Source organism: Pristiophorus japonicus, chromosome 15, assembly GCF_044704955.1.
Source record: "Pristiophorus japonicus isolate sPriJap1 chromosome 15, sPriJap1.hap1, whole genome shotgun sequence".
NCBI lineage: Eukaryota > Metazoa > Chordata > Chondrichthyes > Pristiophoridae > Pristiophorus > Pristiophorus japonicus.
This window is the reverse complement of record NC_091991.1, coordinates 64,589,322-64,711,217: the sequence shown is the minus strand read 5'-3', so window position 1 is coordinate 64,711,217 and position 121,896 is coordinate 64,589,322. Positions and strand designations below refer to the sequence as shown.

At 43.5% G+C, this 121,896-nt stretch overlaps 3 protein-coding genes across 7 annotated transcripts in view; 2 read left to right on the top strand and 1 right to left on the bottom strand.

Annotated features, from left to right (window-relative positions):
- The first annotated feature begins 973 nt into the window (after nt 1-973).
- yars2 (tyrosyl-tRNA synthetase 2, mitochondrial) lies at nt 974-10,017 on the top strand. Its single transcript, XM_070901667.1, has 5 exons — nt 974-1,744; nt 1,893-2,060; nt 3,146-3,301; nt 8,192-8,362; nt 9,044-10,017. The coding sequence occupies exons 1-5, from the start codon at nt 975-977 to the stop codon at nt 9,207-9,209; spliced, it is 1,431 nt and encodes a 476-aa protein (XP_070757768.1). The 5' UTR covers nt 974; the 3' UTR covers nt 9,210-10,017.
- Nucleotides 10,018-20,250: 10,233 nt separating this feature from the next.
- On the top strand, nt 20,251-89,227 carry LOC139280818 (dynamin-1-like protein). Of its 4 annotated transcripts, XM_070900541.1 has the most exons (20): nt 20,251-20,554; nt 32,093-32,240; nt 36,295-36,333; nt 46,985-47,031; nt 51,298-51,369; nt 53,541-53,627; nt 55,533-55,695; nt 58,912-59,032; nt 60,727-60,858; nt 61,403-61,609; nt 65,867-65,987; nt 66,424-66,579; nt 67,010-67,099; nt 75,190-75,282; nt 80,098-80,154; nt 80,843-80,917; nt 82,738-82,917; nt 83,504-83,613; nt 85,743-85,902; nt 86,351-89,227. In XM_070900541.1, exons 1-20 carry the CDS (start codon nt 20,453-20,455, stop codon nt 86,405-86,407), a joined length of 2,217 nt encoding a protein of 738 aa, XP_070756642.1. In that variant the 5' UTR covers nt 20,251-20,452; the 3' UTR covers nt 86,408-89,227. The 4 variants fall into 4 exon arrangements, with proteins under 4 accessions (XP_070756642.1, XP_070756639.1, XP_070756640.1 ...); XM_070900538.1 differs by lacking the exon at nt 36,295-36,333 and having other exon boundaries at nt 20,252-20,554; XM_070900539.1 differs by lacking the exons at nt 36,295-36,333; nt 80,843-80,917 and having other exon boundaries at nt 20,252-20,554.
- A 13,136-nt stretch (nt 89,228-102,363) lies between these two features.
- Nucleotides 102,364-121,896, bottom strand: part of pparab (peroxisome proliferator-activated receptor alpha b) — a 198,677-nt gene continuing 179,144 nt past the window's right edge. Inside the window, exon 8 of one of the 2 annotated variants that reach the window (XM_070900536.1) lies at nt 102,364-107,131. In XM_070900536.1, coding sequence (XP_070756637.1) covers nt 106,884-107,131 — 248 coding nt within the window. In that variant the 3' untranslated portion in view covers nt 102,364-106,883. The remainder of the gene's footprint in view (nt 107,132-121,896) is intronic. The other variant, XM_070900537.1, reaches the window with a different exon arrangement.

Genomic DNA, 121,896 nt, shown 5'->3' with positions numbered 1-121,896 from the left:
TGGATTATAGACACCAGCTTTATCCACAGGTTGTTGTTGGGCAGCAGGGGCTTGTGAAGGGTCAACCCTGAAAACCCATCTATTTGGAAAGCAACCAAAGGCTAGGTCAAATAGATGGGTTTTCAGGAGGTATTCAAATGTGGATGCTGGGCCATTTACGAGTGGCAGTGGGGACATGGAAATGTCAGAATTACTAATCCATGTGTGTGATTGTTTTCATCACTGAAGTCGGAAAAAAGGTCTGAGCTGAGAGAGGAGCATGAAGCAGAGAACAGACGAAAACCACAGCCGTGCTTTGCTACTGAATGAAATTTTATTGAAACTCTTGATGTCTTCATACATAGACACAATAAAAATTATAGCTGGATCCCTGGTTTACTTTTTAAGAAACATCCAGACTAGCGTCAACCCTGTTTGAAGTGATATAAAGTAAACTTTAGCACAGGAGCTAAATGAAGAAGTGTTCTGGTGAAGGGGGCCACTGGCCTGGCCAGTGGCTGCAGCAGCTCCTGTTTATTGTAACTAGGAGTTGAGCTTTTACCAGAACACTCTTTACAGGCCCCTACTGCCCAGCACTCATCATCATCATAGGCAATCCCTCGAAGTCGAGGATGACTTGCTTCCACTCTAACAGTGAGTTCTCAGGTGACTGAGCGGGAATTACAATCTCTGTCACAGGTGGGACAGACAGTGGTTGAAGGAAAGAGTGGTCGGGGAGCCTGGGTTGACGCACACTCCTTCTGCTGTCTACGCTTGATTTCTACATGCTCTCGGCGATGGGACTCGGGGTGCTCTTCCTCTATTTTGGGCGATCATGGGCGAGGGATTCCCAGGAGTCGGTGGGGTTTTTGCACTTTATCAAGGAGGCTTTGAGGGTGTCCTTGAAACGTTTCCTCTGCCCACTGAGGGCCAGCAGCATCCGGGTCTCCGCCACAGCGTCACCGATTCCCACAATGCCCCTGGAGGCTGCCAAGATGGCGGCGCCCATGGTGCGGAGATGCCCCGTGCCGCTCCTGTGTGCATTGCGGAGGCCAGGCTCGTTTCTTTCGGCCCTGGCCCGAGTCCGGAGCCGGTGCAAGAGCGGCGGGAACGTGCTGCAGCTTCACCAGCGAGGCATCTTCAAGGACATCTTCCCGGAAGCCGGCCCTCTGCAGCGGCTGCTCGAGTCCGGTGCCCAGACCCTGTACTGCGGTTTCGACCCCACCGCCGACAGCCTGCACGTCGGCAACCTGCTGGCCCTCGTCGGGCTGCTGCACTTCCAGCGGGCCGGCCACCGCGTCCTGGCGCTGCTGGGGGGAGCCACGGCTCGCCTAGGCGACCCAAGCGGCCGGAGCACCGAGCGGGAGGCGCTGAGCGCGGCCACGGTGCAGGACAACGCTCGGGCCATCCGCGAGGGGATCCTCGCCGTCTCCCGCAACCACCGTCTCTGCTTCTGCAGCGACGCCGAGGCCGCCAGTTTGGGGCCGCTCAGCGTCGTCAACAACTCGTCCTGGTACGAGGGGAAGGAGGTGGTGGGTTTCATGGACACGGTGGGGAGGCATTTTCGCATGGGCACCATGCTGAGCAGGCACAGTGTGCAGTCCCGGCTCAAGAGCCCCGAGGGCATGAGCTTGACCGAGTTCACTTACCAGATGTTTCAAGCGTACGATTTCTATTATTTAAATCAACATCACGACTGCAGGATCCAACTGGGAGGGACAGATCAACTGGGTAACATGATGTCTGGATACGAATTTATTCACAAGTAAAGCAAATCTTCCCCTTGAGTGTATTATTTGCAAGCATCTAAATTTATTGTATTTTTGAATTTGTGCATCTTTGTTTTCTATATATATCGAGGTTATTTTGAGTGATGTACTTTTCTTTATCAAACAAAACGAATAAACTTGTAGGATGACTGGGCAAGACGTCTATGGCATCATGGTACCACTTGTAACCAGTGCTTCAGGAGATAAACTGGGAAAAACTGCAGGAAATGCGGTATGGTTGAACAGGAGCAGGACTTCACCCTTTGAACTGTACCAGTATTTTGTCAGGCAACCGGACTCCAATATAGAAAGGCAAGCTCTTTCTACATACTTTTCAGACTGTTTTTAATTTCTGTGTTTGCATGATCTGCTATAACACACCAGTTTATTAACCCACACTGTTAGAGATCTTTATAGATGTCTGTTTTTTTGCTTCTTCCGGGAGGTTAGGAGGCGGGCAATGGTTTGCACAATTGCACCATACCCTTTTCCACTTTCTTTTTCATATATTTCCCACTTTTTTTAAAGTGACAGTTATATTGTTCATACTTACGTATCACTCCTAAAACACAAACATCAACTTTAATACCCAATAATTCAAAACAACTCTGCTCATTAAAGAGAGGATCCAGTGTTGTCGAAATATTTTGTGGTCTGACGCGAACGTTGTCTGGGAGTTGGCACAGTTTCTGCTCCCAGACTTCCATCGTCACTCATTAAGAGCCACCGTAGTGTGCATTTTGAAAGAGACGTTTCTCGAGCCAGAAATGATTTCAATTAAATGCTGGCATTTTGAGTCCAAACATTGCAACAATAATGAACTTGAGGCTTGGTGGACTCACTTTCCACCTGCACTGCTGTGCTCCAATTAGTCCTTAGTGACATGTCCTTGCCTTGTTTCATGATTTTTGTATGATGTAATCGTTATTTAAAACATAAAATTGCAACAAATGTTATTCCCGCTTTGAATGACCATCGACAGATGAGAAACTGTCCACATTTGCTGATTTTCTTTGGCTGCGTTTGAATTTTTTTGGAGGGCGGGTGGCCGACAGTCTGCGTGATCTAGACACACTATATATACACTTTTTCCCCCTTTTGTAGTTGACCCTGTGCATGTGAGTTTAGCTTTGGGGAAAAGAGTCCATTAATTTTTTTCCTCCTCACCACTGGGGGAGATATATGACCTACAATCTGTGCCCCTTCGTAGCAATGTAGAGAACTTGAAAGTTTGGTATCAGACGCCCCTTGCTTTGGAGCGCTAATGTAACAGCTCCTTCCAGTTACAGCAATATTTGTTCCAAATGTCGAGGTTTAATTTTATTTTACTTTTATGAAGTATTCACACTGTTAAATTATTTCTGCCTTTAACCAAACAGCAACTTTGATTTCTTTAGGTATCTGAAACTTTTTACCTTCATCCCACTTCCCGAGATTGAAAACATTATGATCAACCACAGAAACGATCCAGGAAAGCGCATTGCCCAAAAACGACTAGCAGCAGAAGTCACAAAATTGGTTCATGGCAAAGAAGGACTGGAGTCTGCCAAAAGGTGAGTATTGAGTATTGTGTATCAAACCCCTCGGAACAGAGATTTAGTTCCATCAGGCTTTGTCCCTACCCCCTTGAAGTATACATAGAAACATAGAAAATAGGTGCAGGAGTAGGCCATTCGGCCCTTCGAGCCTGCACCGCCATTCAATGAGTTCATGCTGAACATTGCAACTTCAGTACCCCATTCCTGCTTTCTCGCCATACCCCTTGATCCCCCTAGTAATAAGGACTACATCTAACTCCTTTTTGAATATATTTAGTGAATTGGCCTCAACAACTTTCTGTGGTAGAGAATTCCACAGGTTCACCACTCTCTGGGTGAAGAAGTTTCTCCGCATCTCGGTCCTAAATGGCTTACCCCTTATCCTTAGACTGTGACCCCTGCGAACATTCTTCCTGCATCTAACCTGTCTAAACCCATCAGAATTGTAAACGTTTCTATGAGATCCCCTCTCATTCTTCTGAACTCCAGTGAATACAAGCCCAGTTGATCCAGTCTTTCTTGATATGTCAGTCCCGCCATCCCGGGAATCAGTCTGATGAACCTTCGCTGCACTCCCTCAATAGCAAGAATGTCCTTCCTCAAGTTAGGAGACCAAAACTGTACACAATACTCCAGATGTGGCCTCACCAAGGCCCTGTACAACTGTAGTAACACCTCCCTGCTCCTGTACTCAAATCCCCTTGCTATGAAGGCCAACATGCCATTTGCTTTCTTAACCGCCTGCTGTACCATGACACCCAGGTCTCGTTGCACCTCCCCTTTTCCTAATCTGTCACCATTCAGATAATAGTCTGTCTCTCTGTTTTTACCACCAAAGTGGATAACCTCACATTTACTTCATCTGCCATGCATTTGCCCACTCACCTAACCTATCCAAGTCACTCTGCAGCCTCATAGCATCCTCCTCGCAGCTCACACTGCCACCCAACTTAGTGTCATCTGCAAATTTGGAGATACTACATTTAATCCCCTCGTCTAAATCATTAATGTACAATGTAAACAGCTGGGGCCCCAGCACAGAACCTTGTGGTACCCCACTAGTCACTGCCTGCCATTCTGAAAAGTACCCATTTACTCCTACTCTTTGCTTCCTGTCTGCCAACCAGTTCTCAATCCATGTCAGCACACTACCCCCAATCCCATGTGCTTTAACTTTGCACATTAATCTCTACTGTTGGACCTTGTCGAAAGCCTTCTGAAAGTCCAAATACACCACATCAACTGGTTCTCCCTTGTCCACAGTACTGGAAACATCCTCAAAAAATTCCAGAAGATTTGTCAAGCATGATTTTCCTTTCACAAATCCATGCTGACTTGAACCTATCATGTCACCTCTTTCCAAATGCACTGCTAATGACATCCTTAATAATTGATTCCATCATTTTACCCACTACCGATGTCAGGCTGACCGGTCTATAATTCCCTGTTTTCTCTCTCCCTCCTTTTTTAAAAAGTGGGGTTACATTGGCCACCCTCCACTCGATAGGAACTGATCCAGAGTTTATGGAATGTTGGAAAATGACTGTTAATGCATCTGCTATTTCCAAGGCCACCTCCTCAAGTACTCTGGGATGCAATCCATCAGGCCCTGGGGATTTATCGGCCTTCAATCCCATCAATTTCCCCAACACAATTTCCCAACTAATAAGGATTTCCCTCAGTTCCTCCTTCTTACCAGACCCTCTGACCCCTTTTCTATCCAGAAGGTTGTTTGTGTCCTCCTTAGTGAATACCGAACCAAAGTACTTGTTCAGTTGGGCTGCCATTTCTTTGTTCCCCGTTATGACTTCCCCTGATTCTGACTGCAGAAGACCTACGGTTGTCTTTACTAACCTTTTTCTCTTTACATATCTATAGAAGCTTTTGCAGTCCGTCTTAATGTTTCCTGCAAGCTTCCTCTCGTACTCTATTTTCCCTGCCTTAATCAAACCCTTTGTCCTCCTCTGCTGAGTACTAAATTTCTCCCAGTCCCCGGGTTCACTGCTATTTCTGGCCAATTTGTATGCCACTTCTTTGGCTTTAATACTATCCCTGATTTCCCTTGATAGCCACGGTTGAGCCACCTTCCCTTTTTTATTTTTACACCAGACAGGGATGTACAATTGTATAGACCCCTATGGCTGCAAGGAAGCAATAATATGTGGGGTCCTAACACCACTTAGCTCCTAGAAGCAGAAAAATAAATGACTGTCTGCCCTACAGCAGCTGATCTGTCCAAAATCCATGGAATATTCCTTCCAGAAGACGACTGAGTTTAATAAAAGCAGAAAGCAAGTGGGATGAGTTAGATATGTGACAGTGGCTCACCTCACTTCGCCACAGCATTTATGCTTAACCCCAGCAGTAACTCTGAATAATCGCAGTATGACCCTATCATTCCCCAATAACGTTTATCTCATTTATGTGTGTTTTAATGTTAAAACAAGACCAAAGGTAACGGGTACATTTTCAGCTGCTTATTTCCTGGCAGGGAGAATTTCATGGACCTTTTATAGTGTTTAGTAGTTATGTGATATTAGGAGGCGTGGCCAAAAGTTTGATGAGAGACGGGTTTTAAGGAGGATCTTTAAGGTGGCGAGGCAGAGGGATTTGGTAGGACAAAAAGTTCCTTTTAAACTGTGGCCACGCAGCGCACTTGATCCGGCTTTTAAATTGAAAAAAATCATGAATATACAGAATTTTGAATGGGCGGTGCAGTTCAAAGAAAAATTACAGGGAACGTTGTTAGTAGGACAAACAGAGTGGGGCACCTGGATGAAGGAATACCCCATGATCAACTTCAGTGAGAACCTCAATACCCTACTGTGCCTCTACAAATTTGCAGTTCTTTGTATTTTCCATAGTGACTGTTATGGTCCTGAGTTTGTGGTCTTGGTGATCCTTCATAAGTTAGCAAAGGGATTCAACTGTCTTAGTTCATAACACAAACTTAACACAATCACAATCACGAAGGAGGTGGTACTTAGTAAGATAATGGGATTAAAGGCAGATAAATCCCCTGGACCTGATGGCTTGCACTCTAGGGGCTTAAGAGAAGTAGCGGCAGGGATTGTGGATGCATTGGTTGTAATTTACCAAAACTCCCTGGATTCTGGGGTGGTCCCAGCAGATTGGAAAACTGCAAATGTAATGCCTCCATTTAAAAAAGGAGGCAGACAAAAAGTATCTGTGGTTGGGAAAATGTTGGAGTCCATTATTAAAGAAGCAGTAGTAGGACATTTGGAAAAGCGACATTTGGAAAAGCAACATTTGGTCAAGCAGAATTGGCATGGATTTATGAAAGAAGTCATGTTTGACAAATTTGCTGGAATTCTTTGAGGATGTAACGAACAGGGTGGATAAAGGGAAACCAGTGAATGTGGTGTATTTGGACTTCCAGAATGCATTTGAAAAGGTTACTGCACAAGATAAAAGTTCACAGGGTTGGGGGTAATATATTAGCATGGATAGAGGATTGGCTAACGAACAGAGAGTCGGGATAAATGGTTCATTCTTTGGTTGGCAATCAGTAACTAGTGGCGTGCCGTAGGGATCAGTGCTGGGACCCCAACTATTTACAATCTATATTAATGACTTGGATCTATATTAATAAGTGTAACATAGCCAAGTTTGCTGACGATACAAAGATGGGAGGAAAAGCAATGTGTGAGGAAATCTGCAAAAGAACATAGACAAGGTAAGTGAGTGGGCAGAAATTTGGCAGATGGGAGTATAATGTTGGAAAGTGTGAGGCCATGCACTTTGGCAGAAAAAAATCAAAGAACAAGTTATTATTTAAATGAAGAAAGATTGCAAAGTACTGCAGTATAGCGGGACCTGGGGGTACTTGTACATGAAACACAAAAGGATAGAATGCAGGTAAAGCAAGTGATCAGGATGTCCAATGGAATCTTGGCCTTTATTGCAAAGGGGATAGAGTATAAAAGCAGGGAAGTCTTGCTACAGTTATATAAAGGTATTGTTGAGGCCACACCTGGAATACTGCATGCAGTTTTGGTTTCCATATTTATGAAAGGATATACTTGCCTTGGAAGCAGTTCAGAGAAGATTCACTAGGTTGATTCTGGAGATGAGGGGGTTGACTTATGAGGAAAGGTTGAGGAGGTTGGGCCTCTACTCATTGGAATTCAGAAGAATGAGAGGTGATCTTATCGAAACGTATCAGATTATGAGGGGGCTTGACAAGGTGGATGCAGAGAGGATGTTTCCACTGATAGGGGAGACTCGAACTAGAGGGGCCGCCCATTTAAAACTGAGATGAGGAGAAATTTCTTCTCTGTGGGTTGTAAATCTGTGGCATTTGCTGCCTCAGAGAGCTGTGGAAGCTGGGACATTGAATAAATTTAAGACAGAAAGAGACAGCTTCTTAGGGGATAAGAGGTTATGCAGAGCGGGCAGGGAAGTGGACCTGAGTCCATGATCGGATCAGCCATGATCGTATTAAATGGCAGAGCAGGCTCGAGGGGCCGTATGGTCAATCCTGCTCCTATTTCTTATATTCTTATAAGCCACTGAATTCAATCTCCACTGGCAGTAATCACTCAACTTGCCCTATCTTGTATATATGGCCCAGTGATGCATCACTCTGTTTTCTTTTTAAAAGTGTCAGCTTGACTCTTGGTAGCAACCTCACCTTGGAATCAGAGTTGTGTTCAAATCCCACTCCAGGACTTGAGTTGTTGATGTGAGGACATGGGCTTTATCTCTGAGTAAGGGGTAGCCTGATGATGATTCAGCAGGACAGGAAAAAATTCCTTTATTGAGCTATGGGGCTACCAACCCTTCAAAAGTTAGTGTCTTCACTGCACCATCCAGCCCCATAACCAAATGCTAGACTATGTTTTACTGCTGCTGCTGCTCAATTTTTTTTCATCTCCTCTTCAGGTGTACAAGTGCACTCTATCATAGCAGTGTCGATGCCCTGGAGACCATGTCAGATGAAGAGCTACAAGAATTGTTTAAAGAAGCACCGTTCTCTGAGAATCTGCTTGAGCCAGGCACAACGGTGCTGGATCTTTGTCGTAAATCCAATGCTATCCCAGATGGACCCAGAGGGTATGTCTCTTGCGCAGAACTTTACCTCTCATCAATTGGCAAATACCTGTGGTCAGGAATGGATGGGGCAAAGAATCTCATCAAAGGCATCAATATACCAATCCTTTGTGATTTACTTCATCATTTATTCTTTGCAACCTTGATGGTGCTGTGCACAGTGGGCCTTAGCACTTGCATGGAATTTTACAGCACAGAAACAGGCTGTTTAGGATTCACCATTTAAAATATAAGTATACAGAGGAGTGCTGTATTTCTCTCTCAGCAAAACAGTATCCCCAACTGTGTGGGTGTGAATGTTTTACACTTCTATTTTCAAGGCCAATTATTGCTGTGACCCGCACTCACTAGAAACCTTACAACCAGCAAAGGGTTTGAGCTGGATTTAGACCTAGGTCCCAGATATGTCATTCAAACCCCTCTAGCTGATATTCTGATTTGAGTGCCATAAATTCTCACTATAGTATTATCTAATTGAGTAAGAATGGTTAGCATGTCACTGCCCATCTTTCTCTGTTGTTCGAACTGGGCATCAGTCAGCCATGGTTTTGATACAGCTGCCATTCTGTTGACAACTCTTTTGTTAGCGGTAATTTGAAATGGGAGTGGATTGGTTGCTGAAGGAGTGCTTCTCAAGAATATCCAAACTACATTAAAGTAACTTGTTTTCTTCTCCCACTCCAGGTACCAGATGATCACAGATGGTGGAATTTGGATTAATCACATACGAGTGACAAAACCAGAACAAGTGCTGGTTTTGCAGCAGCATATTTTGACAAATGGGCTATCGTTGCTTAGAGTTGGAAAGAAAAATTACCACATTGTGAAATGGCTCAGTATGGTAGTTTAGTCACTGAAGTTCATGGATGCTATTTTGTCGTTGTTGTGACATAGTATGGTCACGGCTTTCACTTTTAAAAACATTTTTGAGAAAGTCATGTGGAGAAATCTGAAGTCACATGGAGTTCTAAACATGCTATTGCCAAGGTTTAACTGGGAGAACATTTGTCCAGTAGCTGTAGAGATAACCACTAGAACCCAAATTGGAATCTTTTCCAAATTGTAATTTTGATACATTTACCCAAAACTACATAATATGAGTAAGAGGTTTTTGTCACTTTCCATCAGCAACATGCCTTTTCTTGGAAAGGGGCCACTATGCACTTTTCCTCTTGGTCAAACAATTACATTGGTGGGAGAAATATAAAGAAATTAGATGCTTCGATCGCATCATTATCCTCTCTGAAATGGAAGTGGGTGAACAACAGAGACCTCAATATGCACACTTGGTCCCAATTAAAGGATAGCTTTGTTAGTAAATTAGAATGTGCAGTGGATAGTAATCGAGATCTTTAACCAAATTGTAACATAACAGACAAAATTGCATTCATGAATGGATGGTGAGCTTTGAATTAGAATTTGCTGGTGTACCTTTCTGAACTTCAGGATTTCTGGAATCGGCTTTCAAGATCACTTGTGGCCATCTGTTTTATACGGCCACTGTACTATGTATAGACTTATGCTCACTGAGTGAGAGAGGCCATGAAGATGGCTACTGTGATCAGGGGACTAATGACTACACAAGGCTTTTTTTAAATAAATCTGCACATAATGTACAGCAATAAAATATGAAATGAATTAAAAGATGTGAATTTTAATTTGTACATCTGGATTTCTTTCAAGTGGATTTTTTTTAATGTGCTGCAATGACTGATATTTGGAGAGGGAAATGTACAATGGCCCATGGTAGCTGTTTAATTTGGATTGACCCCACCAAAAGGAGGTGGGAGCTATAGCTGAGTGCCAAAACATCACAATTCAAAGTCCTGCTTCAGAAAGGCCATGCAGATGACCTCTGTAATCAAGTGGCTAATTACTTTTTTTTTTTATTCGTTCACGGGCTGTGGGTGTCGCTGGCAAGGTCAACATTTATTGCTCATCCCTAATTGCCCTCGAGAATATGGTGGTGAGCCTTCTTTATAGCAAAGAGTATTCCTTGTAGCGGTTTGGTACACCTGAATGACTTGCTGGACCATTTTAAAGAACAGTTAAGAGTCAACCACATTGCTGTGGGTCTGGAGTCACAGGCCAGACCAGGTAAGGACAGCAGATTTCCTTCCCAAAAAGGATATTAGTGAACCAGATGGGTTTTTATGATAATCCGGTACTTTTATGGTCTCCACTACTGACACTAGCTTTTTATTCCAGATTTATTTAATTAACTGAATTTAAATTCCCCAGCTGCTGTGGTGGGATTTAAATTTATATCTCCGGATTTTTAGTCCAGGCCCCTGGATTACTAGTCCAGTAACATAACCACTATCCTACTGTTCCCTGATGCTACATAGAAAATAGGTGCAGGAGTAGGCCATTCGGCCATTCGAGCCTGCACCGCCATTCAATGAGTTAATGGCTGAACATGCAACTTCAGTACCCCATACCTGCTTTCTCACCATACCCTTTGATTCCCCCTAAGTAGTAAGGTGATAGGAAGGGACAATATGTATGAATATAAAGGGGCTGCAGGAGGGGTCAAAAATAAAAATCATGGTTTAAAAACTAGTATTAAAACACTCTACCTAAACGCACGCAGCATTCGAAATAAAGTAAATGAGTTGACGGCACAAATCATTACAAATGGGTATGATTTGGTGGCCATTACAGAAACGTGGTTGCAGGGTGGCCAAGACTGGGAATTAAACATACAGGGGTATCTGACAATTTGGAAAGATAGACAAGAAGGGAAAGGAGGTGGGGTAGCTCTGTTAATAAAGGATGATATCAGGGCAGTTGTGAGAGACGATATTGGCTCTAATGAACAAAATGTTGAATCATTGTGGGTGGAGATTAGAGATAGTAAGAGGAAAAAGTCACTGATGGGCGTAGTTTATAGGCCCCCAAATAATAATTTCACGGTGGGGCGGACAATAATCAAGGGAATAATGGAGGCATGTGAAAAAGGAACGGCAGTAATCATGGGGGATTTTAACCTACATATCGATTGATCAAATCGCACGGGGTAGCCTTGAGGAATTCATAGAATGCATATGAGATTGTTTCTTAGAACAGTATGTTACAGAATCTACAAGGGAGCAAGCTATCTTAGATCTGGTCCTGTGTAATGAGACAGGAATAATAAACGATCTTGTGGTAAAAGATCCTCTCGGAATGAGTGATCACAGTATGGTTGAATTTGTAATACAGATTGAGGGTGAGGAAGTAGTGTCTCAAATGAGCGTACTATACTTAAAGAGGACTACAGTGGGATGAGGGCAGAGTTGGCTAAAGTAGATTGGGAACACAGACTAAACGGTGACACAAATGAGGAACAGTGGAGGACTTTTAAGGAGCTCTTCATAGTGCTCAACAAAAATATATTGCAGTGAAAAAGAAGGGCGGTAAGAGAAGGGATAACCAGCCGTGGATAACCAAGGAAATAAAGGAGAGTATCAAATTAAAAACCAATGTGTATAAGGTGGCCAAGGTTAGTGGGAAACTAGAAGATTGGGAAAATGTTAAACGACAGCAAAGAATGACTAAGAAAGCAATAAAGATGGGGAAGATAGATTACGAATGTAAACTTGCGCAAAACATAAAAACAGATAGTAAAAACTTTTACCGATATATAAAACGGAAAAGAGTGACTAAAGTAAATGTTGGTCCCTTAGAAGATGAGAAAGGGGATTTAATAATGGGAAATGTGGAAATGGCTGAGACCTTAAACAATTATTTTGCTTCGGTCTTCACAGTGGAAGACACAAAAACCATGCCAAAAATTGCTGGTCACGGGAATGTGGGAAGGAAAGACCTTGAGACGATCACTATCACTAGGGGGGTAGTGCTGGACGGGCTAATGGGACTCAAGGTAGACAAGTCCCCTGGTCCTGATGAAATGCATCCCAGGGTATTAAAAGAGATGGCGGAAGTTATAGCAGATGCATTCGTTATAATCTACCAAAATTCTCTGGACTCTGGGGAGATGCCATTGGATTGGAAAGCAGCTAATGTAACGCCTCTGTTTAAAAAAGGGGGCAGACAAAAGGCAGGTAACTATAGGCCGGTTAGTTTAACAATTCCGTAGTGGGGAAAGTGCTTGAAGCTATCATTAAGGAAGAAATAGCGGGACATCTAGATAGGAATAGTGCAATCAAGCAGACGCAACATGGATTCATGAAGGGGAAATCATGTTGAACTAATTTACTGGAATTCTTTGAGGATATAACGCGCATGGTGGATAGAGGTGTACCGATGGATGTGGTGTATTTAGATTTCCAAAAGGCATTCGATAAGGTGCCACATAAAAGGTTACTGCAGAAGATAAAGGTATGCGGAGTCAGAGGAAATGTATTAGCATGGATCGAGAATTGGCTGGCTAACAGAAAGCAGAGAATCGGGGTAAATGGGTCCTTTTCGGGTTGGAAATCGGTGGTTAGTAGTGTGCCATAGGAATCGGTGCTGGGACCACAACTGTTTACAATATACATAGATGACCTGGAAGAGGGGACAGAGTGTAGTGTAACAAAATTTGCAGATGACACAAAGATTAGTGGGAAAGCGAGTTGTGTAGAGGACACAGAGAGGCTGCAAAGAGATTTAGATAGGTTAAGCGAATGGGCTAAGGTTTGGCAGATGGAATACAATGTCGGAAAATGTGAGGTCATCCACCTTGGGAAAAACAGTAAAAGGGAATATTATTTGAATGGGGAGAAATTACAACATGCTGCAGTGCAGAGGGACCTGGAGGTCCTTGTGCATGAAACTCTTTTTGGACATGAATCCCAAAAAGTTAGTTTGCAGGTGCAACAGGTAATCAGGAAGGCGAATGGAATGTTGACCTTCATTGCGAGAGGAGTACAAAAGCAGGGAGGTCCTGCTGCAACTGTACAGGGTATTGGTGAGGCCGCACCTGGAATACTGCGTGCAGTTTTGGTCACCTTACTTAAGGAAGGATATACTATCTTTGGAAGGGGTACAGAGACCATTCACTAGGCTGATTCCCGAGATGAGGGGGTTACCTTATGATGATAGATTGAGTAGACTGGGTCTTTACTCGTTGAAGTTCAGAAGGATGAGGGGTGATGCTATAGAAACATTTAAAATAATGAAGGGGATAGACAGGATAGAGGCAGAGAGGTTGTTTCCACTGGTCGGGGAGACTAGAACTAGGGGGCACAGCCTCAAAATACGGGGGAGCCAATTTAAAACCGAGTTGAGAAGGAATTTCTTCTCCCAGAGGGTTGTGAATCTGTGGAATTCTCTGCCCAAGAAAGCAGTTGAGGCTAGCACATTGAATATATTCAAATCACAGATAGATAGATTTTTAAGCAATAAGGGAATTAAGGGTTATGGGGAGCGGGAGGGTAAGTGGAGCTGAGTTCACGGCCAGATCAGCCGTGATCTTGTTGGGTGGCGGAGCAGGCTCGAGGGGCTAGATGGCCTACTCCTATTCCTAATTCTTATGTTCTTATTAATGTTGGGGAAGTCCAGAACCAGGGGTCACAGTCTAAGAATAAGGGGTAAGCCATTTAGGACCGAGATGAGGAGAAACTTCTTCACCCAGAGAGTGGTGAACCTGTGGAATTCTCTCCCACAGAAAGTTGTTGAGGCCAATTCACTAAATATATTCAAAAAGGAGTTAGATGTAGTCCTTACTACTAGGGGGATCAAGGGGTATGACGAGAAAGCAGGAATGGGGTACTGAAGTTGCATGTTCAGCCATGAGTTCATTGAATGGCGGTGCAGGCTCAAAGGGCCGAATGGCCTACTCCTGCACCTATTTTCTATGTTTCTATGACTACATCTAACTCCTTTCTGAATATATTTAGTGAATTGGCCTAATCAACTTTCTGTGGTAGAGAATTCCACAGGTTCACGACTCTCTTGAGTGAAGTTCTCCTCATCTCGGTCCTAAATGGCTTACCCCTTATCCTTAGACTGTGACCCCTGGTTCTGGACTTCCCCAACATTGGGAACATTCTTCCTGCATCTAACCTGTCTAAACCCGTCAGAATTTTAAATGTTTCTATGAGATCCCCTCTCATTCTTCTGAACTCCAGTGAATACAAGCCCAGTTGATCCAGTCCTTCTTGATATGTCAGTCCCGCCATCCCGGGAATCAGTCTGGTGAATCTTCGCTGCACTCCCTCAATAGCAAGAATGTCATTCCTCAAGTTAAAAGACCAAAACTGTACACAATACTCCAGGTGTGGCCTCACCAAGGCCCTGTACAACTGTAGCAACACCTCCCTGCCCCTGTACTCAAATCCCCTCGCTATGAAGGCCAACATGCCATTTGCTTTCTTAACCGCCTGCTGTACCTGCATGCCAACCTTCAATGACTGATGTATCATGACATTCAGGTGTCATTGCATCTCCCCTTTACCTAATCTGTCACCATTCAGATAATTGTCTGGCTCTCTGTTTTTACAACCAAAGTGGATAACCTCACATTTATCCACATTATACTTCATCTGCCATGCATTTGCCTACTCACCTAACCTATCCAAGTCACTCTGCAGCCTCATAGCATCCTCCTCGCAGCTCACACTGCCACCCAACTTAGTGTCATCCGCATACATACAAGGTATTTAAAAAAATAATAATTTGGAATAGGAGTTGCCTGAATACTTGAAGATGAGTTCAGACAAATGAGCTTCTCTCAGATTATCATCTAGAGGAAAACAATATTCTGGATAACTTAGAATAAAACTGCTCAATCCCAAAAAATTGGATGTATCCATATGCCTTGGTGGAGATATTTGTAAATGAAAACATAGACTCAAGAAATTTGCTGTGTATTTTTCCAACTGGAAAGAATCTGTTGAAGGTTGTCGGGGCAATTCCATCTTTATACAGCAGTTACTCAGCTCTGCACAGATTGGCAACTCAAAAAGGCCAGTGCTTGCTGGAGTTCAGAGACCGAATTTTTGAGTGACCCTTTGAAAGCACAGATTGGTATATAGGATAGGTTCTCAATCAGCAGCATGTTGGGAGATGGACTCCAGCAATCTCATCTAAGCACATCTGTGCTTTGATACTGATGAAATTTTATTGAAAACCTTGATGTATTCATGTCATAAAACATAAACTCACAGAATGTAATGGAATTGTCAATTAACAGATTAGTTGCTCAATTATTTCTTCTGGCTGTTGCTGCAATTCTATGCGTTGTGAGTGTTTTTACATACTAAATAGGGAAGCACTATTTTGCTAACAAAGGCTTGTGTACAAACCAGTTGCTTCTAGACATGGGTGTCCTAGCAGACAGGGACCAAAGACAATGGCTTCGGTTTTCCCAATATTTAATTGAAAATTTCTGCTCATCCAATACTGGATGTCGGACAAGCAGTCTGATAATTTAAAGACAGTGGAGCGGTCGAGTGAAGTGATAGTGAGGTAGAACTGGGTGACAGTGTACATGTGAAAACGGACACCATTTTTGCATGATGTTGCCGAGGGGCAGCATGCAGATAAGTAGGAGGGGGCCAAGAATAGATTCTTGGGGGACACCAGAGGTAACAGCATGGGAACAGGAAAAGAAGCCCTTGCAGGTGAATCTCTGGCTACGATTGGATAGATAAGAATGGAGCCAGACGAGTGCAGTTTCAACCAACTGGGCGATGTGAAGAGGTGTTGGAGGAGGAAGGTATGATCAACCATGTCAAAGGCTGCAGACAGGTCAAGAAGAACAAGGAGGAATAGTTTACCATTGTCACAGTCACTTAGGATGTCATTTGTGACTTTGATAACAGCCGTTACGGTACGGTCGTCACTGAAATCTGGCAACTGTTGCAGCCACAACTGCAACCTCAGAGCACGGCAAGAACTGTATTGCCAGTGGCTGCGAAGGTAGCCATGGCTATTAACTTTTGTGCGTCTGGCTCCTAGGCTGGTGCTGGACACATTGGGCCTGAAATTCCAGCCTCACCGGGTCCGTGCGGAGTATGTACGGACCTGGGTAGGCATTGTAAAAGAGCACCGAAAACCGGCTTTTCTGATCGGTGAAGTTCTAACTTGATCATGGCAGCAAGGACATTTGCATGGGCAAGATTGCGCTATTTGCCCATCTCTTGCCCAGTGAATGTCTTTAAAACTCTTGCGTCTGGTAAAAACAGGCGCATGGCCTACTTTATAAAAGAATAAAAAAAATTTTTTTTTTTTTTTTTTTAAATCGGTATATTTTTTCTAACTAACTTTAATTGAAATTAATTATGTAAGGTTTTTTATTTTTATTTTTTTCTTATTAATAGCAATGAGAACTTGTAGATACGAGTTCTCATTGGTGACTGCGTCCGAACATCAAAGACGGGAGCACGCTCCGATGCGTGGTTAAAGAAGGCCTCCCCACCGGAATCGCAGGCGCCTCAGATACCACCAGATAAATTTGTTAAAAATTCTCAGGTCGGAGGCGTTCGTCCGAAAGACTCTGACCAGAATTTCAGGCCCATTAGCAACATCTTGTAGTTTGCAGTGCACTGAGGTCACTGAGGCTCAATATTTAAAGGGATAATTTTATTTTATTCCTTTATACCAGGGAGAAGCAGGTGGAGCAAGCATGAGGGTTTGCAAGGATTGCCAGCTTCTTCATGTTGTAGGGTGCCATTGACTGCATGCATGTTGCTTTGCCTGCACCTCATGTCAACTCTGCCATGTACCTGAACCAAAAGGGATTCCAGTCCCTCAGCAGGCAGTTGGTGTGTGATCACAGGCAGCGCATCATGTTGATTAATGCTTAGTATCCTGGCAGCAGTCATTCTGTGACAATCCTCTGTGCCTGCGGTCTTTCAACCACCATGGTAAATCAAAGGGTGGCTAGTGGACAACATGGCTCATGACTCTGGTTCATAATCCACGCGCACGTGCACAGCAGGCATACAATGAGAGCTATGCTGCCACAAGGCATCTGATAGAGCAGGCCATTGGCATCCTGAAGCAACGATTCCACTGCCTGCAGTACTCAACTGAGTGGGTCTCAAGATTTGTTGTGGTATGTTGCACAACCTGGCCATTATGAGGGAACAACCCTTGCCACCAGCTGTCAGCTGAGAAGGAGAAGCACTAGGAGGAAGTGGTGCTGGAAGAGGAAGGGAGGTTGAAACCTCGACAGACCCAGACACAGGTCTATGTGTGAACAACTAATTCAACAGTGATACTTGTAATCTCAATCCCATTTCCCCATTCACCAACAGTCCCACACTCCTTATCTTCCCTCTGTCACTGACAAACCCATCGTCCTCTTGGCCACAGTACAAAAATAAGCGCCACCAGAAAATATATATTCAAAGGCAAATTTATAAATGAAATGCCATATTGCCTACAAATGTAAACTAATCACCTTTGTGCATTCCCTGAGTGCCTGTCTTCTGTGTGCTTTTGCCTGCCCCAGTGCTCCTACAAAGTGCTACCCCAGTGTCTGCAGCATGGCTGGTGGAAGGCTGCTTGTGCTGCAATGGAAGCTGAGACATCGGCCATCAGACGCTGCACCATGGTTGGCCCCACAAGTGTGTTGACGGAGCTGGCCATCCGCTCCGTGCTGGAAAGGATGGGCTCCAAGCTCTGCGCAAAGCCCTGTGCCAAGTTGGTGCCAGACTCCTCCATGCTCCTTGACATTGTAGGCAAGCTTTCTGGCAGGCCTCCCAATGCACCAAACAGTTTGGTGTGAATACCCATCAGCCTTTTTCTGTAGCCTGGCCCATCAAAATCCTCATCTGAGTTCTCTGCAGCAGAACTAGCGTGTGACCTCGCTCTCCGGCAATCTGGAATCTACACTCTCCTTTCCCCCTGCCCTGGCTGCAGCACACTTGTGCCCGGTATCATAACATGTGCAGATCCTGCCCCTATGCTATCGTCTAAATTATGTGCAGTGTCAGTGCTAGTGGCTGCAAATGTGAAATAGAGTGACGGTGTGTCTTCATCATTACTGTCTTCTTGCTGTGTCACCACTGCCTGGGCAGGTTGCAGTTCTTGGGTATCTGAAATGAAAAAAGGGATAAAGGTTGGGGAGAGGAGAAAGTAAGAAGTGTGTGCTTACACATTCTGCAGCTTGTAAGTCAGAAAGATTTAGGGATGAGGGTGAAGTGTTGTATGAGGAGGAGTATTAGGTATGAGGGCACCGTCATCTTCAATGGCTTCAGCCCTGCCGATGGCCACAGCCTCAGCAATGACACTTCCCACAATGGCCAGCAAATCTCCTCCATGGGAATTAGAGCATGCAAGCGCGCCTCTCCCCCTCCAGTTAGTTCCTTCTGTCTCCGGTTGGGGGATACCTTTTCCTGCAAAAGAGGGAAGTGTGTCAGTGAGTGTTTTGCAATCTATTTAGATAACGTGGCTATTATGATTGAAAAGCTGGCAGTTTTTGCAAGCTGCGGGTGTGAGGCTAACAACAATGCTATTTGTGAGAGGGTGAGGTGAAGCATACAATGTTAGGTATGAGATTGTTGATAGGTGAGTGATAGGGGTGTGGTGAATTGAGCAGTGGCTGAGGCTCGTAGTGCAGTTGTAGGATATGGCATTTGGAGATGGATTCACTTACCTTAAGAACTCGTGTGAGGTCATTACATTTCTTTTGGCATTGCATCCAGGCCCTTGGGGCTGCACTCCAGGCATTAACCTCTGTTGCATCTATCAGTTCCCACTGCCTTCTCATCGTATGTCTGGAGGGCCCCCTGCCCCCTGAGGATACAGGACATCTCTCCTCCTTTCCACCTCTTCCACCAAGACCTTCAGTGCAGTGTCCGAAAATCTGGGGGCTCGCTCTGTCCCAGGTGGGATTCAGTTGCAGAATGACTCCCAGCACCTGCTGCAGCCACAATGTACCTCCCCTTGAAGAGGTGCAGGCTAGCTTTAAGTAGTGCAAATTACTAACCATATCGGTTCCCCTGCTGATGTGTGCAGTCAATGAACAGCGCATGGAGGCTGGCTGCACGCAGAAATAGTTAGAATTAGCGGGCAGCACAATGTTGGCGTGCTGCCTTAATTCCATTCAATGGGCGTAGGTTAATCGCGCATCCCGATCCCCGCAGCTGTTTTCGGGAGCTAACCAATTTATAGCCCATAGTTTTGCGAACATTTTCTTGTGATGTGGGGTGAGTTTGTTAGTGGAGAGGCGGTTTGTTGATATTTCGGATGGAAACTCCTCCTCCTCCTCAGAATGTACTCTCTCAATAATTTGATCTTTGGAATGGGCAGCATAGAAACAGTAGTGGGCCATTCAATCCCTGTTGCCTGTTCAGCCATTCAATTAGATCATGGCTAATCTATATCTTGATTCCAGGTAAAACTTCAAAAAAGACGAAAATGAAACATCTGACAGCTACTCATAGTTCATTGAGTGAAATGATAAGACATGAAGGTGGCACTAAAAAATAAACACTCAGTTTTGATTGATTACATACCAGACAATATTGCCGTGATTCGGTAACCAACCCACGCCGAAACTGATTCAGCTGAAATGAAAGTGAAAACGATCCATATTCTGGATACTTTAAATTGGTTAGAAACAACGAAACGTGGCAATTTTCTATAATACTTTAAATGCAATGTATTTAATCGTTTCGTAGATCCACTGTAATCATTTTCCATTTTGAGCATAAAACTCATTTTAGTATTGAAAAAGTCTTTTAGTTTCAAGTGAGTTTTTTTTTAGAAAACATTGTCACATTACAGAAACCGTGATGTGAATTGAGGTGGGAATTTTCTTTATGCTGCGTGACATACAGACAATAGAGGTTATATTTAGCTATAAAAAAAACTCCGACTGTCGCTGGAGAGGAGCAAAACTTCACACAGGTCAAAACATCACAGGTCCTTTCAATTCGAACACAGCTTACGAAGGGGGTGATGGGAGTTGTGGTTTAAACTTTGACTTTCACCGGACCAGGAAACAAACTACAATTCCTGGCGTGCGCGTGCGCAGTGTCGGCGCTGGCCCGGGCCCCGGACAGCGGCCTGTTTCTCCTGTGGCTGGATCGAGCGGGACTGCGGCCGGCAATGGCGACAGTTTGAAGCACGATAAACGGTCGCTCAGCGAGAGACAGTTGGGCCTCACCCAGACACAAAGAAGTCGATCGTTGGTTTTATTAGCAGCGAGCAGCGATGGAGGCGCTGATTCCTGTCATCAACAAGCTGCAGGAAGTGTTTAACACGGTCGGGGCCGATATCATCCAACTGCCGCAGATCGTGGTGGTGGGGACACAGGTAACCAGCCCGGGGGGGAGAGGGCCGCAGCTCTCACTCCGATATCAGCCCAGGGGCTTTGCCCAAATTCTTCATTTCCTCTTTAACCTGCCATGTATTTCCAGCATTTCTTTTACATTTCGGATTTTCAGCATCGGTAGTGTTTTGACTTCTATTTCAATTCGCGTTCACGGCGTCCTCAGCAACAACTTTTCTGTTCATGTACAAAAAATCCCAAGGCCCTTTGCAGAGGAGAACAAAAAGCTAAAGGGGGGCGGATGCCGAGACCATGCCAGAGAGTTCAGGAGAGGTGACTGAAGGTTGAGTTGAACGGTTGGATTTTGAGAAGCTTTCTAAAGGAAGTCGGAGGGGTGGGGAGGTTCTGCCATCGCTGGTGAGGCGAAAGAATATAAGAACATAAGAAATAGTAGCCTTTTGGCCGCTCGAGCCATTTAATAAGATCATGGCTGATCTGATCCTGGACTCCGCTCCACTTCCCTGCCCACTCCCCATAACCCTTTATTCCCTTATCGCTCAAAAATCTGTCTATGTCCACCTAGGGGAGGTCAGAGTTGGAAGACAGAAGGTTGAAGGAAGGGAAGGGCATTCGGTTGCAGAAGTACAGAGGAGTGAAGCTTTGGAAGTATCTCTTTAGGGGATCAGAAGCCAGTGTAGGTTAGTGAGGATAGGATGATTGATGGGACAGACAACTGGCAGCTGAGTTTTTGACAAGTTGGAATTTATGGAATGTGGACAATGGAAGGCAGGAAGAACATTGGAGCAATCAAATTCAATGTGACAGAGGTGTGGATAAGGGAGTAGGGGGCGGAGGTGTGCAATGTTGCACAAGTGGAAGTAATTTTGGTGACTTAGAGGATGCGTTCTTTAAAGCTCCGTTCAAAATCAAACACGTATACAAGGTTTTATCCAGCTGGAGTGATTGACTCGAGAGGGATTTGAATCAATGGGAAGTGAGCAGAGTTTATGGCAGGAGCCAAAACTTTGACTTTGATCGTTCCAAAGTTCAGTTGAAAGAAGTTTCAATTCATTTAAGACTACATTTCAGACAGACAGAGAAGTGGTTGTGGGATTGAGAGACGTGGTGGAGAGGGAGAACCAGGTGTCATCACTCCACAGATGGAAGATGGTTCCTTATCTGTAGATTGTGTCACCAAGGAGTAGCACATAGATGAGTAAGAGGAGGTCTTGAAGAATAGATCTTTTGGGAACTTGAAGTGGCAAGAGAGAAGGATTCTTTCTTCTGTGGATGTGGGTGATGTTGCCAAGGCAGCATTTATTGCCTATCCCTAGGTACCCTGCTGCTGTATCCTAACTCGCACCTGGTCCCATTACCCTTATGCTCGCTGACCTACATTGGCTCCTAGTTAAACAACACCTCAATTTTAAAATTCTCATCCTTGTTTCAAATCCCTCCATCGCCTCGCCCCTCCCTATCTCAATAACCTCCTCCATCCCTACAACTCTCCGAGATCTCCGCACTCCTCCAATTCTGGCCTCTTGCTCATCCCTGATTTTAATCACTTCATCATTGGCGGCTGCCAAGGTCCGAAGCTCTGGAATTCCCTCCCTAAACCTTTCTGCCTCTCTACCCCTCTTTCCTCCTTTAAGATGCTCCTTAAAACCTAACTCTGACCAAGTCTGCCCTAGTATTTCCTTATGTGGCTCGGTGTCAAATTTTGTTTTATAATACTCCTGTGAAGCGCCTTATGACATTTTACTACGTTAAAGGTGCTATATAAATATAAATTGTCAGTGTTGGTCTGAGAAGGTCTTTTTTTTAAACTGCTGCAATCCCTAAGGTGATGGTGCTGCCAGAATGGTGTTAATTAGGTGGTTCCAGGATATTGACCCAGAGGTGTAAAGATAATGAAGGAATATGCCTGTTAGGATGCAGTGTGACTTAGAGAGGAACTTGGAGATGATGATGTTCCTACAACAATGCTTTAATTGTTTTTCTGGCTGGTAGAATTTGCGGGGGAGGGGTCTTCTGTTGAAGTAACCTTGCTAAGTTGCTACAGTGCATTCTGTAAATCATATACACGGCAGCCATAGTACACATGACAGATGGATATTGTGTCCAGTGGGAGGCGGTCACTGATCATGTAGACTGCTTTGTCCTGGATGGCATTGAATTCCTTAAGTGTTGTTGTGGCTGCACGCTCCAGGCAAATGGTGAGCATTCTATCAATTGTGATTTGAGCCTTGTAGGTGACAAGAGGCTTCGAGGGCTCAGGAGGTGAGCCACTTATTACAGAGTACCCAGCCTCTGCCTGGCTCCTATAGCAATGGTGTTGATATATCTGATTGTTAAGCTTCTGGTTGATGATGAGACACAAGATGTGGGAAGGTGAGGGACTTGGCAATGGTGCTATTGAAGGCCAGGGGGAGATGGATGGGCTTTCTCTTGTTTGAGATGGTAATTTCCTGGTAGTTATGTGTTGGGAATGTACCTGCCGTTTGTCAGCCCAAGCTAGGATGTCAGCGTCCTGCTGTAGGCTAGCACAGGCTACTGCATTTTTGGAGGAAATGATAATAGAGCTAAACATTGTGCAATATTTAGCAAACAGCCCCAGTCCTTACCTTGGGTGGGAAAGTCATTGATGAAGTAACTGGCTGAGGACGCTTCCCTGAGGAGCTCCTCCAGTGATGTCTTGGGGTGTGATGATTGGCCTCCGTTAACCTAATCACCTTCCATTCTGTCAAATATGACACCAGCCACTGAAGGGGTTTCCCTTTGGGTCCCACTGACTTTATTTTTGGTAGGGCTCCTTGGTTTAGTCATGGGCAGCTATTCTCCCTACTCTTCTGGCAGTCACCTTGTGTCCATGTCTGGATTAAGGCTGTGGTGAGAACTGGAGCTGACTGGTTCTGTGGGAACCGAAACTGAGCATTGGTAAGCATGTTGTTCGTTGATACATGTAGCATGTTGGCACTATTGATGACTCCTTCAGTCACTTTACTGATAATTAGCAAGAGGCTCATGGGGTGGTAATTGGCTGGGCTGTTTTTTGTAGATATGAGGGCAGTCTTCCACATTGTCAGGTAGATGCCAGGGTCATAGCTGTACTGGAACAGCTTGACCTCGGAAAACAGCTAGCTGTGGTGCGCAGGTCTTCAACGCTGCAGGTGGGATGTTGTCAGGGCCCAGTGCGCTAAGCTACTCAGCACTTTTAGCTGAATACACTTGTAAGCACTTGAGCCTTGTTCCTTGCACTCATGTGCCTGCAATAGGTAGGCTGGTAAGGTTGAGGTCAAGGTTGTTGCTGGAGATGCACCGGCTTCATACAGATAGTTAGGAATGCAACCACCTAAGGGTAGTCCCATATGGCTGGACAATGGAGGAGAGGTGGTTGAGAAGAATTGACTAGTTGATCATATCAGACACTGTAGTGAAGTCTAGGGGGACTTTAATGTACATATGGATTGGGCTAACCAAACTGGTAGCAATACGGTGGAGGAGGATTTCCTGGAATGTATTAGGGATGGTTGTCTAGACCAATATGTTGAGGAACCAACTCGAGGGCTGGCCATCCTAGACTGGGTGATGTGTAATGAGAAAGGACTAATTAGCAATCTTGTTGTGCGAGGCCCCTTGGGGAAGAGTGACCATAATATGGTAGAATTCTTTATTAAGATGGAGAGTGACACAGTTAATTCAGAGACGAGGGTCCTGAACTTAAGGAAAGGTAACTTCGATGGTATGAGATGTGAATTGTCTAGAATAGACTGGCGAATGATACTTAAAGGGTTGACGAACATTTAAAGATCACATGGATGAATTATACATCCCTGTCTGGAGTAAAAATAAAACTGGTAAGTTGGCTCAACCGTGGCTAACAAGAGAAATTAGGGATAGTGTTAAATCCAAGGCATATAAATTGGCCAGTAAAAGCAGGAAACCTGAGGACTGGGAGAAATTTAGAATTCAGCAGAGGAGGACAAAGGGTTTAATTAGGAGGGAGAAAATAGAGTATGAGAGGAAGCTTGCTGGGAACATAAAAACTGACTGCAAAAGCTTCTATAGATATGTGAAGAGAAAAAGATTAGTGAAGACAAACGTAGGTCCCTTGCAGTCAGAATCAGGTGAATTTATAATGGGGAACAAAGAAATGGCAGACCAATTGAACAAATACTTTGGTTCTGTCTTCACGAAGGAGGACACAAATAACCCTCTGGAAATACTAGGGAACCGAGGGTCTAGCGAGAAGGAGGAACTGAAGGAAATCCTTATTAGTCAGGAAATTGTGTTAGGGAAATTGATGGGATTGAAGGCCGATAAATCCCCAGGGCCTGATAGTCTGCATCCCAGAGTACTTAAGGAAGTGGCCCTAGAAATAGTGGATGCATTGGTGATCATTTTCCAACAGTCTATCGACTCTGGATCAGTTCCCATGGACTGGAGGGTAGCTAATGTAACACCACTTTTTAAAAAAGGAGGGAGAGAGAAAACAGGTAATTATAGACCGGTTAGCCTGACTTCAGTAGTGGGGAAAATGTTGGAATCAAATTATTAAAGTTGAAATAGCAGTGCATTTGGAAAGCAGAGACAGGATCGGTCCAAGTCAGCATGGATTTATGAAAGGGAAATCATGCTTTACAAATCTTCTAGAATTTTTTGAGGATGTAACTAGTAGAGTGGACAAGGGAGAACCGGTGGATGTGGTGTTTGGACTTTCAAAAGGCTTTTGACAAGGTCCCACACAAGAGATTGGTGTGCAAAATTAAAGTACATGGTATTGGGGGTAATGTATTGCCGTGGATAGAGAACTGGTTGGCAGACAGGAAGCAGAGAGTCGGAATAAACGAGTCCTTTTCAGAATGGCAGGCATTGACTAGTGGGGTGCCGCAGGGCTCAGTGCTGGGACCCCAGCTATTTACAATATATATCAATGATTTAGATGAAGGAATTGAGTGTAATATCTCCAAGTTTGCAGATGACACCAATCTGGGTGGCGGTGTGAGCTGTGAGGGGAATGCTAAGAGGCTGCAAGGTGACTTGGACAGGTTAGGTGAGTGGGCAAATGTGGATAAATGTGAGGTTATCCACTTTGGTGGCAAAAACATGAAGGCAGAATATTATCTGAATGGCGGCAGATTAGTAAAAGGTGAGGCGCAACGAGACCTGGGTGTTATGGTACATCAGTCATTGAAAGTTGGCATGCGGGCACAGCAGACGGTGAAGAAGGCAAATGGCATGTTGGCCTTCATAGAAACATAGAAAATAGGTGCAGGAGTAGGCCATTCGGCCCTTCGAGCCTGCATCACCATTCAGTAAGATCATGGCTGATCATTCCTTCAGTACCCCTTTCCTGCTTTCTCGCCATACCCCTTGATCCCTTTAGCCGTAAGGGCCATATCTAATTCCCTCTTGAATATATCCAATGAACTGGCATCAACAACTCTCTGCGGCAGGGAATTCCACAGGTTAACAACTCTGAGTGAAGAAGTTTCTCCTCATCTCAGTCCTAAATGGCCTGCCCCTTATCCTTAGACTTTGTCCCCTGGTTCTGAACTTCCCCAACATCGGGAACATTCTACCTGCATCTAACCTGTCCAGTCCCGTCAGAATTTTATACGTTTCTATGAGATCCCCTTTCACCCTTCTAAACTCCAGTGAATACAGGCCCAGTCGATCCAGTCTCTCCTCACGTGTCAGTCCAGCCATCCCGGGAATCAGTCAGGTGAACCTGATTCTATAGTATTTAGCCGTTGATATATGACATAAGCGTCCCTTTTTTTCTTAATCCTCCCCTGTAAGTCCCTAGACATCCAAGGGGCTCCAGAATTATTTTTCCCAGCCTTTTTCTTTAAGGGAACATGTTTGGCCTGAGCCTTCTGGATCTCCTCCTTAACTGCCTCCCACTGTTCTGACACTGATTTACCCACAAGTAGCTGTTTCCAGTCCACCATGACCAAATCACTCCTTAACTTAGCAAAATTAGCTTTTCTCCAATTTGGAACTTTTGTTCCAGGCCTATTCTTGTCCTTATCCATAACCAACTTGAATCTGACTGAATTATGGTCATTGGCACCCAATTGCTCTCCCACTAATACCCCTTCAACCTGCCCAGCTTCATTCCCCAAAACGAAATCCAAGACTGTCCCCTCTTGCTTGCTACATACTGACTAAAAAGTTCTCTTGAATGCATTTCAAGAATTCTGCATCCTCTATACCCTTCACACTAAATTTGCCCCAATCAATATTTGGATAGTTAAAATCCCCTACTATTACTACCCTACGGTTTTTGGACTTCACAGCAATTTGTCTACATATTTGGTCCTCTATCTCCCTCCCACTGTTTGGGGTCTATAATACACGCCCAGCAGTGTGATCACCCCTTTTTTATTTTTCAATTCGACTCATATGGCCTCATTTGATGATCCCTCTAACATATCATCCCTCCTCACCGTTATAATAGTTTCTTTAATCAGTACCGCAACCCCCCCCCTCCACCCCCCCCCCCCCCACACCTTTTTACCACCCTCTCTATCTTGTCTAAAAATCCTGTAGCCAGGAATATTGATCTTCCCCTCTTTCAGCCATGTTTCTGTAATGGCTATAATGTTATATTCCCAAGTGTGTACCCGTGCTCTAAGCTCATCCGCCTTATTCGCTATACTACTTGCATTAAAGTATATACCATTCAGCACAGGAAGACCTCCTTGCTTACTACATACTAAACCCTGTTTCCTCTGTCTTGCAGATTTGCTTTCTAGATTCTTGCTATCCAATTTCAGCTTTACTCTTCCCTTTTGAATTTGTTCTCAGGTTCCCATCCCCCTCCTGAAGATAAATCCATAAAGTCTCCCCTGTGCTGTCTCTGTTCCTAAGACTAACCTTGCTCCAGGGTTCATAAGGGTCACCTTGTACTGACCTTGCTTTGATGTGTTTTGGGCAGGCAAGGAGTCCCTGTCCCGCTGTGCTCCTGGTGATTTAGGGAGAGGTAATCCCATTGCTGTTCTGTGCACTAGTTTTGGGGATCCTTGTGACAACCTTTCCAGGCAGACCCTATCTGCTAGGATAGTAAAAAAAAAGATGCACCAAAATAAGAAAAGAAAGTGAAACTTGGATTTATATAGCGCCTTTCACGACCACCGGATGTCTCAAAGCGCTTTCCAGCCAATGAAGTAATTTTGGAGTGTAGTCACTGAAGAGGGAAATAGTTGTTTGTAATGACAGTATCTCATCATGCCACTCCCTTAGGTAATTTAAATGCTTTTGAGAGGCGTTTTCTACAAGTTACAGACTGTGATCATTTCTTTTTCACACAATTAGTAGAAGAAATCTGGAACTCTTTTGTCAAAAAGGCTGTGGCTGCTAGGACAGTTGGAGCATTCAAAATTGAGAGAGACTTTTGTTAGGTAAGGGTATCGAGGGATATGGAACAAAGGTGGGTAAATGAAGTTGAGGTACTGATCAGCTATAATCAGATTGAATGGCGGAGCAGGCTCGAGGTGTTTCTTTGTGATCAGAAGTACTCCAATCACTTTTTCTTCTTAGGCTGTCCCCCGGAGTCGAGGATGAGTTGCTTCTACACTAAAATGAGTTCTAAGGTGACTGATGAGACCAATGCGGGATCTACATCTCTGTCACAAGTGGGGCAGACGGTGGGTGGGGTGCTTGCTTTGTCATGTGCTCCTACTGCTTTTTGTGCTTGGCTTCCACGTCCTCCCGGCGAAGAGACTCGAAGTGTTCGGTGCCTTGTCCGATGCTCCTCCTCCACTTTTGAGCGATCTTGGGCCAGGGATTCCCAAGTGTCGGTGGGGATGTTGCATTTTTTCAAGGAGGTTTTGAGGGTGATTTTGAAGTATTTTCTCTGCCCTCCTGGGGCTCGTCTGCTGTGACATAGCTCAGAGTAGAGTGCTTGTTTCGGGAGTCTAGCATCGGGCATGCAGACAATATGGCCCACCCCCCGGAGCTGGTTGAGCGTGGTCAATGCCTTGATGCTGGGGATGTTGGCCTGAGAGAGAACGCTGATGTTAGTATGTCTATCCTGCCAATGAATTTGCAGGATTTTGCACACAACAGCAATGAGATTTCCCCTCCCTAAATCACTAGGAGCACAGCAGGACAGGGACAGGCCCAAACACATCGAAGCAAGGTCAGTACAAGGTGACCCTTATGAACTCCAATCTGAGGTGCTCCAGATCCTCATTCTCTGCCTTGGTGTCAGGGTCACTAAATTGATAAGGCATTTCTCTTTATGTTGATTCTGTCAGGATGATTAATCAGAAAAGAAGCCTTGTGTTTTTTTAAATGTCTATATACTTACCACAATAACAGGGCAGTTTTGTTATTGTCTTCATAGTCGCACCTGATCCTGTATTCATTTCATAATTACCATTACTCGAGGAAGGTTGTGGAATTTAAATAGTATTTCTAAAAGTTTTCGAATGTGATTTCAGTAAATTATCCAGTGTAAGAGATCCCAGTTTTCAATCTCACTCCTTAACACTTGCCCAGGTTGTTGTATTAGTGAGATGATTTTTCTTGTCTGTGGTCCTGTAAATCTGCAAGCCTACCATGTTATAATGCTGCTGTGTCAGTTGCATTACTGGATATTGCTATAATGGGGATGTCATAATAACAAGATATCCCCATTATAGCAATATCCATTATAGTTAATTGTTGCTGCTGCCTCTTGCTGACATACAGCAACATTGAGTTAAGGATCATATTACAGTGAAGAAGGAGGCCATTGGCCCATTGTGCCTGCTCCAGCTCTCCATATTATTTTTAACTCTTTTTAAAGTTATGTATCCACTTCCTTTTTATGGATTCTGCGTCTAGCAATATTTCTGGTGTGGCATTCAAACCCTCTGCTTAAAAACATCTCCTAACTTCTCCCTTCATTCCTTTAACACATTTATGCCCCCCTAGTTATTAGTTCAGTGGCCAATGGAAATAAGTTTTCCCTATTTAACTCTTCATAACACTTTCATCAGACCTCCTCTTTGTTCTATTTGTTCTATTGAATAGAGGCCTAATTTTTCCAGACTTGGTTTATATTCCTATTATAATCTTAGTAAATCTCTCCATTGTGCCCAAAACAGGCCACAATATTCTAACCGTGACCTAACCAAATCTAAAATAAATGATTAAATTGAAATTACAGAGCTGTTGAAGGTGTTGAAACTATATTATGAAGTAATCTGATTATATAATGGGTAGATCAGAAATAAGCATGTTGTTCAGATCTGTCTGTGCAGCTAATGAACCACAACATCGTTATGAAGTTTAGCAGCATCCTGTAAGTATGTTTGTAATTTATTGAGTTGTTTATTCATGCGATGCCCTCTATGTTTGCATCCTACACCATCACCACTTTTATTACTTTCTCACTTACATTATAATGCTTTCACTGTGTTAGATGTATCCACCACACAACAATAAGAACAGTTGAAAACAACATAGGCCCGGATTTTGTGTTGAGGCTATCAATGCTCACCATTATTATGGAGTTAATCGGACAGCAACTTCCGGAGTCCGGACATGCGCAGTTAAATGTGGAAATCCGGAAGTTCCTGTCTGATTTGCACTACACCACAAGCTGCGCTACACCGGTACCTCACCGATAGATTCGGCATTGAAATCCATATAAAGGTGTGAATTTGTGGTACTGGCCTACTAGTTACCCACTAAACACGCTAGAAAAAGTTAGGGCTGATGCATTCAGGTATCAGTGAATTTTTAATGGTGTGATAAGTCTTAATTAGAGCCAAACAATCTCTGGCATGGAAAATTTAATTTTGCAAGTGTGGAGTCTCATTCCTTCAAAATTTAATTATTGTTGGAGATGTAAAAAAACATTTTTTGTTTCTTTTTCTTTCTGCCTCTTTTATCTCTTGCTTAATCCTATCTTTCTTTCCCTCGCTTTATTTCACTTTCTGTACATCACTTTACATATTCTACTTTATACTTCTTTGATCAGACTCGGCATATCTGAGGATTCTTTAATCTGATTGGTTGAGTAGACACATTGCTGTTTTTACTGCTCACATATGCCACAGATCCCCTATAGAGGGCGCTGCGCTGGAAATGATCTCTAGGAATTGTAAGTTGCTGCTCAAAAGCCCACGGAAAGTCCGTGGGCAGCTATAAGCATAATAAATGGCATGCACCATTCCTTCGCCACTGACTGCTAAATCCGGACCATAGTATTAACGACATTACACAGTTTCCACGAACACAATTAAATCTTACAAAACACAGAAACCATGGTCTATGCAGAAAATTCAAAGCTGTCAAACACGGTCCCACTCTGACATAATACAGCAAAAACTAGCATTTATATAGCGTCTTTAACATAGTAAAACATCCTAAGGCGGTCACAGGAATGTTATCAGATAAAATGTTGACACCGAACCACATATAGAGCTATTAGGGCAGGTAACCAAAAGCTTGGTCAGAGGGGTAGCTTTTAATGGAGGGGGAGAAGGAGAGGGAGAGGGAGAGGGGGAGAGGGGAGAGGGGGGGAGGGAGGGAAGGAAGTAAGTACAGTGCTTGGGGCCTGGGCAGCTGACGGCATGTTTCCAATGGTGGAGCAATGAAAATCAGAAATGCTTAAGAGGCCAGAATGGAGGAGTGCAAAGATCGGCGAGGATTGTAGGCAATGTTCCCTGTAATTTTGTTGGACAAGGGGCTGCGCGGACTATTCAAAATACCGCGGATATGCGTTTTTTCTCATTGAAAAGCCAACTGCACAGGGGTCCCCGGAGCACTGCACAGCCGCACAGGGAACATTGGTTGTAGGGCTAGAGAAGGTTACAGAGATGGGTAGGCGCGCGGCCATGAAGGGATTTGAACACTAGGATAAGAAATTTAAAATCGAGTGTTAGAGGACCAGGAGCCAAGGTAGGTCAGTGAGTACAGGAGTGATGGGTGAACGAGATGGTGCGAGTTAGTAATATGGCAGCAGAATTTTGGATGAGCTCAAATTTATGGAAGGTCAGCCAGCAGAGCATTGGAATAGTCGAGTCCAGAAGTAACAAAGGCACGGAAGAGGATTTCAGCAGCAGATGAGCTGAGGCAGGGGCAGAGACGTGTGATATTACGAAGGTGCAAATAGGTGGTGATGGAGAGGATATGGGGTTGGAAGCTCAGCTCAAAAGAAAAAAATCTAAATGCGATTACTGTCGGAGATCGGATAACTATATGCTTCACAGAAGCAACATTTATCTAGATTTCCTTAAATTATTAGAATTTTTAAATGTAACTTTAAAAAATTTTTTTTTTCACTTTTTCCAGTGTTTATTTGTTTTCCTCAATTCTGCCATTTTGCAGTTGTGTTGATACTCATGAGTCAAGATCATCCCTTTCTCCTGCTGAATTGAACCAATTGAAAGGGATATTAATTCTGTAACTGGAATTAGCCTCAAGTTAACTGAAGTATCTGATGATGCAATATGTCCTGCTTCTCCAGAATATGTTTATTATAAAGCCCAGTGATGGCAATTGAAGCAAACCCTGTACACCACCAACTTGTATCTTGTACTTTTTGTTGAACAAACTGTTTCTGTTCTCTTAACCCTTGACAGAGCAGTGGAAAAAGCTCAGTGCTGGAGAGTCTGGTAGGAAGGGACTTGCTCCCCAGAGGTACTGGCATTGTCACTCGAAGGCCATTGGTTCTGCAGCTAGTGAATGTTTCTCCTGAGGAACAGAAGAAAGCATCAGGAGATGATGAGGGTATGATTATTTTTTTTCTTATTTATGTTATATTAATTTATGTAAAGTTTGTTGTGCTGACTTTGAGGACAGAGATGTGACAATAATGATGCTGACTTTGTATGATTGTATCCTATGCTGAACTCCAAACTCCCCAAAATTCAAAACCTTGTCTGGTAACTCTTACTCCAGTTTTCTTTTCATGTATGATTGAGTGTGGAAACTGAACACGAGGCTCCGAAATGTGTCCCAGCACTGCTATTGAGCTGCAGAGTTTATTCTCTTGCTTGTTTTTAAAAAAAAATCTTTTATCTTTTCTTCAATTTCTAACTCTTCATACTCTAAATTTATACTTTGAGCATTAAGACAGGGCAGCATAGTATAGGTATAGTTAACAGCAACTCTGATTGAAGTACGCTATTGCCTACACTCAAGCTCCTAATGTTTCACTTTTGTTTACTGAAATCGTTTTTTTCTTTCATTGTTTCCTGCAGGCATTCAAATCCTGCTAGGTAATGGTTTCAGTGGCGTCAGTTGCCCTCTGATTCCTCGGCCAAATGGCCATTCTTCAGTGAGGCTAAACAATTTAAAAAAAAACTTGGATTTATATCGCACCTTTCACGACCACCGGACGTCTCAAAGCTCTTTACAGCCAATGAAGTACAATATTGGCAGGCTGTTGAACTGCAGAGCATGACTACTGATGCAGTCTTCACCTGGTGTCCACACACGTGGCTCTTCCAGCAGGGTCACTGGATAGGGATAGAAGTTGGAACCAATGTTCCCTCTAATTTTTTTTTCATTCGCAGTCCCAATAAATTTGCTGCGCGGTATCACTTCCAGCTTATGAGCAACCTGCACGGGACCCAAAATGACATCTGAAGTGAACTGTGAAAAAGCCTTATAACATAGTGCATCTAGACTTCTAAAAAGCTTTTGGCAAAGTTCTGCACAAAAGGCTGCTATAAGTGTAAAGCGATGAGCATTCAGGTAAAATCTGGATCAAAAAACAAATTGCCTGAAGGAAAGGAAGCAGCGGATAAGGTATTACATGGCATCATCCCAGGCTTGTATATACAGAAACTAATTAAGACTGTCCTGGTGGAGATTGGTTATATTGTGATGTATGAACTCAATAATTCAACCTCTTGGGAAATTATTTTGTTTTTCGGTACAACACACGTCATCTGGTACTGTGTTTATATTGTGGAACCACTTGCACTGGGATATAATGCGGTTGGCTACATTCCAAGTTTGCTTACATTTCAAGCAGGATTCGGAGATCGGGGCACCACCAGAACAGCTGTGAATGCACAATATTTGCACGTATGCTGGCCATCTAAAACTGAATGTACTTAGCACAATCTGTTTCCTAAAGGCAAAGTTCCAATCAAAATTATTCTTTGAAAGGAGGATCGAAGCATGAAAACTATAATTTCCTGGTTGATCAATGACGCATGTATAATGGAAATTTCCAGAACTCCATAACAGATTGGTAACCGTGGTATTTTATATACTAGTTGATCTGTTATGCAGCATAAGGAATGAAATGCAGCTTGAATGTACTTGAAGCAAAATAGTAATATAGTTATGTTTTGCTTAATAAATTTGTAATGGCATCAAATACCATTATTAAAGATTTTAGTTACAAGATCAGCCCCTGCCAAAAGACTGGTACAGACTTGATATTTTTATCCAGAGCAGTACTCTTGACAAATGAAGGTGCTCCACGTGATGTCAAGAAACGGCTGAGGGCACTGGATACAGCAAAGGCTATGGGACCTGACAACATCCCAGCTGTCATGCTGAAGACTTGTGCTCCAGAACTAGCCAAGCTGTTCCAGTACAGCTAGATCACTGGCATCTACCCAACAATGTGGAAAACTGCCCAGCCCCAGCCCCAGGACATAGCTGCAGGAGTTCCTCAGGGCAGTGTCCTAGGCCCAACCATCTGCAGCTGCTTCACCAATGACCTTCCCTCCATCATAAGGTCAGAAGTGGGGATGTTTGCTGATGATTGCACAGTGTTCAGTTCCATTCACAACTCCTCAGAAAATGAAGCAGTCCGTGCCCGCATGCAGAAAGACCTGGACGACATTCAGGTTTGAGCTGATAAGTGGCAAGTAACATTCATACCACACATGTGCCAGGCAATGACTATCTCCAACAAGCAAGAGTCTAACCACGTCCCCTTGATATTCAGTGGTATTACCATCACTGAATCCCCAACCATCAACATCCTGGGGGTCACCATTGACCAGAAACTTAACTGAACCAGCCACGTAAAGACCGTGACAAGAAGAGCGGGTCAGAAGCTGGGTATTGTGCGGCGAGTGTCTCACCTCCTGACTCCCACCATCTACAAGCTTTTCCACCATCTACAAGCCACAAGTCAGGAGTGTGATGGAATACTCTCCACTTGTCCAGATGGGTGCAGCTCCAACAACACTCAAGAAGCTTGACGCCATCCAGGACAAAGCAGCCCGCTTGATTGGCACCCCATCCACCACCTTCAGCACTTTGGCTGCAGTGTGTACCATCTACAAGATGCACTGCAGCAACTCGTCAAGGCTTCTTCGGCAGCACTGCCCAAACCTGCAACCTCTACCACCTAGAAGGACAAAGGGCAGCAGGTGCATGGGAACACCACCACCTGCAAGTTCAACTCCAAGACACAGCATCCTGACTTGGAAATATGTCACCTTCATCGTCGCTGGGTCAAAATCTTGGAACGCCCTCCCTAACAGCAATGTGGGAGTACCTTCACCACAAGGACTGCAGTGGTTCAAGAAGGTGGCTCACCACAATCTTCTCAAGGGCAATTAGGGATGGGCAATAAATGCTGGCCTTGCCAGCGACACCCACATCACGTCCAGTATGAAACAATCACAAAACACCTTATTTAATGTTTTCAGTTAACTTTTAGAATATCACAAGCCTGGGATTAGTGAACCAATTGGGTTTTTATGACAATTTGGTAGTTTCATGGTCAGTATTACAGTTACACGTACTAGCTTTTTATTCCAGATTTATTTAATTAACTGAATTTAAATTCCCCCACTGCCATTGTGGGATTTGAACTCATGTCTCCTGATCATTAGTCCAGGCTTCTGGATTACTGGTACAGTAACATAACCACTATGCTGCTGTACCATGTTGCCTTCAAAGTAGGTGAACGAGATAATAGATCAGGAAGGAATATTGGAGGGGTTTCTAATTTCATGGAAGGGGTAAGTCATTAATGAGCTCCTGGACTTAGATGGCCCTGATTTTTTTCGCAAGATAAGATATATTAAAGCTCTCCCTGCACACCATGATTTGAACCCATTATTTTATAATGTAGTTTTCTTTTCGGGACTTTATTCAAACTATACACCATTCATTATATTGAAGAACTTGAGTTCATGACTAAGGTCAGATACTCATCCATTACCTTCTGGGACTCCAGTAATTCTTCTCACTTCCTTCAGTTACAACCATGGCCATCATTCATCATTTCCTGCTTATGACCTCCCTCTATCTAGAGTTTTGGTTGTTAGACATAGGTGAGTAGGGATGGCTGATGGTAGACAACTAGTCTGCTATATGTGCAGGGTTTAGTTACTGTCACTGAATACATTTTTAACCATTTAAAGTTGTTGGGATGCTAAATATGTTGTTGAATGTTGAATTCCCACCCTAAACCACTCTGCCTCTCTACCCCATCTCCTTTAAGATGCTCCTTCCTACCTCTTTCTGCCATAATATCTCTTTATGTGGCTTGGTGTCGAGTTCTGTTTGATAACGCTCCTGTGAAGCGGCGTAAGACATTTTACTACATTAAAGGCACTATATAAATGCAAGTTGTTACCAATATTTTTGATAACTTTTCTATCACTGCCTTAAATGACAAAAATAATGTATTTCAAATGAAACCTGGGGTGCATAAACCTTGTTTTTCCTCCTGCAGATAATCTGTGTACAGTATCTGTTGTATCTGTCTTTCATTCTGCATGAGGGGGAAAGTATTTCATGAGCTAAGCATCTTGTAAGCTGACACCCACTTAACCTTTCTCTGCTGTTTCTCTAACTACAGACACAGCCCTGTGGAAAAATTATGGCCAGCCTTACAAAGGTTCCACTTCCTCTTGTTTTCCTGTTTCTGTGTGTCATGCCTGTTCTCTGCATGGCTTTGGATCATTCTCTAGTTATACACCACTAAAGGATAACAATTTGGCATTGCATAGAAACGTGTCTGAAGTTTATTGTGGTTGATGAGAATATTTTAAAAGGGGGCATTGTCAGGTTAGTGTATCGTGCAGCAGAGTAGCAGGATGCAGGTACTAGCCTTTAGTTTCCACATAACAATTTCCCCATCTCAGCTATTCTGTGTAGTCGAAGAGGTCCACAATGGCTACTGGAAGCCATATCACAGGGCAAGTAAATGTTGCCAGCTCTGGTGTTACTCCTAGCAGAGCAGCATTTGTGGAAGCCTGGGAGTAAATTATTTGTTCCCTGTCTATATACAGGTGTAGCCCTAAATACAATAATTTAAATATAAGTAATGGTCATAACATTTTATGCACATGAACAGAGGAACATCATTTTTCAGGACTTGGAATACATTAGTGACTATCCAGGTCTGCTGTAATATTTACAGTAGCAATGTTTTTCAGAAGCACTGGAGAAAGTGCAAAAAAGATTTACACAGATAATACCTGAACTGAGAGGGTACAACTACAGGTTGAATCTCCCTTATCCAGAACTCCCTTATCCAGAGCCACCCCTCGTCCACAACCATTCCCGACCACTGGGTGGTGCAGGCGCAGAACTCCGACATGAACAAATTGAAGTCCTTCCTCGCTGCCGACTCCCGTAATCGCTGGCCTGACCCCGCGATCCACCGCCGCCCCCCCCCCCCCCCCCCCCCCAAGATCTCTCTGCCACGCTTCCAGCCCCAAGCCAGCCAGCCCCGATATCCCCTTGCTCAGTACCTGTACCATCCAATTTAACGTGACCACCCCTCATCCGGAAAAATCCATTATCCAGAACAGGCCAGGTCCCGAGGGTTCCGGATAAGGGAGGTTCAACCTGTATCAGTAAAGACTTACCAGACTGGTGGTCTTTTGTCTAGAAAATAAAACACAAAGAGGTGACCTGATATAGGTCTTTTAAAATGATGAAGTGGTTCACATCAGAGTATGTAGTCCTTACTACTAGGGGGATCAAGGGGTATGGTGAGAAAGCAGGAATGGGGTACTGAGGTTGCATGTTCAGCCATGAACTCATTGAATGGCGGTGCAGCCTCGAAGGGCAGAATGGCCTACTCCTGCACCTATTTTTTATGTTTCTATTTTTCCACTGTGGGGGGTCCAAAACCAGGGGCCATAAATATAAGATAAGCAATTCAGGAGAAATTTATTTCCCGAGAGAGTGGTGAGAATGTGGAACTTGCTACCACATGAAATGATTGAGATGAATAGCATAGATGCATTTAATGGGAAGCTAGATAAGTACATGAGGGAGAACGGAATAGCAGGATATATTGATAGGGTTAGATGCAGTAAGGTGGGAGGAGGCTTGTGTGAAGAATAAACACTGACATAGACTAGTTGGGCCAAATGGCCTGTTTATGTGCTGTAAAACCCTATGTAATTCTAGGTAACTCATTTAATTTGAATCTTTTTAAAAATAAATTGTTGTAATGACAGTTAAGACGAATTCACATGATTGCTGAAATTTTCCATACTTCCGGTTTGCATGCAAGACTTTACTGGAGATACTCAAAATGTCAATGCCCATTTTAAAGTATGCAAAATCTTTGTAAAATAAGAAAAGAAAACAAATCATAAATTGTGATCCATTGCAGGTGTACTGCAGAGTAGAACATTGTAATTGGTGGTTTATTATGGAGGTGGTCCCTTTGTGCAGTTATTTTGTACTATTTTGAATATTTTTGCTCTGATTTTCCTTTTGTATCAATCATTGTTCCATGCTCAGACCAATCAAAATAAACACAAGTGTCTTTGCTCGAAGTTTAAAACACTTGTATATTTGTGTCATCATTAAATATAAAGGTTTGAGAGCACTTCCTGTTACTGAGAGGCTTTGTCTTTAATACAACAAAATGGTTGATTAATCCTATATCTAATTGTGTGATATATATCCTGGTGTTCTATTAAGAATTTAGTACCCTGTAGTATTTTCCGAGGTGTTCAGGGTATGAGAACAGGACAGGCAGATTATAGGTATCTGCCATATGTTTGTAATCCATGATCATCAAAGCAATAACTTTCAGTGTGGGGATCCAATGTGGGACATTGACCACATCACCCCATCAATCAGTCTCAAAATATCTCATTTAGTAAAATTACTCAAATATTGTCATTGTTTCTATGCTTTTCTGGCGTGTTTTCAGTTTTCTGACCAAACAGGAGAAAATCTGCCCAGAGGAAGACAATGAGCAATCCATAAGGGAAATTCTGATTATAGTCTGCCATCACTAACTTCTTGTCGGACTTATGGGATCCACACTTGCTCAAATAGTCAGTTTCAAGCCATTGGATTTAGGGTTATGCAGTGAACTGTAAGTACTGTGCTATCTGCCTCGAGGGAGCTTTTAAAATCTACACTGCTCACTGGTCCCTCTTGTGGCTGGGCTGATGCATGACTCAGTGAGTCACTCAAAAGTTTTTAAAGTAAATTACACAAGTGTCCAGAATCAGAAATTACAGCATGGACGGAGACAATTTGGCCTATTGTGCCAGTGCTAGCTTTCAACTGGAGCTATCTTCTCGAATCCAATTTCCCTGCTCTAAATACGTGGCCAGTTTTTTGGCCATACAGTTTTAAGTGATATATTCTCAGTAGTCCCTTCTGTTAAAGCATTCAATGTTAGAACCACCTGTGTAGGAAAAGTCTCATCTAAGTTCCTCCTTTGTTCATTTAATGATTACCCTCATTCTGTGTTCTCTTGTTACTGATTCGCCAACCAGTGGAAACCACCTTTCACTGTTTACCCATAATTTTGAAACCCTCTATTAGATTCCCCCTATAACAATTTGGACGACTGGAGACCAAGCTCTACTGCATGGACCTAATTACCTACGGTAGGGTGTGAGCCGTCAGCTCGGCGCTGAGCAGCACCTTTCGGAGAGATGGTGAGAGATCCGAGGTGTGGAGAGTGGGGGTGAGAGATTTGAGGTAATGCTTCCCTCTCCCAGATATTAGCTCCTGGATGGCCAGAGATCCACTTCGTGGGAGCAGGAGAGGTCAGAGTCTTCAGAGTGGCCGCCGCCATTGCACGCACCACATGCTTGATAGGGGCTCCGCAGTTGTGTGGGATCAGCGGCTGGAGGGAGCCAGAAGATCGCGGGAGGGAGGCCAGAACGCGAAGGCGGAGAGAAAAGGTAGGGCCAAAACCTGTGGTCGGAGGCTCACCGGACACCGTCTGACATCGCCACTGGGCCAAGACCTCGCTCTGCTAAACCCGTGTGGTAGCTGGTGTGCAATGGCTACCCCACGGTAAAAGAACTCAGCACAGGCATCTTCCACCCTTCAAAATGAAGTTCGGGACCTGGAACGTCAGGATTCTCATGGAAAACCCCAACAGCGACAGGGCGGAATGCCGCAGTGCTATCGTCCAGGAGCTCAGACGCTTCGACGTCAATATCGTCGCCCTAAGCGAGACCCATTGGGCAGGGGAAGGCCAGCTCAAAGAGCAAGATGGTGGTTACACCTTCTTCTCGAAAGGAAAATCAGAAGAACGCCGCCTCCACGGAGTGGGCTTCGCCATCAAGAATGAGCTGGTGGGCCGTCTCGAACATCCATGACTCTTCGACTCACTGTAGCCCGGAACCAGTGTGCTACAGTTATCAGCGTGTACGCCCCAACACAGATGAGACTAAAGAGGAATTCTACTCCAGCCTCGAACAATCCCTGTCCCGAGTTTCAACGGACGACAAGCTGATCCTTCTTGGCGATTTCAATGGCAGAGTCGAAAAGGACACAGACCTCTGGGGAGGTGTGATCGGCAGAGAGGGGGTAGGGAAAACCAACTCCAGTGGTACCCTGCTCCTGACTAAATGCTTTGAACCTTGTCACCTTGTTTTGCCAGAGGGACAAGTACAAGACATCATGGCAGCACCCTCGCTCCAAGCACTGGCATCTGCTCGACTATGCATTGTTTGAGCGAGGGACTGCAAGGACGTGTGCATCACCCGCGCCATGGCAGGAGCCGACGACTGCTGACAGACCACCGCCTAATCCGCTCCATCATTGTAGCCCCGAAACAGCGACACCAACAAAAACAGTGCCGCAGGAAAATCAATGCAGAGGTACTCCAAGACCCTGTTGAGAAAGCCCTTTTCACTCAGCATCTCACTGCCAATCGGCGACCCTTGATAACCCAGAGATGCAGAGTGCCCACAGCGCCTGGTCTGCCCTCAAGGCCTCCATAATCAGCACCTGCGAAGAGATGCCCAATCACTCGACCAGGAAACACCAAGACTTGTTCGACGAGAACAACCAGGGGATCCAGGCGATAATTAGCCGCAAGCGCAAGGCATTTCTGAACTGGAAACAGCAACGCAACATGAGAGCAAGAAAGCAGCTCTGCAGAGGGCTGAAGGCCGAGGTCCAACAAAAAACCCACAACCTAAAAAACAGATGGGTGCAAAACGCACAGGAGATCCAGCAGTTAGCTGACAACCACGACGTGCGTGGATTCTTCAGTGCAGTCAAGACCACCTATGGCCCAAGCACCCAAGGCCCTACCTCACTGCTGACCAAGAACGGTGAGGTAATCAAGGACAGAGAGACAGTCAGTGCCCATTTGAAGGAGCATTTCGAAGATCTCCTTAACCGAGACTCTGTTTTCGACGTAAGTGTCCGAGACTATATTCCGCAGCATGCTACCCGCCTCCATCTCCGCACAACCCCAGCCTGGCATGAGGTAGAAAAGGCCATCCGTCAGCTGAAGAATAACAAGGCAACAGGAGCAGATGGAATTCCTGCAGAAGCACTAAACCAGGCGGAGAAGCACTTTTTGGCCTGATCCTGTCCTATCTGGAAGGAGAGCATGCCAGGAGATCTCTGGGACGGCGTAATTGTGACCATCTTCAAAAAAGGGGACAAGTCCGACTGCGGAAACAGAGGAATCTCCCTGCTGTCGGCCACTGGGAAAATCATTGCAAGAATCCTCCTCAGTCGCCTTCTCCCTGTGGCTGAAGAACTCCTCTGAGAGTCGCAATATGGATTCCATCCACTGAGGGGTACAACTGGGTATGATCTTCACCGCGCGACAACTACAAGAGAAATGCAGGGAACAGCACCAGCCCTTGTACATGGCCGCCTTTGACCTCACAAAGGCCTTTGACATTGCCAACCATGAGGAATTATGGAGCGTCCTCCTTTGTTTCGGCTGCCCTCGAGTTTGTCACCATCCTCCGTCTGCTCCACGATGATATGCAAGCTGTGATCCTGACTAATGGATCCACCACAGACCCAATTCACGTCCGGACCGGGATCAAGCAGGGCTGCATCATCACACCAACACTCTTTTCGATCTTCCTTGCTGCAATGCTACACCTCACCCGTAGCAAGCTCTGGTGCGGAGTGGAGCTAAATTATAGAACAGATGGGCATCTGTTCAACGTCCGCCGCCTCCAGGCCAGATCCAAGGTCGTCTCGTCCTCTGTCATTGAACTACAGTACGCAGACGACGCTTAAGTCTGCGCACACTCGGAGGCCAATCTCCAAGCCATCGTCAACACCTTCACCATGGCGTATGAGAGCATGGGCCTTAACGCTAAACGTCCGTAAGTCAAAGGTCCTCGATCAATCTGATCCCGCCACACAGCACTGCCCCCCCCGATTATCAAAACCCATGATGAGGCCTTGGACAACGTGGACCGTTTTCCATACCGCGGGAGCCTACTGTCAGCAAAGTGGAGGAAGAGCATCCAGGAGGGCGCTGAATATCTCGAGTCCCATCGGCAAGAACAAGCAGAAAATAAGCGCAAACAGTGGAAGGAACATGCATCAACCCAGGCTCCCCATCCATCCTTTCCTTCAATCACTGTTTACCCCACCTGTGACAGAGACTGTAGGTCCCGCATTGGATTCCTCAGTCACCTGAGAACTCACTTTTACAGTGGAAGCAAGTAATTCTCGACTCCGATGATGATGATGATAATTTACATTTCTATAACATTTGCTTTGTACGAAGTGACATTTAAGAGCCATCAATTGTGTGGTGGATAGGAAGTGGGCACAGAGCTGGGGCTGGGGGAAAATGAAGGTCAAAAATTAGGGTCTTTATAGAAGTTTTTGAAGGCATAGAGTAAGGTGGCAAGATGGAAATCCTGAGGGTGAAGTTCCGGATGGCGGGGGCAAGATGGCTGAAACAGCAAACACTAATGAAGCACAGAGACTGGGGGACAAGAAGTCAGACTGCGTTAGAGGACTGGTGGCTTTGCACAGGGACATGGGGCTAGAGGGGGAGATCAGAGAGTTAGGGGTTTGAGGATGAATTTGTGACCCAGGAAACCAGTGGAACTTGAGTGATGGACATACAGGTCTTAGTGCTGCAGCATTCTGGATAGTTTGTACTTGATGGATAGTTGTAGGGAGGCCAGCCACAGAAAGCATTTGGAGAAGTCCAGTTGCATGGTGATAAAAACATGTATTAGAGTTGGCAGTGGAGGGGCAGAAGTAGAGTCAGAGGTAGATGTTGCAGAAGTGATTAAAAAGATAGTTTAGATATGAGGTAGAAAGCTGACTTTGGTGCTACACAATATAACTCGTTTCTGTACCTTTGGGCTAAGGCTGAGCTGACGGCCAACGAGTTGGAAAGCGTGATGTCAGAAGGGTTGCCGGTATTTCAGGGCCAAACGGGATGGCTTTGTTTTGCTGGCACTAAACTTGAAGTCTTGGATCATCTAGGTCTTAATGTGGATAGGCAATTTGCGATGTTGGTAACAGCCGTGGGCTCAATGGTGGAGGCAGCAAGGTGGAGCTGGGTGTCATCAACATGCATGTGAAAGCCGGCCCCACATTTCTAGATAATGTTACCTAGGTGTCGCATGCGAATGATCAAGAGGCTGGAATCCTGGGGTACGCCATAGGAGACTGTGCAAATGCAGGAGGAAACAGAGTTTGAGGTCCAATAACAGGTTGAAATGGAACCAGGAGAGGACATTGCTATAGAGATGGATTCTGGAGGAGACATTCGAGGAAGATGGAGGGGTTCAGCGTTGAAAGCAGTGGAGAGGTCAAAGAGGGTGAAGAGAGGAGAGGTCATGGTAGTTGAGGACGAACTATGACCTGGAGTTTTAATTGCATAAAACCTGAAGTGCAATTGGGAGTTGGTCTGAGAATGGCTATTGGCTCTTTGTCACAGCATAGTTGGGATCCTCAGGAAGTAATTTATTCTGGAGTATAACTTATGTGGGTTTGAGTGAAAGGTAAATTCTTTCTCCATCGAGTGTAGGGTCCACAAGATAGCAGCCATGCTCAGGACATTGCATTGCTTTTGGGTTGCTTAGGCTGTTTGTCTAGGTGCCTTATGTATTGGCCGCCAGTCTCATTGAAGGTGGACGGCATTGTTTAGATCTCCATCCATGATCGCTATATCTTCTTTATATGGGACGAGTGTGAGGAATGCTGATGTGGGGTAATCCTCATTTGGGATATATAAGCTGAGCATTGCTTTGCGTCCTGCTATTCAACCTGTTATTTGGATGGCGAGGCTGTCCTCTCCAGTGATCATTGGCTCCAAAACGAAGGCAAGGTTTATTTTTGATTAAAACACAAAATGCTGGAAATCTCAGTGGGTCAAGCAGCATCCCTCCCGCCCCCCTGTCTGTCCCTCCCCCCTGTCTCTCCCTTATTTTTGATTACTATGGCAGCTCCTGTTTTTGGTTAAGTAGGATGCTAGCATCATTTGTCTCACCTAGTCTCTCAAGTTTGGTGTGTTTTGAGGCAGTGAAGTTGGTTTCTTGTAGGACTCCTATGTATGGCCGTTCTATCTGTAGCTTGTTCACATTTGTTTTCTGTTTAACTGGTTCAGTCCCCCTTAAGTTTATTGATTTAATTTTGAGATAGGCCATATTGGGAGATAGATTATTATAAGCATGCTGAATTTTTTGGCCCAACAAATGTGGAACTTGTCTGTCTTCCAAAAAATACCACGTCTAAGCTTCAGCTTATGGGGCTCAATTTTCCCCAGTGATTTGCACCGTTTTTTTTTTTAGCAGACTGCTTTTTTTGGCCTAAGTTTAAAAAAAAAACTGATCAAGTTACGATTTTTTTAGGTAAGTTTTTTTTTCAGTCAAAGGGGGCGTAACCTGCTACCAGTGTCAATTCTGGCCATTTAGGGAAGTTTGGTCAGCTGAGAGTTACTCCAGTTTTTCTTGGGCCAGCGTATGTGGCCTCTGCAGAAAAACCTTCTGGTGAGTTAGGGAAATTGGTGCAGGTCAGGAAATCGACGCAGGTAAGTGCAGCAGATGCAAGGACAGCAGCAGCAGGAGAGATAAGAGAGAGGGGGAGAGAGGGTGGGGGAAGCCTTTCGGGTATAGTTAGGTGCAGGGACGAGGAGGGAGGAGGCCATTTGGCCTGGGATAGGGGCGGGGAAGTGGACCGGGAGGCCACTCGACCAGGGCTAGGGGCGGGGGACCGGAACCGGCAAGCCACTTGGGACTAGGGGGGTGTGCAGGACCGGCAAGGCACTTGGGGTTAGGGGCATGGGAGCGGACCAGGAGGCTACTCGGGGCGGGGGAGCGGGACCAGCAAGGCGCTAGGGGCGGGCGGGTGAGCGGACCGGGAGGCCCATCGGCCAGGGCGGGGGGGTGGGGGAGCGGACTGGCAAGCCACTCGGGGCTAGGACCGGGCAGAGGAGTGGACCGGGAGGCCCTTCGGCCTGGGATAGGGGTGGGGATCAGCACCAGCATCGGGAGGTGGGTTGGGGGAAGATGGTGGGGGGAACACTTTAATAATTGGAGGTAAGTTGCTGCAATGTATTTTAATGTGTTGCAAGCTGGCTGTATGTTTCACTTTGCAGCCTCAGCCCGCATTATGGCCCTGATTATCATGGCAACCCGATCTTTTTGGCGCAGATCAAGGCTCCATCCACAAAACTAACGGACAGGTTAGGCTGCGCCAAAATGAAGAAATCAAACAGAGAAACTTAGAACATTGTTTTTTGGCGTACTTGTAGCCCCCCCAAAAAAGGCATAACTCTTCAACTACGCCAACAAAAAGCTTTGGGGAAAATTGAGCCATGATGTTTTTCAAGGTCACTATTTGAAGTTTTTGTCTAGAAAAAGACTAGCTGTTTACAAAGCCAAGGCTGACTTCTCCATTAGTTTGCTGGAAGCCATGAAGTTCATTGTAAGAAGTTGAGATCTTGTATCTCAGAGCAACATTAGGAACTGTTTTTGCCATGTGGTTATGGTCAGTGAAGAAGAGGAGAATTTGCTGACGCTCAAAGAAATCGAAGCTGACACTGTGCTGCAGAACGTTTGGGAGCAACTTCAGCAAGTAGAATTGATCCCTGCTAATGTTTCTCAGTTTGACTATATCACAGTTGATGACCCTTTGATCACCTGAAACTCCATCGAAGCTTTCAGCCGACTGAGCCAGAATTAAATATTAATGAGGATAGTGAGAATTTTGAAGATGATATTGCTCCTGATCGTACTCAAGCAGCCTCTATTAAGATGCTCTCTGACATTCAATATTATATTAGATGGCTTATCTAGTGACTTCTTTGACTCAACAGTGTTGGTTAGTCTGGCTCTACAGTCTGGCTTGAAGAAGCAATCATCGTGATTCAACTTCAAAGATATTAACAGTCCAAAATAATCGATTTTGTTAAAAATAATTCTTATTACAGTGAAATTAACATAAAATAGTGGATTTATTACATGTCATTTGAAATTGTAAATGCCGTCAAAACAGTCTGGAAATGTTTGCAAGTGTTTATAAGGAAAGTTCCCATACTGTATGTACAATGTTATAATTTTGTCCGGTGCAATATTTGAGTATAACGTGCAAATACACATTTGTACATTCTTTGGTTTATATAGCCTATAGAAGCTGTTAATTTTTGAACAAACAGGTGGTGACAATGCTGCGGAGGCAGCTGTATGCCACCATATTAGTTTCGTGAATATGATAGTTTTTCTAATTGTATCAGAATGAGAGAGTTCAACAGACTTTATAACTAAATTTGTATTACATTATTCTTGCGACAAGACATAAAGGGCCAGTGAAATGATTTTGTGCAATACCAGAAGATAACACAGTCGCTGCTTATTATAATGTGGTTCAAATAACTAAATATTAGAATCAACTCTTCAAATTATTCAACTAAGTCCTTTCAACTCTTCAGTTGGTGTTATGTGATGGTGAAGGACCTGTGTGGGAAATGGATTGGATTTTGGCAGTGATACAAATGACAACTGAATCTTTCATCTCATATAATGTGTAGAATAGAATCTAATATGACAGCTTCTGTAAATTAAGGCATTTTCAGAGTAGGGTTGCACCTCATTTGCCATTAGGGCTAATTTTCCATTCATTCATAGTCAACGCATAGAAAACTATCCCTGTGTCACAATAACCTTGGTTAGCTTTCTTTTAGCTCTATTTTATCATTTTACTGTGGTTGTGTTTCCCATTATAATTTGCTCCTTTTTTATTTTAATTTAAGCTTTTCTTGTTGACTTAAAGCTTGCATGTTCAGCTAATGTTTACATTTTAAATTCTTTTAACTTTGTTTAAAGGAATTGATGCAGACGAATGGGGAAAATTTCTTCACACTAAACATAAGGTATGCTCATGTTAACTTTTTCAATATTATATAAGCTTGGGGCATATGAACATAAAGGATACACCCAAAATCTGAAACTGGGGAATACAGGTGCAACGTCCTGAATCGGGAACTCTGAAAACGGACGTGTCCAAAAACCGGACATTTTTTGAGGAAACCCTAAATCCAACACGGATTTGGTCGAGGATTCCAGATTTCAGGCAAGAAAATCAAGTCTGAAATCTGGAATCCTTGACCGAATCTGTGCCGGATTTCATGTTTTGCCAGATTTTGGACATCACTGCCTTAAAGAAGGCTAACTTTGAAGGTATGAGGCGTGAATTGGCTGGGATGGATTGGCGAATGATACTTAAGGGGTTGACTGTGGATGGGCAATGGCAGACATTTAGAGACCGCATGGATGAACTACAACAATTGTACATTCCTGTCTGGCATAAAAATAAAAAAGGGAAGGTGGCTCAACCGTGGCTATCAAGGGAAATCAGGGATAGTATTAAAGCCAAGGAAGTGGCATACAAATTGGCCAGAAATAGCAGCGAACCTGGGGACTGGGAGAAATTTAGAACTCAGCAGAGGAGGACAAAGGGTTTGATTAGGGCAGGGAAAATGGAATATGAGAAGAAGCTTGCAGGGAACATTAAGACGGATTGCAAAACTTTCTATAGATATGTAAAGAGAAAAAGGTTAGTAAAGACAAACGTAGGTCCCCTGCAGTCAGAATCAGGGGAAGTCATAACGGGGAACAAAGAAATGGCGGACCAATTGAACAAGTACTTTGGTTCGGTATTCACGAAGGAGGACACGAACAACCTTCCGGTTATAAAAGGGGTCGGGGGGTCTAGTAAGGAGGAGGAACTGAGGGAAATCCTTATTAGCCGGGAAATTGTGTTGGGGAAATTGATGGGATTGAAGGCCGATAAATCCCCAAGGCCTGATGGACTGCATTCCAGAGTACTTAAGGAGGTGGCCTTGGAAATAGTGGATGCATTGACAGTCATTTTCCAACATTCCATTGATTCTGGATCAGTTCCTATCGAGTGGAGGGTAGCCAATGTAACCCCACTTTTTAAAAAAGGAGGGAGAGAGAAAACAGGGAATTATAGACCGGTCAGCCTGACATCGGTAGTGAGTAAAATGATGGAATCAATTATTAAGGATGTCATAGCAGTGCATTTGGAAAGAGGTGACATGATAGGTCCAAGTCAGCATGGATTTGTGAAAGGGAAATCATGCTTGACAAATCTTCTGGAATTTTTTGAGGATGTTTCCAGTAGAGTGGACGAGGGAGAACCAGTTGATGTGGTATATTTGGACTTTCAGAAGGCGTTCGACAAGGTCCCACACAAGAGATTGATGTGCAAAGTTAAAGCACATGGGATTGGGGGTAGTGCGCTGACGTGGATTGAGAACTGTTTGTCAGACAGGAAGCAAAGAGTAGGAGTAAATGGGTACTTTTCAGAATGGCAGGCAGTGACTAGTGGGGTACCCGCAAGGTTCTGTGCTGGGGCCCCAGCTGTTTACACTGTACATTAATGATTTAGATGAGGGGATTAAATGTAGTATCTCCAAATTTGCGGATGACACTAAGTTGGGTGGCAGTGTGAGCTGCGAGGAGGATGCTGTGAGGCTGCAGAGTGACTTGGATAGGTTAGGTGAGTGGGCAAATGCATGGCAGATGAAGTATAATGTGGATAAATGTGAGGTTATCCACTTTGGTGGTAAAAACAGAGAGACAGACTATTATCTGAATGGTGACAGATTAGGAAAAGGGGAGGTGCAAAGAGACCTGGGTGTTATGGTACATCAGTCATTGAAGGTTGGCATGCAGGCGGTTAAGAAAGCAAATGGCATGTTGGCCTTCATAGCAAGGGGATTTGAGTACAGGGGCAGGGAGGTGTTGCTACAGTTGTACAGGGCATTTGTGAGGCCACACCTGGAGTATTGTGTACAGTTTTGGTCTCCTAACCTGAGGAAGGACATTCTTGCTATTGAGGGAGTGCAGCGAAGGTTCACCAGACTGATTCCCGGGATGGCGGGACTGACCTATCAAGAAAGACTGGATCAACTGGGCTTGTATTCACTGGAGTTCAGAAGAATGAGAGGGGACCTCATAGAAACATTTAAAATTCTGACGGGGTTAGACAGGTTAGATGCAGGAAGAATGTTCCCAATGTTGGGGAAGTCCAGAACCAGAGGTCACAGTCTAAGGATAAGGGGTAAGCCATTTAGGACCGAGATGTGGAGGAACTTCTTCACCCAGAGAGTGGTGAACCTGTGGAATTCTCTACCACAGAAAGTTGTTGAGGCCAATTCACTAAATATATTCAAAAAGGAGTTAGATGAGGTCCTTACTACTAGGGGGATCAAGGGGTATGGCGAGAAAGCAGGAATGGGGTACTGAAGTTGAATGTTCAGCCATGAACTCATTGAATGGCGGTGCAGGCTAGAAGGGCCGAATGGCCTACTCCTGCACCTATTTTCTATGTTTCTAAAATCCGGCAAGGATTCGATCGAGGATTCTGGATTTCAAACTATTGATTTTCTTGTCTGAAATCCAGAAAAAACAGAACGGAATCAATCCCAAGGATTCCGGATTTCGGATATTGTACCTGTATATCAAATGGGAGTTATAAATAGTCAGTGGAGCTCCCCATGCCACCACTATAATTGCAACAGAGCCAGATTGAATCATCGATTGAAATGTACACTTTGACTCTTGTTGACCAGCAGCACATTTTTCTACTTTTTCCCACATTTTCCTCCGCTTTCTCACTTTACTGAAGGTTTGATTTGCCCAGGTAGCCCTTGTTCATCTATGAGCCTAAAAAATGAATGACAGCAAGCTATTCAACAATTTGTGGGAGTTGGGGAGGTGAGGGGGGGAGACATTACACCGAAGCCTGATCCTGTTCTCTGCTGATGTTTACACATACATGTTTTCAGCAGGAATCACTGAATAGTGATCAGAAGCAGCAACCCTGGCTGAGTTCTTTCTCCACTTCTACTCCTGGACCAACAACACTGATGTCCACAAATGCACACTCTCAGCCGAGAATGCTGGATATTGATGAAAAGAAAGAGCTCTGGCTGGTAGTGCCTCACACTAGTCCAGGGGCACTGAGGCCAATTGTAGTGGCCCCTGGCAGCATAGGTTGCTGATCAAACATGGGACTCACTGATCTGGATGGCTTAGTACCACATAACATGTTGGGCCCAAATTTCCCCAGGAGTTGCTCTGGTTTTTTTTGAGTAACTAGATTTCTTTGGAGTAATTTAAAAATTGCAATTCTCCCCATTTAAGTTGCTCCAGTGTAAGTGAGTTAGTTAGGTTTTTTTTTAGTTCTGTTTTTTTTCACTTACGCCTGTTTTGGCCATTTAAGCAAGTTTAGCCAGCTAAAACTTACTCCAAACTAAGTTAGGCCAGAATAAGTGGCCATTTTAGTATGTTCTGAAAAACCCTACGGTGAGTTAAGAGATCAGCGCAGATAGCCTCTGAATGACAGTGTTATGATAGGAATGCTAGTTTAAAAAAAAAAAATCCCAAGCAGCGAGACTGGGCAGGGTGTAGGTGCTATCAGCCTGATTAAACTGAGTATATATTATTAAAGATAGCTAGATATTAAAGTACTGGAAAATTTTTGAAGATTCTTTTCTTCCCCCCCCCCCCCCCCCCCCATCAAAACTCTTTTCCCCCCTGAAAAAAAACTCTTCCTCCCCCCAACAACCTGTCTCTTGTAGCCCTCAGCACGGGAAGTCAGCGGCCGGCCTGTGCGGCACGCCACTCGGCCTGGGATAGGGGCGACGAACATCGTGTCGTTCCTTCGGCCAGGGATAGGGTTGCACAGAGCCAGGACGCGCTGCGAGGGCCAGGAGCTACTGCGCACGTGCGCAGCTTCTGGCACTCTTTTTGGCATAGGGCTGTAGCTCCGCCCATCAAGTGTTCCGATGTACTGCACCACAGGCCACAGGCCTGGAACCAATGGAGAGAATATGGAGGTAAGACATTGCCGTCCTTTCTATTCTACAAAATCGCCGCACCTTGGGCCCGTTGATCAGTTGTGGAAATCTCATTTACTTTTTCATGTGAAAGATACTGAATTATGATGCACTTTTCCCCACCCAGTATAATTATTGAACTGAGGAAACCTTGCACTGTATAGGCATTTTTATGTTGGCTCATATGTTGCTCATTTGGGGATGGTATGGTAAAGAACCAAATACTTTGCCAATGACTTCACTATTTCAATGGCTATTTCTTCTTTTCAGGTCTACACAGACTTTGATGAAATTAGACAAGAAATAGAAAATGAGACAGAAAGAGTTTCTGGTGCTAATAAGGTAAGGATACAAGCCAATGGGTAGAGACACAAGCTCCGTAAACCTAATAATGTAAAAAAGATGAACAGTTGATGCTATTTACATCTGTGAAAAAATGTTTGATTTGTGATGTCCACATGGGCCTCTGGTTTTTGTTGTTATTTGAGTATTAAAAGGGGAAGGTTGCTGAAGGAAAATGGGAAAATACTTTGTGAAGCATACAATACATTTCATATCTTACTGACACATGATCTTACTCTTTAAAAACTTATTGGTAGAGCTTTGTTGATGGGCATTTTGTGGACACTTTAGGGAAAGAGGTGTTGGCAGTCCTATTGAGCGAGTTATTTAGCTTTGTATACAAAGAAACATAGAAAATAGATGCAGGAGTAGGCCATTCGGCCCTTCGAGCCTGCACCACCATTCAATAAAATCATGGCTGATCATTCACCTCAGTACCCCTTTCTTGCTTTCTCTCCATACCCCTTGATCCCTTTAGCCGTAAGGGCCATATCCAACTCCCACTTGAATATATCCAACAAACTGGCCTCAACAACTCTCTGCAGTAGAGAATTCCACAGGTTAACAACTTTCTGAGTGAAGAAGTTTCTCCTCATCTCAGTCCTAAATGGCTAACCCTTATCCTCAGACTGTGTCCCCTGGTTCTGGACTTCCCCAACATCGGGAACATTCTTTCTGCATCTAACCTGTCCAGTCCTGTCAGAATTTTATATGTTTCTATGAGATCCCCTTCCATCCTTCTAAACTGCAGTGAATACAGGCCCAGTCAATCGAGTCTCTCCTCGTATGTCAGTCCTGCCATCCTGGGAATCAGTCTGGTGAACCTTTGCTGCACTCCCTCAATAGCAAGAACGTCCTTCCTCAGATTAGAAGACAATATTCCAGGTGAGACCTCACCACTGCAGTAAGACCTCCCTGCTCCTATACTCAAATCCCCTAGCTATGAAAGCCAACATAACATTTGCCGCCTTCACCACCTGCTGTACCTGCATGCCAACTTTCACTGACTGATGTACCATGACACCCAGGTCTCGTTGCACCTCCCCTTTTCCTAATCTGCCGCCATTCAGTTAATATTCTGCCTTCGTATTTTTGCCCCCAAAGTGGATAACCTCACATTTATCCACATTATACTGCATCTGCCATGCATTTATCCATTCACCTAACCTGTCCAAGTCACCCTGCAGCCTCTTAGCATCCTCCTCACAGCTCACACTGCCACCCAGCTTAGTGTCATCTGCAAACTTGGAGATATTATACTCAATTCCTTCATCCAAATCATTAATGTATATTGTAAATAGCTGGGGTCCCAGCACTGAGCCCTGCGGCACCCCACTAGTCACTGCCTGCCATTCTGAAAAGGACCCGTTTATCCCGACTCTCCTCTTCCTATCTCTCCATGTCAATACATTACCCCCAATACCATGTGCTTTATTTTGCACACCAATCTCTTGTGTGGGACCCTGTCAAAAGCCTTTTGAAAGTCCAAATACACCACATCCATTGGTTCTTCCTTGTCCACTCTACTAGTTACATCCTCAAAAAATTCTAGAAGATTTGTCAAGCATGATTTCTAACAATGTAGACTACTGAATTGGTTGGCAAACATCAGAATGTTTCGCAGGAATTCCTTTCACAACAACTGGTTCTGTTAGCTTCCATGACATGTTGGTCAAATGATCCTTACCAAAGAATCATTTAGGGGCTTAGGGTGCAGGTTACTCTGCAGTGAACAGGAATGGCTTTGAAGCTCTCACTGAAGTCCATAAAGGGGAGATTGCTTTCATGTTGAAAAGTACTTTCTCTTTGATAAAGTGGACTGATGGAGATTAGCCAAGGACAGATGAGCTGATCTGTTGAAGCTCTGGGGAAACCTTTGGGCCCTTAGAGGCCATTTATAGATTCACAGTACTATCCTAAATGAATTTTGATCATCCACAGTTTACAAAGAAAGGATATTTTATGTGGTTGGAAGCATAACTGAAAATGCCATTAGAACCAAACATTCTGGTCCAGAGAAGCATAATGAGATTAAACCATTGTGTGAGGGACAAAAATATCCTCCAAAGCATGTATTTTGTTCTTAAAACTTAGGATGAAGTAATGGTTTTCAAAGCCAATATCAAATATAATACATTCCTATTTCATTTATACCATTTTTCTTGTTACAGGGAATTAGTCCTGAACCAATTCACCTCAGGATCTTCTCGCCACATGTTGTTAACCTGACACTTGTCGACCTTCCTGGGATGACAAAGGTGTAGTATAATCAGGATGTCTCAATCCTTTCATGGTCATCCAGAGCTGTTACCATTTGTTGATAATACTTAATTAACATTCATCTTGCACAACTGATCCAATAATCTCGGTGAATGTTAACATGAACGACATCCAAATCCTCCTTAACTGTTTATCCTCTTTCATTTTGCTCTTTTTTTCTTCTTTGCTGTTTTCTTTCTTCTTCCTGTCCTGAAAGCACCAACACATACAAGCTTTATAGTACTATGGATGCTAGCAGCAATTTTGCATCTTGCCCAAGTGACCATTCTTCATGTGTGAGGTTAGATATTGAGTCTTGGCAGGCTATTTGACTGAGGCAGGTGGGGTGCCTCATAGCAGAGCCCAATCCTGCTTCTTGTTTGACGTCCACAGATGTGCATTTTTCCAGCAGGAGTCATCTGAACAGTCATCAGGAGTGGAACGCAGACTGATTTCCTCTTTCCCCCTGCCCCCCCCTCCGCCCCAGGAACATTAAGGCCAACAAAGACCACCTCTGGCACTATTTTGTTTGCGATCAGTTAACTCAGCACAGATCATGAATAAGAACCTGATTTTCTGCTCAGTATGAGACACTGGCAAACTGATGTGTTTACTTACTGCGCCACATGAAGGAGCTACGGTATCACAAAAAGGTTGTCGTAGGTGTAAAAACAGTACATTACTGAAACATTCTGAAAAAGAAAGTGGTATAATAACCAGCTTATTTTCAGCACAACAACAAACCATGCTCCGTTGTCATGTTCATTGTCCTTAAATACAAAACATCTGTTGTTCCCACATAGTGGTTGTAATTCTGTGTAAGCTAATCACAGAGCATCAGCGTTTGAAGTGCAGATTTAAAAAAATTAGTTTATTCCTTTGAGCACTGAGATAAGGTTTTCTTGCCTGATTATAGGCAGCCACTGGCAAACTTTTGTGTTTGGCAACACTTTTTTCCTGGTTCAAGATATATTACATCAAAGATTGACCTGGTCACATCTTTATACAACCAGGACAATCTTCCAAGCCTAGAATTTAGATTAATTGAAAACAAATGGTGCTTACTATTACCACTGTTTCCAAAGTATAGTGTTAAACATTTCAAAAGTTTAAAAAAAAACATTTTCCAATTTTTTAATTTCTGTTGTCCGTTCCCATATATCACGCATCACTTCCTCTGCTGAGAGAGAGCAGAGAGGTGATTTGCTGCCAAGCCTTGTTCATGTTGACCGGGACCCAGCACTACACAAATGTGGTCTGGGGATCGGATGATTCATTTTTACTTGGATTTTTCTCTCTCCTTTTGGAGAGACACTAACCCTGCACTCTTGTTTCACCATTGATACCCTGGGAAAGACTGGGAACTTAAATCTGTGGAGAATCCCAGTTACAAAACCGAGAATTGCATCCTTACATGAAGTTATAGTACATTTCATTGCTTTGTGCACAGCTTTGCCACATGTTGTTTCTAGCTCAATGATTTTTGAACCAGAACAATACTGCTGTGACAAATAGAAGGTTACTTCAGGTTGGCTTTATTTTCTAAAACAATGTGGCTTCTAATTCAGAATTTAGTTTTCAAAATGTTGGTGTGAATGAAATAGTTGCTGGAAAGCCAATATAATGTTGATTAAGCACATTCAGTTATTGTTTCAGATTTCTGTACTCCTGGATTCTATTAATTATTATGGGTTTCACTGTTTGAATTTACCAAACATAGTTTTAAAAACTTAAATGTGCTGTAAAAAAAAAATCTTCAAAATTGTATTTCAAAGATAATTTAAACTACACAAGTCCTTTAACTGGAACTCAATCCTTTGACAGATGCTGTTTTGTTGAAAAGGAATCAGTAACTAGTTTTTATAGTAGTGTTTTTAAAACTCACCATTACACTATCTCTTTAGGTGCCAGTGGGTGACCAACCTCGAGACATTGAACTGCAGATAAAAGATCTGATACTGCGATACATCAGCAACCCAAACTCAATAATTTTATCTGTCACTGCTGCCAATACTGACATGGCAACATCGGAGTCACTTAAAATTGCCAGAGAGGCTGATCCAGAAGGTAAGATGATAGAGGAGATTGCCCAGCAGCTGCAACTCTAGAACACTAGACTTCCAGTTACAACATCTGAGTTTAAGTTTCAGTCAGTCATAGGCAGTCCCTCGGAATCGAGGAAGACTTGCTTCCACTCCTAAAGTGAGTTCTTTGGTGGCTGAACAGTCCAACACGAGAGCCACAGACTAAAGGAAATCCTTATTAATCAGGAAATTGATGGGATTGAAGGCCGATAAATCCCCAGGGCCTGATAGTCTGCATCCCAGAGTACTTAAGGAAGTGGCCCTAGAAATAGTGGATGCATTTGGTGGTCATTTTCCAACATTCTATATACTCTGGAACAGTTCCTATGGATTGGAGGGTAGCTAATTAACCCCACTTTTTAAAAAAGGAGGGAGAGAGTAAACGGGGAATTATAGACCAGTTAGCCTGACATCGGTAGTGGGGAAGATGTTGGAATCAATTATTAAAGATGTAATAGCAGCGCATTTGGAAAGCAGTGACAGGATCAGTCCAAGTCAGCATGGATTTATGAAAGGGAAATCATGCTTGACAAATCTTCTAGAATTTTTTGAGGATATAACTAGTAGAGTGGACAAAGGAGAACCAGTGGATGTGGTGTATTTGGACTTTCAAAGGCTTTTGACAAGGTCCCGCACAAGAGATTAGTGTGCAAAATTAAAGCACATGGTATTGGGGGTAATGTATTGACGTGGATAGAGAACTGGTTGGCAGACAGGAAGCAAAGAGTAGGAATAAACGGATTCTTTTCAGAATGGCAGCCAGTGACTAGTGGAGTACCGCAGGGTTCAGTGCTGGGACCCCAGCTATTTACAATATACAGTAATTATTTGGATGACGGAATTGAATGTTATATCTAAAAGTTTGCAGATGACACTAAGCTGGGTGGCAGTGTGAGCTGTGAGGAGGAAGCTATGAGGTTGCAGGGTGACTTGGACAGGTTAGGTGAGTGGGCAAATGCATGGCAGATGCAGTATAATGTGGATAATGTGAGGTTATCCACTTTGGTGGTAAAAACAGGAAGGCAGAATATTATCTGAATGGTGACAGATTAGGAAAAGGGGAGGTGCAACGAGACCTGGGTGTCATGGTACATCAGCCATTGAAAATTGACATGCAGGTACAGCAGGCGGTGATGAAGGCAAATGGCATGTTGGCCTTCATAGCGAGAGGATTTGAATATAGGAGCAGGGATGTCTCACTGCAGTTGTATAGGGCCTTGGTGAGGCCGCACCTTGAATATTGTGTACAGTTTTGGTCTCTTAATCTGAGGAAGGACATTCTTGCTATTGAGGGAGTGCAGCAAAAGTTCACCAGACTGATTCCTGGGATGGCAGGACTTACATATGAAGAAAGACTGGATTGACTAGGCTTATATTCACTGGAATTTAGAAGAATGAGAGGGGACCTCATAGAAACATATAAAATTCTGACGGGATTGGGCAGATTAGATGCAGGAAGAATGTTCCCGATGTTGGGGAAGTCCAGAACCAGGGGTCACAGTCTAAGGATAAGGGGTAAGCCATTTAGGACCGAGGTGAGGAGAAACCTCTTCACCCAGAGAATTGTGAACCTGTGGAGTTCTCTGCCGCAGAAAGTTGTTGAGGCCAGTTTGTTAGATATATTCAAAAGGGAGTTAAATGTGGCCCTTATGGCTAAAGGGATATGGAGAGAAAGCAGGAATGGGGTACTGAAGTTGCATGATCAGCCATGATCATATTGAATGGTGGTGCAGGCTTGAAGGGTCGAATGGCCTACTCCTGCACCTATTTTCTATGTTACAGGTGGGACAGATATTCGTCGGGTGAAGGGGGGGGGTGGCACTGATTTACCGGGATGGCGGGACTGACCTATCAAGAAAGATTGGATCAATTGGGCTTGTATTCACTGGAGTTCAGAAGAATGAGAGGGGACCTCATAGAAACGTTTAAAATTCTGACGGGTTTAGACAGGTTAGATGCAGAAAGAATGTTCCCAATGTTGGGGAGGTCCAGAACCAGGGGTCACAGTCTGAGGATAAGGGGTAAGCCATTTAGGACCGAGATGAGGAGAAACTTCTTCACCCAGAGAGTGGTGAACCTGTGGAATTCTCTACCACAGAAAGTAGTTGAGGCCAATTCACTAAATATATTCAAAAGGGAGTTAGATGAAGTCCTTACTACTCGGGGGATCAAGGGTTATGGCGAGAAAGCAGGAAGGGGGTACTGAAGTTTCATGTTCAGCCATGAACTCATTGAATGGCGGTGCAGGCTAGAAGGGCTGAATGGCCTGCTCCTGCACCTATTTTCTATGTTTCTATGTTTCTATGTTTCACACGCTCCTTCCGCTGTCTGCGCCTGACCTCTTCACGCTCGCAGCATTGAGATTCGAAGAGCTCAATGCCCTCCTGGATGCACTTTCTCCACCTAGGGCGGTCTTCAGCCAGGGTCTCCCAGGCGTCAGTGGTGATGTCGCACTTCACCAGGGAGGCTTTGAGGGTGTCCGTGTAACGTTTCCGCTGCCCACCTTTGGCTCGTTTGCCATGAAGGAGTTCCGCATAGAGCAGTTGCTTAGGGAGTCTCGTGTCTGGCATGCGAACTAAGTGGCCTACCCAGTGAAGCTGATCGAGTGTGGTTAGTGCTTCAATGCTGGGAATGTTAGCCTGGGCGAGGACACTGATGTTGGTGCGTCTGTCCTCCCAGGGGATTTGCAAGATCTTGTGGAGACATTGTTGGTGATATATCTCCAGTGACTTGATGTGTCTTCTGTAAGTCGTCCATGCCTCTGAGCCATACAGAAGGGCGGGTATTACTACAGCCCTGTTTAAGTTTACATTTCCACTGACGATCACTCTTAGGCTTCCCTTTACAGAATAATAGTCAAAAATCTCCGAGCTTGAGTAATATAGATAGAGGTATTGAAGTAAGTCACCTCTCAATCAGAGGGGCCACTTTCACCAGTCCTAGCTGGGCTGCTTGGATAAAGAGATTCTATTCTTACTCTATAACATCTCCTAACATGTCTCTTAAGGAATGTCCTGGAAAGCATAGTGCAGGCTTTACTACTCCAGTGACTACATGAGGAAGAAAACATGGGAGGGAGCAACTTGGGAAAAATAAATTTTTTATTTGTGTGTGTGTTATACTCTGCATTGAAATTCTCCTTGAGTTGCTTTGTCTCAAGTAACCCATCTGAATAAGTAATTGTGTGTTTAATCTACAGGGCGGCGAACACTTGCTGTTATCACAAAGTTAGATCTTATGGATGCTGGTACTGATGCTATGGATGTGCTTATGGGAAGAGTTATTCCAGTCAAATTGGGTATCATTGGAATTGTCAGCAGGTATGTAGAAAGTTGCAGTTAGAAGTGAATTGTAAATTCCATGTGACCACCTCCCCCTTGTTAAAGCATTAACAGTAACATAAATAGCCACTATCGGTTAAGCTTACTGTATTTTTCATTGTAACTTAACAAAATAATATTCCACTTGCAGAGTGCTAAAAATCTATGTGTAGTGTATTGACAAAATAGCAACCCACTTATTCCATTGTAATTTTACAGTCAGTTCTAGCCAGAGGACGTCACTCTAGCTAGCTACACATGCACATTTTGTCACTGAGCCAATTACTCAATGAACACTATAAGCTTCAGAATGACGGAGGAATATACAGTTACATTTTTCTGTTCTCTTATTTGGAGATTCATGGCATAATACTGAAGAGTATTATAGAGGCAGGGGCAAAAGAAGAAGAAAGAATTGTTTTTACAATGAGAAATTTTTAGGGAGGAGCCCAGCATAGACTGATTTCTCCAACAGGGTGCAAAGGAGAATTCTGAGACTAGCCACTCCAGCCAATAGTCAAAAATCTCTGAGCCACCATGTTGAGTAATATAGATAGAGGCAGGTCAGCTGCTTGACCTTTCGATCAGAAAAAGTCTTTATGGTAATTGGGTGAGGAGAGAAAGTTATTTTAAGTGGGGAGGGGGGGAGAGAGAGAGAGAGAATTACCCTATTTAGCACATTGGAGCCTGGTGTGCCATGGAGTAATAAGATTCAGTTTTATTCTTGCAACCCTTAGTATGTTGAGCTCCTTCTCATCTTAGTCATGTCTCTGCATTTCCACAAGGAGGGAACAACAAGGGAATCATTCTGGGTCACTTCATAGTGACTGCTTTAACTGGGCAAAGCCTGGGAGCAGATTATCTATCCATTCTCCCAGCTGGAAAGGTGTTTTTCTCCCTTCCATTGCTTTGCTGAAAACATTTCCTTTCTACCTTTAGTGAAACAATCATTCAGTGTTTCTTCCCCACATCTCTAAAATGTAGAACTCAAAAGTGTTGGAGCTGGGGAGAGATGGAGAGCTGTGGCTCAGTGGGTAGCACTCTCGCCTCTGAGTCAGAAGATTGTGGATTCAAGTCCCACTCCAGCACACACAAAATCTAGGCTAACACAGTGCTCAAGGAGCACTGCACTGTTGGAGGTGGTGTCTTTCGGATAAATGTTAAACTGGGACCCCGTCTTCCCTCTCAGGTGGATGTAAAAGATCCCATGGCACTATTTCAAAGAAGAACAGGGGAATTATCCCCGGTGTCCTGGCCAATATTTATCCCTCAATCAACATAACAAAAAAACAGATGAGCTGGCCATTATCACATTGCTGTTTGTGGGAGCTTGCTTGTGGGCAAAATTGGTTGCTGCATTTTCTACATTACAATAATGACTACACTTCAAAAAGTACTTCATTGGCTGTAAAGCGCTTTGAGATCTCCAGTGGTCATGAAAGGCGCTATATAAATTCAAGTCTTTTTAAATGTGAACCGTGTTATTTTGTGATACTGAAACTGCTGCGTCACCACACTGCTCAGATGTGTTGCATTTTAACAGGAATATGTGTTGATATTAATGAAAAATACACTTTTGTGTTTACTGTCCTTAGCTGCATCTGGAACAAGTTGATGCAAATAGAAATTGTAAAGAATTGTTTCTGGTGCACTAATTACTCTATATTTAAAACATGTTTGTGTGTATTCTTCAGGAGTCAGCTAGACATCAACAATAAGAAAATTGTGGCAGATGCTTTAAAGGATGAACATGCTTTTCTACAGAAGAAATACCCCTCTCTTGCTAACAGAAATGGAACCAAGTATTTAGCCAAAACTTTGAATAGGTAATGTTTTGTTAAACTCATTTAACTAACAAAAGGAACCAGCACGCAAAGTTTGTTTCTGTGAATCCCATGTTCCAGAGATTGCTCCTCCACCTATACAGTGGGCACCTAGGAAAATCTGCAAGGAGCCATCAATGGAGTTTATTAAATTATCCAGTGTTGATGCCTCTATCATCATCTGGGGAGAAAGAACATGCATAAAGTTTCTTTTTCCCCCAGTGTTTGCATCAGATTACTATCACAGGCCATGGTTCAGCTAATTTTCCTAAAAATATTGTAGGTGGACTTTATACACCTCGTTTTCTGAAAGTATTTAGAGTTGCCTGTACCAGCTACTCATGCAGGTAAACCTCCAAACTGCACTGCTCAAGATATTGCAATGAGGTGTTCTGCCTGCAAAGTCAAGCGCAATACAGGTGTTGAGTACTGTAATTAGTAGAACTAAGTGTTATAGACGTTACAATATGGAAACATGTTATTCTGTTTTCTCTAAATTCTTTGGTCTGAGAGAGTTGTATTAATATGTTTAATTTTATTTTTGTAGATTGCTGATGCATCATATCCGAGATTGCTTGCCAGAGCTTAAGACCAGAATAAATGTCCTGGCCGCTCAGTATCAGTCTCTACTGAACAGCTATGGCGAACCAGTGGAGGACAAGAGCGCTACTCTGCTGCAGCTCATCACCAAGTTTGCAGCAGAATATTGCCACACAATTGAGGGAACAGCAAAATACATTGAAACTTCAGAACTGTAAGCATGCTGCTATTTTATTATCCTGTACGTTCAGTATAATTGGTAGTGCTTTAATGCCTTCTGTGAGGTATCCAAAACACGGCTCAATAACATTTAGCTTTGATGCAATGTAATTTACATACCTACTTAAAATAATGACCCAGAAAATGACTCCGACCTGAAAAATTTCTACGAATTTACCTGGTGGTCCTGGAGGTTCGGAGACTTGTGGTCCTGGGTCTCTATGCATAGGTCTGTGTAGAGGCCCACGTATTCCTTTATACAAGGCCTTTAAATATAGACTCGTGGATATCCTGTGATGTTGCTCTTGGTGCCTTGGAGAACATTCTCTTTTTCAATGGGGGTCTTATGCCATGTAACACACAATGCATCATCAGATCACTGATTTACAACCCAAGAAGCTGGCAACCAATACCAAGGCTAGAGGCCAGTCAACAGGGCTGGGACAGTATATTAATGTAGAGTGGACAATCAAACAAAACAAGCCAGAGTGGACAGACAAGGCTGGGGTGTGGAAGTGGGAGAGCAGAGCATACCTTTAGTGAAAGGCATTGGAGAGGTCTCGTCAAATATAGTGAAGCAAGTATTTTTTGATGGGTCCTTGGGAGGATGTGGGAGGGACACTTTTCTTAATCACAGGATATCCACTAGTCTGTATTAAAAAGCCTTGTATAAAGTACACTTCCTGTAACATGTATTTCTTGTAATATGCTGTCAGTCTACTTCCATTCTGCCCAGCTGTAACACGGCTGTGTCACAAACTTGTTATTTTTGAGTCTATTTATTATACTTGCCTCAGACGATCATTCAAGACACATTGGGGCCAAAATTCACTCTGTTTTTCCCTCCCCAAGCCATATTTAGCTCAGGGGTGGGGGGGGGGGGGTGGTGATTTGAGCGATGCGCACTTCCGCCAGAAACGGCGGAGTGAAGTCGCGCTTAAGGAAGGTTTGCAGCGGTGACCTCAGCAGCGTGCGGGCTACTGAAAAGCGGCCAGGACAGCGAAATTCAGAGATAAAAATTTTATATTTTTCCTGGCCGTGCCCCCTACGAGGTTTTCCAGTCGGTGCACGACCGCGACAGTGCTGGAGTTATGCCGCAATCGGGTCTGTTTGGTAGGGAAATAGTTTTATTATATATTAGTGTTTTTATTTCAGATTCCAGCATCCGCAGTATTTTGCTTTTGAAATAGTTTTATTAATTATTAGTGTTTTTATTTCAGGTTCCAGCATCCGCAGTATTTAGCTTTTGAAATAGTTCTATTAATTGTTTTGGCTCAATTAAACCTGCTGAGTGTTGCTCAGAGGTTTTCACAGACTTTTGCACAACTTTCAGGTCTGACTCTTTCGTGGAGGCCTGTGGGCTGCAGAGACCTGCTTGACAGGGTTCACCCTGAGGATGGGAGGAGTGTTGTGAGGGCGATACCTGGTCAGAAACAGGATGGCACGCAGGAGAAGGTGTTGTCGTCAGCACCATGCAGAGAGGCAGCGGGCAAGGGAGGCAGCAGCCATGATTAGTTAATTCTGCGCCAGACCAGTGTGCCTGCCGTTTTAACCGGCCCGAATCAGGATTGTGGTTGGCTGCTTGGGGACAAGGGATATCCCCTGTCCACTTGACTGCTCACTCCACTGCGGAACCCCAGGACAGTGCCAGAGCATGCATACAATGACGCTCATTGTGCCACCAGGTACATCATCGAGCTGTGCATAGGCATCCTTAAGCAGAGGTTCCGTGTCTGCACCACTCTGGTGGCACCTTGTACAGTACTCTCCTCAACGGGTCTCCATAATCGTCATGGTCTGCTGCATGCTGCACAACCTGGTTATCATGAGGGGACAGCCGCTGGAGGTAGAGCCAGCAGTACTACCTGAGGAGGAGGAGGAGGAAGCGCAGGAGGAGGAGGAGGATCTTCGTCGCCCCAGAGATAGGAGGCGTCAACCCATCACAACCCTGGGAGGGAGATGTAGCTGCGACTCAGCTGCTCGTTTCAGATAATCTCATCCACACATGACCATTCAGCTTCCACTTTCAATGGCCATCGTATTGAGTGCCTTAATGCAGAATTGCCCACTCCCAAATGAAACACCTGGCCAGATATAAATGCCAAAAATAAAGATTTATCAAATTATCCAAATCACTGCAAAAACATAACGATGAAATAATACTGTAATAATGTTTTACCCCTGTGCATCTCACTATAACACCTGTTACGCATGACTACCCTAACACTATGTCTAACTGTCATCCCTGTGGCTGCATCATGGGTCCGGGAAGTCTGCTGTGGTTGTTGTCAGGGACCTGCAGCTGTCCTTCTAGGATGCCCTGGAACACCTCTGGGCCTGGAAGGGCTGGGTGCAGACTGGCCAGCTCCCTCCTGGGAGGGTATGTCCTCACATATATGGAGGTTCCTGACACCTCCCCTGCAATCTCCCTCCATGCATTACTGGCGGTCTGCCAGGTTTCCCCACATCAACAGACAGTATTCTTCTTCTGTCCTCCACACCATCCATCAGTGTCTCCAGTTCCATATCAGTAAACCTGTTGGCTCTCCTTGCACCTCTTACACCAGCCATCCTTCCCCCCCCTCAGGGCCTTGCTGCAAACCCTGGCTTTTAAAAAGGCCAGGGAGCAGCTGGCTCGTTTGAAAGCCGTATCTGCATGCTGAATTTCTTAGTGGTGATGACTCTCAAATTAAGACAGCTACACCGTTGTAAAATCCACTTTGAAAGGGTTCATTAAAGCTGGAACCCATTTGTTCACTTTTGGAGCTGATTATGGGGTGGCTCAGCCACGGAAAAATTCCGGCACTAATGGCCCAAAAAGATAGGGGGAGCACCAGCTTTCCAGCAGTACTGAATTTCGGGCCCATTATCCTCACACTCCGAGTGGTTCTCCAAATTGCATCTCCCAATTCTGACAAATACCACGGTTACTTAAATAAAGCTGTTTATATGAACAATTGTTGTTTTCCTCAAGCCTCTGAAGCACCTTGGGACATGCTTTGAATTCAAAGGCACTATTACATAGAATATACAGCACAGAAACCGGCCATTTGGCTCAACGAGTCTGTGCTGGTGTTTATACTCCACACGAGTCTCCTCCCATTCCATCTACCCCACATCAGCCTTTCAGAATATCTTTCTATTCCCTTTTCCCTCGTGTTTAGTTTCCTTTTGAAAGCATCTAAGCTATTTGCCTCAACCACTTCCTGTGGTAGCGAGTTCCACATTCTAACCACTCTGAGTAAATACATTTCTCCTTATTTCCATATTGGATTTATTAGTAACTATCTTGTATTTATGGCCCCTAGTTTTGGATTCTCTCTCAACTGGAAACATTCTCTCCACATATACCCTGTCCAACCCATTCATAATTGTAAAGACCTCTATCAAATGCAAGTTGTTTTGACTTAGACACAGATTAAAACAGCTGCTGGAATTGTGTGGAATACCTGATAAAATGTACTGTCTTTCTGTCTCTTTCTAAAAATGAGCCCTTAAAATAGTTTCGCTATGAAAACTTATCTCAAAAAAAATTCCAGAATTCATGCTTTACCTTGTTTTCAAGTCTTAGTAAAAACAAACCCATAGTAACTGTTCTCGCCTCTGTGCCCCCATACTTACTGCAAGATTAGCTGCAATCGTACTGATGCATGATAGGAATTTTCTCCACTGTACACACATTCTCTCTGTGGCATGCTGGGAGTTGCAGTTGTTGTTTCTTCATCTGCCAATGATGGTTTTCGGAAAAATATGTACTCAAAGCTTATCCTGAGAGAAGCACATACCTCTGACAGAACATGTTTTTAGACACACAAAAAATTTGATTTTTTACGTAAGTTTAATCATTCTCTGTGTCACCTAGTATGTTGCAAATCTTATTTTCAGAAGCAGTTGACTTTGTGGAAAATCCAGGATACAATTTTTTTTTTAAATTGCTGGTTGGTATTTTTCATTTCTGTTGTGTTGATTGGCACATTCCATTTGGTTCAGTTGTGATTTTTTTTGCTTTTTTTTAGTGAATATACAATTTGAGCCAATTAAATGCCAGTGTGACATGAATGGATTTCCATGATCACAAATGTGAGACCTGAGGAACAGTGCATACGGACTGTTTTTTTCATTAAAACAACTATTTCTACATATATATAAAATCAATTGAACACAATTTTCTACGTACAGGTAGTCTGATTTCCAAAAGATTTTTCGGTGGTGGTAGAACTGCCGTATTACCAACATTTCTTTTTCTTTCTAGTTGTGGTGGAGCGAGAATTTGCTACATTTTTCATGAAACATTCGGACGTACTTTGGAATCAGTCGATGCGTTGGGTGGACTCAATACTATTGACATTCTCACTGCAATTAGAAATGCCACTGTGAGTAATCAGGACTCGGTACTTAGAGTTATCATTCAGCATCAACAAGGAAAACTTTCCCTTGTCATTCCCTTATAATTGTTTTTACTGGCCCAGGTTTGGAATGTATGTTTCGCTTTTCTTCATTCTTTCATATTTATATGCTCGATATGTTTGTCTGCTTTTGTGCTCTTGACATTTGCTCTATTCATTGACAAGAATACAGTGCCTCATACTTCATCTAAATTGCATAAAATCTCCTTCTACATTACGTAATTGTATATTGATACCTCTTCTGATCCTGTCAGCTTCCTTCTGTATAAAACATTTGTCACGGCAGGGAGATTTGAGGCATAATTTTTAATGTTCTGTTTAGAACTTAAGCTTTATAAAATTTATATCTGTGGGGGTGGAGGGGGGGGGCGATGAAATGTTTAACTAGATTTTCTTTATTTAGGGTCCACGTCCAGCACTTTTTGTTCCTGAAATCTCTTTTGAGCTGTTGGTGAAACGACAGATCAAACGTCTGGAAGAGCCCAGCTTACGATGTGTCGAACTGGTCCATGAAGAAATGCAAAGGATTATACAGCATTGCAGCACATACAGTACACAGGTACACAGGCCACTCAATTGTTCTCTTGTGCCACAACTGTTATTTATATAGTGTTTATTGAAGATATTCTTGGGAGGAACTGACTTGAGTGTTCCTTTTGGTGTCATTTACTGATTACCTGAATGTCACTTCAGGGGACTTTGTTGTGAAATGGTATATTTTATTAAAAAAAACAATGTAGCAAAATTATCAACACTAAATATACCCATCCATTTGTTGCGACTCCGGCATGATGTGTTTTTCATCACCTTAGAACTGAAAAACTTCATTGGATATGAGTGGTTTTGGATATTTGTACTGTCCCAGACCCAGTTGATCTGTACAGCAGAACTGATATTTGGGCATTATTTTATGTGAATGATGAATGCTCCTGTATTCAAACTGAATGAATATTGGACTTGTGATGCTATATTTTGTGTTCCTTCTTTAGGAATTGCTCCGTTTTCCAAAACTCCATGATGCCATAGTAGAGGTTGTGACGTCACTGTTGCGTAAGAGATTACCTGTTACTAATGATATGGTAAGCTGCTACAACATGCATCATGACATCTGCATACAGATTTGTACTAGAGGAAGGCTCAATGTAAATGATTGAACATGAGTTCTCGCTCCTTCATGATGATGATCAATCTTTTCATTGTATTAAAGATGTTCTCATCACTTTTGCTCATTGTTAACATTGTTAATTTTTTCTTCTTCATTTAATCTGTAATATCACAGTACTTGTATCTAGTTGAAAATCTTCCAGTATGCCTTGAATATCAAAGGGAAATTCATTGTAGGGAGTATGAGTCATCTAAGGATCTGCAGAAATTGTCCAGCCCTAGGGAGGTGGGAGGTGGGAGGTGGGAGCAGCATGGTGGTTCAGTAAGGAGGTAGGTTTGCCCACAATAAAAGTTACTGATCTTGGACAATCCATCATGAGGAAATGTTATGTCACGGCCAGGCGCTTTCTTACAGGAAAGGAGGGGAAAATCATAGAATGTAATTTTACATGCTTTTATGGATCTATCTCATTGTGTGGGCGAAGTTAGAGTTGGCTTCCCAAAAGGAATCTGGCACATTGTAGTGGCAATGAAGGACAAAAAAAACCTCCGAGAAAGAGGAATTAGCTGCGAAAGTTGTTAATTGGACAGTGTAAAATAATTTTTCAGTATTTCAAATATGTTTTGAAAAGAAATTGCACAGACTTTCTTAGCAAAGCTGTTGTGAATTTTTGACTTTTAGAAAACTTAGTACTGTTATGAATGTAGTAGGGAATTTGCCATCGTTGAAAAAGCCTTAAACAGGAATAAAACTATTACAAGCGAAATAATCTATAGATGCTCAAATAAGAATGACTGTTTGTGTTCTACTAAGTTTCCTATTTATCATTGTTCCCCAGGGATCGGTACTAGGACCACTGCTTTTCTTGTTGTATATTAATGACTTGGACTTGGGTGTACAGGGCACAATTTCAAAATTTGCAGATGATACAAAACTTGGAAGTATACTGATAGACTTCAAGAAGATATAGACAGGCTGGTGGAATGGGCAGACATGTGGCAGATTAAATTTGATGCAGAAAAGTGTGAAGTGATACAATTTTGGTAAGAAGAATGAGAAGAGGCAATATAAACTTAAGGGTACAATTGTAAAGGGGATGCATGAACCGAGAGACCTGGGGGTATATGTGCACAAATCGTTGAAGGTGGCAAGGCAGGTTGAGAAAGCGGTTAAAAGCACATATGGGATCCTGGGCTTCATAAATAGAAGCATAGAGTACAAAAGCTAGGAAGTTATGATGAACCCTTAGAAAACACTGGTTTGGCCTCAACTGGAGTTTAGTGTCCAATTCTGGGCACTGCACTTTAGGAAGAATATGAAGGCCTTAGAGAGGGTGCAGAAAAGATTCCAGGGATGAGGGACTCCAGTTACTTGGATAGACTGGAGAAGCTGGGCTTGTTCTCCTTAGAGCAGAGATGTTTGAGAGGAGATTGGATAGAGGTGTTCAAAATCATGAGAGGTCTAGACAGAGTAGATGGAGAGAAACTGTTCCCAGTGGTGGAAGGGTCGAGAACCAGAGCACACAGATTTAAGGTCATTGGTAGAAGAACCAAAGGCGACATGGAGAAAAACTTTTTTAAGCAGCGAGTGGTTAGGATCTGGAATGCACTGCGTGAGAGGGTTATGGAGGCAGATTCAATCGCGGCTTTCAAATTGGATAAGTAACAGTGGAAATAAAATTGCAGGTATACGGAGAAAGGGCAGGGGGAGTGGAACTAGCTGAAGTGCTCTTGCAGAAAGTCGGCACGGACTCGACAGACCGAATGGCTTCCTTCTGTTCTGTAACCATTCCATGATTCTATGATTCATTCTATGATTCATAATAAGCACTATAAATTATATTAACATTTATTTAAGACCGAGATAAAACATTTTCTTAACTGATAAGGGAATAAGGGGTTATGGGGAGCGGGCAGGGAAGTGAACCTGAGTCCACGATCGGATCAGCCATGATCGTATTAAATGGCGGAGCAGGCTCAAGTGGCCGTATGGCCTACTCCCGCTCCTATTTCTTATCTTCTAAATTACATTAACATTTTTAGTACCAATCAAGGCTTGTAAGGGGGAAGTTTTCAGTATTCGAGTGGTTTTGTACTGTGGACCCACGTTGATGAGCAATTGAACTGTGACAGAGCCTTTGAGTTTGCTGGGCAAGTAAGGGAAAACTTTAGAATCCGAATGAAACATGATGAACATCCAAAGCCAGGGATGAAAAGTTATAGAAAACTTTACATGAATAATCAAGGACAGTCAGCACGGAATTGTTGAAGACAATTTATGTTTGACAAATTTGAGAGGTTTTTTTTTTGAAGAACTGGCTAATTTAGATAGGTAAAGGGAAAGCAGTAGATGTGTATATGGAACTTTAGAAGGCAATTGATGAGGTGTATCAGAGGAGGTTTGTTACAAAAATTCAGGCTTGTGTTATAAGAGGAAGTGTAGCAGGATGGATAGAAAGTTGGTGAACGGACAAGAAACCAAGGGTTAAGATTCATGGGTGTTTAGATTGAAGAAGAATTGGAAATGGTGTACCCCAGAGATCATTGCTGGATCCACTTTTGTTTTTGATATGTATAGATGTTTTGGTTCTGGGCATAGAGAGCACAATATCCAACTTTGCTGACAAGTAGGTGGTTTGGCAAACATCGGGGAGCTTTGTAAAAGACTTCAGGAGGGTACAGGCAGGTTAGCGGATATAGATCAGGTGCCAGATATAATTTAATGTACACTAGGTTTTTTAAATGGGAGCATAGAATACAAGTGCAAAGAGGAAATTATAAATTTGCACAGGGCAGATTAGGGCAGTTAGATTTACTGCATGCAGTTTTTTGGCACTCCGTTATCGAAAGTATATTAAAGTTACAGAGATCATATAGTGGAAATCTACTAGGATGATATTAGGAATGAAAACTATAGTTATGAAATACTGGGCTCAATTTTCCACAATGCCATTTTTTGGCGTATTGCAAGAGTTACACCCGTTTTCTTTGGCCCCGACTACTCCAAAAAAATAACTTGCAAGTTTCCCCATTTTATTTTTATAAATTGGTGCCACGCAGCCTGTCCGTTAGCTTCGGGGAGTGGAGTCTAATGTCTGCACCGAGAAAACGATGCCCCCCGCCCCCTGCGCATGCGCTAAAAAAAAAGTGACTTTTTTTTACGTGACTGCTCTGGACGCACGTGCCCAGTACAGCTTCTGGTCTGCATTTGGCCATTTTTAAAGAGCTAGTTGTGTGCGAGAACTTTAATTCTGAGTTGAAAAATCAGAGCTGCAGTACAATATGCAACGCAGCTCAAGGACCAAGAATTTCTCACAGGATGAAGTGGAGGCACTGGTTACTGTAATTGAGGCCAGATGGCACGAGATGGACACCAGCAGAGGTCACACAAAAGTTTCACCAAAAGAAATAAAGAAAAGCTGGAACTTGCAGGAGATTACTGTGCAATGGTGACCACCCCGAGGCCAGTGCAAAGAGAAGTGGCAGGACTTTGGTCAAGTAGTTAGTGTAAGTAATATTTTCATTTATTCATTGGAATTGCAATTGTAAATGTGACCTACTGTATATGTCCCACCCAGCAGAAAGACACCCTCTCTAAAAAGTTATATTTTCATCTTTGCAGAGGAAGGTGGCACACAACAAAAGGGAAAGAACTTGAACAGGAGGAGGCCCGGCAAATCTGCACCCACTGACACCCATGGAAGAGAGGGTCGCTGCTTTGATGGATCCTGTCTGGAGAAAAGCAACCACCACTGCAAAAGCTGGGCCCACACTCGATGGAGAGGGCAAGTCCTGCAAATTCCACAGTCTGGCTTTGCTAAATGTTAAGTACTGCGTGGGCTAGCCAAGCTTCGGTTCATGGGGATGTCTCCATCACCTACGCATCGGTTGATTCAATGTGCTATCATTCATCGTGGTCCTTCAAATGAACCTGCTGCCTGCGCTGTGTGTGCCAACCGATGCCACCCTGCCCCCTCCTCTGCTGCTCTGTCTGTTCCGGTATATTTTGCAGAACTTGAGGCCAATCCTGACTAGCCTGAAGCCGATGCAGCAGTAGATTCAGACGCGGACGAGCCTGAAGAGGAGAACATCTTCCAATCTAGGAGCATGAGGATGAGGGGCACGGGGAGGGGATGGATGAAGCCCCCACTCTTGTACTCACTTTGGAGGAGGTGCAGGTGGCACCCATTAAGGTGCCATGCCCTTTCCTGAGTGGTACGTGTGTTGTGACGTTCCATGGTTTCTCACAGCCCGAGGCTGGGGATTCCAGTGGGGTGCAGCGAGCCACACCCAGGTTGAGGAGGGGAAAGGAGAGCTCGACAGCTAACAGATGTGGTTCAGATGATGGCAATGAACGTGGAGAGCATTGACCTTACACGATCACTCCTGGACACCTTTAGTGGGGTGGGTGATGAGGTATCGGGACTGTCGGGAGAAGTAACAACATTCTCACGAGAAATGGGAACACTGGGCACATGAGGGAGGGAATGTCGCAGGTAGCTAATATACTGTCGGCGAACGTGAAGGAGGGAATGTTGCAGGTATTTGAGACACTGTTAGGGCACATGAGGGAGGGAATGTCGGAGTTAGCTGCTGCAATAAGGGAACACGCCCAGACCCCGTGGCCATTGACAGAATCAACTGCCACTCCCACTCCAATCCCCAGACCAGCCTCTGAAAAGGGTCAAGCCGGGCTTTCCACATTACCGCCTGTCCACGCCCCCCCCCCCATCAAGAAGTGCGCATTACCCGAGATGCTCGAAAGAATAAGCTTGGTACTAACCCGAGAAACGCTGTGCCACCACCTGTGGGCAGGGGTCGAGTCAACAAGACCAAGCGCAACGGGCGGTCTTAGAATAAGGTGAAGGAGAGCTGGGTGCAGCCTTTCTTTGCTGTTGTTGTTATTGTTGTTACTGTTGTAACTGTTCTCAAATTAAAAGTTTTTTGTAAATTATGTCAATTTACAAGTTTAAAAGTTTGTAAGTGATCTTAAAGTTTGTAAGTGACCTTAACTGAAAACTTTAAAGTTTGATGCAAGAATATTTTTATTTACGTTAAGTACAAACAAGTGTTAAACTTTTGAAGAAAATATATATTAAATTATAACTGAATCATTTCCATTATTTGTTCCATTATTAACACAATTTTTTGAAGTAAAGAAGAATCATTTCCACTACTTGTTCCATTAACACAACACAGCATTACGAAACAGGTTCAAACAGTAAACATGGTCCATTTGGAATAGTTGCCACTGAGCCTTCAGGCAGAAAAGCGTTCACGGATGAGCTGCTGGCGCAAGGCTCGAGCAATTGTTAAAGGGGCATGACCGCCCGCCCTCCTCCACCGTCATGCTCCGGATTCAGGTGGTTGCATGGCTTCCTTGTCCTCCTCCTTGTCGTCATCTGCATCTTCCTCCTCATCATCAGCCACTCTGACCTCAGGTGGGTCTTCTACTACCAGCTGCTGCTGCCACATGATGGCTACGTCATGCAGCACACAACAGTGAACTGACCGACAATCTCGGGAGTTATTGCAAGTAGCCTCCGGAATGGTCCAAGCATCGGAATCGCTATTTTAAGATGCCAATGGTTCTCTCTGTTATGCTGCACGTCACAATGTACGACATGTTGTATTCGCGGTCTGATTCCGTCCGGATTATGCGTAGGGGCATCATGAGCCACGTAGCGAGGCCATACCCTTTGTCTCCCAGCGAACAGCTCTGCCCTTCTGGCTACATGGCAGATGTAGCGCTCTCGCGTAGGATGAAAGCATCATGGGTGCTCCCAGGCTGACATGATGCGATGCATGTCGTCACACACGAACTGCACATTCATGGCGTGGAAGCCTTTTCTGTTCCTGTACATCTCGGAATCCTCCAAAGGTGCTCGCAAGGCGATGGGGGTACAGTCAATGCAGCCCTGTACCTTTGGGAAGCCAGCAATCCTGGAGAAGCCCACAGCCCTGCAATGCATTGCCTGGGCGGTCATGGAGAACTTTATGTAGTCATTCCTCTGGTCATATAGTGCAGCAGTCACCTGCCGAATGCAGGTATGTGTTACATGTTGAGAAATGGTGCACACATCCCCAGTTGTGGCCTGGAATGATCCAGATGCATAAAATGAATGTGCAGTTGTAACCTTCACTTCAACTGACAAAGCAGTCCTCCTGACGCTTCTAGGTTACAGGTCTGCTTTTACTAACTCACAGATCTCAGTTACAACTTCTTTGCAGAAACGCAGCCTTCTCACACAGTCTGCATCACTCAGGTGCAAGTATGAATGCCTGTCTCGATATACCCAATGTGGGTAAGGCCTCCTGCCCATCATCCTACGTGCTCTGAGGTTCCTCATGCGATGATGTTGAATCAATAGTCTCCACCGCAGCACCATCATGCAGAAGGCTTGCACGAGGTATGGCATTGTCAATATTGCCCCCATAATTAAATTGTAGCTTTGCAAGAAGCCCAAAACAGCAGGAGAAGGAGTCAAAGCTTCTCTCCTCTCTCTCTCCTGAAGTTCGACACACTAGTATGGACTACACCCTGGTCTGCGCATGCGCAATAGGCTTGCTTAGAACGGGAAGTTAGGCATTCAATGAGGACTTTTGGGGCAATGAAGTCTAATGCAATTCTTCAATTTTAGATTTTTTTCAAAGTTCCACCCCACCACCGACTAGGCTCGAGGGTCGGCCGGCAGAATCACTCCCTCGCCCGGACACGGGCTCGGCAAACATCCCCCCCTCCCTCCCCGGGCTTCTTTTGAAGCTGCTGTACAGTGTAAGCGTTCTCATCCCTTCAGTTCGGCTTGCAACCCCCCACCTCCCCCGGGCTTCTTTTGAAGCCGAGCCTCTGTGTCCGGGCGAGGGAGCAATTCTGCCGGCCGATGCTCCGACACTCGAGCCTGGTGAGGAGACATTCGGTGATGGCGTGGTACTTTGAAAAAAATCAAAAATTAAAGAATTGCATTAGACTTCCATTTTCTCCATTTTGAGTTTAAAAAAATTAAGCTTCATGATACATATTCTTTGTCTTGACTCCCTCTAAAACTTCACATAAAAACAATGGTGTCTTTCTACGCCGATTTTTTTAATGTGTGCTGGTTTTTCTTGTGCCCAGAAGGATTTTTGGGAGTGGTCACCTACGCCGTCCTAGGAAAAATGTAAGTTGGCCAAACTTGCTTAAATGTGAAAAACTGGCGCAGACATCAGATTTATGCCCCCATGACGCCAAAAAATCCTAACCTAAAAAAATCGTAACTAGCTGAGTTAAGCTGGCGCAGAAACTTTGGGGAAACTTGAAGATTTTAACTTACGCCAAAAAACGCAGCGCCGCCAAAGAAACGGCGCAGATAAAGGGGAAAATTGAGGCCCAAACAAATATTTCCATTGGAGCAGAGAGGATATCAAGGTTTTAAAATTATAAATGATTTTGATTTATTGCCCATTCCTAGTTGCCTTGATAAGGTGGCAATGGGCTCCCTCCTTGAACCGCTGCAGTCCCTATGCTGATGGTGCTCCCACAGCGATATTAGCTATAGGGAGCAATTGCAACAGAGATCATTGCATCTTTTAAGGAAAAATTGGATAAATGGGATTAGTTTTGGACTGCTCTAGCAAAGAGCCAACATCGACACGATTAGCTGAATGACCTCTTTTGTGTGTTGTAAACTTCTGTGATTCTGTATTACCATATTGGAGCTTTAAAGTTTAGTATAGATGCCAACATTAGTTTATTGGCTTGTACCTTGTGCATATGTGTGTGTATTTATATTGGGTACTAACTGTTGCTAGCAAGTATGCTATCCAACTATATATCACATTGCTTGTGTGACTGAGGATTTCCTTTTTGTAAATCTTTAAAATTTTGATATAAATGATGTTTTTGATATAATTGGGTAAGTGGAGATGTTGAAGCCTATGGGAGAATATGAATGGCGTTAAAGATTATTTAGCTCCAAATATACATGCAAACAGTAGAATTAACCTGGGCTTGGTTTGACTGATGCCATCTGGCTTATTCATCTGAACCATTGCTATTTAAAGGTTTTTTTTAATTAATCACTTCTAGGTCCACAATTTGGTCGCTATTGAGCTTGCATACATCAATACAAAGCACCCTGACTTTGCAGATGCCTGTGGTGTGTTGAACAGTAACATAGAGGTAAGATTTATGTATCAAGTTTGTAAAAGTCTGATTATTGAATGTGCTTTCTCACTTTTCAATCCTGAATGTATAATTTGTCAGTGTTGACAAAAATGATGTGCTGTTTTATATTCTGTTAATATTAGCAGTATTTTGTAGGGAAATACCCAAAATATACAGTTCTACAGAAATATTTTTAATTAACAGTTCGTTAAAGCCAAGGGATATGAATGAGTGGTCCACAGGCACTGATTCTTTGTAATGTGTTGCTGTCCAAGCATTTCCATCGATAGTGGTAAGCTCTAGGGCATCATTCAGCCTAGCATAGAAGGGATGTGAACCGGCTATCTAATTTATTCATTGCAGTGTATAAGTATACTAAGCAAATGCCACTCATTAGGGCAAACACTTATGTTTGTTTAAAAATGTAATCTATTTTGATATCAGTCACTCCAAAAAAAAGAAAAACTTGCAAAAATAAGAATAATCAATAGTTGGGAATAAGTTCGAAGACTGGAGCAAAAGTTTAAATCTTAAACTATGAAAACTCAGACAGCAGAGTACAGTCTTGAACTCCTAATTTTACATAATTTTAAAAATTAGAAATAATAATTTTCCAGCATGAATTATTTCCCCTCTTAGATATTCCTGAGTAACTTGCCTATTGGCCCTGAAATCCTGGTCCTCTGCTTCCCACGGGCGCTCGCCAGAAAATGGCTAAAAAGATCCGCACCTACCTTTTCCTGCTGCGCCCACCAGAGATCCCGGTCCTCCGGCCTCCTCCTCTTGAGCAACGGCGCGTTCATGTTGGGATATTCGCAGGAGTCACATGGGCCTGGACACCCAATCATGGTAAAGTATTTTCTCATTCCTAGTAGTAGGAGTTTCGTAAGTCCGAAATTCCTATTACTATGAATGAGCAACACCCCCAAACACCGAAACACTACATAAAAAAAAATACCACACATAAATACATTATAGAAATTAAAGTTGATAGAAATGTTTTTTGAAAAAAAATATTTGCTGATTTTTTAAAAAAGTTTTAATTATGGTTTAAAATAAACTTGCCTTAGTGGACAGGGTTTTTAACATTAAAATGTGTTTTTAAAATTTTATTTTTATATGTTTTTGTATGTTTTAAAACTCTTATGCTGGTAAAAGTAGGCTATGCGCCTGCTTTTACCAGGCGCAACAGTTTTAAGGACATTCGCAGGGCAAGAGATGGGCAAATAGCCCAATCTCTGCCGTGGGAATGTCCTTCTCCCGAGATGTGTGCGATCTGTCAAGCCAGAAACTTGACAGATCGGAAAAGCCGGTTTTCGGCGCATGCGCATTGCGTGCCGAAAACCGGCTTTTGTGATGCCTTCCTGGGTTCGTACAGACCCGGAGTGGCCGGGATTTCAAGGCATTTTTGTTCTTGGCATTAAATTGGTATTCTCCATCAGAGAAGATAAGGAATGGTGATGACTGGTGTATAAAGAGGTACTTTTCTGAGATTTAATATTTTTTTAGATTTCAAGACATGCTGTTGGGCCACATTTCTTTTGGCTATTGACTTTGGAGTACTTAATGTTGACACTTGCTGCCCAAATAGGAAAAATGATTCATATATAAGCACTGAACCTCACCTTGACCACAAAAAATTAACAAATACTGTATTGCAAGACTGTTTAGTGATCTCAGTAATATTATGGTATATATTTTGACTATTACAGCAAATTACAACATGGGCTTATATATAAAACAACCCACATTAAAGATGACACTTACTTTCCAGCTGAAAAACACTTTGAACAGTAAGGCAGGATGAGAGCAGGGATAGGAAACAATGGTTACGGAAGAGACTTGAGATAACAGGATTATTTATACTGGAGCAAAGAAGGTTAAGAATCATTTAATAGAGTTTTTTTGTTAAATGTTGAGTTAGAGAGTGAATAAGGAAAGACACTTTTTTCTGGTTAGCATGTCTGTAATTAGGAGCCGTCATCAATTTAATACGAAGAGCGATGTTAGGAAAAACATATTTTTGAATTGAGTTGTTGGAGCATAGAACCTCTGCCACAAGGAGTAGTTGAGGCAAAGACCGTTACATCTTTTAAGGGAAAAGTGGATAAATATTTGAAGCTGAGAAAAATGCAGGGCTATCGGACAAGAGCAGGGCAGTGGGATTAATTTTGGATTGCTCTAGCGAAGAGCTGGCACAGACGTATTGGGATGAATGGTTACCTACTTTGCTCGAAGGTTCTGTGGTTCTATCCCTACCTGCACTAAATTCAAATTTCTATTGCAATCCTGTTTAAAAACTTTCATTATAATACAAAATTCTCCTTTTGCAGTGCCAGTATCCTGCATGCCTCTCTATCTAACCCAGTCTCCCACTACCTCTCTGTCTCTCGCTCACCCATCTCTAGCTTCTAGTCTCACAAACAGAGTGGCTAATGTGCATGAAAATCACATTCGATGCTTTCTGTAGACTTGCCAATAATTCACTGAGGCTCACTGGAAAAACAAATTTCAAGTGGATTTTCCATGCTTTGCTGCCATTTAATGCCAACACAACCATCAAGATAAAGATTAGGAGATGGGGGGCCGAAATTGCCCCTTTCCTTAAGGCTTCTTAACACTGGAAAGCGGCGGCCATGTAGCGGAGTGCCATTATCAAAATTCCACTTCTGTGTTAGCCCAATGATGACACACTTGCAGGACATCAGAGTTCCTGATTTCAGGATTGGGGAGACACTGAGACTGGAATTTTGCCGGCGTTCAGAGTACAGGTTTGGAGGAAGGTCCGCTGTCAAAATCAAAAAGATTGACAGTGGGTCGGTATCCACTATAAACCCGCCTGCTTGTTAATTTCCCAAGTATCGGGTCTGTCATTCCTTAGCAGACCTGACACCAAGCAGCGGGTCAGCCAATTTAGATAGTTAAAAGCTTGTTAAAAGGTAGTAAACCAGGATTTTATCATGTATTTACCTTTTTACTAGATTTTTAATGAGTTTCCCAGAGCGCAGGTATCATGTCAGGTAAGTAGGTCAGGTATTGTGTCAGCATGGAATGATTCACTAACCTGACAGCTGTAAATGGTCTATGAAAGCTTCCATTTCATAGGTCTTCACTTTCCAAGGTTAGAAACAGTTGCTTACTGCATTTAGAAGACAAATTGATCTTTTATGCAGCAAGCACGTGTTTGGAGCAAACTCTCTATCTAGTGTGACCTCATTGGACCAATCTCTCTCACCATTGACAGATCATTTCTGTCATCTCAATCTCCCCTGCCATCTATTCCATCAGCATTGGTGCCCTTGAAAAGAAATCTCGCCCTGGCCCTCAGATTCCCAACACGATCAGCCCCAACACCAGCATCACTGGGCACACCAACAGCACCAACATCTACACCAACCTTCTCCGCAATCAACTGGTGCTGCACTGGACACAGGGCATCATCACCAGTGCACGTTGCTGCCTGGGATGCTAGCGATGGCCCCACCATGCCCAGATTTGCTTCACTTAACACTGTACACCCTGACTGCCACACGATACACCAGGTTGGCACCACTGCATACCAGCACCATAAAGCATCCTTACAATGTCCAAGCCATTCCTTTCACACTCATCACCATTGGGGGGGGGGGGGGAGGGAATGGGACGGGACATTATGTCTTACCATTCACTGGGACTCACTAAGACATTTTCAAAGGTGTGCACAAATCTGTCCAAGAAGGCACATTGATTTAAAAAAAATATTTCAATGCTTGACAACACGTTAACAGAAACGTTACACAAACATTCGTTATAGCACCCAAGTGTCTACCCTTGTGTGTTGTTAGTTTGAATGATTAGACAAGAATGAGGGCGAGTGTGATGGGTGGCTAGTGAGATGGGGAAGTGATAATATATATAAATAGAGGAGGATAGGTGGAGGGGCAAGGTAAGTTGGTGTGAGTAAGGATGTGCAGGAGTAGCGTAGGGAAGGCAGAGTGATGGGGATGTGATGATGTGGTACAGGAAGATGAGGTTGAGTGTGGCTTTGCAGCAACGTTTCGTGATCTACTGAGATCATTGAAAGGTTTGTTCCACTGCAGCTTGGTCCTCCTGATGACATCCCTGCTTGTGCCCTCCTGTGCAATTTGCAACCAGGCTATGTTGATCTCCTGAGGAGGTCTCTTCTGCCCATTGGAAGGGAAAGGAAACTCCCTGCGTGCTGTGACTCTCTATAAGCATATGGAGGGAGTAATGGGAGAGCCTGGGTGCAGCCATGCACCTTTGCAGTACTCGTCAGTGTTTGCAGCACCTCAGTGCTGCAGAACACTGACAGCATAACTGTCAACATCAATCTGGATATGGTCCCGTTAAGGAAACCAGCTGATGACACGTCATCAGATGACGTCTTCAGATCCGCTTCCTTTTAATTGGCTGGGAACCTCGCAGGGTGGGCTTAACCAGCCCCATTAACAGCAAAATTACTTGGAGGAGGCGGGATGAAGATGGGAGCAGGGTTTGAGGCCGCTGTCTACTTTGGCCGCACCGGACTCGCCACGGCTGGCGAAATCGTGGCCTAAATGGGGCCCAGATGCTTATACACTGGACATGGGGAATTAGAGAGGAGTTGTTTCTAGGCTACTGTCCTGCACAGGCTGGCAGCCATCTCAGCGTGGCTCTGTCAGAGATCTTGGGAGTAAGTCGTTCACCTACCATGTCTTCGGTAGTTGATGCATTTCCCTGGGGATGTAAAAATAGAGGGACTTTACCCATAAATCAAAAAAGTTTAACTTTAACTTAAAAAAAATTCTGACTTTTGTATTTACAGAATGTGATGGGTTTCTGTTTTCTCAGGAACAACGACGTAACCGGTTAGCAAGGGAGCCGCCCTCTGCTCTGTCTCGAGATAAGGTGAGATTTGAGGGAAATTAAAGTCAGTGGCATATTGTGCTGTTGCAATAATGTCCTGCAACATTGGGTAATAGAATGCAGGTTCAACCTCTCTGCTCTTCTTGGCAAATTCCTCACTATTGTTGAGGGTAGGGGGGTGGCAGCGGAGAAAGAGAGACGGCAACTGAACATGAGGCATAGACAGACACAAAGGAGAAAAGCAGAAGGCTGTTCAGTCCACCCAATCATACCTGTTTGTTGGCACTTGCTTAAACAAGTGTTAGCCGAAACCTGACGTGAATGTTGCCAGAAAATTGTGCAGGCAGAAAAGTCAACTAAGAAGGATAAAAAAAATTACTTAATGATTAGAGTGGGAAGGGAAGGGAACTCTTTTGTTTTTGTGGTTTTTATAACAATAACTGTGATTTTTAAGGGATTCTTGTTTGGATGAAAGTATTGAATTTCTTGCCAACTATTTGCTAGGGTAGTAGGTGGCATGCGAGTATTTACCTAGTAAATAGCTTAATGTTTTCATTATTTATACACACTATTTCTGAAAAGGTAATGGATTTGTAAAATGCCAATAATACTTTATAAACTAGGTGTAAATGTTTTATTTACAGCCAAACCTTTTACTGGAAGAAAATAGTCATTTCACTTACTCACCTTTCAACATTTTTCTTTTCCTGCTTTTCTTTACATGCTGCAGTCTAAAGCTCCCAGTGCTTTGTCAGCTCCTTCCCAGGAGGCTTCTGCTGCTGCTTCTGCTGAGTTTGAGGGAAAGGTTGGTCATCTATCTGCTACATGCTGTATTGTGGCTCCATGTTTTATCATAAACTGAACACAGCTCCAATATGTCCTTCATGTTTTGCAACTTTCACAGTACTTTGATGTCTGACTGTTTTGTGAAAGACGGTGACTGATCTGTTACCTTGTATAAGGAAGCAACCAATATAGGAAAAAGTAAACCCTGAGTATTATTTCAAATTAAACCATGGTAGTTTAAGAGAGCACAAATTCAATCTAGTGAAAGGCACACTTAGAACTGATGTCAGGAAATTCTCGTTCACACACCGTATAATCAGCATGGGTAATGGACTTCTCGGTAGCATAGTGGAGACAAATCATTTAAGAAACAGTTGAAATCTGTGATGAAGGGACTGAGATGGGCGAACGACTGTCTTCATCTCTATCTATTGTGTTCTTGTATGATAAAAAAGAAACTAATATATGGATTAGTTATATAGACAGCAGCATAAAGAAACTTGGCTTATGCAAACCTATAGAGAAGGCCTTATAAAGTGGATGATTTAAAAGCAGGATTAAGTCTTAAATTCACAAGACACTGGGGCCAAAATTGCCCCGTGCTGGATTTGCAGCGCATAATTTGAATTAGTGAATCATATTGCGCCGGTGCAAATTTGCACGCTTTTAGGGAAAAAAATGCTGGGGGCGGTAACCGTGTGTTCTTGTGGCGCTCCCGGGTTGCTTGTGGCGCTGATGACATCATGCTGCCACATCGCACCGAAAAGCTGTCAGTGGCATCACCCCGTGCAGACCTCACTCCCGCGGGGGCAATTTCTCCCGTGGGACGCAAAGGGGTCAATGCGTATGGCGATGGTGTCATCGGCGGTGCGCAGCGCAAACCCCTTTTCGCCCACGGACCCCTGGGGGCAATTCTGGGGAGAACACTCTGTGCGCAGCGGTCAGGCGAAATCCCTATAGCGCACCCTTAACGCTGGTCGCAAACTGGCCTTGCGCAAAGGAGCAATTTTAGCCTCATTGTCTGTTCCTTTTATGTGCATTTCTTAGCTAATATTTCTGGAACTCGATGCACATATGTAGGAGAATGTGGTATCTTGTCACATTTACTGTTAGCAATCATGGAAACAATATTACTACTACCACTTCAGTTTCATATAAAAGGCTGCATTATTAAAGAAAAGCCTAAACAGGGAGATTGGCAGAAGGAGGTTGTGGTGTTGCTGTTTGGTGTCACACTGATATGTAATAAGCTCCCTTTTTGTAATGCATTTTGTAAGCACCTTCTGTATAACTGATGATCAAATGCACAACACCACACTTTTGCACTAATAGTGATGTGCATTGGAGAAAACATTTTAAATTGGAATTTAGTACAAAAAATAAGTGCGCACTGATTTAAAAGCTGACTATTGACTTTGATTTGGTACAGTGTTCTGGGTATGAGCTGCTGACTGGCTATGCTGCTTGGCAATAAATAAAACTGGCATTTGACAGTACAGCAAGTTATTTGGTGATGGGAGAACTGGTATTTTTTTTGTGAAACTCCTCCCTCTTGTGAAACTCCTCCCCTGTGAAACTCCTCCCTCCCCCCCCCCCCCCTGTGAAACTCCTCCCAGATACATATTGAGGATTCTGTTTCCTGTCAAATGTTGCACTCTTCCCTTGCATGCTTGCATGTCTGCAATTGTCTGGCTCTTACTACTCTCTTGCACAGTGTACACTGCTGGTAAGCTTTTAGAAATACTTAACAGTTGTTTAAGGGATTGAAATTAAAAAGGCTGAACATATTTGAGTAATGGCTTTGTTATGGCTGTTGTTACCTCTCTTGTTCTGCTCCAGGTTTCAGGTAAAGAAGTCCCGATACAGAATGGGAATCAGGATGCAGCAACAACTGGAAGCTGGAGAGGAATGTTGAAAGCATCTACATCAAAGCCAGATGAAGGATCATCTGAAGAAAAGCCGAAGCAGCTTTCTCTTGGCAGTCCTCACAAGGGACCATCGGTAAATTTCCTCGATGTGGTAGGTGGTAATTCTGTTTCCAGTCATTCTCTCTTTCCAGTGCATAATAAGTTCTAATATGTGAGCATGTAGCAGTTTGACACTGATAGATTCACCATGCTTTTTAATATCTAAAGCACCAATATTTCTCTCTTAATTCCTTTCAATCTTGTCTGTCTTCATTCATCATCTCTTCTTGGCCAGATCTCATTGTGCATCAGCTCCTTTCTGTGGGAGGACAGTGGAACATTTTGATGACTGGTTTTGACAGAAGTTTATTTCTTACAAAGCAACACAGATAACAGGCTTAGAAAAGTCAGCTCTGAAAATGAGGCTTATTTAGGACAGGGTGAGATGCATAAAAGGGTAAAAATGGCAGTTATCAATCCTAGCCTTTTGTTGGGGAACTGAACCAAAATATCTCAATTCTCACTTTTGTTTTGTTTCTTTGTGCCAGCAGTTAGTCGATTTAAAAACGTAATTTGCTCTTTCTCTCCGAATGCTACAGTGATGTACAGTAAACAATGGAAACAAGTGTTTACATTTTTATAGTGTGTGTCACATTGTTTATAAAATGCAGTAATTAAAATGGATGTCATCTTCACAGCGCGTTCCTGTCTCGCGTAAACTTTCAGCACGGGAGCAGCGAGATTGTGAAGTAATTGAACGACTGATCAAGTCCTATTTTCTGATTGTGAGAAAAAACATCCAGGACAGGTAAGTTTCTGTAATAAATGGATGCTCTTGTCAATAGTTCCCCACACCATCTCTTTAAAGTAGTGAAAATGTTATATTACTCCAGATTTTTTTGTTTCTCTAAATTTCTTGTTTTTTATACTACTTGTATTCTTTTATTTTTGCAGCAACAACTAACTTTAAATAAATATTCTCTGCTGAAGATTTTAATTCCTTGCTTTGGATATAGTTCTGCAGCTGCTAATCACCCTCCAGTACCTCACTTAGGTGGCCATTCCTCTTGTGTGGGCCTAGACGGGTTTAGCCAGGCAGATTCATTGCAAGGGCGTCATGACATGACATCCAAGCATGTGCACCTTCAGCAGGGTTTACTGTATAGTGATCAGGAATAGGAACCCAGAAATGCTGAGGCAAATTATAGCGCCCCTTTGCTAATCTTGACTATGAGTAGGTGACTCAACAATGACCGTGCAGTGAACATGGGACCTTCCTAATCTGTGTAGCTCTGCTTTCGACTACTGTAACCAGCTGAGCTATCCGGAGACATTTTTTAATGTTAAATCCATCTACAACTGTCCCACAGATTACATATAATGATAGATTGTCTTGTGTCATATTTGTAGGTATATATTTATCAATCATTAATTATTCTTTCCTGATAGTTTTTAATGCAGGCCAATTTATTTTGTAAATTATCTTATTTACACAGCTGCTTCATGGAGCTCTGTTTACATTCAGTTTTAGCTGTTAAGCTGTAATGGTGATGGTCCACCCTTTGGAGTGCTTCCATTCATTAATATTGCTATCTCTGTGGTCGGTGTGTTGAAACAGATTGAGGCCAGTATATTTTTTTACCCCTGCTGAGTATTTGATAAAACATAGCATTGGAGACTTAAATATTACAAACTCCGTTCCCCTCGCCTCAGCTCATCCGCTGCTGAAACCCTCATCCATGCCGTTGTTACCTCTAAACTTGACTATTCCAACGCACTCTTGGCTGGCCTCCCATATTCTACCCTACATAAACTAGAGATGATCCAAAACTTGGCTGCCTGTGGACTAACTCGCACCAAGTCCCGCTCACCCATCAGCCCTGTGCTCACTGACCTACATTGGCTTCCGGTTAAGCAACGCCTCGATTTCAAAATTCTCATCCTTATTTTCAAATCCCTTCATGGCCTCGCCCCTCCCTATCCCTGTAATCTCCTCCAGCCCCCCCCCCCCCCCGAGATGACTGCGCTCCTCTAATTCTGCCTTCTTGAGCATCCCTGATTATAATTGCTCAACCATTGGTGGCCGTACCTTCTGTTGCCTAGGCCCCAAGCTCTTGAACTCCCTGCCTAAACTTCTCCACCTCTCTACCTTTCTTTCCACCTTCAAGACATTCCTTAAAACATCCCTCTTTGTCCAAGCTTTTGGTCACCTGCGCTAATTTCTACTTATGCTGCTTGGCGTCAATTAAAAAAAATCTCCTAATACTCCTGGGATGTTTCACTATGTTAAAGGCGCTATATAAATATAAGTTGTTGCTGTTATTGACATAACGCTGAGTTACTGAGCTTGGACTGAATGGTGCAGTCTCACCTTGGGTTCAAAAACAGGCTTGATGGACGGGCTGGAGGTCTCATCAAATTAGTTGGAGCTTACTCTGCATTCAGCTGTGCTAAAATAGGCCTGGGAATGTTTGATGTTGACCTAGTGAGGGAAGTAGGAAACTTTGTTTCTCAGCACTGACATTCTTCACCCAAAATAAGCAAAGAAAATGAATAATCTGAAAGATCAATTAAATGGACAGCAGTTTAAAGGGAAACCAGTTTTTAGCAAGTCATTCCTACTGCGATTATGTTCTAGATCCATGTTAGGTTACCTCTAAATCAAAGTTGAGAAATTGGATAGAAATAAACATTTTGGAAGTTGCTATATTTTTTTAATTTTGGACACTGTATTTGTGGTGTCCAAATGTATATTGAGAGCAGTGATCATCTCTCGCTTTACTAGATAATCAAACATTTCTCAGTTGAGTTAATATAAGTTGAAGTACCTGTGTGCCTGTTTTGTTTAGCTGCTGTGCATATATTTCCATGTAATTTGTCAACAAAAATAGCACTATCATTGAAAGTATCTTGGCTAAGCTCTTCTGCTATTCTTAGTGTGCCAAAGGCTGTGATGAATTTCCTAGTCAATTATGTGAAGGACAATCTCCAAAGTGAATTGGTTGGTCAACTGTACAAGTCAATGCTGCTGGAAGACCTTCTGACAGAATCTGAGGACATGGCTCAGCGCAGGAAGGAAGCTGCAGACATGCTAAAGGTATTAATTGTGTAGTTTAAAAACTGTTATTAATATCACAAATGGAATCTTTCATGATCCAAGTTCATAGAATTGTTCCTCTCATCCCTGAACCATCTGTCTGTAGGCTTCTGTGAAAGTTTAAAAAAAAAATAAAAGTAAACTGCAATGAAGATAGTGTGCTCCTTTTGGTGGCTTCCCATGATGGCATGGCAGAAATCAAAGACTCACTCTAGGGAAGCATGTGCATGAGCCTTGGGAGTAACCAATCTTCAGTACACTGCACAGCCATACTATTCAGTGCACTGTATTGTCATACCCTTATGTAGTAGTTCTTACAATTTTATTTTATTAGTAAATTCCCGTGACTAACAAGGGAAAGGATGCAGAACACTTAAAAAGAGAATCATAAACTGTCAACCCAAATATGTGCAGATACTGATCCTAAATGATTCTTCTTCCCAAACAGGCCTTACAACGAGCCAGCCAGGTTATTGCAGAAATACGGGAAACACATCTGTGGTGAACCTGTTGACCACACATCCTAGACTTCCCTTGGATGGATACATCAATTACTTGAATGCTGCTGAATTGATAAATGCACTGTTTATTTGCTTACTGTGTAAAAAATGTATTTATGAACTGTCAGCTATAGTACTGAAAAGGAAACTACAGAACCCCAATGCCATAAATCTCAAGCCCTTTATGTAGTATTTCCCACTGAGTTTGTGTAATATTTGTTTCATAGTTCTGTGGTGGTAGAAAATGCATTGTAACTTTAAATTGGAAAATAGAAATCTTTGGAATCACAAAATCCACTGATCATGCCTCCATTCCAACTTTTTGATCTCTCTGCAATGTTTGCTCATTATGTAGGCAATGCCATTAAGTTCATACAGTCCAGAAGTACTTGAAACAAATAATTTTTTGCATTGGCCATTTTTGCCTTTGAAACACTTGAAATTACCACTTAATCTTTAGGATGGTCCCATTAAGTGCATGAAAGATCTTTACTTAATTGTAGGTGTCTGTATTGTTAAGTTCAAAGGAGAGTATGAAAATTTCTTCCTGGTCTGCACAAGTTACAAACTTGCAGATTTAGTAAATGCTGATATCTTTCCTGCCATGTTGTTTGAGGTAGGACAAATGATGGGAGAAATGGAGGATCAGGAATGAGAGAGAACTCTGGGCTGAGGCAGTAAACAGCAGGCTAAGGCCTGTCAGCAGGAGATGCAGGGAGCAAGTAGCAGGAAAGGCTGATCTGATTCTGAGAGGACCAGGGAGTGGCAGGAAACTGTCCAGCAGACCGTTTGCAGGTAAATTCGGACTTGCCTCTTTGTTGTATGTGTATTGGGCTGGGTGTGGAAATTGAAGCAGGGAACTGTTGTGACAGTTATGTCTTACAGAAATATTTTTCTTAAATTAGAAACAGTAGAAACATGCAACCAATGAGAATGCAGACATAATGCAAGATTTAGTGATTGTAGATAGATACATGTAAAAAGGAATTTGCTGTTCCAACACCCAGTGAGAATATTATGAAAGTACAAGGGTCAACGGTATCCTGCTCTTCAAATCAAGCCAGAAATAATTGCTGATGCTATCTTTTTTTATCACTGATTTACCAATTCTTGAGCTGCCATTTTTGGGTGATGCAAAGTACATTTGTTGATGCAATGAGAGATCTAATGTCCTTTTGTATTAGGTCATCAAGTGTCTTCTTTCAAGTCACTTAGTACAGTATATGCGTGTAACACTAAAATGTTACTTTGCTGTTTGATATTTTGTAATTTAACATTCAGCAAAGATTATTATACTTCAGATTTGACTTGCTACATTTAGAAAAAATCCTTTGGTATAATTTACCTTGCTTTCATTCATTCTTACTCCCTTTCCCAAAAAAATGAAGAAATTAAAAATTTGATGCAAATATCAAGAATCAAGGAATCAACCAATGCCACTTCTAGGTTCCAGGGATATTATTCCCAGTTCCGACTGGCTATCTCATTAGCAGTATTGCTTGTACTGTGTGCAGGAAGTGAGCACTTGTAATGTCATTTAGTTTTTTGAGAGCACCTAGTAGTTAATCAGGTAGGATCTTGACTACTCTTTATTATTGGTATAGAAGCAAGAGACAATTCATAATCCACGAACCAACTGTTCACAATGTATCCACTGAAACTACTTGTAAGGAGCTGATGGTTACAGAGGACAAAAAAATTGGTGCGAGCACAAGGAACCGAGTTAAAATACGTTCAGGAAGGAACAATGGTGACGGCATCTAATCTTAGAACAGGGACAAATGGTGATACTTAAAGCTAAACCTGGTATTTGTACTATGAAGAGAGTCTGAGGAGTTTGACTGAGAGGCATTAGTTGCTATATTGTAAATAAGAAAGTAGGATCTGAGAAACAGGTAAGGTAGGTAGAGGCTTTTAACCAAGATTCAAATCTGGAACGGAACATGGATTTGTTTTTTTTTACTATCGGTTGACTTAGAAATAAAAAGTTCCAGTTGTGTGGAAAGTTTGGCTCACTCTTTATCTCTAGGTTATGGGGTTAACGGGTTTAACTTGAAGAATCACTTAGACTGAGTGGTATGATGCATAAATTGGTTTCCATGTTGTGATTTACAGATATGGATTTGGTTAATTGTCCTTGAATTAGTGTGCAGTATTGTATAATAATGATTGAAGTTAATGGATTAATCCATTGTAATCTTCCTAATAAATGTAATTGGGTGTCAAACAGGAAAGTAAGTTACAAAGTAGTGAGTAGTTTAAGTAATTAATATTCTTCAAGGTTAAAATGCAACTCACAATCATACTCATCTTGGAAGAGTTTAATTCAGAAACATTTTCCCCATGTGTGTGATATATAGCTCTACTATTCAGTAGAGAAAGAGATGATCTCCGATAGATGATTCTTCTGTGTTTTATAATCAGTTATGGGATTAGTGGCATATGTCAGTTGTGATCTTAACCTTTACCATTAAGGATAGTTATTGAAGCCATCCAGTGGTGAGAATGGACATTACGTGATTATGGTAGAAAGTATCTGTTCCAACTGGGATTGTGTTCTTGACCACAATGGCTGCGTGGCACAGGCAGATATGTTGTGCAGTGGTTTTGCATTGTCTTTACTTCCTGCTGTAGAAGAGAACATTACTTAAAGCCAAGTGGAAGAAACTTAAGAGTTTAGAACATATTTTTCCTCATGTTTGCTGTTTTCTTCTGCAGTAGCATTATTTTCTAGACCACTGGTTTTCACAGAAAACGTGAACAGATTCATAGCATTCAGTACCTAAAATAGCAGAATCCCATGAAATAAAAGAATATGACTCGTTCAGTCACTGCAACCGTGTCCTTTTTCCAACATTGCAGCTGACTTTACATAGAATATACAGCACAGAAACAGGCCATTCAGCTCAACCAGAACATGCTATCAATCAGCAGTAACCCTGTATTCCCTTCACCTTCATATGCTTATCTAGCTTCCCCTTAAATGCATTTATACTATTTGCCTCAACTATTCCCTGTGGTAGTGAATTTCACATTCTCTGAGGAAAGAAGTTTCTTCTGAATTCTCCATTTGATTTTTTTTTGGTGATTATCTTACATTGATGGCCTCTAGTTTTACTCTTCCTCACAAGTAAAAACACTGGGGGAAATTTTAATATTCTGATGCAGTAGGGGGACACCGGCAAAACTCCACAGCGTGCGTGCGACGTCAATGACGGGTTCCCCGGCTGGAAGTCAGCCTGACTGACAAGCTAGCTTCCAGTTGAGCAGGGAACGTTGGAGTAGAAGCCACAGCCCTTCGTACGTCTGAGCCCTGACTTTGGGGGGGGCGGGGAGGAGGAGGAGGAGGAGGAGGAGGGATTTGATCCCGGGGGTGGGGTTTGTATGGGGCGAGGAGTTGAAGGTGTGGGAATTTGGGGGAGCCAGGGGGAAGCACTCATGCTCCTCCCAGCCCACAAGGATTGCTCCCAGAGGCTGTCCTCTCCTTGCTGCAGCTGCGGGGATTCCCCCAGCCAGCCCCAGTCAATTGCATCCTGCACCCATGGGAAAGTCTGCTATCCTGGCAAAGCTGCATGCTCGCTCTGCCTGCTTCTCTCTGGCAAGAGAGAAGGAAATGTATTCAGCTTTCCTTGCATGAATAGCCTCATTTGCCTCCTTCATTCAGGAATATGGGCTTGGTTACAGATGTCGCTTGCTCCATCCTGAAAGGAGCCCAATGCAAAGAAGTTCAAGGTCACCGTCACTTTTACAGCCACTGGCAATGCTGTCCTCGCCCTGGACTGAGGCTGCAGGTTGGCCTGCAGCAGGTGACAGATTTCTGTGAGCACCTTCTTAGTAAAACGGAGACATTGCACACACTGTTTGTTGCTGAGGTTAAAGTAGGCGAATTTCTCCCTGAAGACCCTGGATGAATATGGTTTCCTGCTGAGAGCCCTTCTCCCCCTCCAACCCCTGCCTCTTCCAGCAGCTTGTCCTGCTCTGTGTCGCCTCTGCAAATTTTCCCTGCCATGGTGCAGGCCAAGGGGGATACAAATGACTGAACCCATCTCAGGGAGCAACTGGTCTGAGCAGATCCCTTGCAAGTCAGTACCAAGTTCTTGAGCACCTGTCACACCACACCTTGTAGAACTTAGGCAACTTTAAAGAAGTCGAGAAAGCACCAAACACTTGTACAACAGCTAGTAGAAATAAATCAGCAACTAACCTGCAAGTAGGTGATGATCCCTTTAAATAGCGCTGGTGTTGGGTCCTCAGCCTTGCGAGGTTAAGAGAGGGTGTTGGCTCCAGCATTGAGATCGAAAATGGCAGCATTAGCATTAAATCAGCGTGCAACGTCACTACCTTCTTATTCTGCATACTAACAGCGCACATTCCCAGTGCCGATGTCAACACCCTCATCAAATTGGCATCCAGTGCGGCTTGCAGCAGTTTGAACACAAAATGGCATCCGTACTGCCGAAAAGCCAGGTGTGACGGAGCTGAATTTCTAGCCCAGAGAGTTTGTCAAATATTTTTCTTTCATATAGTAGCAAAGCAAATCAAATGTCAATATCTAAGTTGGATATCCAGGCCAAAGCTTCCGGTGTAACAGTGTGGATATTGTAGGCTGCCTGTAAGTTTCCTCTGAGGGTAGTGCTCAATGATGTACGCCAGGGTATTCCTCTGAAAGCAAAGATTGTCATAACATCTGGAGATGGGCGAGACTAATTTCCCCGCCGCTCAAGCATTCTTATCAATAGGATGAGCATTTGACAGAGTCCATGGATATCAACCTCCACACACAGCCATTACGTTTGTTTTCAAAAAGTACTTTCTCTTCCAGCTTTTCTTTGCTCCCAATTGTTTAAAAGATTCTGACCAAGTATTTTTGCTATTGGCAATACATTTCACTGCTTTTACTTACCTCTGTTGATGAAATTCTAGAGATAACACCTGTGGAGAATACCACTGTTCTCCATCAGTCGTAAAACCATTAGCTGCAATTTGTGGTTCTTATGGGAGTCACAAAGGTCAGATTCATACACAAAGACATAAAAGTTAGAAAAGTTATATCATTCTTGGTTGGAGCACCTGTTTTTAAAACCATCTTCCTTAGACTGTCCCAGTTGTGTCCAATTCTAAGCACCACACTTTGGAAAGGATGGGAAGGCTTTGAGAGGGTTCATAAGAGATTTACTAGAATGATTCCAGAGATGAGGGAATACAGTTACATGGATAGACTGGAGAAGGTGGGGTTATTCCCCTTAGAGTAGAGTAGATTTGATAGCGATGTTTAGAATCATGAAGGGTTTAGATAGAGTAAATAAAGAGTAACTTTCCAATGGCTGAAGGGTTGATAACCAGAGGGCACAGATTGAAGGTAAAAAAAACAGGCGACACGAGGATTAACTTTTGTACACAACGAGTGGTTAGGATTTGGAATGCACTGCCTGATAGGATGGTTGGATACAGAGTCAATAGTAGCCTTCAAAAGGGATTTGGGGAAAGAGTGGGGGAGTAGGACTAACTGGATTGTTTTTCGAAAGAGCTGATGCGGCCTCGATGGGCCAAATGGCCATCTTCAGTGCTGCACTATTTTATGATGGTGTAAAATCTGTATATTGGTAGCACAGGTATAAAAGTTGTGCTCCCAGGCAGGCATGAAGCTGTGACCTATGAATTTAATTTTTAAACTAATTTACATACTATGGATGAATATCAGTCTGAAAACGAACTCCGGTGCCACTTGTTTCTAATTTGTCTAATAGTAATTCCCCTATTTTGAGTAGATGGGCTGCAGTTGCCAATGAATGGCTCTGTTCTATCTGTGGGCAGAATATTAGATCCATTATAGTAAAACAGTTAAGTCTAATGCTACAATAGATCATATTCACATGGACCAGCACCTCACTCTCAAACATTTGGAAAAATTGTCCAATGGGAGTAAATCTCCTTATGTGGCAGTTTCATTTGATTTGGGACCATTTCCTGAAGTCAGGCTCTCATCAACACTGAATGCATCTGAGCTGTTGTCCCGCACAGATCTTGATCCAGTGTCTACACGAACCTCTTTGTAGGCCGGCGCAGACACGATGGGCCGAAATGGTCCCTTTCCGTGCTGTAAATTTCTATGATAACCACTTTCCGCAAGGGTTGCTGAACAATAATCAACAGTGCTGAGCTTAAGTGGTGGCTAAAACAAACTGAATCAGTGCAGACCAGGGCGTGAAGCTAGGATCTTACTGTGCTGATGGTTCAGCTATTCATTGATTGCATTCAACCATGCAATTGTATTTTAATACATGCAGACTAGAGGAACCAAGTGGTGTTGGAGTCTAGTAATCTGACCACTAAATGAACAATATTCATTGGGATTCAGTTCTAGGTATCTCAGTGAATTAAGTAATCACATGCATTATGTGGTCTTTTAGTGGTTTACAGTAATATTTGCACCACTTCCATTTATGAATCTAATGTCTGCTTTTAGGATTTGATAGAATACACATTGGGTAAAAAGTTTCCTGTTCACTCATGTCAAGCATTGTATGGCTCAAGTATGTGTCATTTCATTAACTTGTCTGCACTTACAGTAAACTGTATACCATTGCAGAGGGGTGTTGACAATGAAGGAGCTAGTATTGGTTAGCCTAGCACCTCATGGTTAACATATATAATATAGATTCTGTATGTTTGAAACATGTACTAATGTTACCATTTATGCTTTCTGTATGGTACATGTACCAGACTACCTCTATAGTCATGTCCATTATCAGTAATTTTACTTCTATCAGTAATGCAAATCCATTTAAGACAAACTAAATAAATTTGAATTGTCATTGGTAAAGATTAGTATATATTGAGCATGATATACTATCTTAGACTTGTAAAAAAGCTATTCAGTTAAATTGTGGCTCATAAGGTTTTACTGAAAGAGAAAGTTACATATCAGCATAATTACATTGTAGACAGCGTTACAATTCAGCTGGGTTGCTTTGTTTTGATAACGTCTCTATTTGAACATAATTGAATATATTTAAGAGGGAGTTAGCTAGATTTCTAAAAGGGCATCAAGGGGTATGGGGAAAAAGCGGGAATATGGTGTTGAGATAGAGGATCAACCATGATCATATTGAATGGCAGTGCAGACTTGATGGGCCGAGTGGCCTACTACTACTCCTATTTTCTATGTTTCTATAAACTACTTTATTAAAAAAAGAAATATTATTGCAATGAAATTAAATAATGTATTCTTTTCCAAAGTCACTTGATTCAAATAATTTTTTTTAGCATTAAATTAATACTTTACTGTGTTATTCACATTGCTTAGTTAAATTTAAAGACATTTTAATTATCAGGGGTAAACTGATCTCTAAAATAGAATATGCAGTTGAAAAAAGAGAATGTCTTCAGGATGACCAGTGAAGTCTAACACAGTTGACTTATTTATGCAAATTTATTGAACAGATTCACTAGTTATAAGTGATGAGCTGAACCCCTATATGAATTACAAGTACACAAGGGTGATGCACAATTTGTTGAACCTAGGAATAATCACTTAGTAACCATAATCACTAATACTTTTAAATGTTTCATTTAATTTTTTATATTCCAGTCTAAATATATACGTAATAGTCACATATATATGTATGTGTGTGTGTGTATTTAGTACATATACATACACCATCCAGGACAAAGCAACCCACTTGATTGGCATCCCATCTACCACCTTAAACATTCACTCCCTCCACCACCTGCGCACCGTAGCTGCAGTGTGTACCATTTATATGATGCACTGTAGCAGCTTACCGAGGATTCTTTGACAGGACCGCCCAAACCCGCAATCTCTACCACCTAAAAGGACAAGGGCAGCAGGCACATGGGAATACCACCACCACCACATTCCCCTCCAAGTCACACACCATCCTGACTTGGAAATTTAGCGTGTGACAAAATCCTGGAACTTCCTTCCTAACAGCACTGGGAGTACCTTCCCCTCACAGACTGCAGCGGTTCAAGGTGGCGGCTCACCACCACCTTCTTAAGGGCGATTGGAGGTGGACAATAAATGCTAGCCTTGCCAGCAACGCCCAAATAATGTGAACAAAATGTTTTTTTTTTAAAATCATACATATATATGCAGAAATGAGCTGAGAGCAAGGAGTTTGGTGATGACAGAGTTGAGTGAATCTGCTAAATGGAGTCATGACAGGAATTTGATGAGAGTGGGAATTCACTGGTAAGTAGTGGGTGAGTAATGCAGTACTGAGTGTTATCAAACTGAAAATTAACCTAGTTTTCTTAAGGACGTGTTTATTTACACTGCCAAAATGACCAACATGCTCCACCCTTTGTTTCTTAAACTACTCAAACTGCATCATCATAGGAGTCCCTCGGAATCGAGGAAGACTTGCTTTTACTCTTAAAATGAGTCCTTAGACGGCTGAACAGTCTAATACGAGAGCCACAGTCCCTGTCACAGGTGGGACAGATAGTTGTTGAGGGTAAGGGAGGGTGGGACAGATTTGCCGCACGTTCTTTCCGCTGCCTGCGCTTGATTTCTGCATGCTCTCGGCAATGAGACTCGAGGTGTACAGCGCCCTCCTGAATGCACTCTTCCATTTAGGGTGGTCTTTGGCCAGGGACTCCCAGGTGTCGGTGGGGATCTTGCACTCTATCAGGGAGGCTTTGAGGGTGTAAAGTTTCCTCTGCCCACCTTTGGCTCGTTTGCCATGAAGGAGTTCTGAGTAGAGCGCTTGCTTTGGGAGTCTGGCATGCGGACAATGTGGCCTTTGCAGCGGAGCTGATCGTGTGGTCAGTGCTTCACTGTTGGGGATGTTGGCCTGGTCGAGGATGCTAATGTTGGTGCATCTGTCCTCCCAGGGGATTTGTACGATCTTGCGGAGACATCATTGGTGGTATTTCTCCAGTGACTTAAGGTGTCTACTGTACATGGTCCATGTCTCTGAGCCATACAGGAGGGCGGGTGTTATTACAGCCCTGTAGACCATGAGCTTGGTGTTAGATTTGAGGGCCTGGTCTTTGAACACTCTTCCTCAGGTGGCTGAAGGCTGCACTGGCGCACTGGAGGCAGTTTTGCTCTTGTTGATAAGAGGCTCCCGAGGTATGGGAAGTGGTCCACGTTGTCCAGGGCCGCGCCGTTGATCTTGATGACTGGGGGACAGTGCTGTGTGGCGAGGACAGGCTGGTAGTGGACCTTTGTTTTACGGATGTTTAGCGTAAGGCCCATGCTTTCATACGCCTCGGTAAATATGTCTACTATGTCCTGGAGTTCAGCCTCTGTATGCGCACAGACGCATCGTCTGTGTACTGTAGCTCGACGACAGAGGTTGGGGTAGCCTTGGACAGGATGCTCTGTATCCTGGATAACCACATGTGCAGCAAGTGCCTCCAGTTGCTCAAACTCAAGCTCAGGGTTTCTGAGCTTGAGGAGTGTCTGGAGTCATTGCAGGTCATAAGGGAAGCTGAGAATTTTCTGAGCTCGCATTCCAGGCAGTGGTCACTCCGCAGCTACAGAGAAGCCAAGATAGTAAGAGGGTGGCCATCCAGCAGGGTATGAAGTGGTAGGCAGTGCAAGATTCCTCTGGGAGAGTGGCACTCTCAAAGCAGTATTCAGCGCTGAATACCAGTGAGGATGATGAAAACTCGGAGTAGTGGAGTCTAGAGCACATCTACAGCACCATGGGGCAAATGACTGCACAGAAAAGTGAAGGGATATGGCCCAGGTGGATTGGAATCAATTATTGGCTCGTAATACAATAAATGAGTAATGGGAGGGCTTCAAAGAGGAGATAGTCTGGGTACAGACTAGACACATTCCCATGAGGGAAAAAGGAAGTGCATCCAAAGCTAGAGCTCCCTGGTGATGAAAGATATAGGCCCAATTTTGCAGTGGTAATGACATCGAAACTGTTAGCATTTGCCATCGTTACTGCCCTGAAACTGACAGTAACTTAAAGATTTAGCGCATGCGCAGATAAAAGCGGAAGTCCTGAAGTTGTGGCCCGTAATTCACTGCGCTGCCACTGGTTGTGCTGTGGAACTCCCCAGTTCCATAGTCTACGGGGCTGTTGTGATACCTCCTGTTTGGCTTAGAAACATGGACCATATATAGTAGACACCTCAAATTGCTGGAAAAATACTACCAACGATGTCTCCGCAAGATCCTGCAAATCCCCTGGGAGGACAGACGCACCAATGTTAGTATCCTCGATCAGGCCAACATCCAAAGCATCGAAACACTGACCACACTCTACCAGCTCCGTTGGGCGGGCCGTATTGTTCGCATGCCTGACACAAGACTCCCAAAACAAGCACTCTAGTCAGAACTCAAAAAAAAATATATATATAAAATTACAGAGGACCAGATCTAAGATATCCTGCCCCCTGGTTGGTTCCGTTACATACTGCTCAAGGAACCCGTCCCTTATGCACTCTATAAACTTTCTCAAGGCTACCCTGACCAATTTGATTTGTCCAATCAATATGGAGGTTAAAATCACCAATGATGATTGCTGTTTCCTTTTTACAAGCCCCCACAATTTCTTGGTTTATACTCTGACCAACAGAGTTGCTACTCTTAGGGGGCCTATAGACTATGCCCACCAGCGACTTTTTCCCCTTATTATTCCTTATCTCCAACCAAACTTTTTCAACATCTTGATCATTTGAGCCAGTATAATTTCTCACTATTGCAGTGATTCCATTCTTTATCAACAGAGCTACCCCGCCTCCTTTTCCTTTCTGTCTGTCCTTCCGAATTGTCAAGTACCCCTGAATGTTTAGTTCCCAGTCTTGGTCACCTTGCAACCACATCTCTGTTATGGCTACCAGATCATGCCCATTTGTAACTATTTGTGCCAACAGCTTATCTAATTTGTTACAAATGCTGCATGCATTCAGATAAAGAGCTTTTAAATGTGTTTTCTCACCATTTTCTTCTGCTATGGCCCCAGTTTCTGATACTCTTATGTTTATAGATTCAGTCCTTTCCTGTCACGCTCTGGTTTTTGTTTCCCCCAATGCTACCCAGCCCTATTGCCTTCACCTTGTTCTTTGAGCTTTTAGGTTTCTGCCCACCTGAACTGTCCCCCCCACTAATTAGTTTAAAGCTCTCTCTGCAGCACTAGTTATTTGGAGCGCCAGGACCCTAGCCCCAGCATGTTCCAAGTGGAGTATGTCCCAACAGAACTGCTCCCTCTTAGCCCAGTACTGCTGCCAGTGTCCCAGGAACCAAAACCCATTTCTCCCACACCAGTCTCTGAGCCACGAGTTTAGCTCTCTGATCTTATTTAACCTATGCAAATTTGCTTGTGGCTTGGGTAGTAATCCGGAGATTATTACTTTTGTGGTTCTGCTTTTTAGTTTGGTCCCTAGCTGCTCATATCCCTTAGCAGAACCTTCTTATCTGTCCTATCTAAATTTAAAATACATATAATATATACACACACACACAGGTGCAGCGCCCCAAATCCGGAACCCTCGGGACTGAGGCCATTCCGCAGTTTGCGTTTTTCCAGACTTTGGAACGTCTTTCTGATGTCACGAATCCGGAAACACCCGTGCCCAGGTTCGGATATTTCCGGATTTCGGAACGTCAGAAAGGGTGGGAGGGGAGGTTGCTCGCCGAGGAGTTGTTCGAGTTGCTGACTGTCCAGGAGGTCGTCGGGCGGGGCCTTACCGCCGAGGAGTTGTTTGGGCGGGGCCCCGCCGCCGTGAAGCTGTTCGGGCGCGCCACGCCGCCTTGGAGGTGTGTACACGCGTAGATATATATACACATTTATATACCTATACAAACACATTATATACATACATTTTATATATATATATATATATACACACACACACACCCACATGCGTGTATGTACTTACACAGTGTGCATGTTACTAGGTACTGCAGTGGGCAAATCCCCATTTGAATATCATTGTAGATCCAACAGCTAAACTTCCCACAATTAGCAGCCAGAAAATCACTAGTCAATTGAATTATGTTTTACAGAAATAAAGAAATCAACTGGAATTTTTAAACGAGGCGTGCTTAATAGAATACCAATGGTAGTCTACATTTAAGATGCGCACTGCAACAAACTACTGTTCGAAATCTAGCTATAGAAAAATACTGTTTCCCTGGTAATAAAGTTCTCCTAACAGTGTTGTTTGACAAATGATCTTTTTTAAGTTTCTATGCTGTAGACAAAAATTGCATAATGAATACTTAAACCAAATGGCAGTCCGGCACTATCTCAGGTAGGCATTTTGGATGTGTTACAAGTCCTGCTCTGTTCTTGTACCAATAGGGATACTTGGTAACATGTGCAGTTCAGTAACACTCTTGAATGGCCCTAGAAATATTAGATTAGCAGTTTTCCATATCACCAACCTTAAGGCATGGCATAATTGATTTTATTTTTTTAGATTTGGAAACTTCCATAAATAAGAACATGAGGCATTCCATGTGTTCTTGAAAATCTGTTTATTGTTTTTAGAAAGAGACAAAAAGATACAAACATTTATTGATTCCAAAGATACATTCATTAAAAGTTTTACAGCATAAGTTTGATGTATATACATTAACTCTCATACACACACATCTGCAGCTCAAATGTACGTTACATCTAGTTTAGATGTTATTTTTAAGTTACAGAGAACAACATCCCAATACAAATGTTATAGTGAAAACAGGATAAATTTCACCATTTGAGATCTACTATCAAACCTATCATGGATAATCCTCCTACTGGCAGCATTCCCCATGCAATTTCCATGCTCTATAATATGTTGTAAATCGTTCTCTGCAAAACAAGATTAATTGCTGAATATATTTCATGATAAAGTGCAAAATCAACTTATATTCTCTTTAGGATTTCTATTCCATTGCAAGGCTTTCAATTGGTTTCTCAGAAACAGCATCCATCTATGTTTACACACCTTCTGAAAGAAAGTATCTGATTTAACCTGAGGCAAGAAACTACTTAGACCCACAATATATACATTTTTGTTACAACATTTTGAAATTTTACTGGTTTTAGTTTGAGAAATGCATCAGAGATCTTCTGTGATAGAGGTATAGAAATAAACCTCTCAACTGTCTGTGTTCAGGATTCTGGCATTTGAACATTATATTGGATAGTATTTCAAACAGAAGACAAATAATCTGTTTGAACGGTAGCCTAATGGCTGATTTCAGAGGCCATGCAATGGCATTGATACATGACTTCCTGTTTTTGCATCACCGAGCAAATGACCAAGTTTCCATTGGAATATATTATCAAAGAAGAGTATGAGGTGGATCATTTATGTACAGATATACCATGGTGAAGGAAACCAAGCACAGATCTATCCAAGTGTCGAAATGCCAGCATAAATATGTGCAACACAGTCAAACATCCAGATGTGAAACTCAAGCCATAGATCATGATGAAATGCAACATTCAGTTAGGACCATTAGATGTTTCCCTAATACCGGAGCTTCGTCCTAAAAAGTCCTTTTAAATGTGACATGAGCCACTTATCCATTATGCACCAAGTGTTGGAATATCTTGGTAATATTACAAAAATAATTATATCACAAACTTTCCAGTCACATGACGCTGTAACACCTTCAGCAATGTCTTCATAAAGCCTGCATCAATCTCTTTCCTGCTAATACAGGTTGAACCTCCATTATCCAGAACCCTCAGGACCTGGCCTGTTCTGAATAAGGGATTTTTCCGGACAAGGGGTGATCACGTTAAATTGGATGGTACAGGTACTGAGCAAGGGGATATTGGGGCTGGCTTGGGGCTGGAAGTGGGCAGAGAGATCATGGGGGGGGGGGCGGGGGCGGTGGATCACGGGGGTCAGGCCAGCGATTGCGGGAGTTGGCAGCGAGGAAGGACTTCATTTTGTTCATGTCAGAGTTCTGCACATGCGCTATCCGGTGGCTGGGAATGGTTCGGGATATAAGAACACAAGAAATAGGAGCAGGATTAGGCCACCTGGCCCCTCGAGCTTGCTCCGCCATTTAATAAGATCATGGCTGATCTGATCATGGACTCAGCTCCACTTCCCTGCCCGCTCCCCATAACCCTTTATTCCCTTATCGCTCAAAGATTTGTCTATCTCTGCCTTAAATATATTCAATGACCCAGCCTCCACAGCTCTCTGGGGCAGAGAATCCATAGATTTACAATCCTGAGAGAATAAATTCCTCCTTATCTCAGTTTTAAATGGGCGGCCGCTTACTCTGAGACCATGTCCCTGACGAGGGGTGGTTCTGGATCAGGGAATTCTGGATGAGGAAGGTTCAACCTGTAATGGCATAATGTACTGGTAAATTCCACAACAACTTAATTTCCACAGAGAAAAAAAATGAAAAGGAACAATTGGTAACGCAAAAATGATTACTAAATAAAAAGATTGTAAATAGTACACTTAGAGTATAATTTTAGTCTCAAGAGTTCTGAAAAAGCTGTCAGATTTTGCTGCTTGGATCTGAGAGATCATTAGAAGAACTTACTTGCGTTAGGCTTTGTTGGACATTCCTAGCTATCCATTAAATGCTACTTATGCTTGCAAAGTTCTTGCATTATGTAACAAGAGAAAAATAGGTACAAAAAAATCAAGCACACCACAATTGAAAGTGGGCATTGTTTCTTAGTGCCATCTTCATTAGATTATGAATTATCAGTTTTATTGCTGTATAAAGGATACTAGTGGACAGTGGCAGAGTGGTTCGGTATCTGAATAACTCTTTAGGAAATGGAAGCACTCAGACTTTACTGTTTCTGTACAATTTCTATAATTTCACTATTTTTGTAATGTATTTATCAGTAGCAGCATTGTACTAATTTAAAGACTGCTATAGAGTTAACACATTCTCATTGAAAGGTGCTCCATGAATTGAGCATATTGTTATTTTGAAAATAGGGAGAGGGAAGCAGAAGAAAGACATAAAGGCTGGCACACTATTACAAAAATAAACTCTTAAAACTCTCAAATAAATTCAGTCAAAATCTGATCAGTACAACTGGCAAATTACAGTGTTGAGTGCTACCTGACTTGTACAAAACATACTTTACCTTACTGTAATCAAACTTCAAGTATAGTTATCTCCCTAGTATGGTGAAGCATATCATTATCACTCTCCTGTTTCTGCGATGCTCCTCAATAGGAATCTCGCACTTTTACTGGGGTTCCCAGTGGTTTTACAAGCAATTGGATCCACTTTGGCACAGTGGGCTTTGATTTGCCAACACATGTTTTTAAATTACAGCTATCAATCTGAAACCAGATGATGAACTCCAATGCAATGGACATCAAATAATTACTACTCTCTGCCTCTTTTAATGTACCTGAGATTATTAGAACTAGGATAGTAAGTGAAGACCAAGACTGTTTGGATACCATTAATAAGAACTTGCGTACAGGAACACCAAAGGATGCTTGGGTATAAGAAATGAGTGATTGTACCATGGTAGTTATACAAGTACAAACACAAACCTCATTTATATTGGTTTAGTTAGTCAAACTTCATTATGTATTTGTTCATCACATTTCTACAGAGCTGGGACAATACAGTTGCCTAAACTTACTACTGGATTCATCTAACAAACTCTTAGTCTTCATAGTAAGTAGACTTAATACATGTTCACCTTCTTGTTACCATTGAAAAAACACATACTCTTTCAATTTATTTATCTGCAAAAATGAAAATACGCTTGCCAAAGACAGGACAGGCTATAAAATTTTTGTTTTTGATTTGATTTGCTGGATAAATACCGATTAACAAGGGGGAAATAGGGCTATTAGTTCAAGAATCATAGTAAGAAACAGACAGGAGGGTTTGAAGGGTAGACTAGAACAAGCAGTCAAAAATATTATAGTTACACATAAACTCCCTTTCACTACTGAACTTAAACTCTGTAGAGTATACGAAATTTAAAACTCAGCATATAAAAGAAATTTGCTGTGTTAAATCCAAATGTTAGAATTCAAAAGGATAATGGAAAAGAATAGATATTTTGAAAAATTAACTACTGTAGTCCTGCAGGTGTCAAAAAGTTGTTAGGAATTGTAAAGTTAATTATTTTATTCACCAATTTGTCCTGGAAAAAAAAAGTATACTAAATAAACAGCAAAATAGGAGATGTAATATTGTTATGCTGGATTTATCCTTTTCTGACGTCATATTATTCCATAGTCTTGCCTCACCAAGTTATTGATATTTTGAAATCTACACACAATTTCAGTTTAAATTTCCTATATTTATTTGTGAGTCATTTGGTGGAAGAAAGGAATGTCCTTGTACAAAACTCCTAAAGGACTCATTTAAAAAATTGTGTATTTCAACAAAAAGCATTACACAAACTATGTACAATGTCACAAAAGTTTTAGTAGAAAAATACAATTTTATGCAACCGACACAGTTACAGTCTACAAGAGCGCTCAAGCCCCCAAACATGAAGGTGGATTACTATTGTGAGAGAGAAGGCATTTGGCAATTTTCTACATGCAAATACAAATATACAAGTGCTCAATTTATACATTTTTAGCATACAAGTATATACTATTGCTGATTAATTAAAGTTGACGTTTGCCACAGTAAGTGAAATAATCCGCTACTTTTTCCAGTTATTTTATATCTAATCATCGGCATGGGAGAAATATTCAACAGTCATGAAGTCATTAGTAAGGAAGAAGGTTAAGGTATTTCATCACTCCACAGAATGTTTTAACAATGGGTCCCTGAAGGAGGAAAACGCTGGCCTATAGCTATGGCATGGGCTCCCAATACCTACATAAACATTGTAACTCTCAAAACACCCAATCTACCACAACCTTAATTAGTGACATTTTGAACTGTTAAACAAAATAAAAACTTGGAAGATTCTCTGGCCACTTGCCATTTCACAATATTATTTTTAACATTTGACCCTCACAGAGAAATGACATTCCTTTTAATGGGAATTCCCCCTGCTCCTCCTTGAAAAGGCAAAGGGATAACATTTGCTTTAAAATCATCCAAAAAAAGTATTTAACAGGCACATGCTAAATTTCAAATCTGGTTAACATTTTCTGATTGTTTTATTCCAATTAAGAAAATCTATCTTTAATCATAGCATTCCCTCTCGTCAAATGCAAAAACAATTTTGAACTATTTGAGCCTGAAATAGACACTTAATTTTAAAAATTCTTATGCAGCTTGCCAAGTTTGCAATCTGCAAGTGCAGGAGATAGAAAATCGCCAGGGAACCATTTACTCATGACGAAGTTTTGGTTTACACTCTCAAAAGCCCAGATTAAGTATGGGGTGTCTACCAGACGTCGTGCACAACCAATGAGCACTGCAGGCTACACTGTTCACTATTCTTTTGTACTTCTTAGTGGAACTTATTTCTGTTCGCAATTTCAATTAGGATTCATGATCCTTCTTCCCTCTTTAAAACAGTGGAGAACTGAGCTCTGTCCAATCTTGTACATTATCTTTCAAATGAGAATCTCACTCTCAAGATAAAAGCAGCATTCTCACTTATTTCAATCTGAGTTTGAATACCATAACCCCTTCTTACTTGCTCTTTATAAGGTCATTTTATTCCATAAATTAGGTATCTAAAATCTTAACAGAGTGGAAAAATAAACTGATTCTTTTTTGGGAGGTAGGGGAATGAAGAAATATTGAAATTTTATCAGTGATTTAATTAAACCATAGTTGGCAGTTGTGGGTCAGCTAGCCAGTCTACTTGCTTTTCTTTAATTGCTTGTTAGTGGGTCTCTGCTTTCTTTAACAGTTGGGTTACAAGAATTGTACTATAATAAAGATCTCAAAATATTCACTGTTCAGAAATGTTACCTATTTTGAGTAGTGGTTTTTCCCTTTTTCTGTGCAAAGTATACAATCAATTATTTAAAATTGTGTATGGTTAAAATTTATTTTGGTAAATTTCTGGGTGCAAGCATAAAGAGCTTTTTAAAATTCATTCATGGGATGTGTGTTGCTGGCAAGGCCAGCATTTATTGCCCATCCCTAATTGCCCTCAAGAAGGTAATGGTGAGCTGCCTTTTTGAACTGCTGCAGTCCGTGTGGTGAAGGTACTCCCACAGTGCTGTTAGATAGGGAGTTCCAGGATTTTGACCCAGTGACGATGAAGGAACAGCGATATATTTCCAAGTCAGGATGGTGTGTGCAATAAAAACAGAAAATGCTGGAAATCTCAGCGGGTCAGGCAGCATCTGCGGAGAGGAAACAGATTTAATGTTTCGGGTCGATGACCCTTCGTCAGAACTGGGGAGTTTTCGAAAAGAACAGATTCTTAACAAGCGCTGAAAGGGGGAGGGGGAAGAAAGAACAAAAGGGAAGGTCTGTGATAGGTTGGAAGACAAGAGAGATTAGAGAGATAAAAGGGATGATGGTTAAAATTCAAATGGTAATGCCAGGAGTTAGAAAAACATTAGGCAAGATAGGGTGTGAATGATGGAATAATGACCAATTGCCATTAGAGACAAGGAGAAAAAAAGAAACAGGCTCTGAGGGGGCGGGGGAAAAGGGAGTTAAAGATTGGCAGCAGTTACGCTCTGATATTTTTGAACTCTATGTTGAATGTGTGACTTGGAGGGGAACTTGGAAGCAGTGGTGTTCCCATGTACCTGCTGTCCTTTTCCTTCTAGGTGGTAGAGGTCGCGGGCTTGGGAGGTGCTGTCGAAGAAGCTTTGGCGAGTTGCTACAGTGCATCTTGTAGATGGTTGACTCTGCAGCCATGGTGCGCCGGTGGTGGAGGGAGTGAATGTTTAAGGCGGTGGATGAGATGCCTATCAAGCGGGCTGCTTTGTCCTGGATGGTGTCCAGCTTCTTGAGTGTTGCTGGAGCTGCACTCATCCAGGTAACTGGAGAGTATTCCATCTCATGCCTGACTTGTGCCTTGTAGATGGTGGAAAGGCTTTGGGGAGTCAGGAGATGAGTCGATTGCCGCAGAATACCCAGCTTCTGCCCTGCTCTTGCAGCCACAGTATTTATGTGGCTGGTCCAGTTGATGGTGGGGGATTTGATGATAGTAATACCATTGAATGTCATGGGGAGGTGGTTAGACTCTCTATTGTTGGAGATGGTCATGGCCTGGCACTGGCACCTGGCACAAGTATGTTACTTGCCACTTATCAGCCCAAACCTGAATGTTGTCCAGGTCTTGCTGCATTTGGGTATGAACTGGTTCATTATTTGAGGAGTTGAGAATGGAACTGAACACATATTAAAGAAAGGATATAGAGGCACTGGTGAAAGTGCAAAACAGATTTACAAGGATGATACCAATAATGTGAAGTTCTACCTATCAGGAAAGGATGAACAGGCTGGGTCTTTTTTCTCTTCAAAAGAGACACAACAGAGATTTTTAAAATTATGAAAGGTTTTGGTAGAATAGGCACAGTGAGAGTGTTTCCACTTGTGGAGAAGAGCAAAACTAGAAGCCACCAATATAAGATAGTCACCAAGAAATCAAATAGGGAATTCAAAAGAAACTTTGTTACCCAGAAAGTGGTGAGAATGTAGAACTCACAACCACAGTGAGTGGTTGAAGCGAATAGTATAGATACATTTAAGGGGAGGCTAAATAAGCATATGAGAGAGAGAAGGGAATAGAAGGTTATGCTAATAGAGTTAGATGAGGAAAGACGGGAGGAGGCTCGAGTGGAGCATAAACACCGGCATGGACTGGTTGGGCCGAATGGCCTGTTTCTGTGTTGTATATCCTATGTAATCCTATGTAAACACTGTGCAATCATCAGCGAACAGCCCCGCTTCTGACCTTATGATGGAGGGAAGGTCATTGATTAAGTAGCTGAAGATAGTTGCGCCTAGGACACGACCCTGAGGAACTCCTGCAGCGATGTCCTAGGGCTGCAATGATTGGTCTCCAACAACCACAGATCTTCCTTTGTGCTAGGTATGACTTCAGCCAGTGGAGAGTTGCATAGTTTTAATTATTTTATATAAAAATTGTAAGACAATCATCAAACCTTTTAAAACAAGAGGTTGTATGAAATACCAGCAGACTCTGACACACCGTGGATTAATATGAGTGCAATGATGAACTCTTATGGATTAATTCACTCATGGGGAAATTGACCCTTTCGTAGTTTTCTTTTTGTAGTAAACTATTAGATTTTCATCTTATGTTAGAAAGCAATTGAATAGCTTCATTATTTTGGGCCCTGAAAATTGCCAATTGAGTAATCTGAATCAACAGTATGGTTTAGTTACAAACAAAATATTTCAATTATATCTTGGATTAATCAACCAATTTATTTCAAAATATGCTGTAAATTTGATCAGGTGTCAGCCATATGTTGTCTCAAAAGGCACAACATTCAGCCAATCATGTTAAGCAAACCTGAGAGAAGCACTGTGTAATTAACAATTATTGACTCATAAGTAATCTTTGCACTCTTAATTATTCTTAGTGGTGCTCTGTGATTTATAACCTCTGATATCCGTGTCAGTCTACATTAGTCTTAGTACATATCCCTGTAAATTTCCTGTAGAAGTGGATGTAGAAAAGTGTCTGCTTCAGTTTTTTTGATCTTCTGAACAAGTTGAGCATGCTCTGTAACCAGCTGACGGAGGTCAGCCATCTTCTGGAGGAGTTTGGGAAATAGGTAGATGGCATCAGGATGGTTGCTGTGCAGATGGAGGCGAAGGGCTTGAACAATGCTCTCCTGCATCTGTTCAATCTGTGATACATTAATCAGACCTGGTCGATCTATTAAAAAAAAATGTTTAATGCAAAACATCCTGGATTTTATTTTTATAAAATTATAAAACCTTTATAAAACTTTAGCTTCAACTGCAAAATAATCTGGTGTGGCTCAGAAATGAAGATAATAATTTAAAGTTACTTTTTAAACGTTAGGAAGATCAAAGCAATAATTTTCAGCCTCTACCAGAAGCTGCATACATTTGCCACTAATTCCATCCCCCTCCCCGGCCACTGTCTCAGGTTGAACCAGACAGTTCACAACATCCTCCAGCCCTACAACCCTCTGAGATCTCTCTGGTCCTCCAATTCTGGCCTTCTATGCATCCCTTATTTTAATCGCTCCACGATTGGCAGCCGTACTTTAAGCTGCATAGGCCCTAAACTCTGGAATTCCCTCCCTAAAGCTTTCTACCTCCTTTAGGCGCTCTTTAAAACCTCTCTCTTTGACCAAGCTTTTGGTCATCTTTTCTAACATCTCATGTGGCTTGGTGTCAAATTTGGTTTGATAGCAGTCCTATGAAACGCCTTGGGACATTTCACTGTGAAAGGCACTATACAGATGCAAGTTGTTGCTGTTGTTCGGTGTGCTATTCAACCCCGAGCTGAGTTTCCATAACCTCTCCATCACTGTCTACTTTCATCTCCATAATATCACCCGTCTCTGCCCCAGCTACTGAAAACCTCATCCATGTTTTTGTCACCTCCAGCTTCAACTATTCTAATGTTCTCCTGGTGGGCCTCCCATCCACCATAAACTTCAGCTTATCCAAAACTCTCCTGCCTATACCCTATCCAACACCAAAGATTATTTTACACACACAACAAAAAGAAATGCACAATAAATATTAGGAAGTATATCAAATTCTCCAGTAAAAAAAAATTGTGTTATTGCCAGTCTCTGGGGACTGATTCACAGTACAGGATGTAGCAAATTTTGTTTTGCAAACTCAGATGTGTCCTGTGAGGGTGAGCATCAGGGAAGGCTTTATTAACTGTACAAAATTCTTCCAAGATTTTGAGGATTGATTTTCCTTGGAAATTCAGAGGGCTACCCATAACACGGAAAATTAACCCGTGCAAAAACTTATGTATTTTCAGGCTATGCAAAAAGTTCTGTTTGGCTGGATAATTCAGTATTCTATTCTACATAGTAAGCTTTCAATTGGATTATAGGTTGCAGGGCTTGGAAATCAATAGCTCCAAAAGATAATAAGAAGGATGTAAATGTGCAGCATAGATAGATTCGCTGGGATGATACAGCTATCAGGAAGAACTGGTTAGTTATGAAGAGCGACTTGAAAGTAAAGATCTTTTCCCCTAGGGCTGAGAAGGTTAAAATGTGATCTATTAGAGGTCTTCAAGATAATGAAACATTGTTATAGGGTGGATGGTTCCTTTCTATTGGTTGGCGAGACGATAATGAAAGAGCACACATTTAATCACAACAGAATTAAAGAAAAGTTTTGAAGACATTTCTTTATATAGAGGTGGTTAGAATATGGAATTCTTCAGCAACAATATAGCAAAGAAGAGTCCATAAATTAATTTTAAGAGGAATTAGCTGTTTGACAAAGATGGTTATTAAAAAGCTTATGAGAACCAAGCAGAAGAGTGGGATTAGACTAGATAGCTCATGCAGAGAAGAACATTGGTGCAGACTTGATGGCCAAATGCTCTTTTTCTGTGCTGTAGCATTCTATGATTCTAAACTTCAAGACTGTAGTGCTATCTTAACAGTTATGATATAGATATCAATAAAGATATCAATAATCTGGTATTTTATTTGGTACATTGAAAACATCCTGGAAGTATAAATTGTGGTGAAACAGTGTCAGGGCTAATTTATATTTAGGTTATTAATGGGAGACCAAGGATGCAAGTTTCTATTATTAACTGAATGGAGAAAATTTGACTCTGTATGTGCTTAATCTTAATGGAGTGGACTTTCCTGTGGGGGTGTAATTGGGATGTTACACCCGAACTTATGCCCATTCATCGCACATTTTGTCAATATCAATTTACTTTTAAAATCTCCTGCTTATCTCATTAGATTACACCAGAATTTGGTGTAAAAAAGCAGAAATGAGCATAAACAAGCATTGCCCAAGGAAAGAGTGGAACTCACATATATTCCTTTCTTATGTATGAAAATGAAAGTTTCAAACCATCCAACCATCATTCATGCACATTAAGCACAGCATATTCAAGAACATGCAATTGAGTAAGCTTTTCAAATTTTAATGTGACTCATACTGAAGTCAAATTAATGTATTCAAAGAAACAGAGAATACAGTACTCAGTGAGGATGAATTTTTAAAAAAACATTAGAAAAAACACAATAAAAATGACTATTTTCTGCTGAGCTTAAAATTTTTTTGTATAGAGGTGAATTAATCATACTGAACAGAAATGCTTCGTGTGCAATGATCAATGGACGGGCATGCAAGATTGGGCAAAGCGTAATTCCATGCGCAACACACTTGTGCCTGGATTTGCTCAATTTTTGGCGTTGGATATTTGCTTTACGCTCCAATTGCACATGTCTTTGGGCGAAAATACACAGGAAATTCCAGAACAATATCCTGAATGCTTCACAGCTTGGTATGTATAAATAAAACCAAAATTCTAATTAAACATTTAAATTATGTTGAAGACCAATGCCCCCAATAATATCAAATGGCAGGTGAGAAACTATGGCCTCGATATTGACCCTCCCCCACCCAGGATGGGCTGGGGGGGTTAAAGTGAAATGCGCGGAATGCAAACCCACCTGTACTTTTTACGGCGGTGGATATCGGGGCGTCCGAGTGTCCCGCCATGGAGAGGTGGGATGTTCATTACCATATTTCAAATCAGCCTCCGACAGTGCAATTGGGAGCCTGATTTGAAGTTAACAGCTGCTGCACGCGTTTCCCAAGCATCAGAAAACGGTGCCGTGTAATGGAATGGGAGTTGCCAGCTTTCCAAGTGGTTGTTCATCACTCCTTGTGGGCCAGGAGGACCAGAAGTGCTTCCCCCCCAGGCCCTTCAAAGAAGCTTCCGGCCTTGTCCAGCCCTGATCGCCAGCCTCCCGCCCACAGCCCCAATTGTCAGCCTTCACCCGCCAGCCTTATCGCAGTCCCCCAGATCACAGGCCTCTTCCTCCCCTTCCCGATCACAGGCATTGTCATGTATGTAACCTCTATGTAACACCACTGCAATACTGTTTATACATAAGCAATGCACACCTTGACCACAGGGGGTGAACTTGTGGGAGACACTCCTTACCTGGTCATCCAGGTATATAAAGGGAGGTCCCATGCAGGGTCATCACTTCTTGGTCCTGTGAATAAAGGTTCAGGTCATAGAGTGACCTTGTCCATAGAATGTGCCTCGTGTGGGTTTTGTGCCATTGAGTAAGGACCTTACATTGGCGACAAGAAACGGGAATCAACGGCCCACGAGAATGGCCACCGGTAGCACAGAGGAACAGTACTGTGTTGGTTAGGACTGGGACAATTTCATTGAGAGGCTCCAGCAAAGCTTTGTCACGAAAGAATGGCTGGGAGATGCAGCGGCCGACAAGCGAAGGGCACATCTGCTGACCAGCTGCGGACCTAAGACTTACGCGCTCATGAAGGATCTACTGGCACCCGAAAAGCCGACGGACAAAAGCTTTGAAGAGCTCAGCAAACTAATCGGTGAGCAACTCAAACCAGTGAGCAGCATACACATGGCCCGACACAGATTCTATACCCACCGACGTTGTGAAGGATAGAGCATACAAGTTCACAGACGCCTGCAGGGGGGAGATGTTAAGGGATTTCTTTATTGAGGGCATCGGTCATGCGGGGATTTTCCGAAAGTTAATTGAGACCAAGGACTTGACTTTGGAAGTGGCGGCGCTGATGGCTCATACTTTCATGGCGGGGGAGGAGGAAACCAAAATAATATACGCGCGCAATTCTGCCTCCAACGCGGCAGGGGATCAGGGAGTCAATATCATAAATGCGACTCAGAGCCCCGCAGGCAGGCAAGGGCAGTTCGACACACCCCAGGCAGCAATAGACCTCAGAGCAGGTTTTCAACAGAGCCAATGGCAGGCTGAACGGACATTTACGCCATCACCGTGGACAATGCGGTCCAGGATGGGGCCACTGACACCCACTAACAGGGTTCTCAAGGGCAGTCAAAGGGACAATCAGCGAGGAATGCCGGGTCATAGCTCCTTTGTTCACAACAATGGGAATCTCAGCTCATGCTGGAGGTGTGGAGGCAAACACTCTGCCAGGACTTGCAGGTTTCAACAATTTGTCTGCAGAAATTGCAACCTCAGTGGCCATTTAGCTCGAATATGCAGGAAGCCTGTAACCAGGCTAATTTACGAGGCGGATGGATCAGAAGAGGGGTCTGTGATGCAGGATGACTCTTGGGGCAAATCAATGGACGCTGAAGTTCAGCGGGTTAATGTGGCAAACATTCACAGCTCATATACCAAAACGCCACCAATGATGATGAAGGTTTTATTAAACGGCATCCCTGTATGCATGGAGCTGGACACGGGGGCCAGCCAGTCACTCATGAGCATTCAACAATTCGAAAAGCTATGGCCACACAAAGCCAGGAGACCCAAACTAGAACGTATTGAGATGCATACCAAAGAAATCATTCCAGTACTAGGCAGTGCAATATTGGCGGTCACACACAATGGATCGGTGAACCGGCTGCCGCTCTGGATTGTTGTGGGCAATGGTCCCGCACTGTTGGGGAGGAGCTGGTTAGCTGAGATGAACTGGAAATGGGGGGATGTGCACGCAATGTCATCTGTGGAGCAAAGTTCGTGCTCACAAGTCCTACAACAATTTGAGTCACTATTCCAACCTGACGTTGGGACGTTCAAAGGTACCAAAGTAGTGATACGCATCACCCTGGACGCCACACCAGTGTACCACAAAGCCAGAGCGGTGCCGTATGTGATGCGGGAGAAAATTGAGAGCGAATTGGACCGTTTGCTGAGAGAGGGCATCATCTCGCCCGTTGAATTCAGCGACTGGGCGAGCCCCATCGTTCCCGTCCTAAAAGCGGATGGTTCTGTCAGGATCTGTGGCGACTACAAGGCCACTATCCGCTCCCGAGAGCGGAGGATCTTTTCGCCACACTGGCAGGCGGCAAGCTGTTTACCAAGTTGGATCTCACTTCAGCCTACATGACCCAAGAACTGGCTGACGAATCTAAACTATTGACCACCATCACTACACACAAGGGACTGTTCGTTTACAACAGGTGCCCGTTTAGCATTCGATCAGCGGCCGCGATTTATCAAAGAAACATGGAAAGCCTGCTTAAATCCATTCCTGGAACAATCATATTTCAGGACAACATCCTCATCACTGGTCGTGACACCGAGGAACATCTCCACAACCTGGAGGAGGTGCTACGCCGACTGGACCGGGTAGGCCTCCGACTCAAGAAGTCTAAATGTGTGTTTTTGGCTCCTGAGGTTGAGTTCCTGGGCAGAAGGGTTGCTGTAGATGGGATTCGGCCCACCGAATCCAAAACAGAGGCGGCCCGGCAACACATCGGAGTTGCGTTCATTTCTGGGACTCTCGAACTATTTCGGGAACTTTCTGCCGAACTTAAGCACGTTGTTGGAGCCGCTTCATGTGCTCCTGCGTAAGGGTTGTGATTGGTTTTGGGGGGACTGTCAAGAACGGGCTTTCAATCGGGCGCGGAACCTACTTTGTTCAAATAAGTTATTGACACTGTACGACCCCTGTAAGAAATTGGTTGTGACATGTGATGCATTGTCCCAAGGGGTCGGGTGCGTGTTGCAGCAGAGGGCCAACTACAACCTGTGGCTTATGCTTCCAGGTCGCTTTCTCAAGCGGAACGGGGATATGGGATGGTTGAGAATGAGGCACTCGCGTGTGTCTATGGTGTAAAAAAAATGCATCAGTACCTTTTTGGCAGGAGGTTCGAATTAGAAACGGACTACAAGCCGTTAACATCCCTGTTGTCAGACAGCAAGGCTGTCAATGCCAACGCGTCAGACCACATACAGCGATGGGCTCTCACGCTGGCTGCTTATGACTACACCATCCGGCACCGAAAATTGCGCTGACGCGCTCAGCAGGCTTCAACTGGCCACCACCGAGGGGGCAGCGGAACAAAGCACTGAGATGCTCATGCCCGTTGATGCCTTTGACTGCGCAGGCTCCCCCATCACAGCTTGCCAGATCAAAATCTGGACAAACAGAGATCCCCCTCCTATCTCTGATTAAGAAATGTGTCCTGACTGGGGATTGGGCGCCCGCACACGGAGCATGCACTGAGGAGGTCAGACCGTTTCACAGGCGGATGGATGAGCTCTCCATCCAAGCTGACTGCCTATTATGGGGCAGCCGGGTAGTCATGCCCCAGAGGGGCAGGGAGGCATTCATCAGGGAACTCCACAGTGAGCATCCAGGCATCGTTCTGATGAAGGCCATTGCCCGGTCACATGTTTGGTGGCCGGGAATTGATTCAGACCTGGAACACTGTGTTCGCAGGTGCACGACGTGTGCCCAGCTGGGTAATGCCCCCAGGGAGGCCCCGCTCAGCCCGTGGCCCTGGCCCATCAGGCCATGGTCACGTATTCATGTAGACTACACAGGCCCGTTCATGGGAAAAATGTTTCTCACTGTGGTAGATGCGTACTCGAAATGGATCGAGTGCATCATTTTAAATTTGTGCACGACATCCACCACCGTGGAAAGCCTACGTGCAATCTTTGCAACCCATGGCTTGCCGGACATCCTTGTTAACGATAATGGCCCATGTTTCACGAGCCATGAATTCCGGGAGTTCACGTCAGGTAATGGCATCAACCATGTCAGGACAGCACCGTTCAAGCTGGCCTCCAATGGCCAGGCGGAACGTGCGGTCCAAATCATTAAACAAGGCATGCTCAGGATTCAAGGACCCTCCCTTCAATGCCGCCTATCGCACCTCCTGCTGGCCTATAGGTCCCGACCGCATTCACTCACGGGGGTCCCACCCGCTGAGCTTCTTATGAAACGAACACTCAAAACTCGGTTGTCCCTCATTCACCCAGTCCTGACCGGCATAGTTGAGGGCAAGCGCCAGTCCCAAAACGAGTACCATGACCGAAGCTCAAGGGGGAGATGTATAGAAATAAATGACCCCGTATTTGTCCTCAATCACGCCGTGGGGCCCAAATGGCTTGAGGGTACTGTAATAGACAAAGAGGGGAACAGGGTCATTGTGGTTAAACTTAACAATGGCTAGATATGCCGTAAGCATCTGGACCAAGTTTAAAAAAAAAGGTTCAGCATGGACTCTGAGGAACCCGAGGAAGATGATGAGATGGTGCTCACACCACCGCCAGTGAACGAGCAACAAGAACATTCAGCAGCATGCACAGTCCCGGCGGTCAGCCCGGACAGGCCGGAATCACCACAGGTGACAGACACTCACGCCAAGGCTCAACAACCAGAGCCCCAACTGCGGCGCTCCACGAGGGAGCGTAGACCATCTGAAAGACTTGGCCTATGATCCCAATAAGACTTTGGGGGGGGAGGTGACGTCATGTATGTAACCTCTATGTAACACCACTGCAATACTGTATTATACGCAAGCAATGCACACCTTGACCACAGGGGGTGAACTTGTGGGAGACACTCCTTACCTGGACATCCAGGTATATAAAGGGAGGTCCCATGCAGGTTCATCACTTCTTGGTCCTGTGAATAAAGGTTCAGGTCATAGAGTGACCTTGTCCATAGAATGTGTCTCGTGTGGGTTTTGTGCCATTGAGTAAGGACCTTACAGGCATCTCCCCCTCCAGATTGCTGACCTCGCCCTCACCCCCACCGATTGCCAGGGACCGTCCCCAAAGGTCTCTGACTGCAGCCTCCTGCTGCTCGAGTTCCCTCGAGCCAGTCTGTCAATTTGGCCGGCTGCCAGGCAGGAGGCAGAGTTACAAGATGCTAATAACGACTTGCCGTTAAGATGGGCAGGACCTCTGCATTCTCGGCTTTCCTGGGATTTTGGCCTCCCCCACACCTTCCCTGCTTCCTCGTAAATATTGGGTCCTCTATCTTGCACCCACACAGAAGTATGATTTTAAACTTGTTAAAACAATGACAGGAAATCAAGTTCAGAATCTACCTGATCAGCCTGATCCAACTGGAAGGGGCTAAAACGAGTGACAGTCAAAGCCAAATACTTAGGCTCTCTGATTTAGAAGAGTTTACTTTTTCTTGAATTTGAACTTAAAAAGAACTGGGTGAAATCAACTGCACTTAGCCCCCAACTTACTTTGTCACTCTCAAGTAGCCAGTGAGCTTCACTATTGAGAGAATTATATTTTTATGCAAGACAGGACAAACATCCTGCTTCACATACGACTTTACATAGCCTAAATTGTTAAAGCTCAGAGAGGGAGTTATATTTCACACTGAAAATAATCTTTACTGACCTTTCTGAAGTGATAATTCCCTTCAAGCAACTAAAATTGTGGAATGTCAAATCATAATTATGAAATGTCTAAAAAAAACCTCACCAATGGCAAGATATTACATAGTAATAATACAAGATGTTACCTGACACATGTAAGTTAATCCAGCAATACTGCAGTTTGTTCAAATGTATATACACATTTGTACCATGAAGGAGTTAAAATGGTGCTGTGAAAAGATATAGCTGAAGTCTACAGATTCTTCAAAAGCATCTGAAATCAACATAAGGAACTAAAGAGGCAAACAAAGAAATCCTGTGAAATTCTAATCAAATGGTTATTTACTAAAATCTAAACATAACTGCATCTTTCTATCCAATTATTACACTGATGTGAAATGCTTGGGAATGTTTTTCTATGTGAAGCTATATCAATGTAAGTTGTTGTCACTGGCAGCAACAAAGTTTCTTATTAGGATAGGGTTTGTCCAATTCAGATAAACACAAGACAATCTCACACCAATTACGGGCTCAATCTCACTAGCTATCACTTCAGATTCTAATGATCTCGTGATGTACATGGAAAACTACTAACAGAAACAGCAGGATGCAACTACTTAAGAAATGTCAGGAAGATTTAATCCCAGGAGCAGTTACCAAAGAAACTAAGTTAACACAGAAACAGGTATCAGGAGAAATTATTTTCCAGTATTCCACTGTTACAAAGTCAGTTAGTTGATTTATACTACATATGTGAGTTACAGAAACAGATATAATTTTACAAAAAAGGGGTACTCACTTCAAAAAGAGCGAACCTGAGTGGGAGCATAGCGAGAGCAGAGCTGGAATAAAGAGCATGGCGATAGGAGCCCGAGACCAAAAGGAGCGAACGTGAGTGGGAGCACAGTGAGAGCAGAGCTGGAGTAAAGAACATGGCAACAGGAGTCCGAAATCCCCAAAAATACAGGAGTGACACCACAGGATAGCTGGTAACTGATAGTTTGAGGCAGTCCAGCAGAGCACCTCGGGAGAGCGGAGCATTTAAACACAACGGGATCCTGGTGGCATCGTCAAGGTAACAGAGCACATCGGGAGAGCGGAGCATTTAAACACAGTGGGAACCCAGTGGCAGAGGCAGTGTAGCAGAGCACCTCGGGAGTGGGTACAAAAACAACAAAAAACAAGGAGTGACGTAACAGGACAGCAGGTAGGTGATTGGTTGATGTGTATCACTGTTGTCTTTTCTTCTCTCGAAGTTAGGGCAGAGGGGCATACTAAAATCTTTAGTTAATAATCTAATAAATAGAGGCATGGCAGGGCAGCTCAGTCCCGTGGAATGCACATCCTGTGCCAGGTGGGAAATCCTGGACGCTTTTCGTGGCCTGGATGACCACGTGTGCAGCAAGTGTCGCCAGCTACAGCAGCTAGAGCTCCGGGTTTCGGAGCTTGAGAGGCGGCTGGCGTCACTGCAGTGCATCCGCGAGGCTGAGAACTTCGTGGATAACATGTTTCAGGAAGTGGTCACTGTTACACTCATAATAAAGGGTGAAGCTGAGTAATGTGTGTAATGAGCAAGTGTGACCTTAGCTCCTTTAATAAGATTCCAAAGTGCAGGTACCTCTTGGGTGGCCTGCTTATATACTGTGCTCCCAAGGGATGCTTGGATCCCTTGGGATTCCAACAGGTGGGCCCTCTGGTGGTCAGGTGTCATGCAGGTTACAAAGGGTTAAATACATAACATCACTCCCCCGTGAAGTCAACAGTACACTTATTTACAAGGTGAGACGATCTGGGGCTTTATGCTCCCTTGTCGATCGTCTCGGTAGAAATGCGGGTGTGGGTGGGTTGGTTAGTTCTTCACTGGGCTGTTGGGCAGCCGGCCTTGCCGGGCTGCTGGGGATGATGAGTTCGGCTTTGTGGTCAACCATGATGTCAGTTGCCACTTGTGTGTGTGTTGGAGGGTCAAAGTTAGTGGTGTCCTCTTCGGGTTGTTCATAGCTGTTGGTGAACCGCAATTTGATTTGGTACAAATGTTTTCTGTGCATTTGTCCATTGGCCAATTTGACCTGAAACACCCTACTCCCCTCTTTGGCTGTGACCGTGCCAGCAAGCCATTTGGGACCATGTCCATAATTGAGCACAAACACAGGATCTTTGATCTCAATATTGCGTGACAAATTTGCACGGTCATGGTACACACTTTGTTGATGCCATTTGCCCTCCACGTGGTGGACAAGAGAGCCTTGTTTTAAGCGCCCTTTTTATGAGCAACTCAGCTGGGGGATCCGGTTGCAAAATCCCTGATTCGTGAGCCTGTTATAGCACTAATCGTTTACAAGGGTTAAATGGACAAGCAGTTTGTTAGAACACAACAGATTTCTGGCTTTCTTAAAGGCAGCCTCGTGAATTTCCCCATACCCAGTCGTCTCCCTTGCGCAGTAGCGTATGTAGGGGTTCTACTAGGGTGCTTAACCCAGGTAGGAAATTACCAAAATAGTTAAGGAGTCCTAGGAACGACCGCAGCTCTGACATGTTCTGTGGGCTCGGCGTGCTCTTGATGGCCTCCGTCTTGGCATCCGTAGGTCTGATGCCGTCTGCTGCGATTCTCCTTCCCAAGAATTCGATGTCCTGTGCCAGGAAAACACACTGAGCGTTTCAATCTGAGCCCCACACGATCCAACCGACTAAGGACCTCCTCCAGATTTTTCAAGTGCTCCATGGTGTCCCGACCTGTAACCAATATGTCGTCCTGGAAGACCACTGTACAAGGAACCGACTTTAGCAGGCTCTCCGTGTTCCGCTGGAAGATCGCCACGGCCGACTGAATCCCAAACGGACACTGGTTGTAGATAAACAGATCTTTGTGCGCGTTGATGCAGGTGATGCCTTTCGAAGACTCCTCCAGATCCTGTGTCATGTAGGCCGAGGTCAGGTTCAACTTGGTGAACGTCTTCCCTCCTGCCAGGGTCGCAAATAGGTCGTCTGCCTTGGGTAGCGGGTACTGGTCCTGCAGCGAAAAACGGTTAATCGTTACTTTATAGTCCCCCAAATTCTAACCGTGCCATCCTCCTTGAGTACTGGGACAATCTGACTGGCCAAGTCGTTGAATTCCACCGGCGCGATGATGCCTTCACGTTGCTGCCTGTCCAGCTCAATTTCCACTTTTTCACGCATCATGTGCAGTACCGCCCGAGCCTTGTGGTGGATGGGTCGCATACGGGGAACCAAATGTGTCATGTATTTAACTGTCATTGTAACCCATGTATAAACTGACCTAAGTTGTACACTGTGAGAACATTGACCACTAGGTAGTGAACTTGTGGGAGACACTCCTAACCTGGACTCTCAGGTATAAAAGGGGAAGCTCCACCCACCTTCATCACTTCAGTGCTGGCAAATAAAGGTTACTGGTCACAGAGTGACCTTCTCTCAAGTATGGGCCTCGTGTGCATTTATACTGTGTAGTAAGGACATATTATTGGCGACGAGAAACTGGGATTTAAACCGCGCAAGCATGGCCACTAGCAGCACAGACGAGAGGTACTGTGTTGGTGATGATTGGGACGATTTTATTGAGAGACTACAGCAAAGTTTCATCACTAAGGAATGGCTGGGACAGGATTCGGCCGACAAATGCAGGGCTCATCTCCTGACGGTTTGTGGATCCAGGACGTACTCCCTGATGAAGGACATTCAAGCACCAGAGAAACTGACGGACAAGACTTTTGAAGAGCTCAGTAAGTTGATCGGGGAACACTTTAAACTGGCGAGCAGCATGCACATGGGCGAGACACCAGTTTTACACGCACCGGCGGCGAGAAGGGAAAAGCGTTCCAGACTTCGTGGCAGACCTCCAGCGACTGGCAAGCCTATGTAATTTCCCAGATGCATGCAGAGCGGAGATGCTGCGAGACTTTTTTATTAAGGGCATCGGGCACGCTGGGGTTTTCAGGAAACTGATTGAGACCAAAGACTTGACCCTGGAAATGGCGGCTTTGATGGCCCAAACATTTATCTCAGGAGAGGAAGAGACCAGAATGATGTTTGACAAAAATCTTGGTTTAAATGCAGCAAATGGACAGGGAGTCAACATTGTTAACGCGGCACACAGTTCTCCAGGCAGACAGGGACAATCGGACATGCCCGAGCATGTAGTCAAACCCAAAGGGGGAATTCAACAGAGACAATGGCTAGCTGAACGGCGATTCATGCCATCGCAAGGAACAATGCGGCCAGTAATGGGGCCATCAACACCTGTCAATGGTGCGCTTAAGGACAGTTACAAAGACAGTCAGAGATGATCGACTGGTAATGGACCTTTGCTTTCCAACAACGGCTCATGTTGGAGGTGAGGAGGCAAACACACAGCCAGAGCTTGCAGGTATCAGCAATATACCTGCAGAAACTGCAATGTCAGTGATCACTTGGCGCGTATGTGCAGGAAGCCTGCAGCCAGGTTGATGTACGAGGAGGACGGGGACTATGTAAGCCCTACGAGGCCAAGTGGACACTGGGAGAAATCGCTGGAAACTGAAGTTCAGCGAGTTCATGTGGAGCACACATACAGTTCATACACCAGGACGCCACTGATAATGATGAAAGTGCTCCTCAATGGCATCCCAGTATCAATGGAGCTAGACACAGGGGCCAGCCAGTCCCTGATGAGTATCAAACAGTTCGACAAGTTGTGGGCGTCCAAGGCCAGGAGGCCAAAATTATTGCAATTGACGCACGGCTACGGACATATATAAAGGAGATCATTCCGGTGCTAGGCAGCGCCATCGTAGTCGTGACCCACAAAGATTCGGAGAACATGTTGCCACTCTGGATTGTCGCGGGGGACAGTCCCGCACTGCTGGGGAGAAGTTGGCTGGCTGTCATGAACTGGAAATGGGGCGATGGCAATGCAATTTCTTCTGTGGAGCGAATATCATGCTCACGGGTCCTGACAAATTTGACTCACTATTTCAACCCGGCATTGGCACTTTCATGGGGACCAAGGTAGTGATTCACATAAACCCGGACGCCAGGCCAGTAAACCACAAGGCGAGAGCGATGCCGTACGTGATGCGGGAAAAGATAGAAGGCAAATTGGACCGCCTCCTGAGGGAAGGCATCATCTCGCCAGTCGAATTCAGTGACTGGGCGAGCCCGATTGTGCCGGTGCTCAAGGTGGATGGGTCGGTCAGGATATGTGGTGATTACAAGGCCACCATCAATCGGGTGTCACTCCAAGATCAGTACCCGCTACCGAGAGCGGAAGACCTCTTTGCGACACTATCCGGTGGCAAACTTTTTTCAAAATTGGACCTGACCTCAGCTTACATGACCCAGGAGCTGGTGAGTGAGTCGAAGAAGCTGACCACCATCACGACACACAAAGGGTTGTTTGAGTACAACAGATGTCCATTCGGGATTCGCTCGGCCACCGCGATCTTTCAACGAAATATGGAAAGCCTCCTCAAGTCGATTCCAAGGACAGTGGTTTTTCATGACGACATCCTCATCACGAATTGTGATACTGAAGAACACCTCCGCAACCTGGAGTTGGTGCTACGCAGACTGGACCGGGTAGGTCTGCGACTGAAAAAAGCGAGTGCGTCTTCCTAGCTCCAGAGGTAGAATTCCTGGGGATGAGGGTAGCAGCAGACGGGATCAGACCTACTGCGTCCAAAACAGAAGCGATCCAGAGAGCACCCAGACCCCGTAACACGATGGAGCTGCGTACATTCCTGGGGCTCCTGAACTATTTTGGTAACTTTCTTCCCAAATTCAGCACGCTGTTAGAGCTGCTACACGTGCTCCTACGCAAAGGTCACGAATGGGTCTGGGTGGACGGCCAGGAAAGGGCTTTTGATGGAGCATAACAAATTGCGTGCTCTAACAATCTGTTAACGCTATATGACCCATGTAAGAAACTCATTTTAACGTGCGTCGTCCTATGGGGTCGGGTGTGTGTTGCAGCATATTAATGCCAAGGGTCAATTACAGCCAATAGCTTATGCCTCCAGAAGTCTGTCCCAGGCAGAACAAGGCTACAGGATGGTAAAAAAGGAAGCGCTTGCATGTGTATATACTGTAAAAAAAAAATGCACCAGTACATGTTTGGCAGGAAATTTGAGCTGGAGACAGATCACAAACCCCTAACGTCCCTTTTGGCCGACAACAAGGCCGTAAATGCAAATACATCGGCCCGCATACAGAGGTGGGCACTCACGTTAGCCGCCTATGACTATACAATTCGGCACAGATCGGGCACTGAAAATTGCACCGATGCACTCAGCAAGCTCCCACTAGCCACCACCGAGGGGGCAACCGAGCATGCTGCTGAG

Coding starts and splice junctions, on each gene's coding strand:
- yars2 (XM_070901667.1), top strand. CDS start 975: ATGGCGGCGCCCATGGTGCGGAGATGCCCCGTGCCGCTCCTGTGTGCA. Junction 1,745..1,892: donor GGATACGAATTTATTCACAA/GTAAAGCAAATC, acceptor ATAAACTTGTAG/GATGACTGGGCAAGACGTCT. Junction 8,363..9,043: donor ATCCCAGATGGACCCAGAGG/GTATGTCTCTTG, acceptor CTCCCACTCCAG/GTACCAGATGATCACAGATG.
- LOC139280818 (XM_070900541.1), top strand. CDS start 20,453: ATGGAGGCGCTGATTCCTGTCATCAACAAGCTGCAGGAAGTGTTTAAC. Junction 20,555..32,092: donor TCGTGGTGGTGGGGACACAG/GTAACCAGCCCG, acceptor AACCCTTGACAG/AGCAGTGGAAAAAGCTCAGT. Junction 80,155..80,842: donor CTGCTCTGTCTCGAGATAAG/GTGAGATTTGAG, acceptor TACATGCTGCAG/TCTAAAGCTCCCAGTGCTTT.